The 144179-nt window shown below is 38.3% G+C and overlaps 1 protein-coding gene and 1 long non-coding RNA gene across 2 annotated transcripts; both read right to left on the bottom strand.

Moving 5' to 3' along the window:
* Positions 1–44494: 44494 nt before the first annotated feature.
* Positions 44495–107072, bottom strand: LOC128019656 (zinc finger protein 804A-like). The gene is made up of 4 exons (XM_052605760.1): positions 106425–107072; positions 51326–51469; positions 48549–48679; positions 44495–47920 (listed from the first exon to the last, which is right to left on the bottom strand). The coding sequence occupies exons 1-4, from the start codon at positions 106533–106535 to the stop codon at positions 44917–44919; spliced, it is 3390 nt and encodes a 1129-aa protein (XP_052461720.1). The 5' UTR covers positions 106536–107072; the 3' UTR covers positions 44495–44916.
* On the bottom strand, positions 87973–91774 carry LOC128019657 (uncharacterized). The gene is made up of 3 exons (XR_008185227.1): positions 91104–91774; positions 90422–90538; positions 87973–89628 (listed from the first exon to the last, which is right to left on the bottom strand). It is a non-coding gene; the product is annotated as an uncharacterized LOC128019657 (long non-coding RNA).
* Positions 107073–144179: the final 37107 nt, after the last annotated feature.

Genomic DNA, 144179 nt, shown 5'->3' with positions numbered 1-144179 from the left:
AGAGAGAGCGCGCGCGCACGCGCGAGAGAGACAGAGAAAGCGATCCGTCTTCAAACAACACAAGCGCTGTCTTGCTCACTCTTCCTCGCATATTAATCATTTGACATGATGGTGTCGATGTTTAATACCAATGTCTTGCATACATCTTTGTGTACATCTTTGCATACATCTTTGTGGTTCTTGAAGCACTTACTCCAGCTGCAGTCCATTCTTTGTGAATCTCCCTCACATTTTTGAATGGGTTTTGTTTCACAATCCTCTCCATGGTGTGGTTATCCCTATTGCTTGTACCTTTTTTTTTTTTTTTTTTTTTACACTTTTTTCATTATATTAATGTGCTTGGACACAGAGCTCTGTGAATAGCCAGTCTCTTTTGCAATTACCTTTTGTGTCTTGCCCTCCTTGTGCATGGTGTCAATGGTCATCTTAAGGACAACTGTAAGGTCAGCAGTCTTCCCCATAATTGTGTAGTCTACAGAACTAGACTGAGAGACCATTTAAAGGCCTTTGCAGGTGTTTTGAGTTAATTAGCTGATTAGAGTGTGGCACCAGGCGTCTTCAATATTTAACCTTTTCACAATGTTCTAATTTTCTGAGATACTGAATTTGGGATTGTCCTTAGTTGTCAGTTATAATCATAAAAATGTAAAGAATTAAACATGTGAAATTTTGCTCAATTCAGTCTGTGAGTAATGAATGAATATAATATACAAGTTTAACTTTTTGAATGGAATTAGTGAAATAAATACATTTTTGAGGATATTCTAATTATATGTCAAGCATCTGTATAGTGGCCACCTGGCATCTCATTCAATTCGCAAGTTCTTCATCAAATCTTTATAGCCACAATGATGAAAATATACCACTCATAATATTTTAACATGTCATCTTGTGGATTTCATGACTACTTTGTTTGTACATACTGGCTATTATTTAGAGAAAAAGCAAGTAAAAAAAAAAACCCTGGGAATGTTGTCACTGTGATCTCAAAATGCAAAGCTGCAAAAACAATTTTTCTTTCTTTACTTCAAACTGTCAAGTCAGTGATCCCCAGGATTGCTGTCCTCATTTCTGTATCATAGATTCTTCTTTTCACTTTGTGAAAAGTGGGGACATCCCATAGGTGTAATGGTTTTTATACTGTACAAACTGTATATTCTATGGCCCTACACCAACCCTACACCTAACCCTAACCCTCACAAGAAACTTTGTGCATTTCTACTTTCTCAAAAAAACTAATTCTTCATAGTTTATAAGCGTTTTGAAAAAAGGGAACATGGGTTATGTCCTCATAAGTCACCCATGTCATTATACAAAATTGTGTCCTGATATGTCACAAAAATATGCACACACACACATGCATGTTGAGTTTCCATGTTCATGTGAACATTCCGTAGATGTAATGGTTTTTATACTGTACAAACTGTATTTTCTATTACCCTTCCCCAACCCTACACTTAAACTTTCTCCTCACAGGAAACATTCTGAATTATTAGATTTTCGAAACACTTCAATCTGTATGATTTATAAACTTTTTTCTGCATCGTGACCAGTGGTGAATGGTGAATTATGGATATTGTCATCTTTGTGGTGACATTTTGCCGGCAAAACAGTGGGTATACCTAAACACAGTGGGTATACCATACACACACACACCCAACATATATATATGTTGGGTGTGTGTGTATGTATATATGTATGTATATATATATATATATATATTTTTTTTTTTTGTTAAACAGAGGATAGCATTCCAGCATGGAATAACATGAGGGCTAGTGAATGAAGACAATTTTCATCTTTGGTTGAAAATCTAAATACAAGACAGTATGTTTCAATAATCCTTTGTCATGAAACACAATCAGAACAAATTGATCTGCTAAATGTACACTGCTGTTACTATAATATATAGTGAAATATTATTAAGATGTAAAATCACTTTTTTGTTAACATATTTCAAAATGTAATTTATTCCTGTGATGCAAAGATGATGTTTTAGCAGTCATTGCTCCAGTCTTCAGTGTGATAATTGACATGGTATTTGAGAAATCATTCTAATATTCAGATTTGGTCTTAAAGATTAAGTTCTTATTACTATCAATGTTAAAACAGTTGTGCTGCTCAATATTTTTTTGGAAACAGCAAGTAGATTCATGAAAAGGTGTTTATAAATGTATAAAAATTTAAATATAAATTTATTCCTGAGACATTTGAAGTTATATGTTGAGGCATCTATCAAACCATAAACAAGCTGCCTTGGGTAAGCTCTAAATTATTCCTTTGCTAAAAGTTTACAAGAGCCTTTCTAGTTATGGACTTTCTTTAAAAATTCTTGTTGTAGCATACAGAAATGTTCCACATGAAAGCCTTTCCTCTGCCCTCTGTGCCCACTGACAGCATCTGGGGGCGGGCACTGCTTCTGAAGAAGTCTGCTGATTATGTTTGTGATGTGAGCTGTCATTCCTGTGGTTCGCCACCTGTGGAGCGCAGGTGCAGCACTACATTCACAACACACTGAGAATTAGTCTAACAGCTCAAGCCAGGAGAGGACAGACTCCACAAGCCACCGGCAGGGCAGATCGGAGTGAAACAAATTACCATTTTCACATAGAAGAATTGAGACGGAAGAGAGGAGTCAGTCCTCTGCACATGCCTCCTCAAATTAGGTGCCACCTGTAATTCAGTTACTCACAAATCTTCCACCAGAACCCTTGCCTTTGAGGCTGGCATGGTATTAGTTATTAGCCACAGGAGCACTCTGAGAACAGTGTTGGAGACAGGAAGAGACATATGTCAACACCCAGGGGAATAGGTGCTCATCTCTGGGTCTTAGTTGAGTCTGACTTGCTGGAGAAGATGCATCTGACTCTGAGTTATGACGACAGGGATGCAATGCTAGAGCTATAGTTCTTCCGTTGACCATGGCACACATGAGATAAGAGTACCACGGGGCAGAGGTGAAGCAGAGCTGAAAAGACGGAGATTATAATATGCTTTGCCTAAACTAAAAACAAGCCCCTGAAATGGAGGAAAGACTGACATGAACATGACAACAAACTAAGTAGGTGATTGGGCAATTAATTCAGAGTCAAGTTCAAAGTTCAAAGTCTCAGTCCCTTAACCATAATTTTTCTGCCGTGTGGTAGGAAATATGAAACATGATATCTCCTGGAGTCATGGTGCAGACCATGTAGTTGATATTTACAAGACAACCACTTTCACAAATTACCATAAAAAATGGACACAGTTATGGGATTCGTGCAATGAACACTGCATTAAACATGCATATTTGCATTAAAGAAATGTTTCATATTTTATGTTTCATATAAATCAAATCACTATCATTATATAAAACCGTTTTAATTATAATTTATAAATGTAATGTTTAATTTATTTATTTTTTAATTTTGTAATATTTCAGTTTTGTATTTTAATAAATTATTTCATTTGTTTACATCTAAAAGACTAAAGGCCCGTTCACACCAAGCACGATAACTATAAAGATAACAATAAAGATATAGTTCTAAAAATCGTTCTCAATATTAAAGAATAGCAGGGTCCACACTACAACTATAACGATAAAGGCATAGAGAAACAGTATCGTTGGAATCATTTTCGGCGCCGGAAGTGATCTCTCGCGCGTGAACGTCACTCATTGTTTACCGTTTACTGCACTGTCTGAAATATAATGCAGTAATTGTAATTCATTAATTTGTTTATAATGCACCCTATAATCGTTGCGATTATAATAAAAATACAACACATTACTCACTCTATTGACATCGTGCCATTGGGTCCCTCTGGCATTGGACGTCGCCTCCAGTATATACTGTACGTGGCATACTAAACACAACGTGCAAAACACTGCATCTCAACAGCGGAGAAAACTCAGGAACTTCAGTCAGGCAGGTGTGTGATGCGTTACTGTCAACGTCCTCGTCGTCGCCTTGTAGTTGTTCCATTCATGACAACATATGCTCTCAACTTCTGTTGGCATCTGACAACACTTGCTACTAAAACACCACCAATTTTGAAGAGATCTCTGTCTCTCTGAGGCTTGAAGACGTGTTGCTGCAGCGGATCGCTCCTGAGTACTTGGTCTGTGTATTCTGGTTCAAATAAATATGGTTGTGAAAAAAATTAAACGTTGTCTATGGATATATTGAAATCGTCTTCCATTGCAATTTTCTGCACTTCTAAATATGTTTAGATCTTCACAGTGAAAGGTAACACTTCCGAAATCTCTGTGTAAACCATAGACAGTTAGTGTAAACAATGAGTGATGTACACGCACGAGTGATCACTTCCGGCGCTTTCCGCGCTTGCGCAGACTATCGCGCCCTTAGATCAGTTGGACATGGTTGTGTACAAGAGGTAAAAATGATTTAAATACTGTTCGTTTTCTTACACAAACCACTCATTTCGTTTCTTAGGTCATCAGTGTGTACTTATGATGGGGAATTGTTTAATTTGGACTCCTCTGTGCATGTTCTTTGAGGTGGTGACCATAGACCTCCATTATGTGAGTCACAGACAAGAACAGTTGGATCTAAAAATATCAAAATGGGAAATACTACAGAAACAAAGAAACCTACATCTTGGATGTCCTTGAGGTAAGCTTAAACATACCAAAATTTAATTTGAGAGTGAACTATCCTTTTAACTCCAAATAATTTATGAAACCCACACATTTGACTATCATGTTTCTAATCACTTATTGTGTATGTCTTTTTAATAACTATTGAATAAATTAAGGATTCATATTCATGTTTAGTATGTATGTGTTTAAATCTGGTTGCTTGAAATGTTTCTGACCATCAGTTATTTGTCAAATGTATCATATTCTTGTTATAGGAATCATGTCCAAAATTATACTCTGCAAGAGCGGGAAAATTCAGACCACGTGCTTGATAAGATAACATATGATTTATGATACCCCAGAGCAGAGACAATATCTAATTGGTCAAGACAACATTTGAGGTGTGGTCAAAAGACCAGTTTAAATACTAAGGACACCATCCAAATTTAGCTTTTGCTTTAAGCTTTTGCTCTTAGCCATGCCTTTTGTCATCACTTTTAGCTTTCTCTGAGCGCTGTTCCAGCTTCGGTCTGCATGCCTGCTGCTACTTAGCCACGATGAGAAGAAACACCACCTAGTCTCATCAAACTTTACTTCTGTTCTTTTACTTTAGTTTCTTTTCTTTTCCGTTTGAGAGTTTCATGTTCTGAGTTAAGTTCTGTAACTCCATGGCTCAGTCTGACTTCTTTGTTTTATGTCTCATTTTGTTTCTCTTTGTCTTTGTTTTGGAGCGCTGAGCTTGATTGGATGCTGACATTCCCTGTTCTCTTGTGTGCTTTTTTCTACTTGATGATTTTTTGTTCACAGCAGTGCTTGGCACTATGCGCTCAGGTTCACTAGATAATAAAAAGATAAAGATAAAAAACGAATGCAGTGGCCATTTAGAAAAGCCAATGCATTTGTATGTCTAAGCTAACAGCTAATGTAAACATATTTTTCCACAAATGTGACCTTGTTCTACAAGCCTGCTCATTTATGACTGAATGTGCTCTGCTGGCAGTGTGCATGAATGCAGCTCATGCCCCAGTTAGAGCTTAGTCAAGGTGTTTAGGCCCCAGGTGAGCCTCGAGCAACAGGAAAAGCTAAATCCCAGTGGACCACACAGAATGAGGGACTGTATAATCTGGGTTAACACTGGGGGATGTCAAGGATTAAACCAATCAAAATAAGCTTTTTTTCTCCTGGATCTCTATGAAATCAAGTTTATTATCTTAATTTAATTACATTTATTTACATTTATTTAATTACATTAATTTAAATATATTTTCTTATTATTATTTTCTTATTATTATTTTCTTATATATTTACATTTTCTTTTAAATTACAAAACTTATGTAAAACTTAGGCAAAACAAGTTAATGATAATTTACTAATAGATAAGATAATGTGCTAATATGCAGGAATTATTCAAATTTACTTTATTGCTAAACTCTTAAAAAAGATGTGATAGACATTTGTAAGGTACATAATCAAAACGTGCTTATATATATATATATATATATATATATATATATATATATATATATACTATATATATATATATATATATATATAAACAATCTACTATTGTAAAATTATTATATATTTTTTTAGATATAATACCTTTTTAAGGTAGACATTTAGACATTTTTATTAATACTAATACTAATATTATTAACATTAACATTAATATTAATATTAATATTAATATTAATATTAATATTAATATTAATATTAATATTAATATTAATATTAATATTAATATTAATATTAATATTAATGTCATGTAGCAGTGTTGAAGGGACATGCACAAAGATGAAGATTAAGATAAAGGTTTAACAGTCTTTAAGCAATGGACTGATATTCCTTTAGAATACTTTTTGAGTTAATTTTGGTGCATCTACATCTGTAAAAGACAGTTTTTCTGCCATTCCTTGATATAAGGATGTTTTGTGAAGACCAGAGGTTAAAATGTCCCCTTAGGAATTTCAGTCTGGTTCTTCTAGGTGGGGGGGGGGGGGGGGGGGGGGGTCAATCCAAGGATCTTGTTTACTCTCATGGGTTTACATGTGATGTGCATCTCTTTGACCATCAATCTGAATTACTTGACCCAAATTTGACAATCTCTTTTCCGAAATTAAATTGTCATTAATTGTTCGAATGGTGTTAATGTAGAAAGTTCTGTGAAAGAGTCGGTTGGTTAGTGGACGTGCTTCTGACTTGTGGCACTAGGAATTGATTTACAACATCCTGTTGCCTTTTTGAGTAATTCGGATCCTTATGTTTCAACCACACTCCTGATCGAATCTTTTTATTTGTCTGGTTATGGTTTGATACGCTACACAAATGTCTCAACATGGCAATCACTACTGTTTTGTTTCTGGGCTTCACTGGAGAGGCTATACCGGAAAAAGCTGTGGGGACTGAAAAGTAAAGCAGTGATTCCTGTCCAAGTCTACATCTGGTTCCTTCCTCTCCTTGTCAGTATGCTAGCTGTGTCCATTTAACCCCAGGGTTAATGACTAAAAGTGTCTCCTGCATTGAGCACTGCAGCAAGAGACTGAAGTTCAGCAAAATGACATCCAATGGAGATGGCGTGATTCTGGCACAAGGACTAGCATGCTCCATGCATCAGTCTTTCCCTCAATCAATTGCCTTAATGAAGAATGGGCTGGAATTAAATCTGAACCTCTAATAGCACTAATGGTGGCTCTTTTTTCCACAGTCGGAGGCCAAGTGGCTGCAGCCTCAGGGGAAATACCCTCCTCTCTAAACATTTATAATCAATGATTTGCCACTGATCAGTGATTAGCCAGGCCAACTTTAGACTCGATCAGAGCAGAGGAGCCCGCAACCTTAACAGTCAGACGTGTCTTGAAGACATGAACTCAAATATCTGGTTTAATTTCTGCTTCTTTAGAAAGTTAATACCTTCCTCTTGTTGGAAATGGAGAATCAGCAGGACTGCAGAAAATCCTGGCACACTCCGTACCAGAGATGGGACCAAGTCACACACGTGCAAGTCTCAAGTAAGTCTCAAGTCTTAACCTTCAAGTCTCAAGTAAGTCCCAAGTAATTTTTTTCTTGGGCAAGTCAAGTCAAGTCAAGTCACAAGCTATGTCAAGTCAAGTCCAAGTCAAGTCACCTTAATATTGTTATTTTACCTGCAGAATCTGATCTTAATAAAGTTAAAAGACAAGATATAAGTAACTGTCAGTAAATTAAAATAATTTGGATTTGCATTGTAAATACACATGTTCAGTAAAATACATCATGGAATCAAACAAAATTGTAACTTGTAACTTACAGTACAGACCAAAAGTTTGGACACACCTTCTCATTCAAAGAGTTTTCTTTATTTTCATGACTATGAAAATTGTAGATTCACACTGAAGGCATCAAAACTATGAATTAACACATGTGGAATTATATACATAACAAAGTGTGAAACAACCGAAAATATGTAATATTCTTGGTTCTTCAAAGTAGCCACCTTTTGCTTTGATTACTGCTTTGCACACTCTTGGCTTTCTCTTGATGAGCTTCAAGAGGTCGTCACCTGAAATGGTCTTCCAACAATCTTGAAGGAGTTCCCCGAGAGATGCTTAGCACTTGTTGGATCTTTTGCCTTCTGTCTGCGGTCCAGCTCACCCCTAAACCATCTGGATTGGGTTCAGGTCCGGTGACTGTGGAGGCCAGGTCATCTGGCACAGCACCCCATCACTCTCCTTCTTGCTCAAATAGCCCTTGATGCCTTCAGTGTGACTCTACAATAGTCAATAGTCATGAAAATAAAGAAAACTCTTTGAATGAGAAGGTGTGTCCAAACTTTTGGTCTGTACTGTACATAACAAAAAAGTATGAAACAACTGAAAATACGTCATATTTATATTCTGTACTGTATATATATATATATATATATATATATATATATATATATATGTATATATATGTATGTAATATGCACTTGTCATGATTGGGTAATCGCGGCAGCTACATTTGTTTTTTCTGATTAATTGTTTTGATCTATGAGAAAGACAAGGTAATAAAATATTCGGGGCTTATGCCCCCTTAGCCCAACCCTAGCGCCGCCCCTGGAATGCGTTTTTTTGAAGGCCTGCTAGCGGATCATTAGGGGCTGTTCACATCACGTCTTCTTTCCGCGCAAGTTCGTTATTTCCAATGTAGGCGCGCGGTATGCGCGCTCATAATGGAAGCAACGCGCTCAACATCTAAACTTTTCAGAATACCGCAAGCGCACCGCAGGTCATGTGACAATAACTAACCAATCAGCTTCATCCTTTCTCGTATCAACGTTGAAAGCTCAGCTAAGATGAAGGAACAGCTGTTCATAGCTGTATATGGATTGCCATTTTGAAATGAATTTAGTAGCAGAGCTACTGCGAGCGATTTTTAGTGCTGCAAATCCATTTATCCTTTGCTGAAATTTCCGCGTTTTCATTGAGAGAGAGCGTGTCATGGATGCTTAGCAACGACAGACGCCCCAGGAGCACTTCTGCCTGAGCGCTTTGGAAAGAAGGAGAAAGCGGCGCGACTAGCGTTTTCCACGCGTTTTTAGGCGCGAACTATTGAAGACAAAAGCGATGACCCTCGGTACCTCTCAGGCTGACATGTTGATGTGATGTGATATCTGATTTAAGTGGGCGTGGTGTGTGTAAGGTAGAGAGGGCATGACTGATGATAGTGTCCTGATCCAGTCACGACGCTATTCTCAGCCTGCGCTCCAGCTGAGTAATCAACTTTATTTTAAAAAATAATTTATATATTTTATATTCAAACTGAAAACATGATGTAATTAACACTCAAGTCATTCAAGTCATCGTGTCTCAAGTCAAGTCAAGTCCCGAGTCTTTAACTTCCAAGTCCGAGTCAAGTCTCAAGTCCTAAAAATAGCAACTCGAGTCGACTCGAGTCCAAGTCACCAAGTCACAAGTCCCCATGTCTGCTCCGTACAGTCAATCTAAGTGGTAATGTAATTTTTTTCCCCCAAAGCTAATAGACTTGAATATGGCATTTTGCTTTGACAGAGCAAGACGAGAAGCCAAAGCGGCCACTAAGAAAAAACCCTGATGGTGAAGGAGGAGGTGGTATCAGTTAGTGAGCAGAAAAGAAAAAGAGAGACATTTATCTTTTCTGTCTGTCATGGAGTTGATGCATGGACAGAAAGAGGATGACTTTTAGTGTTCTCCCATTGATTAGAAGAGTCCCATTAATGCAGGCTCCCAGCATCAACTTGTCCTATACATTTATATCTTCAACCCATCAATCTGAAAGAAGAACAAGCTCAGATGTTGCTCAGAACTCTGATGGCATGACACCTGAACCATAAGATTGGCACTAGACAGGAGGCTCCAGATCATAACATTATGACATTCAGGATCAGTTGATCTAAAAGTCTGGTACATTTAACCCAGAGGGTACTTATAAAGATTTTTATTTTGCATGGGTAGACTCAAAACATAAATTATGACTTAAAAAGAAGTGCTTCCAAAAGACTAAAATAACACTTTATGACTCAGAGCATACTGTCTTACATAAATAACTTTTTAATTTACATTGTGGAAAGAAAATAGAATGCGTAAATTGCTATAAAATACGAAGTACACATTTTATTACCAACCTATGGCAAGGCATGGGTTTGATTTCAAATTCATGAAGTCATGAAAGAATAAAATTCATTTCATGAATGTAGTGTAAGTCCATTTGGATAAAACTGTCTGTAAAAATAATAAAATAAAATATTGATGAAGGGGTATTTGAGCCTTACTGATGGGACTGTGTTGATATATGTGGTTATAAAAAAAACTACACCTCAGCCTTTTCATATCTTTGTCTCAAAACTTGCCTCCATACTTCCCCTTGCCTGTGGGGAAAAATAGGATGGGGTGCAAGTGTATGGAGCTTTCAAAGTCTCTCTGAAGAGGATTCAAAGTTAGCTAAGCTTTCATGTCATAAAACACTGTCAAAAAGTGACTTTAGAAGTGTGATACAGCCACCCACCATTAATTAACGTAAGAAGGGTTTTCTAAGGTAGCCTACATTTCATCTTTACCCTTAACTATACAACTATTTGGAGAATTCAGCTAAGGCCACTATCATCTGTGAAAATTTGTCAGAATTAACAACGCAGCTTCTTCATAACAAGCCTGCTGTGAGGAGAATTCAAAAACCATGAGGAGATCAGAGGGAGGGAGTCTGTAGAGAGAAATGGGTAAAGAATCTTTCAGATTTAACCAGAGGAAAAAAACACAAATCGCAGTACCACATTCTCTATTCAAGAGACATCCATTCTGTTCATCACTGGTCTGAGCATGTATGCCACAGTTAGCAGCTTCACAATGCTGGAATATTCTTACTTTTAGCTGACCAAAACAGTGAAGTTTGATTACAAATGGCACCCAATATGGAGATGTCATGATTAATTCTGATGATACTCAAACTCTAGACTGAGTTGGTGATTCTCTCTGATATTACAGTAGATTTTATTTCTATATAGAATAGTATTTCTACTATTTCTACTAGATTTTTATTTCCCGAACAGCTGCCAGGGCCCTGAGACAGGCTTCTAGGGAGAGTCAAATGCTCTTTGGCAAGAGCAATAATGAAAAAAAAAACTATTCCCTAAATTGATATTTCTGGTAGAAAAATTATGTATGTAACTCCAAATTATATTCTTTACAAAATTATCACAACTCACTTGGTTCACAACGCAATAAACATTGATGTATACTACTTTGAACAATTTTGTTGGAATTAAAATGCAATGAATCCAGTATATTTTCTATTTTTCAATCTTAATATTTTGCAGTCATGTAATTTATACAGTAGGGCCCTTTATGTTTTTGAGCATAATTTAGGAATTGTTTTAAGTCAATAGGAGATTATTTATCCACTTGGTTCATTCACTTTAATAATTTTCAAGAAATGTGCATGCATTTAGTTTTATTCACATTCTATAAGGCAAACCAAATTGCAGCTCAGCGAAGATGGAGAACAAGCTTGTGACAAGTCCAACAACATCAGGATCTCATGTCAGGAAACACATCAGACAGAATCAGAAATGAGCTGTCTCTAGTCTCTGACTGGCGCAAAATATTGCCATACAAATTCATTGTGTCACTGTCTCATTATTTGATGTTTCCAGCAACTCTATGCATAATGATGTCTTTACAAAGTGAATTATCAAAGCAGCCCCAGTCTTGTTCACATTTATTCAGGACAGAAGGAAGATCACATCTCTGATGTTTGTGATGACAGCTTGCTTCGTGGAAAGGCAAGGGGGAACAAAAAAGGCAGCTTGTAAATATATGGAATAATTTATGCAAAATTAAATTCTCAAGTGATTAATAATGTTAGTTTGATCACAAATTATATGTTTAGATAATTAGTTAATGTTTCTTTGTAGCTACTTAATATTGTCTCAAGTAGGCCAGACACTATCTAAATTAGTGACTATAAAATCTATTACTAATTAATTAACATTTATTTAAAATGTAAAAATAATTAGCAAATTACCATATTATAATCAACCTATTAAATAATTGCATATAGAGTATAAAAAGAAGGATATTCTTTTGTGCATCCAGATTTACAAAATTGCATAAATAAATGTAGAATAAAAATCAGAGCATAACTAAATCTGCATAGTATAACTGTTTGCTCCTTGATTGTTTCTAATTAGGAAAACCTATGTAGACTTTCATTAGTCTGAATGTGTGAATTAGTATGAATTATTATGATTTAATTTCACAGAATACATTCTTATTCTAAGAGCACTCAAAACCACTGAGCACGTTTGTTTTTTCTTTCTTCCAAAAACTGTTTTATTTGTGGTTAAAACAACATATTTGGCAGAATCTAACACTCTAACACGCTCTCACATTATTATCACTTTATTTGGGCCAACGAAAAGTGAAGTAGCTTTTTCACCTCTGATTGTGTTGAGTAGGAGGAGGCATTCTTAAACAGGATTAATTGAACATGAGCATATGCAGGTCACAAATATACATCCATATGCTCTATGAAATGTCTGGTGTCATAAAATCATGAATATGCTCATGTGCACCTGTCACCAACCAATTTTGGAAACTTTGCAGAAATATCTGCAAATTTTATCATCAAATTTAGCTGAATGTTATCCAGACAAATTTTACTAATCTTTACCTTGCCTTTCGAAGAAGAAAAATGATTGTGGAAACACAAACTTAATTTCATTTCATTTTTACGGAAGGTGTTAAAATGAATTTTGAAGGTGAACTTGTCATCTCACCATATGCTCAGTATTTCTTGTGAAAAAAATTAACTTGAGTCCCAGACATCGACCTGCTGAGGTCAGCACACTGAAACGAGCCTCAGAAAAGACGTGGATATTGTTTTCTTAGCATTCAAGAGTAACCTTACATTGCACAGTGTGGCCTTTTTTAACAGTGTTTGCTGCATAACAATGAAACTGTGCAGAAGTTAGAATTTTTTTTTTTTATATCATTAGTAAAAACATAGTTTCATTTCATTTAGAATAGACCAGCTCAAGGATTGGAACCTCATGGTTAGAAAAAAAAGTTTAAGAGATGCTGACCAACTATCTTACAGCTGATCAGAGAATTTCAATTAAATTAAATTAAATTAAATTGTTGAAGAATATTTTTCCTTGCAAAATAAACACAAAGTTTAGATTACAAGAAGGCAGGAGTATAAATATCAATGGCATAGCACTGCACTCGGGCAACAATAAAGACAGCAATGATAAAATGCTCAATAAAACATCTAAAAAATACTCAGCAGAAAATGGATGACTTTTAAAAGCCTATTAATTATGCCATTTAAATTAAAAACAAAGAAACGATGAGTAACATTGAATAATACATAAAATTTTGAAACATTCATTACCCTATCATTTATTTATTAATGACAGGTTTAGATAGACTATACTATCAAAACAAGACATTAACATTCACACTTTTCAGTCAGTACTGTGGTAATTTACGAGACCTAGAATTGAAGAATGGTACATACTTTTTGTTAAATTTAAGGATGTACAAAAGCACTTCTTTTGGATTGGTTTCTTACTTGTTGTGGAACTACATGAATCGGCTCTTTTCTCAGCCTTCTTATCTTGTCTTAGCCTAACCAGCAAAATAAGAACTTGCTTTGACATGGCCCATTTTAAGCACAGTTCTAGTTTATTTGTTTTCTTTAAGCATTAGATTGGCTTCTCATTTGCCTGAATTCCCTTACTTCTCTCACACCTGCCGACCAATCAGCCATTAATCATCAGCATTATACGCTCAATAGATCTGCACTGCAGCAGCAGCCTAGTCCTAGTCAGCCTCATCAGAATCTGTCAGTGGGAGCTCAGCGTGGAAGGCTAATGGAGATTCTAGTCCTTCTGCCTTACAACTATAAAGCACTTTATGTAAGCCCTCTCCTGTCGGCACAGACAAGATCCTCTTCCAGCTATTCCAGTTTTGCATACTTCATTTTGATCCACCAAATTTATCCTTCTCTAACTACTAGAGTTTTTTCACTTCAGTGACGTTTTTGGGATTTTCTAATCCATTGTGAAAGATTATGTCATTTTGTGCACACACATTCTGGTCTTCATGCTGAGGTGGTGGAACAGGTTTTCTCATTGTATTTCATGATACAATATTACTGTCAATATTACCCTCCCCCCTATAGTATTGTAGTTGTACCTCTTTAAAAACACCAAAATCCTTTTCCCAAATGAAGGTGAACCTTCTTCTAAGCTAATTTGAATATTCAGGCTGACTCTCCTGGCTGCCATTAAACATCAGATGTCCATCATCCTGTGACTCCCAAGTTTGAAAAACAGCTTGATTTTATGTTTATAAGAGACTGCCCCACACCTACAATGCCTGTTACCTTTGTCCATATGTCTGACTACTTCATCTCAGTGGAACAGACAGTGAAGACAGACACATTTGTGGGGATACATTTTAGAAAAGCATGTGTGAATCAATAAAATGAAATATAATCAAGGGCCAAGAAAGCTGTGCAAGTCCACTGGGAACGATGATATTCTCCTCGTCAGAAATGTTGGATTGTGCAGGGAAAGCAGTAGGTCCAGAGGTACAGGGCGTCATTGCTTTGTATCGGCCTGGACATGAACCTCAAGGGTACTGGATGTACATATAGACCAGTAATGGTGGAGACAAAACAAAGATTTGAGGTGAATTGCATCATTCATCATTCTTGCCTGTTCCAAGTCATATTAAAGTAAAACTTTCAGATTCCCTAAATTCCATCTCTCCAGTGACACTAATGTTTTCATAGCTCCCCTCCATTGAATTTTCATCATATCTGCAGTTATTTTGCACACAGAGCCTTAACTTCACCATGTAAGTTGCATTTGACACCTTCTGTCACCTTTTAGTATCCTGAGAATTTTCTCCACAAATTGTGGTTATCATTTTGTGTAATTCTCATGGTCTTCTATATTCATACCCAGGTCCATAACAGCCTTGGATGTGCCTTAAATCACACCCCTTACCAGTATCTCTGTCACATTAGACTTTAAAATTGGTTTTATATATATATATATATATATATATATATATATATATATATATATATATATATATATATATATATATATATATATATATATATATATGTATGTATATAAAACAAGTAATTCATTACACTTTAAAGTAAACTAGAGTATACAGCTAAAGTTGTAAATAAAACACATAGATTATTGGAGTACACCAAATTTTCAGTGAAGATTTTCTGAGATGTGGCATGGCCATACCTTCAGTCTTTTATTTAAACTGTACACCTCAGTGTATAGTTATTGAGAACAGCCTCTACTTACTTTCCTCCATATTTTCTCCACATGAGAGGTTTTAACTCATCTAGAAACATCAGCATTTAATAAAACAAGGTCGAGAAATGGCAGCCTGGCCCATCGGGCACAACACATTCTTCCTCTTTTAAAAAATGATGCAGCCTTGTAAATCCCTGTGTATGCTGAACAATTTAACAAAAGTTACATTCAGAAAGAAAGAATTCCCTCTTTCTGACTTTGACAAAGACACAAAGAATTTGCTCTTTCAACATGTATCGACAACTCTCCTTGATATTTTCCCCATCATGCACACCGGGTATTGATGATTTCCTCAGTGTCACAATACAAATCAATTTCTCTGTGTGCATTGGTTGAAATTGTGAGTGCCTTGTTGTTGTCTCCCCACTAGCGCTGTTGGTGCTGTGTCTCTGTTGTTGTAGATGGCAGGGGTTCTGTCACTATGAAAAGGCTTCACACCGCCTCTCAGTCTGACCTGCACACAGCACCAGTCCTCTCACAGTCTCGGCCATTGATCTTCTCAGTAGCATGGCTCACCATGACCAGAACTTAGAAACAAAAGACTTTTCCCTTTCTAAGAGACGGCCCTTAACCACAAAATGACTATGACCTCTAAAGACACACAAGTCTGACATTAAGCACAGTGGCTGTAAGAGATGTTGTTTTGTAAATAAATATCATGGATTAAATATCATTGTATATGTGAATAGGAAATACTTTCTTGTGATCTCACAACAACTATTACATGAAATAAAGTAAATAAGTGAGAAATTCAAATCCTGAACTTACAATATCTTAAAATCTAGTTAAAAAGTCAATGTTAATGTTACACATTTTAGGGATGCACTGATATTACAATTCTGGCAGATATGTTTTAGGGAGAATAATTAAAATGATATTCTATTGTGTCTAAATGAATTAACTATTGATATAAAAATATAATAATAATAATAATAATAATAATAATAATAATAATATATATATATATATATATATATATATATATATATATATATATATATATATATATATATATATATATATATATATATACAGTATACTATTTTGCCTGAATAAATTAATAAAACACTAAAAATACATTTACACCATACTTACTAGGGGTGTAATAGTTCTTGGTAAAAAATCTAACCGTGCTATTCTATTTTAAGACCGAATTGAGATTTTTGTCTACTGAGAGAGAAATTATGGCAAAATAAGGATACTGTTAATATTTATAGGACAATGTTTATACTTAGGAACATCATTTTTTGTTGGAAATAATAATCTACCAGATGCCTTAAGCAAACACTGATCTACAAAAAAATTAACCCTGGAGCTTTCTTTGCTGAAAGGCACATAAATGGCATATGACTAAGTCTTGATTATTAGTTGAATAATATGATTATTAATAATATATATTATATGGAATAAATGTTTGAACTCATATTGATGCATTTGACTTGGTGCACTCTTTGTAAAGTTATTGAGATCACTTCTGAAATTTAGAGGAGACAAATATGAGAGATCCAGAGTCTCTAACTAACGAGAAATATTTGAGCACAGCGTGTAAAGTTGTCTAGATCTCTTCTAAAGCTTTACAGAAGACTATTGTGAGAGTGTTCAAGTTTTTGTCTCAGGGGACAAGTTTGAGAAGCAGGAGACTAAAGCAAAAGTTCATTCAGTCTTAAGGTAACCTCATTTCTGTCTAGGAAAAATATTTCAGATGTTAAAGAGATCTCTGTTTCTGTTTTATTTTTCTTCCCACTGGTTAGCTTCAATGTCATTGATCTACACCATTGGAGACAAATACATGCATTGCCATATCTGAAGTTGCAGACACTGTTTTATTGCAAAGTGATTTAACATAGGAAACCATAACTTATATTTACATAAATGCAAAAATGGACTGTACAAGACAACATTTTAATGATAATAATAAAAAACAACAACAACAAAAAAACAACAACTAGTTTTACATTTGTTAAAAAAAGGAATTGGTTTTATACTGAACATCTTGCACTTGTAAGTGTGATTTGAAAATGTGATGCATACAATGTTGGACATCAAAGATAAATGTAAACATTTAAACTAGTTACCCTTGATATTCTGAAATGTTTAATGCTATTTAAATGATAGTTTTAGTATTTACAATATTAGTAATAGTTTAATGTTTCTCCTAAGATAAAACGGAAAACATCTTAAGACAAAGCTGATATCTCAGTGAGACATACAGTATAAGAGATTCACATAGTATCCTGAGCATAGCATAACCTCTGTCAGAGCCATAGCCTTGTGGGCAGTGATTGATGGTTTGAATCCCAGCTAAAGTTACTTTCACGCTCCTGTTCAGTTCTCAGCTGTCCAATTGTTTCCTGTCTCTACCTTTCCTGTCCTGACCATTAAAAGTGAAAAACCCCATTGCAATAAAAAATCAACAGCTCTGAGCAGTAAACATTTTTATAATGGAATCTTGCAAGAGATTACAGCAAAACAATAAAGAGATCTCCCATGTTTCTCACACATTTCTCTCCCATTGTCATTTTGGATTCCTTTCTTTCAGAACTATTTCATGTCTCAGTTGTGGATTTTTAGGAGAAACATCTGAGACACTGTTCCCAGACAGCAAGCAGTTTCAGCCGAGATGTGGGCCAGATCTGGGCCGAAACTGCTTACTGTCTGGGTTGAGACTAAAATGAGAAATGCATGAGAATCACAACTAAGTCTCCTGATGTTAGAAAGAGCAACCACTGAGCAATAACATTTTTCCTATAATGGAGTCTTGATAGAGATTGCAGCAAGACTATAAAGAGATATTCTATCTTTCTTCTACAACATTCTCTGTTTTCAATCTTTTTTTATCAAATATTTCTCATGTCTCATTTATGTCTACTTCCATTTCTCTTAAGGAATTTTAGGAGAGACATCTGTGTAGTGTCTGCTAAGGATCATTAATGGGTGGTTACACTTTATGTATTAAGAGACCCTTTTAGCCTTTTGACATATGCATATAAGTTACAAACCTGGCCCAACCGTCGACATTTATATAGGTGCTAAAGTTAAATGGTTTTACCGCTATCAAGAAAAGGCTATATAGATCAGCTCTCTCTGGTCTCCCCATGGAACTTCAAATACATTCCAAACAGGAGTAAATGACCTCATGTGTCAGGCACCAATGGCCTGACAAACCAAGTGGTCTCTCTCCACAATTTCAATTTCAACACACACACGTAAAGACGTTTTCTTTATTTTAAACCATAATCAATTTCTTACAAATAAATATGGTATATGGCATATTTTCCTATTACATTTGTCTAGTTACCACTTTTTATTTGTATAATTTAAGCTCTAAATGCTAATATATAAAGGTGTATGACTAAATCTCTGGTTTAATGTCTTCTAGATGTTTCGTTCTTGGTATCAAAATGATCTGCTCTTTATTCCTCAAACCATGGTGTACTCTTTTCGATTGTGAAATGCATCATACTATTTGTACCACATTTTGGGTAAAACTACACCAATTCTTCAGGGCAGTCATAAAGCATACAACTGAGGTGTCACTGGGACAAAGAAACACCTTCCCGCTGAAACAAATCAAAATGGGTGTTGCAGGGAAACCAGATAAAACCTCCTCCGCACCTGTGGACGAACAAATCATTCCATTGTACTATTAATGCTATAACGCTACAAGTGAAGATGAATAAAATTAATAATAGCTTGTTATGGTTAATTATGTTCATCTAACTTTGAGCTAATTTGCTACATCTGAAATTATGTTGAAACTAAATAAGAGATATATGAGAAGTCTCCTGAGCTTAGGAAAAGCAACCACTGACCGATACATTTTTTCCTATGGGTACACACTTAAAAAAAAAAAAAAACATATATAATAAATAAAAATAAAGGTTCATTCTGAACTTATTCATCAGATTTCACATGCACTGCAGCGTCGCGATTATTAGTTTAGAGCACACCCTGTGGGGAAACAATCACATATGTTTACAAGCCAATTATCAGATTGGGTTATGTTGGATTAAAACTTCACATTCCATTGAATTCTGAAAATTCTGCTCACAGGAATCATCAGAATTTCTCTCCTCCTGTTTCTGAAAATGACAGAATTTTTAAATCATCCCGTAGACTTTCATTTTAATAAGCATTTATTAAAATGAAATCAGCTATGATTATGCCACATTGAAAATATACAACCGGAAATAACTGAACTGTATTATTTAAAAATGGAAGTATGTCACGAGGTGCAAGCTGTCCATTTAGACATTCAAGAGCCAGAAGACGCGAATGAAAGAGGAGCTGAACACACAGCACTTTCATGAGCATGTGCTCTGAGTGCTCCACAGATTGGAGAGAGTATAAAACATTCACATAACCACCTGCCCTTCACTTTTTGGCTTTCTCAAAATTCAGACTCATCACCTATGTGAAGTTAATTTGACATCCAGTACAGTAAATGCTACTAAGGAGTTAGTCACCATTAAACATCAAGAAGAAGAAGAAGATGCAATTAAGAACTTAAGGATGCAGTGAGAAGATGGCTGTATCCGAAAAATGAAAAATGCTGCCTTTCCCATTCTAAGGTTGGAAGGCATCAAGGCACGTCCGAATTCAATGTTAGCTTCAATTCCTGTCTCCTGAGATGTCTTCATATGGCTGATTTTTGAAGGCAGCATAGATGTATCCTTCACTGCCTTTGATATCCCACAATCCTGTGCATTCAATTCTAAGACAGTTAAGCCAGAAAGGTTATTATTAACTTATTATACACTTATTAATTGCTTATGAATCGTTCATCATTAACTAATCAATTCTAAACGATTTACAACTGAATTATAAAGTTATTATAAAGTGTTACCAAATTATGTCAACATGCCTGTCTTGATGAGTATACTCACTGCTCTTGAGTTAATACAGCTTTATTAACTTTAATTTATATAGTAAAATATGCCCTTAACTTAGGACATACCTAACTGTACTGAAACTGTGACTTAAACCGAACTTTGAGTATTTCGACCCATTACACCCCAAATACTTACATTGTCTGCTCACTCTCTATGCCATACTGCACACTTGTCAGACATTTCAATGCCTAGTGACAAACATTATACACTATAGAGAGATGTAATGCTACAGGTACATACATTCCATAACCCACTGTAGGCCACACCCCTTTCTTTAAGAGTACACCCCCACGTTAATCTGTACTTTACTGTGTTCAATGGACCCTGACAAGTGAGAGCCACTACATACTGTTTTTTATGTCTTTAGTAAGGAAAGTAACACATAATAGGCCCTGTGTACCAGGAGTTTTAGACGGTTTTCAATAATGAAAGGTATTTGCTTCGCCAAGCACCACTCTTGATATACAGCAAATTCAAAGAGACAGCGCATAGCGAATGTCTCCTGGTATTCATGAACGATTGAGAAGGAAAACATTTGGAGCTGAAATAGACCCTCGGTTCATGTGAGGTACTGATAGTAAAAACATAAGCTGCTGTAATGAGTGTGGTTTGCTTTACTGAGAGTCTGAAACCCCCTGGGAGACTGACAGTCTGGAGGTGAGCTGCTCTTCAGCATTTGTGAATGCCTGTTTACACGCTCATCTCAAATTGCAAGTTTTTGCCTCCCTTTGTTATTGTCAAACTTCTCTGTTGTTTAGTTTGTAAGAATGAACACGAGAGACTTGAGATCTTGACTGTGAATTTGGGTGCGCGTGTACATGCAGTCAGATTTGTCAGAGACATTTTTCTCGGTGCATAAAGATCCTTTTCATATTCAGCATTCGAATGCATGACTCATGGCTCTGAATACTGCAGCAGAAGGAAGCTCCTCAACCATTTTACTAATTATCACAAATTGAATCATTTTTTAACAATTGAGCTCAAATGCAGTAAGTAAAGAGGGTGATCTGTCTAAATCATTTGCCCCATGCAGAGGAATGGCACTTTGAAATTTCCTTTGTTAATTATTAACCTTTCCCCATCAAATGTATTTTAAAATCCTCATTAGTTTGGGTTTGGTAAAATTAACCCAAGTTATAGCCTGATCTGTTATGGCTTCACAAAAGAACATTAAATAGTGATTGAAAACGATGTGACTTTTCACACTATAAAGAGGGGAATTTTCCCCATGTCGTCATGAAAACAAAAAATAGCACCCTAACGGTTTGATTTGCCATGGATGAAAGAGATGTATGAAGGCATGAAAATAAAGACTGACATTAGGTATAATCTGTAGACATTTAAAAATACACTTTGAATAAGCACATTGGATATGGTTTTTTGAAGTCAAGACTCATGCATTCTCTGCTAGCACTGAGCTGAAAAGGAAGTGACAACGAAGGAGAATTTGCCCTTTTTGATGTCAGCTCAATCAGCCTCCTTTAGAGGGCACTGTTTTGTGGCACAAACATATGCTTGCTATCTCAGCTGACCACATGTCCAGGACTTAATAATATCTGACAGTAAATATATAACCTTGCCATCTGCTCGTATAATGGTGCTGTGCAAACTGAAAGCACTAGTAACTTACAACATTGCAGGATGGCACACCAGCAGAAAGAACAATAAATCGGCAGGTCAGTCGGGTCAGCACACACTATCTTCATTACTTTGATTAGTTCATAGAGCTAAAAGAACTGCCATGAAATTAGGAACTTGTAGCATGTTTTTAAAGCAACATTTAAAAAATTGTTTATGGCTTGTACAAAACAAACAGATGTCGAAAAAGAGGGAAAATTCAAGTTGGTGTACACACAGCATGCATCTTTCCATTCAAAAACAGCTAGACGGAGCACAATGGAATGGAACAGAATGTGGGGAGGGTCTGGAGACATACTGAGTGCTCAGGCTTTGTTGCCAGTTATTCATTATTAAGATGTTAATAAGACAGTGTAGCAGACAGATGTCTAGACTAGGGTTTCACAGTGTACCGGTAATGAAAGAGTTCACAAATGAAACAAATGGCCAGCTGAGTATAAACTTTCATTCTGTCAAAAAACCTATATAAAATAACAGACATTTAGGGCCCTGTTTTAGCATGCAGGTGCACTCAGGGCGTGTCCAAATCCACTTTTGCCATTTTATTACTATTGCATTTTCGGAATGGGTTGTAATGGGCGTAACATTCAATAAACCAACCAGAGTGTCATCTCCTATTTCCTTTAAGAGCGAAATGCGCTCATGCCAGGGTGGATCGCTATTTACAATGGCGGAATTTATTGGTGGAAAAGCTGACCGCTTTTCAAGCGAAGAAACCGATCTGCTCATGCACAAAGTTAAAGCGCGCGAGCAGATCATCTACGGGACAAGCAGGAATCCACCAAAGCTCCGCGTGATGAGTCAGTTAATATATATGTGTGTGTATTGGCACGATTGTTCAATTAATTAACTATATTCTTATTTGAGTTTATTACTATTTTTCTATTATTTTGTGCCCTTTCACACCGTGTTGCACACAAGTCACACAAAACATTTTGTTTATACTTCTAAGGGGTGATTCACTTCTGGTGAACTTGGCTATCTATACAGTAGAAAGGGAGAAAGATTGGTGCTACACACCTAGAGAAAACAGAGAAAAGGGGCTGTGACTTCAGCTGAAAAAAAAACAAACAAAAAAAAAACTGGCTGATCTGGGTGCAGGTAACATGGAAAAAGAGTGCACAGTGTTCTTTTAAATAATATCAACAATGTATATACAAAGCTGGTGGAAAATCTAAAACTTATCTTTCATAGCATCATCACTAGACTTTTAGTAGTTCCTTAGTAGTTTAGACATATCTCACCCTTATATCTAGCATTTGCTTTATTTCAGCACAAGCAAACCTTGTTGGAGTGTTCATCTCCATTAATGTATGCCAGATCAAGGTATTCAGTTGCAAACTCCACAGATTAACACTTGGAACTGACCCACAAGAATGGAAATTGCACTGTGCAAACTGTGTTCAACACAGACTTTGTGTGATTTGCAGAATTCCTTTAGTGAATTGCTACAACAATGCAGACAGCATGTACAGTATAAATACACGCTGCCATCAGCAGATCATTCTTGATGAAATCCCCCCTAAACTTTTAAATGCATTGCATGTGCAATTGCATAATATCTCTCTGTGGATTAACAAGTGTATATATTCAATAATTTTCTTTATCATATCAAGTCTGTAATTTTGAAAACAAAGCCAACACAGTTAAATATTTAATTTCTGAGTTAGAAGTACAACTGCTTTAACATAACATCCATTGTTCAAATTGAAATCCTTCTTTAACTATAATTACATATATTAAATGTATCTGTTGACATCATGAGAATAATGTTGTTGAGAGATAGCAGGTGCAGCGGGAGAACAGCCAAGTAATTCCCTGTCACCCTAAACACAGCAGTCAACACGTCACACTGTGTACTATTTGCAGTCAGACTCTATAATGATACTAGGTGTAACATAGGGGATTTCAGTAGGAGTCTGAGACATCATCACAGATTTGAACCTAAAAACACTGAAATTCAAGAAGCCTGAGACTGGGAATCAACACATATTACAGCACTGTTACCCCGATTTCATGTCATGGACCAGATGCTCATTCATAAATGCTGAATATTAAGTTCAGATAAGTTCTGTTCTCTCTATTGTTTTGCTCTCTGCAAAATGTTTTAAAACCATCCAAACCAAAACCAACATACACCTGCATAGCTTTTCCCAAATGCTCTTTCCCTTTACAACAAGAACCTCAGCTGTTGAAGTGCTGTACCTATGTGGGCCAGGTTATGGAAAAAATTTGCCCAATGTTTAAGTGGCATTTTAGTATATTTCCAAAGAAATATAGAAAGATTTACAAACTTTCATTTGAAGCAAAAGTGCCATTAAAAAAGTAACATTTAAAAATGTTAAAGATAAAAGACTCAAGTTGTGTTTTTATGCACTAGTACTGTATATGGTATTTTATATCATAAATAGTGCACGTACTGGGGGCCATTTATCAAGATCCATATATGTATGAATTCCTGAAAATCTGTTCTGTTAATGTAGGTTAAAGTTGTATTTGTGTGTGTGTATTTGTGTGTGTGTGTGTGTGTATGGTTTAACACTCCTGAGTGCAAAGCCACATTTGTATCAACATAAGGTAAGGTTTGTTTTATGTGCTGACACATGTAGCATAAATTATGAACCCTATGCACTGTTGTAAATGTAAGATGTTCAAATTCTCTAGTGACATTTTGTTTGGCATAACTGGCAGATAACATTCCACAACAACCCGCTATAACCAAACACGATATTAAACATGAGATGTTTTGAAGAGGAAAAAAAGGTCATGCAATTATTGTCTTCATCAGTGATCAATGCCTGAGCTGTTGGGCAATCATGCCCATCATAATGCATTATCAGTGCAATTTAAAATTAGGATCAGATATACAAAAGCTTGCCTCTAATGTCATTAAATGTAATATTTAACTTGATATGATGTACATGCACAATGTGATTTACACAAGCAGGACATGTTCTTGGAATAGCATTTTTATTTCATTTATTTATTTATTTTCTGGGACAAGATGTCAACAAATCCTACCATATCCCAACTTTACCCCGGAAATGACTGATTGATAGAAACACTGTTCTAGTAATAACAAAGGATGTTGATCGAGTAGCATGTCCTACTTATGCAAATCATGTTATGGATATAGAAACATAGAAGGCATAGTAAGTAATGAACTTATCTCGCAATATTGTGGTCTCAATGAATTAAATGAGCTTTTTGCACATACATGCAGGCCTAAAAAGCAAGAACAAGTCAGAAATGGATCAAAGTGGCCTTGGGCTTGGAAAGTCAGAGTGTTTAAATTAAAGTCGCTCTCAGTAACATCTTTCTCTAAAAAAAAAAAAAAAAACAAGTTCAGTTTTTGAGTTGGTGCAGTTGCTTGTTTTCTGGCCCTTTTAACTATAACTCTTGAGTGCAACTGTTGTGGAGCCCATGTTTTGAATAGACAGCATGTATGTTGTAGGATGTGTGGTCTGTACAATTGTTTGGCATTCACAATGCATGCTCTGAGCCTCTCTGATGGTCTTTTTCCATGCATTAGCTTGATGAGAGTTATGCACTGGGGGCTTGCCATGCATCCATCCAATCACCTAGAAATGTGAATTCATGTGAAGTCACTATGAGGGAAGATTCAACACCTTGGAAAATATGAGTTGGGAATTGGTCTGTGTTGTGCCCCAGAGCATGAGTGGTGTGCAGTGAACAGTAGCTGGGTCTTTATGGTCAGTGAATAGAGAAAGTTCCATCTTCAGGGCATGGAGGAGCCAGGCCCGATCAGACTAGAGAAACATGCCGGTCTCAGCCAACATGTCCATAATGGAGGTTGTCTCTGTGATTGCGGCAAATAGATTGGGTATTGCGAGGGGGGAGGAAAGCGTTGCAGCAATTGTAATATTAAGATGAATTTAACAATCCTCTCTAATTCTCTTTTCAGCTGATCTGTCTCAAGTGTTTGGTTTCTTTTTCAGTGCCCGCAAGCAAACAATTATAGTACCTATTGAACTGCATTAAAGTGGCGTAATGTGCCCGATGCAATTACCAATTCTAATAACCTTGCCCATTTAAACAGAGATGGGGAGGAGATTGCCACATGGAATGGGTAATAGTTTGAAGTTGATCTCCAATTTCTATTGTGTTAATGAAAATGTAGTGCACTGATATGCCATTATAGGTCCATTGGTGTATGACATTCAGAAATAGGATAAAATAAGATATAATTTTTAATGGTGTAGATGGCTGGAAATTTGTCATTCTTCGGGTCATGCACTTTTGCCTCTGAGAGGAAATATGAGATACTTTACGGTGACCAGTATCGGGACATTTTATCTATAAATGGAGAATTATTTCAACCTGCATACTATAACAGTATGACTGTCAGCCATGATTCAGTTAGATCATCCACAAGCATAACACATCTAACCTCTCTTGATCAAAACACGGAAGGAAGTCAAGACAATTTGGATTTACTTATCTGCTGGTATACAACTTTGAACTACAAAAGAGAAGCATCATCCTCTTCCAGCATTATAACACCATTAGACAAAAACAATGGCTTATTGAATAGTATATCTCTATCTCAACTAATCTGATTATTAGGCCATTAGCTACCATATTGAGATGACAAAGATTGTGTGAAATTGCTATTATGCTGTAGACTGCCACTATTTGTAAAATACAGACATTAAGATTAATAATAAATAATTGTGTAATATGGAGAGAGCTGGCAACATATGCAAGCCTCATCTGGCCATCGTCTCCAGCCGATCATCAATACTGAACTTCAGCTAAACAACAGGGAAAAGAAGAGAACAGAACAAGTGCATGTTTTGCTCTCTTTTGGATAATTTCTTCCATTATGGGACTAAAAAATATTTAGATATTTTTACTTATTTTATATTTTACTTATTTTAAAATATTAAGTATTTGACAAAGCAAAAAGATCTTAACACTGTAAACCCAAATGTTGTCTTAACTTGAGTCAAAAATCAAGTAATGTTGACTAAACATTACTTAAAATTTTGCATTTCGGCCCTTTCACTTAAAAATATGAGTTAATTTAACTAATTTACCTTCAAAATGTTTAAACTTAAGATTTCAAGTGTTGTGAGCTCAAAATCATGAGTAACCCTTTGGAAAAACTCAACGGTCACTCTGTTCTTCCTTTAATGTGATTGGCCATGGAAGGAATTCTGCCTAGCAACAAGAGAACAGAAGCACTGTGGATTGGTGGATTACAAAATTCATCATTTTGGTCTGTTTGGTTGCTGAACTACATTTCAAGAGGAAGTTTTTTTTTTTTTTCGTGTACTATATTAGGTGAGTAAAATTCTGTAGATATAAAGTTGTTTTGCATGATTTATACTAGTGAAATATGTTAATTTAAATCCTTGTAGTATGTGATTTTGATATGGTATGATTATTGAAATGACAACTTAAGTATTTGAAGAAGTGGCCCAATCGTTTTCCTTTGAGAGAAAGAACATGGCAGATAGACCCATACACTGAAAACCCGAATAAGTTGACTGAACTAAATTGATTGAGTAAACTCTTTGCCTCAATTTAATTGAGTAATGGAGTCTCCTAAAACTTACATATTTAAGTTTTTTTAACTTGATGGTTTTGTAGACTGTATAGAGATTCTAGAAAGGTATATATATATATATATATATATATATATATATATATATATATATATATATATATATATATATATATATATATATATATATTTATAAAAACTGGCACACTTTATTACACATTGCTAGTACCGGGTTGGACCCCTTTTGCCTTCAGAACTGCCTTAATTCTTTGTTTCAGGCAACATTTTTCCAATCTTCTATTGTCGAATTTTAGTGAGCCTGTGTGAATTGTAGCCTCCGTTTCCTGTTCTTAGCTGACAGGCCCAGTTTGGTGCAGTTCTGCTGTTATAGCCTTTCTGCTTAAGGGTTCGACGTGTTGTGCGTTCAGAGATGGTATTCTGCATAACTTGATTGTAAGAGTGGTTATTTGAGTTACTGTTGCCTTTCTATCATCTCTAACCAGTCTGCCCATCCTCCTCTGACATCAACAAGGCATTTTCGTCCACACAACTGCCACTCACTGGATATTTACTCTTTTTCAGACCATTCTCTGTATATCTTAGAGATGTTTGTGCGTGAAAATCCCAGTAGATCAGCAGTTTTTGAAATATTCATACCAGTCTGACTGGCACCAACATCCATTCCACCTTTATAGTCACTTTCTTCCACATTCTGATGCTCGGTTTGAACTACATCTAGATGCCTAAATGCATTGAGTTGCAGCCATATGACTGGCTGATAAGCAATTTGTGTTACCAAGGAATTGAACAGGTGTACCTAATAAAGTGGCGGTGAGGTGTTTATACACACATTTATCAAATGTAAAATATATTTGTACATGACTTACAACTTATTTCTTAATGAATAATTATTAAACATATTTATTACCAATATTTGTGTTATTTAATTTCAGTTAACAAATATTAATAATACCTATTATATATATATATATATATATTGCATTGTACCAAATTAATAATTAAAATGTAACTACATAGTAGTTATGGCCACTTAATATAAAGTGGGTCCATATTTTTTAGTTTTCGTTTTAGCTAATGATAACCACACTGGTAAACCAACAATTAAAATTTCATGGACCAAAAAAAAATGTTCTTTTATGAAGGTTGCCATTTATTGGGAAGTGCACAAGTAATACTGTATAAAAATAACATTGTTATATGTGAAAACAAGAAATACTTGTTTAGAGATTTAATATGGATCGCAGTTAATGTGACAGTGCCATTCAGATATGTCAGATATGATTACAACTTATATAAACTTAAACCAGTTTGGAAAGCATACAAGAGTCACCATTTTAGTTGGTGGTTTCCATGGCAATTAGGTCATAGTGGTATTGGCAAATCCTAAAAATATGGCCATGTCTGCAGTGTTTATAAAAGCGGAGATTACTCTGTCACAGTGCACTGGGTCTAGGAGAAGCCCAATCATAATGCTGGATTTGCACTGAGAACTCCCCACTGATTAGGTCTCAACACCTCAAGTGACATCCTTCAAGTGTAATTTGCTAAAGCCTTATCTACTGCTGCAGAACAATCCATGAGAGCATTGCTGTTATCTGTGCAAATTCTACAGTGTTCGTGTGCAAAAATACTTTTGTGTATTTAAAACAAGGGAAAATGTCTGTCAATGAATATGCCTTGCAGTTCAGAACTCTGGCGGCCTCCAGTGGATGGAACGAACAGGCTTTGCTAACGACCTACCATCAAGGACTGGAACCCCGAGTGCGGTTGCAAATGAATCCACTCACCACTGTTGTGACCCTTACTGCCACTGATGTATGTCTTCCAGTTTCTGCCCTCCTCGATTCTGGGTCAGCCGGCAACTTCATCTCTGGCTTACCAGGTCCACACAATCACAGGCAAGCCATTGAGCAAGAAATACATAAGTCACTATGTGGGACCCATCTCCCTCTAAACAGGACTTCTGCACCATGAGGAAATCTGCTGGGTGAACCAGTGCCAAAGGGACAGATATATCCCATATCCGTCCCCGAGGAGAAGGCCATGGAGGACTACATCAAGGTGGCGCTGGCACAAGGATACATTTGCCCACCTACCTCCCCTGCTGCTTCCAGCTTCTTCTTCGTGGCTAAAAAGGATGGAGGTTTGCGACCATGCATCGATTACAGAGCATTAAATAAAATAACTCTAAAATTCCGGTATCCACTTCCCCTTGTCCCAGCGGCCCTGGAACATCTCCATGGTGCCACTGTATTCACAAAGTTGGACCTCCGCAGCACATATAACCTCATCCGGATACGTGAGGGGGACGAGTGGAAGACCGCTTTCATCATCCCTACTGGCCACTATGAGTACTGCGTCATGCCGTATGGGCTTGTTAACGCCCCCTCTGTATTCCAGGATTCCTCATCTCCCTCTCATCAGCGCTGCAACGTAAATGCCACACACATGCACTCAGTCTTCGTCCGGTCACGTTCGTGACAAGATCATTCCTGTATGCTTACTATTAGGACTAACTCCTCTTCTACTGTCTCTGTAAGGATTATCTCCGAAGGACCCAATTCCCCGAAGTGCGTGTGTGTGGTTCACCGATCCCTCAAGAAGTCACAGCCATACCTGCACGGATCCAAACTCCCATTCACTCCTCACTACCTGCTCCTCTGCTTGTGTCTCTTAATAAACATCTTCATCTGTTACTCCTCAGTTTCCCTAATGATCCATAACAGTCTGTGGGACTGTATATTAAACATCCCAATTAACATTTAGTATTTCACAAGTTTCACAAACACAGTGGCCAGTTGCCATTTTGTGTCTTTATACATAGTCTTCCAAGAATATATTAAACAGAATCCAACTTAGACTTTAAATGAAATGAAGTATAATTAAAACCACAACTGTCATTTTCATCACCACCATCATTATTACCGATATTACATTGATACACTATTGGGTGGGAACAATTGACTTCCTTAAATGAATGAATGAATCCAGAATTGTTCAAAAACTGATTCATTCAGAATCTAAATTTGCATTCCACCACATATTTATCTTTTTTCTTTATATAGCAAAAATAGTAAGATTACTAGCCTATGCTATTATGCTATATATATATATATATATATATATATATATATATATATATATATATATTAAAAAAAATTATATAAATTAAAAAAAATATATATTCTCATTGACTTCATTCAACAGAATTATTTACAGATATTGATTCACTTAGGTAGCTGCATCCCAATAAGCATACTTCCCTACTGTTATGCGAAAACTGTGAATCTTGTTGATAGAATATCTGAATTCATAGGACTCAAGGTGATGATACACAGGGCAATGGTCCAATGTTATTTGGGCACTTTCCCATGGGCAACAAATTTCTATCTGGATATTTTAGATCGGCCGTGGGCCCTGTGTTTCACCAGGTTGGCCGTTGGCAGCAAGATTGCCAAGCAACATTGCTCAAAAAGTTGCCCCAGGTATCATAACCTTCATACAGTAGGTGAAAAGTACCTAAATCACCTACTACTCTACTTTCGGCACAATTCTGAAGTGCAAAGACATATTTCTCAGGCCATGGAAATGGGTGACAATAGAATCTGTAATGCTGCATTCCATTTGTATTCAGAAGTTAGGAACTTTTAACTGGAATGCCTTCCCAATTTGGTGTGTAATGCAGCACTCAATTTACCACATAAGTTGTATGTCTGAGATGAGAATGTCGTCACACCCAAGTGGAGAGTGTTCTAGTAGAGAAATCAGAAAACAAAAATTAACGCGTCTATTTTTAGGAATAACAGTCAATTAAAAACACATAAAAAATAGGTATTTTGCAAAGATATAGTACATGCCATACACACCATAGTCCACAAATAGAGGTTTGATAGTACTATGTGTACCACTGAGTTTTAAAAACAGACAAACATAAGTGCTCATAAACAATATATTACTAAGGTTTCTGTTGTGTTGCTGCAAAGAGCAACCATATTGGATTCTGAAGATGTATTTGTTGTGATTCCTCAGAGTTTATGTGTCAGACTCCAAAATGCGAGGGTGTTCCAGTTAAAAATGCATGCTTGGAAAAAAAATCGAATGTAGTATTTATCTGGATTTCATTTGTACCACATACATTCAACATACTTTTCCCAACAGTCACAAAGTTATTCAACAGTAGTAATTACTCAGACAGTATGCGATTTCAGACAGAGCTCAAAATGATGAATGATTCATTGAAAAATTTAGTCAAACCATTTTTTAAATACCAGATATTTGAAACAACACCTACTTTGTGGAGTCTCTGTGCCTATGCAATGATTCATCTGTAACTTACATTTGATTTCAATGGCAGAGCAAAAGTAGACAAAATAACTGGTAATATTGTGTATTGTGTATAAAATTGTGTATTGTGACATTAATAAACATTATTTTTTTATTGAACTGTTGTATAAAAGCAACATCTCTCAATCATATTACATAGTTTTGATCATCTACTGCCTCGTGCTTAGGCTAAATCACAGCCATAACTATATTTGCTGATTGAACTCTAAGCCATTGCTTTGTTTTGTCAGTGAAGGGAAACATTTATTACATGTTTGCCATAGTTGGACTGAAACACAAGTACTCAGTACTCAGGCCAGGTTTTACCTATTTAGCTTCCTTAAACACACTGTTGATTTTTCCATCATCGATTTCTGAATAATTCCACATAATTACTTTTATCTGAGCAGTCCTGACAGCAGGACACTTTCTGGCTGGAACTTTCCTCCCTGGGGCAATGGGGCAAGTTTTCCGAGTGCTTGTTTTTTCACATAATTAATTAAATGCAATTGAATACTTGAAGTGCTTGTGGCACAAAAGTGTGTTAGAAGATCTCCCAATACACACACACAGAACTCACTCTCTTTTACAATCACCCCTGATGGAAGCTCTCTCACACTTGGGTCACGCTCAATCATAGCGCATTTCCCCTTAATCCAGCCAACTACTTGTACTGCAGTCATTTATGCTAAGCTCTGTTATTAGTAGACTGAATAGGAAATGAGCTAGTGGGAATCACCGCTTAGTAATTATGATTGTTCTTTCAAATGAATCGTAACGATAGGCTCGTTTCAACAGATCTTCCTGAAGTTGCCATGTCAATGCTGATGGAGTTAGTTTTTCATTTATGAATGCATGATTTGTTAAATTAATATGTGATAGTATTGTTAGAGGGTTCAGACTAGTGCTTGCTTTAAAAAATCCCCTTGAGTGAAAAGCTATCATAAAGGTTTGTGTGATAGATCTGCAACAGCATTTTTATCCCTGCAGCTTTCAGGAGCAATTGGAGCAAAATGAAGGCCATTAGCTACTGTTAGGATGCTCTTTCTTACTGCTCCATGCTTTGCTTCCTGTTTATGTACTTTTCTCTGATTTTTCTAAGATTTTTTACTTCAGCAGATCAGCACAGTTCTCAAACAACACATTTTTTTTTTTGGCATAAACATTAAACTAAAATCTTTTTGTGACTGGAATAATACTACAAAAAAGAAGACTCTTTGCCTTCCACTGCCTATGGCTATGACAAGGCTTGCATACACTGGTATTCTATCACCAACTATATACCTTGAGAACAGATTTGTAGCATTAATAAATGTGGGTGAGGAATCCTCAAATGAGACTGAACATGGATCGTATCAGCCAGCAGCTAACATCTCTACTAACAGGTGATCAAGGTCAAGCAGACAGCAGCATTCAGCTCAGAGCACAGCCAAGCCTGGGACTTGATAGTGGGTGACTCTATGATCAGAAACATCAGTAGCAGGACTACAACTACTGTACATCAATCCACTGAATGACACACAATTTTCAATTTTGCACTGGTTTTGTGTAGTCTGTATATGCTCCCACTAAATAAAATAATAAGAAATAACAAAATTGCCTATCACAGCTTTGCTGATTATACCCAGATTTATCTAGCCTTATTGCCAAATGACTACAGCCCCACTGACTCCCTCTGCTAATGCATTAATGAAATTAACAGTTGGATGTGCCAAAACTTTTTTCAGTTAAACGAGCAGAAAACTGAAGTCATTGCATTTGGAAACAAAGGTGAAGTTCTCAAGTAGAATGAATACCCTTCTCGCCAACTGGGGTCTTTTCTTTTGCCACCCCGGTAGATCCGCCCCTTTGAGTATGGGTCACTATACTTGGCTGTATGTCATGTCACTTAATTTTTTATAATTATTTTATTTCCTTTTATGTAGAGCACTTTTAATTACCATACAATTATGAAATGTGCTACATAAACTATCTTTCCTTGCCTTAGCAGGAAAAGCAAAGCAGGAAAGCCTGAGTCATACTGTTGATTTTGTGATATTGCAAATCTGGACTTGTCACTTGTACCTGCTTCCATCACACATTACCTCAAAATAGTTTAGACTATTTAGATCAAAGTGTGTTTGTGAAATAGAGAGAGTGCTTAAATATATTAGGGATTTAGAAAAGGCACCCTTAAATGATTTAGTTATAAATGGATCAAAGAATATATTAAAGCAGTGAACATCTTGGCCCTTTATTATTATTATTACTTTTATTTATTTATTTATTTATTTTGGATGGCCTTGACATTTTGATGTTTTTCAGCTATGTACTGGAAGTGATGAATGTAAAATACCTGACCATTAAAAGGATAGTTCATTCAAAACATGTTGTTTCAAACCAGTATTTTATTGTTTGGACAAAATCAGTTGAAAAATCCTTCAAATATCTTCTTTTGTGTTCCAAAGAAGAAAAAGTCACATATTTGGAAGGACCAAAGGGTGAGTAAAAAAATTACAGAATTTTCATTTTTGGGTGAACTGTCCCTTTAACTTGTGTTGTGTTTGTTCGGAATGTGACAGCTGCTGCTCGAGTCATTCATGTAGAACATCTGATGACAGCTGTTCTCTTGAGGAAATGCCGAAACCTCCTCATGACCTGGAAATCAATATGTCCCCACATTGCTCCACAGTAAGATTCAAGATAATTGCAGCCAGCAACATCATTTCTGTTCAAACTAAAAGGGTCCCATGTGACTCACTCAGATTTTGTGCCAGGTCCATGGTGTTCATTGATAAAGTGCGATGACATTTATCATTGCTTGACAAATTTTTGTGGGTGACATCAAGTCATTTCAGTGGAAGCTTATTGTCTCATATTTGTGAGAACTCTGAATCGTAATATATAAACTCAGAACTGTGAGATGTGTATATTGTATTCTGCGGATATAATACAAGTTTGTTTATTTTAAATTTAAATGCATAAATCTGGTGCATTTTGAAAGCAGAATCAAATGACTAGATCCATGAAGAAATATGTGCTCTTTCTTAGTAGTAGTAATGTATTTATTGGTTGCATAGATGTGAATGTGATGGTAGGGAACAATTGACACTATAAAAAATTGTATAAAAGCAACAAATGCCATTCTGTCAAGAGCAGGGAGTGATTTTTCTCCTCGTCTTTTGTTGTGTGATTATCATTAATGCCGACACTTTACTCAAGACACAAGACGAGACAAGATGACATGAAAAAAAAAAATGATAAAAATAATTAAATATATATATATATATATATATATATATATATATATATATATATATATATATATATATATATATATATATATATATATATATATATATATATATATATATTCTGGCCAATCCAAGGCCCCTGCACACATGGGGCTCCTAGGCTACAGCCTAATCAAACCTATGCGTTAATCTGTGCCTGTGTGTATACAGGTATACAGTATATATATAGTTCCTTCAAGAGAAAAGCTGTCATTAGATGTTCTACACGAATGACTCGTGCATCATCCTCTCAGTTCAGCTCAGAGTTTATAATGTGCAATTGCAAGATAAATTGCAATTATGACAAGATAATTGTGAGAGTTTATATTTTTATGAAGTTCCACAAATAACATTCATAAAATACATTACAGGAATCTATATGTTCTGGAATTGTGCCTGATATTTCCACGTGCACTTTTCCCATCAGGTTCAAATTTCGTACAAGAGTTCCCAATTTTAAAAGATTTAAATTATTATTTTTTTCTCTCTCTCTTGTCTAGGCAGGTGAAGCAGGACACGTACTAGTTCCCTGTCAAAAAGGCAGATGCATGATGCCTTGTTTGGAGTCTGTATGAATTTCACATGATGTGGTGCTTGTTATTTTCATCATATTATAAAACACGATTTGCAGTCAGCCAGAGCCTATTTTCCATATAAAACAATAAAGGAAATGGCCGTCAATCCGTAGGAATGACTCCATTATGTTGAATTGGCCCTATTAGAGGACATTAAGCATATTCAGTCCTTTCTGAGTCTGTGTTTATGATATATGCATTCAGCCACTTCCATTCTCGCTGAGCCTGTTTTGTGGGGGAAGGAGATAACAGGCATTCCCCAGTTAATAGCTACCTCTTGCCCTTTCCCTCATCGTATAATGGTGAACAATGCTTAATCTCGGTCCACTGAGGGAATACACTGAATTCCTGAGAAGCAGATGTTTTATTTATTTATTTATTTATTGAGTGTGTGTGTGTGTGTGTGTGTGTGTGTGTGTGTGGCAGTTGAGAGGGCAAAGGTTAATTAAAGTAATTTTTTTTTTTTTTTTTTTTTTTTTTTTTTTTTTTTAAGCAGTTGAATTCTGTTCTGGCATGCTTGGGACAATGATGGGAGCAATACTGGGGAGAAATTAGTTTGTAGTGGTCCTCTTAAAGAGCATTGCATGTTAATCAATTTGGCTCAGTTAAAATGGCCATTTGACTTGCACTTCACCAGGGCAATGCTGGATTTCACTTTGCCCGCGTGATGTTTTTTAATATGCAAAAGCATTCTGAAAGCATTGTTTTAAGCATATTGCAACTCGAGTAACTGTCAGATTCCCACTGCATTTAATTATTCTTAATTATGAGAACTTTAAATGACGAGACTTTGCATTGGTATAATTGCAGTTTATCCTTATATACAGTTGTTTTTGTTAGTCTTGTCATGACAATTTTCTTGAGGTACCATGTGCATATTTAGAAACATATCTACAATTTGTTGTTCTTTTCATTCTGTATTCTCATGGTACATAAAATATCAGTGAGGTTAACAGGACTATTTTTAAACCTTAAGCCTTCAATTTCTATTTTATTTTTTAAATTATGCTGCACAATTTTAGCCAGAGAAAATTCACAAGATTTACTGTCAAAGCCAGTCAATGACACATTTGTAAACGAAGCATAGCATTACTTAAGGCAACACTATTTTAAGGATACTCTCATATTTTCCCTCACAGTTGAGTATTATTTTGCCATTTAATTAAAGATAGCCTAAAGTACTGTTAGGACCAACAGCCATAGGACTGTCCTTAGCGAGTGATATCAGGTTTTGTGAAAAACTTAAATTATCTTAAATGTAAATTGTCTGTGATCTGAAAATGAAAAGAGATAACAGCCATGTATGTTCCTGACACACAGTTGTGAGAGGAAGTACTTTTGATTAAATTTACTCAAGAGAAAGTTGGAACACTTTCATTACTTTAAAAAAAAATCTGTGTAATTAACCCAAACAATGGAGAAAAAAAATATAATAATAATTATACAATGATGTGCACTGGTGTTCAGAAAGCTAAAAAAAATAATAATAATAAGATTATATATAGGCCAGTATTTGGAACAGTGTTTACTTGCCTAGCACAAGAAATATTTCAATTCAGATCCAAACCAGATCTCGCAGTGGTTTTCTAATAATCATGGGTAATCTAAAGGGTTTGGTGAACAATTTAGCTCTCGAAAGACATTACAATTATGTTATTAATATCCAGCTAATGAAATATAGATGACCCTTTTTAATGGCATTTAAATTTGTCTCTGAGTTTAGAGGAAAAGATTGCAGGCATTAACATTTGACAGTATCAACTAATAAACTAAACTAATATTCAAGAAATCCATTCGATCTCACAGGCACAGCTCAGCAAATTAACGCTACATGAATAAACGATGACACATACACTGGATAATGGGGGAAAAAAAATCACTGACTCTAAATTTCTGAATGGCAATGTATAACTGAGACTTGTTATAGCACTTATATATCATTGCTCTTTTTGTTGTTTTTGATTGCTTCCAATGTCCTCATTTGTAACTCGCTTTGGACAAAAGTGTCTGCTAAATGAATAAATGTAATGTAAATGTAATATGCAATATAAATTTTGCCTATTAGGTTGAGACATCTCTACTGAAAAGCTTAGTACAATTATTAGCCCCTGACCCAAATTTTGACAGAAATCATCTCAGTATCAGTGCAGCGCATTAAGACCAGTGACAGTAGGATCAATAAAGTGATCTAAGGGGACAATCAATGCCGGCTAGTGTGAAGATAGGCTGTGTCATGAGAGCAACAAGGCAATTCATAGCTATCACAAACCATTCAGTGTTAAGACTCTGTGACCTTCTTTCTCCTCACATGGGAGATGTCCACAGCTCTCTCCTGTGACTAAAACAGCATAATACATTCCCTGCTATACAGTTTGCAAGAAAGCATGTCAAATGAGTAGAACATATACTCAATATCCATGATACAGTATGCAGGTTAAATCTGGATGATGCACTTCATTTGAGTTATTTCATCAGCCCTACAGGGGGCCATGGAGGTGTTTCATGGGCCAGTAGGCCACAGAACACAGGACTCAAAGGAAAAATGCTTATCCAAGCTAAAGCAGATAAGCAGGAAAGCAGGAATATATGCTCTTTATAACAAATCATAAAAAAGATTTAAGTCTTGCTGATTTGATAACACATCACACAACCTTATTTCAAATGCAAAAAGCATTTATGGTCTACAGGGGCATTTTTATAAGGCTACTATTAATGTAGCAGTATGATTTACATTAATTTTATTTTCAACAGGAATTATAAAAATTGATTGTTGAGACACTAAATTCTGATTGAGAAGAAATGTACAAATATCAAGTGAGCACAGTGTCACGGCTGGTATAACCGTCGTCTCTGTTGATCACTATGTGGGTGGGGTTTTGTGTGTCTCTCGTCAGCACTGATCGTTTCATGTGGGCGTCTCCGTTAATTGTCAATCAGCAACAGCTGCCACTCATCACCTGCTCCCTATTTATTGCCCTGTCTTTCGTCTTGTGTTTGTCAGATTGTTGTTTGAAGCTCCCTCTCACCATTACACACAGACCCCACCAAATCAAAAATTAATATACTCTACTGTTCATGTAATCTAAGCCCTCCACGTATGTAGTGTTCTGTATTATTGCTTTAAGTTCCTAGGCAATTGGAAAGCACCTACTGTTATTATAATCGACTACGTGGTGGAAAAATAGTTTTCTCCAGTAATTACTAATCATAAGTCTTTACTGAACATAAGTCAAGTGAGTTAGTGCATTACAGTGCTTTTACATGGATAATGGGTTTTAATGCACACTAGTTCATTTGCTATCTAAGAACATGTCTTAGTCATAGTAAAACTAATGGCCTATCAAGGCTTATTGCTTTCATAATTATTAGCCATGCAACACTGATACTTGAATGTGTTTAGATGTCTATAGTATTTGATATTTCTTTATATGCTATTAATTTTTCATGCAGACTTCAGGCAATGCAATTTGTAAGATCGCTACTGTCAAATTTGCTCTTATTGAGGTTAGCAATAACTTTCTTGACAATTTCTTTGACTTACTGCTGGATTCTCTGTAACAGGAGCACTTTAAGAGTGCCAGGCAGTGCCTATGAAGAAAATTTATAAAGTTGAGGTCAGATTTAAATACACACCACAAACGGTATGTAATAAAAACTGAAGCCAGATTTAATTGTTTACAGTCCCTAATTCAGATGCTTCTCTCGCCATTCGAAGACGCACAGACTTTCTTTTCATTCTAATGAGAGTGAAATTATCCAGGAGCTCATCTTCGTTTAGTAATAAAATCCCTGCTTTAAGAGAATGGAAGCGTTAATTAAACTTTATTTAACAGCTCGACAGTCCTACATGTGTCTGCGTGTCTCGCAGTTTCCTGCATCACTCTTTTGTGTATTTCTTTGACCTTGTGAGGAAAATAAAAAAGAAAGGCAACAAACAAAAAGGATAACGAGACGGCACAAATGAGATGCCTGGATTGTTAATTGCATCCCCAATATAGAATCCATCCTCTGAACATGAGACTGTGATCAACAAACAAACTAGATGACTGAGATAATGCGAAATGGTTTGATGAATACGAAACCATGAATAGACCGGTACAATGCGCAGAGTGTAGAGAATGCTTTTGTCTGAGCCAGGAATTTGTTTATCCCTGTATTATTCTGGCTGTGAGAGGCAGTGCTGTACGTGGGTGTTTGTAAAGAGATGGTCCATAAGTCTGCAGGCTAGATATGCTCTGAGGAAACACTGTGTTTTTAGCTTGCAAAATGGTGTAATTTGGCACTTTTATATAACAAAGCCTTTATGCAAATGCTGCATGTCATTGTATGTAAAAGGAAATAAGTATGGACTTTAGTTTTTTGGCTCATTTCTCACAAGGACACACGCCCGGTAGGCATCATCCGGGTTGTCCAGGTTCAGGGAGAGGTGATTAAACACGGCGCCCAGCATGTGGACAGCAGGAAGACCATGTTTTAGCTCTGTGGGATTGAGGTAGCGGGTGCAGAAATCATACGCATCCGTTCCAGGGAAACAGAATGGCACAAGGCAGTGCTGTGACTGGGCTTATGAGTCACAAAGTATGAGGAAAGTGCTGTTATGTATAAAAAAGGTCGGCACGCAAAACAGCTCCGAGAGCCTGCAATTGTAGGGGAGCAGAAAGAAGGTGATGCTGTCTAACAAAGGAGGGGCCTCGGAGAGAAGTGACTCAAGGACTGGAAGGGAAATAACAGCAGAACATCTGAACTAATCAGTCTTATACAGGGATAACAGAATAATTCTGCATAATGATGTCACTTTCACAGAGAGGTGAGGGCATTAGTGCTGTTGCAGGAAGTTGCCGAATTTTACGCCAAGTGTAGTAGAAGCTCCAATGGTCTGGCGAGCAATGCCTGAAAGTTGCTAGAAAATGACCATGGCTGTCTAGCTTAATAACCTCTGCATCGCTTGTGTGAGACCTTAAGATGAAATATTCAACAGTTTTTTCCTAGCTGTGACAAAACCCTGGATTTTCCCAGGCTTCAAAAAGCATTCATGTCTAGTGTGTTTATAGCCATACGGTGGACATTTTCACCTGTATGTGGTGAACACAAAAGCTGTCTAAAGCACATCTCAGATGGACACGAAAGCAGGAAAGCATGAGCTTGTTTCTTTGTTTTATTACATAGTACTTCTGCATCATTCAGTTGGCAAAGTGGCGTTAAAAAACATAGTTGTTTTATCTTATCTAAATAATTCATTCATACAGAGTACCTGGCACAATAAAAACAAACAAAAAAAAAAAACATATGTACATGTACATTACATGATTTATAAATAGTACTGATTTACAGCATATACAGTTTTCTGAAGCATGTTTGTTCAACTGCAGAAAAAACAAAAACACCGTAACAGTAACAGTGTTTATGATTCAAGACTGGACATTAATAAGAACGGGGCAATCTGGTGGTATTTTTACAAAGACTTTCTCTTTCATTCTCTGCACAACTTCTGAATGTCTCTGCATAACCTTTTTGTCTTTATATTTTCATATATCACCTCATTTCAGTGCATATGCATTTATTAAGCAATGAAATTACATGTTTGTAGGATATTCAGAAAAAAATGCACTTAGATGCAGTTCTGCTGAAATTTCTCTACTGGGACATTTATGAACGGAATCTTCTACTTCACAATAAAAAAATATTTTTATTTCATTTTTAAATGTTTCTGTCATTTTGTTATTTTAGACTGGACCTGGTACTCATTAAGCATTGAATACAGCCTTTATCTGTTCATGTTAATTATAGTTATTGTTTTTTTTCGGAGCCTTGATTTCCAATTCTTGTTCACATCAGTTCTTGTTAAAATCTTCTCAACAACAAATCCTTATAAAATGTACAGATCTTTAAGGGGGTTTGTGCTGCTTTAGACTCGATTCCGTGGAGGTTACTATTCTCCTTTGGTGGCTCCTTCGAGAGTTTTGAATCTTTGCAATGTTATTGTGAAGCTGTTTAGCTTTTCATTTATTAATTTAATTTTGAAAAGCATACTGTATGTATAGCATAATTAGCCAGAATTAAGTAAGTCTACTTCCCATATGGCTATTTGCAAAATCAATAAAGCTGAGTCATTAATTATCACTTATCCTTTGAAAATGAAAGGATTGTGAAAATTCAAAGATACAGAATTATATATTTTATTCTCTAACTAACTAGACTTACTGGACCCACTATATATTAAGTGGCCTTAACTACTATGTACTACTATGAACATTTTAATTAATCATTTAGTACAATGTACTTATTGTGTACATACATGTTTTTACATTGTACTTATATTAAAAAAAAAAAACTACATGTAGTTACATCTGTATTTAATTTATGTAATTACATTTATAATTACACTGTTGACCCATACTTTACACCTTAACCCACCCTTAAACTTACCCATACCTCCAACCCTCTCCCTAACCTTACCCCATCCCACCTCAATAGCAGCAAAAGTGTTTTACAATACAATATGAACACAATAAGTACATTGTACTTATTTTTTTATGTAAGTACATAGTAGTTAAGGCCACCTAATATAAAGTGGGACCGACTTACTTCTGGAATCAAGTACCTTAGCAGTTAGTATTTTAAATAAGTAAATTAATCCTTCTCTTGAGTTTAGCCTCTTTCATCTGATGCAAGCAGAGGAAATTCAATCCTTTGCTAACAAAACCGAACTTCTGTTTTGGAGTTACCCCATAGCAGGATTTCAATAATTTTCAGTTAAATATTTGTTAGAATTAATCACATTACCAGCATTTTATTAACATGGCTTGTAATGTTTCCTCCATGTGTAATATGCAAATCTAACCAATAATATTAATGAACGTATAAGGAGAATTGCCTTAGTTATAAATACTTATTTTGAAACAGTTAATTTGTCCTCACTCATGGCATCGTGTATGTCTTGGGTATAAATCAATCAAATTCAAACCATTCTGACAGGGGGTTGGGGTGGTTATGAAAAATACAATTCCCTAATAACTGCTACAGGGCGAGGGACTCCATGTACAGATGTTTTCAGATAGATCTAGCCTATATTCTCTTAATCCAAGAAGGTTATGAAGGATAAGGAAACACCCACATATGAATCTGAACTTGGAAATTGATGTGCTTCTTTTCGAACAATATAGGCAACAGCTTGTTGGATCTACAATTGGAAGTACATGTCAAACCACACGTCACACATTTTCTGAGTAAGGACTACCCCCTTAACCTCTTAAGGGGTAGTCCAAGCTTTACGGTCATTCTGTGTTTGTTTATTCACTGTACTGAAGTTGAAAATGCCCATAATTAGCAAAATAAGAAATATAATTTGCCAATATCACCTATTACATGCTATGGGCTTTTTTGATTTGCATAAAAACTACTCATATAAATGAGCACTATGGATGTGTTCAACAGAGTGCTGTCGTAGCACATGGTGCATAGCACTATTTTGCTGCATTCCGCTAGCCTTTAACAGGCACAGCAACATTATATTTAAAGTAATTACTATCATACAGGAGTGCCAGGGTGATTCATCTGTCACACGATGAATGTCTGTATTATATAAATCCAATGAAGGTTTACTAAGACCCTTTAGGACTTCCCACCACGACAGTTTGCAAATATCAACCATCAAATATTCTATTGTTATTTTGTGTGTACACACACAACCCACACGCACACACGCACACACACACACACACACACATATATATATATTAGGGGTGTAACGGTTCACAAAATTCACGGTTCGGTTCGATACGATTCACTGGTGTAACGGTTCGGTTCGGTTCGGTTCGGTACTGTTCGGTACGTTTTAGATACAGCAAAAAGAAAAAAATGGCAGATAAATTTCCTTGATTTTTAAAAAAAAATATTTATTAAAACTAACAAAGTATGTTTTTTTTTTTTTTTTACATTGAACAATGATGGAGCTATTCTTTACCCATCTTCTATGGTGTTTTCTTAGCAGCATACTGTATAAAACAAAAACAGCTCCTTATAAAAAATTTTTATATGGAACTCTATAACTCTTTATATTGAATGTGTTTTTACTCAATTGGTTCTCTATAGGGCTTATGTTTTTTGGAACAAAGCAGGAATTACGGTCTGGCTGAAATGGGCTCGTGAAGGAATATTACAACGGGGCTCAATTACGCATGTTCTTAAAACCTGCGTTTTCCACAGGCGCTCGCTCACTCAGTACGCGCTGAAGGCTCATTGCAAAATGGCTAAAAAGGGTCTTTCACACAGGACGCGATATGCGCGGGGCTGGACCCTTGTCTCAGCGTTGCCCTTCAGATACAACGCGATTTGCGCTGTACTATGCCAAGAGCAAAGTAGGTGGAGTTTTCAAAACTGCCCGTGCATACGTTCTATTTATAACAGTTCTTCTATCTAACGTGCAGGCCTGTTAATTGTATCGTACTGCTCAGGAAATTCCTACACAGTACAGTATTAGTCCATTTTGATTTCCGTGCTTTTTTGGATGCCCCGATCGATTGGTAAAGTGCACCCAAACACCAGACCTGTTGGTTATTGGAGGATCTTCTATTTCTGGTCTGTTAAACGCATTGGCCATTTTGCAACGAGCCTATAATAATATTAATATAATTAATTAGTCCAACGAACCGTTCGGTACATAATGCGTACCGCGTACCGAACCAAAAGCCTCGTACCGAACGGTTCAATACGAATACGCGTATCTTTACACCCCTAATATATATATATATATATATATATATATATATATATATATATATATATATATATATATATATATATATATATGGTCCCACTTTATATTAGGTGGCCTTAACTATATATATATTATAATTTCTTTCTACAGAGATGTGCACATCGAACGACCATGACCTTTCTGCTCTTGATCCAATAAAACTATTGTCGTTAACGGGTAATTAAAATCTGTTAAAATCTTCTCAACAACAAATTCTAATAAAATGGATCAGAATGAATCAGGTAGGTGAGTTATACAGCTTAATAAAATTCTTGTGCAGTTATTTTCTGCAAAAATCTCTACTGACAACATGGCAAAGAAACAGCATCCCTTCCAAGCCAAAAAATAAATAAAATAATCTTTTGTATGTTACCCAAGGACTACTTCCTATCTCAAAATTCGAACTAAGGGAGCAACGTTGCAAATATTTATCTCGCTTTTGCAGTATAAAATGCATTGTGTTACACACAGAAATGCCTTTAGAGCTAGAAGAGAGGCTGCAGGGGAATGACAGCAGAATGAGGGGGCAACATGGATGAAAACACTGCAGGGCGTGGCAGGGTGTGAAATGTCACAGTCATTGGGTGAATACCAGGGGGCACCATCATGGGTGGTGTCACAATTGGAGGTGCCGTGTGCGGACAGATATCTGGCCCCAGGGGGAGTCGAGAAACAGACACTAGCTGGGGGTAGATAGGGGGTTGAGGGGGCATAAAAGCAGCATGGTGCTGTAGTATGGTGTGACGTATTGTGAAGGAGCCAGTAGGCATTGAGGACGGCAGGTGAACTGGATGGAGGACAGCAGATGACATAGGCAGATGTGCCCTGGGCAGGACAGATTTGAGCTTGGTAGGGAACACCTGCTGGTGTAGCACCTGTCCATGGCTCTGGATCTGCAAGAGGCAGTGTCTCTCCATGCTGCCTGAGGGGGCCTGGAAAGATGGAGAAGGTTGGAATAAGCTGGTGGTGTGGAAGCACTCTCTACTTAACTTCTCCTCAACCTGAACGCCTAGGTGAGATCTCTGGGGTGGGATCTGAAGGCTGTGCTGACATGATTTGTCGTGAGTAGCTTTTTCAGTCCTCTGCAGGGCTAACTCTTTCACATTGAGCAGGCAGGCCTGAGCAGCCACTGAATACTTGTTACAGCTCTTTAAGGGGGTTTGTGCTGCTTTAGACTCACTACTGTGGATGTTACTATTCTCCTTTGTTGGCTCATTCGAGAGCTTTGAATCTGTCTTCAGTAGAGTTAGACTGCCCTTGGTGCATGAAGCATTGTTTTGAGAGGAGGAGCTCCGCTGCCACTCATTGCTCTCCTCCACAGTATGACCCAGGGCACTGCTAATGGAAGTAAATGTCTGTGGATCAACCACACTGCTGTCTCCATTATCAATACTGCATGAGATTTGGTCTGACCCATTCGAGCTGTCACACGTGCCGTTTAAAACAAGGCATTTCATGCTCGACTCCTCTACAGCCTTGTCCTCTGCCAGAACACTGTTCGTAACAATGGAGCATTCATTTGCAAGGCTTGGGGTTTGATCTTGAACACGTGACCCCCTCTGTCTCTTCCTCCTCATCCCATGCTCACAACAGGTAAAATCTGTGCACCCATAAGAAATCTCTCCCTGTGATTGAAGTGGGTCGCAAGACTCATCTTGCTCACTTACAGAATCTGTGTGTCTTCTTTTCAAAGTTTGCCCTTCACATGGTCCATCTCTGTTAGTCTCTGGTAATTTAGGTGTCTCCTCTCGGCACCCTTCGGCTGCACTGGATCTCTGAGAATGATATAAATCCTGGCTGTGGGAACACTGTCCTGTGGTCGTTACCTCCCCTGCAGATGGATTATCAGGCTTTTCCCGGCTGTTCCCAAGCACCTTTTCACCATCGGCACAGAACTCATCAGAGAGAATGATGCAGCCCACTGAGCCATTTATGTCGGCTGGTGCATCTTGCATCCTGGCTCTCACCCCTTCCTCAACTACAGGAGATGTGCTGCTGTCCTCAGCCTGATTTTGAGCTGATTGCTTTGACTTCTCTAATGGATGCACTTGCTGTGAAGTGGTGCCTCTAAATTGGCTATCAAGTCCTTCCATACACTCAGGTCCTCTGTAGAATTTCTTAGATTTCACCATATTGCTCTCTGTTTTGCAGTGTCTGTCTCTCCTCCTCTTCCGCCTCTTCCGCTTCCTTTTGCAGTGAGTCCTGTAATGACGTCGATCCCTGGCCCGCAATTTCTCATCTGCCCTCTTATTTGTGTGGATCCAATCTTTGGAATGTCTACATCTGTCATTTGTTTTCAGCCTGACACAACTATCTGTGTCACTTGAATACTGATGACACTTTCTGACCTTGCCCTCAGGTCCTTGGCTGGGACTGTTTCTGGGACTGGCTGTGGATTCCTCAACGTGCTTGTCAGAGTGACAGGATTTGAAACCTGAGCAGATAGATAATTCCTCATCAGTTCTGGGCTCAGTCATCTCCTGAGTGTCAGCAGACCTTCTAATCTGTGACCCCTTGAAGTCAAAATGGAGGGGGTTGCAACTGAAAGACAGGGATGGCTCTGTCCTTGTGAAGGTCACCATCTCTGAGGGCCACTGGAAGATGGTGTAACCATCCCTGCTTAGGACAGAGAGAAAAGGTTGGCTGGGTTTTGTGAAATGGTAAGGTGTCTTTGCAATTGCATCCTCCACTTGCTCTTGTTGTTGAAGAGAATCATTCTTAGGTGACACATCCATCTTTTCTGAAGACTCAGTGAAGGTGGAGTGCCCCTCCTCTAAAATGCCACTCTCCTTGACTGTCACATCCTCAGAGGTCTCAGGTTTACATTCAGCAATGTTGCTTTTCAGACTCTCAACAGAGTCCTCAGAGTCAAGAACAATATCATCCCTGTTTAAACAAAAAGGGGAAGTGTTTAAGAGGGAGACGGTGGGACTGGGCACATCCTCTGAGTAAACGAGCAAAGCACACAAATCTGAGGCCATTGATGAGGGGCTCTCCTTCACCACAGGCATATCTGATGACCCCTGACTTACAGCATTGTCACTAAGTTGGAAGTGCTTTCCCTGCTGTGTGCCAGTGCTGTAAACTGGCTCCTCACAATTTTGTACTTTTTCCTCCGTGGGGGAGCTAGGGAGGTCAGGCTCAACAGGGGGTGCTCTGAGTCTTTGTCTATGGCTCCGCTCCATCGATCCCTCCTCCATGCTCTCACAGAAAACTGCTGCTGATGACTCAAGCTTAACAGATGCTTTCTTTGGAAAGGAAAAGGAAAATGCAATTTTACGTCTGAAAGTTTGCTTTCTGGCCCTCCCATTGTATGGCCATGATGACTGCTTACTAGCTAAGCCACAAATGCTAGAATGGATCTGACCCGCTGGATCTTGAGCTGCACAGCTTTGGTTCTCTTCTTGGGCCTCATTATTGCAGGACTCCATGAAAGAACCTTCCACTGCCACTGTGGTAGATTTGAACATGGGACCACTTCCTGGGGCACTGTACCAGAAAAAAAGATTATGTTTAAAGGGTAGAGGTATGGACAGCAGTGTAATTATAGAGGTAATTACAGAAATTAATTAATAAATATATAAATACAATGTAAAAACACGTATGTACACAATTAGTGAATTATATCAAATGATTGGTTTAAATAATGTAAGTACATAGTAGTTAAGGTAAATTAATATAAAATGGCTCCAATTTTTTTTTTTTTTTTAAATCAAATGCATGTGCTAGGTTTATTTACACATGTTTAACCAACCAGAAAAGGGGGAAACCTGATGATTGCACCATGGCATCTAAGAATACTTGAGAATATAATAACCACTTGCATTCTTAAATGTGAGCAAGGACATCTGATTTTTATACAAAGGACTGAACATGATCAATGTGACAAAATTTGATTAGTGACTTGAAAATTGTGCAGTTAATCTTGCAGCATTCTTTTAATCTTGCTTTAAAATCTTTAAATAGTATTATCATTATTTCCTTGTTTCAAGAACATTTCAGATGGGGAAAAAAAAACTGATTTTCGGACATTTAAACCCCATTCTATAATATATATGAATACACTGGCACACTGTATATAAGTATATAAATAACAATTTAACAAAACTTCCCTCACCATTGCACCTCTCTGCGTTGTTCAGCGAGCTCATGTAGGCGTCTGAGAGCTCTCTCCTGTTTCCTTTCATCCTTCCTAGATTTGGAGGCCACATTGCGGGCAAACTCTCTCTGCTTCAGTTCCTTCAGTCTCTGAGAGGGGACAAATAATATCTCATTCATTCACCAATCTCAGTATGTCTATTTTTTCATGCTTAACTACCTTTCATTATGTAGACTGGGTAACGCTATGTATCACACATTGAGGGATAAAAAAAATCTCTCCAAGAGAGAAGAAAGGTAATTAAGGTGTTTACCACCAATGATATTCTTCATCAAATCCATTGTCTGTGCAAATGAAAAGAAGCTGAGAATGAGGTTGCTAAACTCCATTAAATTGTTCTATTTATTTTAGATAAAACTCAGTGATGCTAATATGCATTTGTTTCCTGGTCTGATAGGCTTTGTGCTTTGAATGCAGGATTGATGGAAGCCGCCATGACAGTCTGATGCAAGGGTCGTAAATGCATCTCAGGTAGTGAGATGTATCGATTAGGATTACTGGGGCATACAGCATTCACTTACATTAAGCCAGTTAGATAATATAAATTAACTTCCATTAATTATTCAAGGATATGATATTTATGGATGTTTAAAGACTACACTCCTTTTGAAAGTACCAGACATCTCCAAGCAACATCCAACTCTAGAATCACATCCAATTAATCCTGAAAGCTTTCATTCGATTATCCATTAATACTTGATGCTTAGCTTTAAGACAGAAGACGTGCTCTTCTGAAAAGCATCTTTATAGCACAATGAACTATGTGTTGTACTTTGGCTTGGCAGATTTAGTGTTAGTGAAAGTTGAAAGTAAAAACAGTGATGGTTTCTCCAGGCAGCCAAGAGTCATCTGGCCCAACATTATGCATTCCACTCAGGTTGCACAGTTACACACAGTTCAGTGGCGCTGTAGCCTCTCCTATTTGAGAAGGCTTCAGTGATTGCATTTACCATGGGGCTCATAGTCAGGGGAACACAAGGCAGTCAAATCAGATACAATTTTGTCATGTTAAAGCGCTGCTCAGTGTGGAGTGGGCACATCAGGGTAACTAGTTTGATCCCATCAGGATAGGGTCTCTTTGTGCACCTGCTCTCTATCCTTCAGCGCCTGTCTTGTCGCACTCTGCTGGAACAGTATGGGCAAACTCAGGCCTGATGCACTGTGCTGGTTCACTGTTAGCATGCCTTGCAGAAAATAGCAAACAGGTTGGCATGGGCTATATTTATTTGACTCTCAGGTGCATTTCTTGGAGCTGTTCTTCATTGATTGTTAATGTATTCGGCAAGAGAAGCTCTAGAATGAGCTGTTAATGCATGTAGCCTGTATTTCACATGACTGGATGTAGTTACATCATTTATAGTAGGATGCAGCACTGATGTGAGAGAGCAAATGCCCAGTGAAATCCTTTCATGTACAGTGTGGGCAGACATGACTGACAGCCTCCTTGAGAATGAATGAAATTTTGAACACAGTAATTTTTTGACTGGACATGTATTCTTAATTAAAAGTAACACTGAGACCAGTCAGAGGCTGACAGTGAAGGCTTGGCAGTGATGATTCACACACTGACAGGAACACCAGGCTTTTCTGTTGCTCTGGGCTTCCTGTAGGGCCATGAGTCTCCAATACTATTATATTCTCAGCAGACATGCTCTGCCAGGTCCTGAGGGTTGCTTGGAAATTGTGCTATTCATCCATCAACCCCATTCGTTGAGAAGCTGAATGGTAACGGGTGCCCATGCTGTAGAATAGTTTGAACTGTGCAGCTAGGAGGCCATGTGAATGACACAAACTAGCATGTGTAGCACCCACATTAGAGCGTGAGGGGAGATGGCTTTTTCCTTCATAATGCGTTCATTTCGCTCCTGTTGCTGCTCAATAGTAAGGTCATGGGTGGAGGGTTTGTAGATGGTGTTCAGTCAATAGTTCAGTGAGATTTGTTATTGACAGCACAGCAGGGCCCACAGACTCAGTGCATTTAGTTTCTGAGTGAGTCAGAGCACAGGGGTCAGGGCCTATATCAAACAGCAGGACAAGTGGTGGATTTAAAGCTTTAACTTGCTATTAAAGGTTACACTGCTATTTTTAGATGCTGGCGATTCTTAAATCAACATATACTGAGTGTGAAATAGAATTAAATAAACTGTCTGTCTGTCTGTCATAGATGCAATAAAGAACTGTGTCTAAAGTTTTTGACCAGTTAACTTTTGACTAATGTTCTCTTCTAATCTGTTTGCTAACTAGCACCTTACAATACACAAATATGTGAAATATTCAAATGCCTAAATGGATCTGGTTACTTACTAGACCAAATGCACTCGAATTAAGCTATTTTCAGCAAAAGTTCATGGATTTTGGCTTTATGGCTTAATGAATTTGCTGTGCTCAAGAACAGGTCAACAAAACTAGCACTCTAACTTGTTTATACAGCATGCTCCTGGGAAACAGATTTAATGCTGTCCTGTGAAAAGGGGATAAAAAAAAAAAACAGGAACAAACAACATCAAAGAACTAGGACTTCCAATTGTCCTGCCTGCCTTTGATCTATGGACTTCTAAATTAAAAGTCTATAATATCACCACCACTCCACTAACTCTTTGTCAAAGTGGAAACCATTTGTCTCGTGCTGTACATGTGTGCTACACAATCCATTTGTTGCCATCTTCTAAAACACACTATTATTGCTATGCATTGCGTCAGTGGAAGCCTCAAGGGGCAGACAACAGGCCCATTACCTGCTTGTGAGCGTGGTCATAGGAGTTGATGTGGTTGTCAAACTCTTGATGCTTGTAGTACTGTTTGTCACACAGCTGACAGTAGAAGTTGGCCCTGAGGTCCTCCAGGGCTTTGGCCAAGGTTTTCTCCTTCCCAGCATAATCCTGGAGCAAAAGGAAACAGCATATTTCCATTAGGAAATAAAGCTTCCAACTTATTTAAAAAAAACGTTTGATGAAATCAGATAATTTAGAGTGATACTCTGTCATGTAATGTCCTTCGTGAGTTCCTTGACTTGGGACATAGTACATGTTTTTAGTGCATTTAGACACAACAACATTCTGACAAATAAATTAATGAGAATTTCATTTATTTTTCAATTGTACACATTTAACCATTAGTGAGAAGAAATGTCTATTTTTCCTGTTAGTACAGAAAGACTCTTGCCCCACAAGAAACCTTTTATTGGCTAGATGTGGTCAAATAAACTCAAATATGAACACAAATATTGGTAGATAAATTTATGTATACAGTACACATGTTGCTGTCATGTTGATATATATTTATAATTTGTGAGGGAGAATATTTGTGGTTCTCTGCTTTGAAAATGATGCTCAATAAAACCAAACTTGGCTCCCATGATGCCATCCTCATTTTCTTCCTTTTCTTTAATACTCTTTATTAAATATTGATTTACAACAAATCTTAGATGGGAATACTTACTTTCACCAGGGGCAGAGTGTATTTCAAATCTAATTTCTTTAAAGCTCTGGATGTATGGAAACGTGCAGATTTAAAAACCAAGTCAAAAAGACACAAAAGGTCTCCAATTCAAATGGCCGCAGGGAAAAGGAAAAGCACTTGCATTTGAATTGGAATCAGTTTACCATAAAACCCATCGTAGAGTAAAACGTGAGCCTGCCGCTTCTGTGAAGAACAGCATGCAGTGGAGGAGTAGTAAATCAGCCAAGGATGATTAAGTCAACTATCAAACTTGTCAAGCAGAATGAGATGGCCAATAAATGATATAGGATTGTCATCATCAGTCAAAGCCAACAAACATATGTCTGGTGTTATTACTGACATGATTGTGAGCTTTTCACAACTGCATCAAACCCATTAGACTGAGAGACAGGAAAGTCCGGCCCGTTCAAATGATCTGATAGTCTGTCCCTCACTCATCTTAGGTGAGAATACGCTGCTGCTAATCACACGTCTGTGATATGCAAAAAATAATAACATCCCTCTCCCTCACACCCACTGTGAGGCAGCATGAAACAATTGCTGTGTAATTGTATTTAATAAGAGGCTAGCTTACAGGTAATGAAAAAAGAATCGCTTGATTAGCTCGATGTGCTAGGAAAAGTGACCCTTATTTTCTTTTGCTCAATTTCACTGAATGGTTAGACTCCGTATCAGGAAATGGTTTTGGGAAAATCCTCCTGTGAGCATCTTTGCTGGTGCAAAGCAGGCCAATGCTTTTATAGACTTATTAGCAGCCCCCTGCATCTCAAGAAAATGGCTAAGGAGTTTTTTATTTATTTATGTCTTTAGCAACTTTTCTACTTGAAAGTGTTTGGGAGCAAAATGAAACAACAGAGCTAATATGTGGAAAGAAACACACACACACACACACACACACATACATAAAAAAAATGATGTGGTGTGAAGCTGTGAACTCATTTACACAGGAGATAGATCTAATCACTGCATGGGGGAAAGCAGCCACTTAACAACAACTTTGTGTCAAGCTGAGAAATCCCTCATACCTCTTTGTTACTTTCAATATTTCAAAATAGAATGAGGTTATTCTTAAGGGCATGTGAACGTAGGAAAAATCAGAGGATATATATATATATATATATATATATATATATATATATATATATATATATATATATATATATATATATATATATATATATATATTGTAACAGAAATTTGTCGAACCAGACAAATTAAAGAGTCTATCAAAGCTGTATGCATTGAAACACGAGAGCCGAATTCCTCAGGAAGTCATAAATCAGTTCTTGTGCCACAAGAACCAAGCAAGATGACCAACCAACTTGTTCACACAACAGCTTTCAACATGAACACCACTAGAGCAATTATTTACAATTTCAATTCGAAGAAGAGATTGTCAAATTTGTTGTTCATAATTGAAATGCAACGCATTTGAGGTGTGGCCAACAGGGAAGTTTAAATACTTTGGACACCATGAAATCTGGGCTTTTAGTCCCTAGCTGCTGCTATTAGCCATATTGGCTTTTAGTTCCAGCCTTGCTCGTGCTATCAGTCATGCTATTAGTCATGCCTGCTCTTAGCTTTTAGCTTGTAGCTTTGCTACCTAGCTTTAGCTTGTAGCATCTAGCCATGCGGTTAGTCATCATTGTTCTTTAAGTGCGGTTCCAGCGTGCCTGCCTGCTGCTACTATGCCACGATGAGAAGGAACACAACCTAGTCTCTCAAACTTTATTTCTTTTCTTTTCCGTTTGAGAGTTTTGTGTTCTGAGTTAAGTTTTGTAACGTCCGTTCAACTTCAACCAGCCCACACGACTCAGCCAACGCCCAACAACCACAGGCTTCCCAAGACGTCACTTCAGAGACTGAACTTCCAGCCAATCAACGACCTAGGGATAGCCCTTTCACCGAAGCTCCTTCTTCACAGGAGATGCAAGTAACTTTACCTCCAGACTGTCACCTTTACTGGTGTATCTAATATAATTTTAACCTCATTGAGGAAAGGCAAACATCATTATTACTGTTTCACACTAAGAACAACACTTAGTCTTAAATAAAAAATAAATAAAAAAACATAATGCACCTCTCGCTGTTTTTACGAACATAATATATGCCTGAAATAATGCAGAGGGTTGATAAGAGGTGTGCTATTACTTTTACAAGTAATCTGACTACCATTTTTGCCTGGCAGACAATAAAAAAGGGAAAAAATACTTTAAACTTACACTGAAGACAGGATCAGAGACATACCTAGTCACCAGGATATCATAAAAATTAGAGGATGGGTTCAAAGTCCACGCAAACAGTCTAGCGATCACCCAGGGGCCAGGTCCATAATCTTAGCCTGCATGTTAAGACCATGTCTTAAGAATTATTTGACAAGCTAAAAGTTAGCCAAGGAGTAATTAGTGTTTTTTTATTTTTTTTATTTATTTATTATTAAATGTTTTATTGTTTTTTGCAGATTCAAATTACACCAATCTACCTTTTAAGTAACTGATTTAAAGAAATAGTTCACCCAAAAAAAAAAAAAAAAAGAAAAAAAAAAAAACATGATTTACTCACCCTCAGGTCATCCTATAGGTGTACAGTATATGACTTTCTTCTTTCAGATAAATCCTATCAGCTTTATATTTATAGTTATAGTTTATAATGGCAGTAAATGGGTGTCAATTTTCAACAGTCCAAAAGAAGCTCAATAAAGCACATCCATCCATCATTAAAATAGTATTCCACACTGCTCCAGTGGGTTAATAAAGGCCTCCTGAAGTGAATTGATGTGTTTTTGTAGGAAAAATATCCATATTGAAAACTTTGTAAACTGTAATCTCTAGCTTCTGCTAACTGTCATAGGCGCTCAAAAGAGATGCATTCCGGTGGTTGGAGTAGGCTTAGTGTAAGGCCCGGTGAGAATATGCTAGTTTCACGAGAAGCAAGATTTTTATTTACAGGAGCAAAGGAATTAAAGTTTCCTTTGTTTAGCAAAGTCTCCTCTTGGCTTATATTGAAATCCTCCAACATTTTTCTTTACAAACACATACAACAGTTAGCAGAAGCTAGAGATTACACCTATGATGCTTCAAGGAGTAATTTTCATTTTTGGGTGATCTATCCCTTTAAAAAGATAAAAAGCAACCTACCACAGAACACTCTAGAATCTGCATAGCAACACCTTGTGAACAGTAAATAAATCAAACACATTGAGTGGGTAAAATTATAAAAAAAATTTTTTGTGTGTGTGACTAAACTAATAACAGAGAATTACATTAAAACACCAGCTGCTTGCATTATAAGTATGCTTTTGCACTGGCACTTCAGTCTCACAGCACCAGTCTATCCTTCTGTTGTTTTCTGTATAGGCTATGCACAAAAATCAACAATCAACAATCAATCGAGTCTTTCCAGCACATTAAACACTATTTTGATTACTGTGTAAGTGATTGCAGACTCTGTGCATTATAAAATCGGTGTAAACAAACCTTTTAGTGGTACATTTGCCACCTCCGATGCCATAAGCCCAAAAATTAAACTCCAGTCGCAGCTCATGATTCTAGCAGCCTAGGTGTGGATAGGGGAATAAAGATTATCCCTAATCTTTTAAACGCAGTCTCAAAACGAATCTAATCCAGGAATAATTAATGTGGGCCACATTTAGAAACATTTTGCAAACTAAACATTTGCCTTTTGTTTAATATTTGTAGCAGTAGACTTCTTCAATCTGGCATTCCATTAGAACATCACAGGACAAGGGTATTTACATACAGTGGATTACTGCCTGACTTAAAACAAATCCTGCATTGGGTTGACACACTGGGGCTGTTCATATAAATAGCACACTTCTGAAGCATCACAATGCATCTCGAAAATCTGAAGCGATATTTAACATGGTTTCTCTTTTTTACTGAAGATCAAGCATGAGAACACGATGCGTTGAAGATCAAGTGGCTCTTTATGCATTTATGGGACTGCCTAACAAGGTCAACCACAAGGATGGGAACCACAAAGACACCTCACATCAGAAATTGATTGGAACATAAAGACAAAATATCATTGACATGAGTGGTGATAAGAGAGATTGTGATTGCTCTTTTTATAGCACACCTGGGTTATGGGAGATGTCTTTTATGTGGAGTAGAAAAGGGGAAAGGCTGATTAATTAATGCGCATTACCAGAAGCCTTAGAACAATATCTAGTCAAGAAAATATAAAATTCAGTTTCATCTGGGATATTTTAATTTTTTACAGATTCTCGCATAATTTATTAGAAAATAGAAAATATTCACTCATATTGCTCACCGGCAAATCTGTTATAAATCTCATGCATATTTTCATCCTATTCTAGTGAAGACTTTATACTTCTTCTTTAATAACCAGCAGTGATGGCTTTGTCACAAATTACACAGATGAGAGCTGCTTCAAACTAAGAAATACCAAAAATTATTCAATCTGAATAATTTTAACAGTCATAATTTTAAAACATAATTTTGACTATGGGTGCAACAAGACAATCCTATTATTATAAGGTAATAATAATTATAATAATAAACTACATGTCCATAAAATATTACATTTTATAATTATAATTACTAAAACATTATTATTATTATTATTATTATTATTATTATTATTATTATTATTATTATTATTATTATTATTATTATTATGTGAGCAGAGTAAGTTCAGCAATTTTAAATCTTATAATTTTAAAACTCAATTATGATTGGGTGTGCAAAACCATGACTAGCATTATACTGTAAGTGGGAAAGAAATTTTATTGTATAAGATGGCTATTGTATATTGTATATGACTCTATTGTATATGACTGCATATGGCTCCTTTAAATATGACACTGCATTTTCTTAATGCGTCTAATTACATTGTTCTGTGTGTTCAAACAGTGTCAATTATCAGAGTGCCCAGAACGATTCAGTTCTTGATTAGCAAATTTTCTCATTCATGTCTTTTCAAATTAAAATTATAATTAAAATAAACACTGCGTACACACTGTGTTCTACTTGAAGCTACAGCAAACAGTCGAAAACCACAACACCGACTGGCTGGTGGAACTGTAGCATAAATGTATTTTGACATGATCCGCTTGTTTCCACCCATTCCCACTAATTTAAGAGTAATTTTACTCTTCTTCGAGCGGATCAGTTTTGATGGAGCATTGACTGTACTGTTTTCAATGCACACTCCTCTAATAGCACACAACTCACTACCACTTCTACAGTTTATAGACAAGACAATGCAAGGTTCAAGCCACACTTCACGGCAATGCGAGATGAGGCCACAACTCACTGCACACTGACTTTGAAGCAGCGTAATAACCCAACAGGCTCAAGCCTATAATGCAGTGGCATTTTACACTGAAGACTGCAGAAGAGTGAGATCTCTCCGAGCAGACACTTACATCTCGCCTGTTGTGATTAATTGTATCCCTTCTGGTGGGATTCCTGATGGCTGTTGTTTCTAAATTGCTGACACACACAGAATCTATCTCCATTATTGACTGAAGAGTCTCCTCTAGAGGGCATGATGGGAGCCCCTGCATTTGTCTCTAGCTCTCGCCTGCTGTAATGTGCTCTTCCAACGACCACCTGATTATGACACATAAGTGTATGAGGATTAACAAAAAGCATTGCGGGTGTTTAGGGAAAAACACATTTGATAAGATTTGAGATAACACAATTTTCCACCAACCACAGGATATTGATGCACTGCTCCTAGGACAATGACATAACCGCACAAAAAAAAAATCTGGTTGAATGCCAGTATAAAAATTTGATCAACATGCATTTATGATTTGGCATTTGTGGATTGTGGTTTTAATTGGATTTTAATGATACAGTGTGTGTGTGTGTGTGTGTGTGTATACATACATGTAAGAAGCTAGAAAGTCAGCTGAAACATTGGGTTGCATTTTAAATTGATGGTAAAGCAAGTGACTGTTTCCCCAGGCTTAAGTAAATTGCAAGAGATTCTTGAACTTTGTATATTGTAACTTGACTAACTTGCAATGCATTTATTCTGTTGAAGGCAAAAAGAGTACATCATCTTCATGTTTCGAAAAAGCCTTCGGCTGTGTTTTGTCATGGGAAGCACTTCATATCAGCCAGGCATTAACGTTTCTGCTGAATAAACATTGCTGAGGGGATGTACAGTATCACACACTGTATAGCAGTACATATGGCACTGAATATCATTCATATTCATAACCTGCAAGCTCATTATTTTGTGGATGTGTAAACAAACATAGGGTGCTATTTTCAGATTAAGATGTAGCTTTAGAATTAGATTAACTATCAAAAATAAATAAAACTGTCAATAATTTCTTGAAACTTTTCTTGAACTTTTTCAAGATTAAAGACAGATACTGAGCTCAAAAGATGATTTTCATTTTTTTACATGTTCTAGTAACCTTGAGACTTCCAGTAAAATCATTTTCTTAAAAAAAAAAAAAAAAAAAAGATTAAAGCAAAATTACCAGACAAATTAAGGTTTTCATTTAATATTTTTTTCTTATCTTTTGGCAAACAGTTTCTGTCACAAACGTACACATAACAGAGAGATCCAATTTGCAAGTGTTTTATTTGGAGAATCCAATAATCGTAATCCAGACAGGCAAGACGTCAATATCCACAAAAGCAGTCCAAAACAAGAAACATGACAAACACTAGGGAACACGAAAAGCATGGTTGACATAAACCAAGGACTCCATGAAACTGATAGAAACAAACAGGGTATATGGACAGGTGAAAACGATGAAAGTGAGAACAACTGAGTGGAATTAACAGGTGTGCAATTAACAGTGATGAATAGGACAAAGACTTGTGGGAAATGTAGTACCTGCAGTGGGGTGACTGTATGGGGAAGTGAGTCGCCTTTTACACTGCATGTTGGACCCTGCATATTGCCGGAACATTGCCAGGTCGCCTTCTGAAAGCAAACACGTCCCGGGATTGATTCCGGGACTGATCCCGGGTCAGGGGCCTAGTAACATTGCCGGGTTCAACCCAGGACTAACGCTGTGTGAACAAAAGCCAGATCTAATGCCGTGTCGAAGTGATGATGCACGTTATCGCGTAACTCTTTTACTGGCTGTTTTGAAGGTAGAAAAAATATGTGCAAACTGTAATGAAGCAGAGATCAGTTAGTTCCTCGCTTTCCATGCTGACTCTGAGATCGTTCGCTTGCTTCAGTGAAAGTACAACGTGCCTAGCGTTGTCGACTCGTACATTACACGTCACGCCCTGATGTCATGTGTCATTACGGGATCTTCAAGGGTTATATGTGAAAGCACGCACATATACCGGGTCATCACTGGCAGTGTGAAGTGCAAAATCTAGCAACCCGGGAACAATTGCCGGAACACTTTACCCGTGTATTTGCCGGAATGGCAGTGTGAAAGGGGCTTAGTGGACACCCAGGGATGCACAGACCAGACACTGTGACAGTTTCCTTGTCGTAATCACAAATCTAACAAGACTTAGAGCTAAATGCCAATGTTGTAGGGAAAATAAACTATTAAAAATGCATCTTGTTTTAAGAGAGTTTAGATGTTCCTACTGGACAACTATAAAATATATATATATATATATATATATATATATATATATATATATATATATATATATATATATATATATATATATATATATTTTCTACAGTTTTCATAATTAAAAAAACAATGTTTTGATTTGTTCCAGCAAAATAAAATCCTTTCATCACATTCTGTGCACACTGTATTCATTGAGCACAATAGTCCATATTGTACAACCCTGTGCATTAGTTCATTTTTCATGTACTGCATTTAAAAAACATATTTTAGTTTGGTTTTCAATCAATTTCCAAACACATGTCAAGCAATTTTTTTTGCTTCTAGTAGTGGTAGAGAGTGGATTTTAATTGGAGGCTGTGTAGACTGTAGACACAAAGCCTGGAGAGAGAAAGATCCCTGAAGACCTGAGTAAACGATAAGTTGACTGGGACAAGGCCGATTTAGGTGCTAGATGAGAAATTCAGCCCACACACTAGGTTTATACATCAGGGATCTCTCATAAATGTCTCATGCAAGGTTTTTTACCAAAATGATCTGCATTGCAATTTTGCTTCTATAAGCGCTAGCTCACCAGCTGGCACTGGGAGAGGATGTAGTTGAATTAAGACAAGAGAGGAGAGGGAGATCACACACACACACTTACACGCAGGGCTGAGTCAAACGGTGGTTTCCATCTGCTTTGTGCCTGTGGATTTGGGGCAGGGAGTAAAAAGAAGAATTCTTTTGTAAAGACTACAATCAAATGCCCTTGACTTGCAGCTGCAATTCCTACAGGGAAATTGCATTGACAAGGTAAAAAGTAAGAAAGAGACAAAAAACAAAGATAAAGGGTGTGGGATTACGCTGACAAGCAGTCAGAGGAGATGTGCCTCCATTTGACAGCTGCTAATTTTCCTAACGTTGCCCTCCTATTGTGATGGAGGGAGAGATGTGATAATTATCATCTGCAATCAACTGAGGTTATGAAGGGAACAGCGAATGTTTTTTTTTGGGGGGGGGCTTTTTGGAGACACGACATGGGAGCTTGGATAAATCACAGGGAGCATGCAGCAATTAGAGGGACGTTTTTCTGCTTGATGAAGCTGAGCTTGATAAGCCTTTCCCAAATGTCTCAAAAAAGAAAAGAAAACTAAGCAGCTGTAGTCAGGTGCTGTGAAAGTTTTTTTCTGAGGAAAGAAGACTGAGCATTAATGCAACCTGTCAAAAATAGAAAACATGCTCAAAGACATGATTCAAATACTTTTATTGATCCTTTGTAAGCTGAATATTGATTTACAGAATGCCCGGGAAATCGAAGTCATCTCATGCCTACATATTCATTTCAAGCATGCATTTTCATCTTACGCATATATTTTGATAAATAATTACATGCAGGTATTGTCATTATTATTGCTTGACACTCAAGCTGAAATGCAATATGAAACGAAAATTAAACCAAATGTTTAGCTGCAGAACAAAAAGGAAATAGCACTCATCTTAAAATCAACATGAGTAATTATCATGTTGTACAATCACAGAAAACATGCATTGTGAGTTTGTAGCACATTTTCATTCAGTGGCACGCTTGTATAAACTGCAATTGAATGTGAGCTGGAACAAACACGATTAAAAGCAACCCACAGATGACAGTGACGATGAAAGATGACTAATTTGCTAATTCCCTCATTGGCATGATGGTGTGCTGGAAGTGTGAAGTGCAGGACTTACAGGTCTGAGTGTTTCTGCAGCTTTCAAGCTGCAAGCTTGTAAATAAGGCCATTACATTAGTGTTTTTTTTTTCACTACATGTAGGTTTGAATTTCACACTTTGAATGTCAAGCTGTCACAATCAAACTCTGCTTATTTTCTGAATCACTATTGGTTAGTTTCAGTCAAGGGGGTTTATGATATCTGGAGAAACTAGCATTCCCATTCACCGCAGTTTGTGAGTTGGCCAAGAGCTTTGGAGTTTTTCTTTGGCAACTCCCTGTGCGAAATATCGCTGGCCTCAAGTACCGCTCATCATCTCAAACGTCAAACACGAGTAGAGACTCATTGCATGCATACAGAGGACTGTCATTGGCTGTGTTTTGGAACTGACTGTCACGTTACACTCCTTTTTCACATTCGGTAAAGGAGGCTCTGGTGTACTATAACAAAATTAAATATTATTTATGTATATATGCTGCTTTCAAATACACAACCACTTAAATGTTTGGGGTTGGTAAATATTTTTAATGTTTTGATTATATTTTTTGAAGACTGTTCTGCTTCACAAGGCTACATTAATTTGATCAAAAATACAGCAATACTGTAAAATAGCATAATTTTAATAACTTATCTATGAAAATGTATTTTAATATGTATTCCATTCCTGTCACGCAAAGCTGAATTTTCAGCAACCGTTACTCCAGTCTTCAGTAGCACATGATCCTTCAGAAATCATTTTAATATTCTGATTTGCTGCTCAAATATTTTTTTTCTACTATTAGCAATGTTGAAAACAGTTTCATCATATTTTTGTGGAAAGCATGATTTTTTTTTGACACATATACTTTTCATAGATGAATAGGAAGTTCAAATGGACAGCACACATGCTCTTTTGTAACATTACAAATGTCTGTACTGTCAATTTGTTTTATTCTATTTAATGAATCCTTGCTGAACGTATTAAATAAAACTATTGATTTATAAAAAAGAAATCTTGTTTTCAATCACACCAGGTGAGGTTTTCACTGCATGTGATTGCAGGTGTATTTGAACCACATCTAAGCCATAATATGACTTTCTGTTAACTCCCTCTACTTCAATAAGTATTTTAATCATTGGAACGAGTTGATGTTTTTCCTGAGAGCTTTGAGTCTGCCGCGATTCTCACTCTGTGACGGGCCGATGACGATCTGAGCATATGAGGCCAAGCAACCACCTTTCATCCCACAAATCACGCTATGGTTTTTAGTGTAGCATATATGCATGCGAGCCACACTAAAGCACAACGTGACTGGGTTTAATCTGAGCTTGGGCTCCGCAGCCGCTCTGTAATGAATGGGTAGCCTCAGTTTGATAGCTACTAGTGCTACCTATGCATCAGCGTTCTTCAAATGAGCAACATCTTCGAAGTCTCATCTCCGCCACCTCAATCGATAATAATAAGAGAGACTCTGCTGAAATGAGACAGGCTGTAATTAATCCTTCCAATTGCGCCAGCCGGCTCCTGCCAGCCACTTTTGTCTTAATAATGTTGAAAGGCCTCATGACCCAGCCACTGAAACAACCATTTAATCACAGTGTGACACATAGAAACGGGCCGGGAGACACATACGTCACACGTATGACATATAGGCCAAGGGGAAAACACAAAGGTCTTAAGGGTCCTCAGAAAATGCTTTCAGTCTGTTAACTCTGGAAGCAAGACTGAGCTTCAGGTCCAGAAAGAGAATAGAAAGAAAATTAAACTATTCAGAATATAAAAAAAATTAAAAAAATAAATTAAAAAAACGGACTGTAGACTTGAGTGACTATAATGTCTGACAGGAAGAATATTATGTATAGATGGCCATTCTGAAGTATCCATCCTTTATTTTTTTTTATTACTTTTTTTTGTGTGTGTGTGTGTGTGTATGTGTGTGTGTGTGTGGTGGGGGGGTGTTGGGTACTAGTGCCTGATTTCTTTATGAAGGGCTCTTAAAAGCGTGAAATGGATTTTGGAAATGGAAATGACTTTGGAAATGACAATCTTTTCCTGTCTGTTGCTTTTCACAACAAATCTTAGGATAGTGAAGGGTTTGAGACTATGTATATTTTTATGCTGCCAATCATGGCATTTATGATGGAGTTGAATTGGATCAAAACAACCTATGGCAACAAAACCGAGCGCTCATGATGGCAGATTTCAAATCACTTACACTACTATTCAAACATTTCGTATCCATCAGTTTATTATTATTATTATTATTATTATTATTATTATTATTGCAATAATATTTAACAGTTTTACTCTTTTACTATAATGCATGCAACCTTGGTGAGTATAAAAGACTTCTTTCAAAAAAATTTTTACAAATCTTTTCAACCCCAAACATTTGAATGATAATTTACTTCAGGGGTGTCTTATGCTGCCCGGGCAAGTGCCATTGAAATGAACAGCAATGCTAAAGGATAGCTTTCTCCAGATCTATCCTCCCTGTAGCATGGGGAACACCATTAGATTCAAAAGTCAAGTGTTGGTCAAATCGAGAGTACTGGCAACAGCACAAACAACAGGCACAAATAAACTTCAAAACACAAAATGAATGTTTTGGCTTTGATGACATGATATGTGATTACCATTTGAATATCCTGAGGCCCAATTTCTTTCCCTCACGACCCCGAAGAACTGGAGCAGAAACCAAAACGAACAAACATGGTGGTGGTGGGGGGGGTGGGGGGTAAATAATTCTAATGACCTACTTCTACTCTCTTCCCCCAGAGATCTCTTTAGAGCTGTATGCAGGATTATAATAACAGGGCTCTAGGTGCAGAAGAGCGCAGGACTGAGAAGGACTACACAAAACAACTTGAAGATCAGTTGGCTGAGATCAATGGGAGCTTACTTTTCTGTTGTCATCATTATCTCTGAATCACATTTAATATCTGAAAAGGGTTTGCATGCGTACACACAGACACAGGAAATGATGTGGACCCGGATGCAAGGACTGATGATGGATTGGAGGGGTTTGTTGATAACAATCTTGTATAGCTGACACTTGCTTGTAAAGTAGATTATATACAGTATAAAAGTCCAGTCCTGAGTTTCCTAACAACCTACAGTATGATAAAGCAGTGTAAATACTGTAGGTAACTGTTAGGATGGTTCAGTGATGTTGAGAAATATGTTTGACTTGAAAAAAAAAAAAGTTATTTTGGTGTTATCATAATATTAATATTATTATTATTATTATTGTTGTTGTTGTTGTTGTTGTTGCTGTTGTTATTATTATTATTATTATTATTATTATTATTATTATTATTATTATTATTATTATTATTATTATTATTATCAGTGTATGAAATATACAGTATATGCAGGTCATGACTGGTCATTAGAAAAAATGACTAATAAAAAAAATTAGCGATTAATGATTCATGATAAACTAAAGTTCTCATATTCTAACTCCACTTTGCAATGTGCACAGGAATATCTGTTTGATTAATTCATAAATATTTACAGTAAAAGTGGACATCTTAAAAGATAAATATATATATATATATATATATATATATATATATATATATATATATATATATATATATATATATATATATATATATATATATATATATATTTTTTTTTTTTTTAGAATAGATGTGGAACAGATTTTGCCATTGGCATTGCATTACATGCTGTCAGAGCACATGGATTACCCATAGAAGAGTTTGATTTATTCAGTGATGAATGATCAGTGATCCAGTAATGAATGTGTCTCAGATAGCCTCTGCAAACAATTACTGTGACATAGCCTTGACAGGTGTGATTTAGCTGTGATGGCATTATATGGTAACTCATAACCTTTGTAGTCCCCATGAAGACTGAGATTTTATCTCTGTAGCTGGCAAGAGTACACAGAATAACAAAAAGGCTAAAATGTAAAAGGTTAATATATTCTACAACTGTTTTGTGAACCACAAAGATACCACAAAAAAGGACAAATAAAAACATAAAAAACACCATGTCCATATTATTTATTACTAGTTACTGATGACATAATATTGATAAATGAATAATCATAGTCACTGTTCAATGCAATTTAAATAATAATAATAATAAAAAATAATAATAATTATATTATCTTTAGACAATTTTATATTGGGAAATAAAATAAAAATATTATTAATTTTGAAATAAATTCTAATTATTATTATTATTCATTGTTTTGATCAGTTATTATAATATTTTTCACAGGATTTATTTTCTTTATGGTTATTTATCTTTTAAACGGTTTCAAATATGGTTTCAGCAAAGATGATTTTGCTGTTCTTTTCATAAAAAAGCTGTCCCCATCAGTAAGCAAGTGTAGAGCTGTACAGTAATTATGGCTGGCTTGCCTTTCAGCTGCGAGGCAGATTCTCTCAAAGACAGTCCCCACCAAGGTCCTATAAAAAAGTAAATTATACTTCAGGAGTATAATTGAGGGCAAAATTACTGAAAAATAAATAAATAAATAAATAAATAATTCAAATGGCACTGGAAACTATTATCTCACCCAAATAATTATTACAGCTAGCCAAAATCCACGTTAGTAACAGCATGTGCTCCTCTGTTGCATTTCCCTTGCCAGGGCAATGTAGATCATCTACATTCAAATCTTAGCGAAGGGCCACGCTAACCTCTGAAAGAAATCAACCAGATGTGAATTATTCTGATTGTCATATGAATCAATTAGCCGTGCTGGAAGCCTCATTTTCCTCTCTGCAGCTTTCACAGGCAACTTGAGAATGAACACGTGTTTCAACACTTCAAGGAAAATCTAAATCTGACAAAAGCCTGTGTATTCTCTTTTTACCATAACTGATTGCAAGCTATCTGCCTTTGTTTGCAAGTGAGAGGTAATTAAACAAGTGCGTGCCTTTCTTTTCGCACAGTTTGATGGAAATCGTAGAAGATGGAATAATTCTCGATAGTAAATCAAATAAGTGTCATATGGAACAATGGTTACGGCACCCACTGTCATCCGCAGTTCGGATTCAGAGAGAAATTTCGTGCTCCTTTTCATTCTTTTAATCCTCGCTGTCTCCATCTCTTGGGGAAGCGTTTGCTTTATCAAAAACGGGTTTAAGACAAGCAACCATGGAAACAGAAAAAGAACCCCGTCTTTCCACACAAGACCTGCATTCAGGTAAAGCGGCAAAGAGAGCGTTTGGAGTGGTATTTTTGAACTGTGTGTAGATGTGATCAGAGATGTGATAATGTGTCTTCTGTGTGTCTTCTCTCATCTAAAGCCTGCTTGAGCTCCACATCCCAACCCTCAGCTACGGCAACATAATGCAACGCCAAAGATGTCAAGATTTGCCACTGGAAAACAGATGCGCATAGATAATTGCTAGTGAAAATAATTATCTTAAAATTTGTTTTTGAGCTTTCGGAAAGAAATCAAACACTATAAGTTTGTTGCATCAAGTTTAGTTCTGTCTATCTTGCTGATATTTTACTTGAAAACAACAAAAATGAAATCATGCAATCTTCTTTGTTGCACTTATTTACAAGTAGACAAAGTGGGGGAAAAAAAAACTCTGCAATGAGGAATCTACTCAGTAAGCTCAAGCACAATTTAAAGGTACACTGGATAATTTCTTCATCTTGGGCCACGCTGACAAATTATTTATCATTGGGAATGAGAAGCCATCACTGGAAATTTGTTAAAATTCTAACATATAAACGACACCACTAGTAGATCTAGTGGTGATCACTCTCACGTGAACAGAGATGTTCACATTTCACGACTGAATGATGATTATGAGCGCTCACAGCCTAGTTTACACACACAGCACCCGGACTCCTCTCATTCAGCTCTATCAAGTTAATGAAATAGCACTGCTGGGGGGAATCTGATTAAGGTTGCAGACTTTTAATCACAGAGGAATCTGAGATGGGTTTTTTTTTTTTTTTGGTAGCGGGGGACGGGTTGATACAGGAGTCTCATTGTTATACGAACAACAACAAAGAGAATAAGCGCTGACTGATAAGTCCCAAGGACAATGGGAGTCAGGTGTCAGGAGCTATAAACATTGTGGCCTGGGCGCTAGCTGTGCACGATCTGTTGTTTGGGATCCTGTCGTGGATTATTAGCAGCAGTGGGGGCAATGTTCACTGGAAGAGTCCATGATCAGGCAGCTGCATGCAGGAGGTCAGGGGAAGAAGATGAAGCATCTGGGCCGGAGGTCTCTAAGGACATGGGGTACATCTGTACATCACTGATAACACATGCTGCTCACACTGACAACACTGACTCAATCCGAACTAAACAACAGTTGCAGCCCATGGAAAAAGACATATTAGAGTAATGATTTTTGGACTTTAGTGTGATGGGTACTTTGATCTGTGCCCCATTGGCATTGGTTTGATTCTTCACAATACTCACCAAACAGAAGCAAATCATTTAAATTCATAATCTTATGATTACTATTCAATTAGAATATTGAACAAAACGATAAATATTTATATTTTATATTATAATACGTACTATTGAAAATATCACTTTTAGATGTTTTCCTGCAAACATATTAACATAACATTTACCTAACATTAATTTCACCATTTTCAAACACAATTATGTGTGTAATTTCACCATTTTCATTTTCAGACAGAAAATAAATAAATAAATAAAACACTGGATAATGACACTGCTGCACTTCACTCTGAAAAACCCAACACATGTACAGTGGGGCTCTAAAGTTTGGGCACCCCTTGCAGAATCTGTGAAAATATGAGTCATTTTCAAAAAATAAGAGAGATCATACTAAATGCATGTTATTTTTTATTTAGTACTGTCATGAGTAAGATATTGTACATAAAAGATATTAACATTTAGTCCACAAGACAAACAAATTGCTGAAATTATTAAAATAACCCACTCAAAAGTTTGGGAACCCTTGGTTCTTCGTACCCTGTTCTGTTACCTGATGATCCTCGACTGTCTTTCTGTTTTGTGATGGTTGTGCATGAGTCCCTTGTTTGTTCTGAACAGTTAAACTGAGCAGCGTTCTTCAGAAAAATCTTTAAGGTCCGGCAGATTCTTCAGTTTTCCAGCATCTTTGCATATTTGAACCCTTTCCAGCAGTGGCTTTATGATTTTGAGATGCATCTTTTAGACTGAGGACATTTGAGGGACTCAAACACAACTATTTAAAAAGATTCAAACATTCACTGATGCTCCAGAAGGAAACAAGCTGCATTAAGAGCTGGGGGGTGAAAACTTTTGGAATTTGAAGATCAAGGTAAATTGTACTTAATTTGTGTACCGGGAAACATACAAGTATCTTCTGTTGCTTACGAAGGGCAGAACTAAATGAAAAAAAAAAAAAAAAAACTATATTTCAACAAAATAGGACAAATTCGGCCATCTTCATCAAGTTCAAAAGTTTTCACCCCCCAGGTCTTAATGCATCTTGTTTCTTTCTGGAGCATCAGTGAATTTTTGAATCTTTTTTAAATATTTGTGGTTGAGTCCCTAAGTTATTTGAATAATTTCAGCATTTTTTTTGTCTTGTGGACTAAATGTTAATATATTTTATGTACAGTATCTTACTCAGGACAGTACTAAATAAAATATAACATGCATTTAGTATGATCTCTCTTATTTTTTTTTAAATTACTCGCATTTTCACAGATTCTGCTAAGGGTGCCCAAACTTTCGAGCCCCACTGTATTTATCTCATTAAAGCCTTTGTGATTTGACAGTCACACTAATTCATATCACCGCTTAGGTTTTCATGTAATAAATGGTGGAGTCCTATGGTTAATATATATTCTTCAAAATATTATTTTGCATTTCGCTAAATAAGAAACTCATTGAGGCTTAGAAGATGACATAATCATTGGGTGAACTATCCCTTTAAGTCAAATGATGGATACATGTGTTAAGGTTAGGAGACCTTAGTGCAATAGCAGCCTTTAAGCCCAAAGTTAAGGCACACAACACAACTGACTGTGAAATGTCTAAAACACTATGGCTTTGCACATAAAAGTGTTGGCCCTTTTGCCTGCATCGGTTTCAGTCATTTTGAAATGTCAACTCTGTTTTGACTGCAACAGTCTCAGGTACTGATACAGGCATCTCTGCTGTTTCAGTGGGAAAAAAAGAAAGCTCTCAAAATCTCCTTTTAATTTGAACTTTACTGACCTCAGAAATGGGTTGAGCTGGGAGTGTAGGCAATGAACTGTTTTAGAGGGTTTAGGAGAATGAAACTCAATTTCATACAGCTGTGAGAAGCTGAAAGAATCGTAAGTGGATTTATGAGAAACACCACCACAGTTAAAGAGAGCAGTGTGTGCATAGCAATATAGTCACAAAAATAAAGCAGGTGTGCTGGCACGTAATAGCTGTTCTGAACGTTTTTATCTTGTTCTATCAAATCTGACACACTTTTATATACTCACTGTTATTCAGTCTCATGTCAAGTTCATTTTACATCAATCGTCGTTGTTTCTTGTCATGCCTGTACAGGAACGGTTTTGTACTTCATGAAAGCCATTGATTCTTGTGATTTATCATTGTAGCAGATGCTTCCTGCTGTTAATGTTAAACTAAATTCAACTGCAGTGAGGAATAAATTGTACCTGATATTGATATAAAAGGCAAGTATTGTGGCATTTCAAGCATATCAAGTGGTACTTGAGGAATTCTCATTTTACTTCTCATTCTTAACAATAAATTGTGTAATGTTTTGGTCACAAATGGATAGTTCACAGAAAAAATCTGTCACGATTTACTCACCCTCTCATTCCAAATCTGAATGACTTTCTTTCTTCTACAGAATACAAAAGAAGATATTTTGAAAAATGTCTCAGTGTTTTTGTCTATACAATGAGAGCCAAAACACACTGAATTGTAAGGAATTTGTTTGATTTGTTTGAAACAACATGAGTGTGAGTAAATGATGACAGAATATGCACAGCTCGACCAATGGCATTTAGTTGAGGGTAGGACTGTCTGTTTGTCCAACCAGTTATTTTTGCAAGTTCATTTCAAGTGACATGCAAGCATTCAGTGAAAATGTGCTTTTCTGTCAGTGCATGTGGAAAAACTGGCATTGGACACTGGTGAGATGTTCGTTCCACTTCACGCTGGGCACCATGACAATGAATTTATTTATATGATGTACACAGTCTGACGGAGTGAAAAGGTACAGTATGTAAGCAGCTAATTATTCATCTGTTGCTGAAACGTTACTAGAATCGAGGGTCTTGACGGATCTGACGGCAACTGTGAAACAGCATGTTCAGATTTAGAATCAAATGATATTCAACATGAATTTCTCACTGGTCGTCTCAAAAGCATGAGAATAAATTCAGAGTGTCAGATGTAAACTGGGCTTTCTGCTTGAGCCAGGGAGCGTTTGCTTTCAAACCACCCTTTATATAAAAATACTTTCTTGGTTAATGCTTAAATATTAATAAGGCACTACATGGAAAATATGCTAGAGAATGAATATACAGTAGTTTATAGTTCCATATAGTTTATAGCCAGAGTGATCAAAGGAGGGTTTTTTTATGCAGCCACTTTGAAATAGAGTCTGCAATCTCGAGCTGAAAAATTAACCAATGGCAGTACTGCAATCCCAAACACAGAAAACAAAACCACAGGCCAGAACCGAAAGGTCAGTGCAATTGCAGTTTTACAGACTATTCAATGAGTTACACACAGCAATGGACTTCTCTGTTTGGGTTGCTGCTGTCAACAGTTTTGATAGCATTTTGGAACAGAGATTTCGTTTTGTGGGGGAGTTGTTGTTATACCGAGTAAAAGAAGTGGTTTTGAGATCTAAGTGTAAAGGAATTACCCATCTACTCCCCTGAGTCATGTGCTATAGAGGCTAGAACAGCAGCATTCTCTCTTAATCGCATCTTATTTTGCTTTATGGATTTTTTTTTTTTTTTTATCCTCTCTGATGCTTACATCATTGAGCAGCGCTGCTCTCGTGTGAGCTGAGGCCATATCAAGATTGGGTTTTTACAAGACGCTCCAAGCCATTTGAATCTGTTTTTTTTCTGTGTTTTTTTTTTATTTTATTTTTTGACCATCCTCTCCTGCACTGTCAAATTGTGTGTGTGTGTGTGTGTGTGTATATATGTGTAGCTTATCTAATTCTGCTTCAGGTCTGGGTCTGGAACAATATTATGCCCCCCACCCCCAATACTTAACATTTTGCTAAGGCCACATTGCATAATAAAGCAGCAGTGAGATCAGACATCTAAAAACACAAAGTGTCAATGAGCAGGACGTACTAATTAAAAAGCCATCTGGGGACCAGTCAATCTACACCATGTCACAATTCATAAACAGTCATATTATTTTATGTATATATTATGGTTCGCCTCCAACACTTTTTTTCCCCCATGACGATAACTCTTATTTATACAAAGGAAATGTCTCCATTTGTCGAGCGGGAGTTTTCATTTCAGTTTATTCGTGTGTTATAATGAGTGAACCAGGATATGTTTTTAATGTTTTGCTGAGTGGTTGCGGTTGTTATCAGGAAAGCAAGCGGAAGGCAATGGTGACAAATATGTTCTCTCCAGGACACAGATCCATATCTATCACTTGTCAATGGCTCACTACATGTAGGAAATGACCAAACTAATTTGAAAACAAATGCAGTCCTACAACTGATGCACATTATTTTCAGACATGAGAGCATTAACCCTTTAATACCACTCACTGGACATTTTGTTTTCGAAGTGCTGTGGTACATACAACAAACCAAGTGAATCAAATGTTGCCAGATTCATGTTTATCTGTTTCAACTAAAACTGGACATGCTTTTAACACCACTTACTGGAAATTTCTCTTTGTATGTGTTGCAAAATGTGCAAGAAATTATTTTGCCACTAGTATGTTTTTCTCATAAACATACTAGTTTATGAGAAAACACTACTACACTACTACAAACCTGAAGTCTATTTATCTAAGTATTTCTATGCATAAAGTATTTAATATTCGTAGGCCTAAATATTAAAAATAAGCCTTGGTCATTTTGTGATGTCACAAGCAGCATATCTGTAAGACCTCTCAGGGGAGCATTACAGTTTAACCTCATTTGAATGTAATCTGGAATCTCTCAGTGCCATACATCACAGAATGCTGGTGAGCAAACCTCTTTTCATGGGTTTGAAGCTTTAATGGTGTCAGACGACTTAATTAGATGGTGGAGTGATTTGATTGTGCTGCTGTGTCACTGCTGTAACAATTATTTAAAATTTAAAACAGTAAGAGCCAAGAGGCCTTACATTCTAGTGTTTTTACAGTTCCAAGGTAAAAAAAAAATTGCTGTTAGGCACAACGTGAAACATGATAAAAGACACACATGTTCAATAAATAATTGCATTAATAGCAAAAACAGATTAGAAATTCTTAAGAATACAAATCGTGCCTACATTTTTCTACTAAATGCATATTTCTAACTTCCAAGTAACTTTAAAGGGATAGTTAACACACAAAAAAGAAAAATACAGCACGATTTACTCACCTTCAAGTCATCCTAGGTGTATGGCTTTCTTCTTTTAGATAAATCCTATAGGAGTTATATGCAACAATGTCCTGGCTCTTCCAAGCTTTATAATGGCAGTGAATTGGTGTTATTTTTCAATAGTCCAAAAGAAGTCCAATAAAGTGTGTACATCCATCATAAAAATGCTCTTGAAGCGTTAAAGAGTCAAGTGTTGGACTATTGAAAAATAATAAAGAAGAAAGTCAAATTTACCTGTGATGCCTTTATAGTGAGTAAATCATGGGGTAAATTATATTTTTGGGTGAACTATTCCTTTAACTAAAAGAGGAATAGATTTGGGACATAAAAACTACATCTGTGGATTCTTTCGAATGCATTTCCAAAATAACTGTTTATTCATTTGTCTGTTTAGTTGTTTAATATTCTTATAGGATTATCCTTAGCTTGCGCGGGTGGGTTAGTGTGATTTAGTTGTTCCTCTTAGCTTGTTTCCACGCTGACTGATAATGACTTCTTGTCTTCATCCCTGAGTGTCTGCATTTCTCTCTCTCAATCCCTCTGCACTCCAACTCTGCTCATCTGGAACCATATTTTTCTCCATCTACAAAAACCCCACCTCCTTTCCCCAGTTAAGGGTCTCTGTAACAAACCCATTGGAATACATGACATTAAGGCATAAAAAATTACTAGCCACACCCAAGACACAGAGACATGCACACACATATGCAAACGGCCGTGCGAAGCAACCCATACATGTCTTGCAACAGATATCCCTATGCAGCAACAAAAAAAGGAATACACTCCATTATGAGCCTCAAACAGCATGAAGCACATTCACAAGAGTGAGGAAAGATTAAATGCTGGAGGACTGAGCACTAAAAATATACTAATGCCTTTGTAACTAACCTACTCCGCTCCGTTGCAAGTCAGCAGGGACTGCATTACAAGCGCCGTCATTCTATAAAGGATAGCAATCAAAAGAACTCTGAATGCGAGGTTGCCATAGCAGAGAGAGGGAGTGTACTTATGTCTTGTGATGTGGCAGAGAGGATCAGAGTGAATACTTCAGCTTTGGCATATTTAATATGGTCATAGTTGCTCTGCCCTGTCTCTATTGAGACACACTACAAAGATCCAGCAATGCATGGAATGTAACAGATTCCGAGCCACAGATAAAGAGACAGCTGATTGAACGGGAGAGCAGAGAGTGGCTGTTGTTGGCCCAGATAGCAGCAAAACAACAGACTAGAGATAATTGGATAAAAGCAAGTTTTGGTAGGGTTGCCATATCTAATCTGTCCAGGGCTGCTAGTGTGTGACGTTGGAGTGGGATGTTCCCCAAAGCCCTTTCTTTGAGATAGAGACACTCTAATTCACTGCGTTGTGAACTCTCCACAGCTTGCTCAACAAGAATCAAGTTGCGGGGGGTGCGGGGCGGTGGGTTGTTTGGGATCAAGTTGCAATTAATTCAATTTACAATAAAGTTGCTTGTTTGTAGGACTGCACAATCAAAAAGAAAAAAAGAAATAAAGAAAAAGATTGCACATCATCATGACTATAAAATATAATAAAATAATAATAATAACAGCAATACTACTACTACTACTAATTATTATTATTATTAAATAAATACTGAAAATTAAATGTGAGAAATACTGCAAAGATGAAGAGCTGCTACCATGTAAAAGAACACAGTGCCATGCTTCACTCTGAAACACAGTGCATATTTTATATTTATTCAATTAAATCACAGCCTATGTGACTCAATCACATTATGCAATATCATGATTTCATTGGCCAAATTAGAGTGATAACTTCAAATTACTGAATTAATTATGAGAAACAGTACTGCATTTTTCACAGTCAAGTCAAAAGTTACATTTTGTCACTGGAATTGTAAAGCTACAGTAGCACTTAACACACACAAAAAAAACACTAAAATGAAAACTGAACTAAATGCACCTAGCATGTATGTTCGTCCACCAACTGCACAATTTTTAAATGTCACAAAAAGCATTTAATTTACAAAACGCTCCTTCTGTGGATGACATGCATTTGGTTTACAAAAGAGGTTATCTAGAACACAGAATATGTAGACAAAATACCTGATTCACAGAATGTGCATGAAAATCATGAAATGAAATGCACAAAAAAAAAAAAAAAAAAAAAAACATTTTGTAATTCACAAAACAACTTTAGTTTTACAAATTGTCAATGACCAAAAAAACATTTGGCCAATAATGCAAATGTTCTGTCTTTCTGTGTACAGAATGCATGAAAAACCCTGCATTTTGTCATTCAAATCTGAATTTCATATCACATAATTCATTCAGCCTGCAAAATTAGTCCGATCACATTAGGCCAATCAAATATACTATATTTAGATTATTTTAGTGCAATTATTTTTGAGATACTTATATGCTGACTGCCTGCTTCATCCACACAGTGAGGCATGCTGGGACGCAGCTGAAATGAGATGATAAAGCACCACGACTGGGCTACACGCTGAGGGTGTCTCCTGCCTTCTGGAGCTGCACCGTACCACCCAGTGCTGTTGAGCCTATAGAAATCTGTCATCCCTCTGTTGAGTTGACATAGGGTCACATTTCAGCATGAACAACATCTCTCATTTATAAAGTAATGAGAATTGAATGAGTAAATGAATGGATGTACCTTGATCTAGCAAGTAATTCAGTCTTGACCTCCATCAGATTTGTTAGACCTGACAGAAAAGGCAACCACTAGTGAGGATGAACAATGGAGCAAAGGTCAAACAAGGTGATTTTTAATGGAAAGCCAGCCAGCATGGAGATAATATGCCAATCTAGTGCTAGTTGTGACAAAATGAATTCCCATCACAAAAGAAATCAATACTCATTGTAGCCTTCCTCTTACACAGCCATTTGTCTTTTGAACAGAACCCTGTCTCTTCTTCTGGCTTCCTGCAAATTATTCACACTTATTCAGTGGATCTTAAATTCCCAAGGTGCCTGCACAGGCTTCTAGCTCTTACGAGTCCAGTTTAATCAGTAAATTGTGTCTTTTTCACTCTGTACTACCAGACAGTAGAAGAGGGGCTAGTATTGTACCCAGGAGAATCTATCAAATGGAGGAGGATTGCGTTCCCCCTCACGTATGAGGAAGTATATAATACACATTATTTAGATACAGGACAGTGGATGTGAAATGAAAGGAGTGAATTGATAGGTTGCAGGCTTCATGCTGGATCTTGGGAAAGCCATTTCTCTTCCATATCAGACCTTCAGCTGACACTGGCTGAACAACAGCTGCAGATATTGCACTCTGCAATTTTATTTCACTACATGTCTGATCGAAGGGTGGGCAGCAAACAAGAAGCCCACAAAACAAGAAAAAAAAATCTGTCTCCCTGTGAATGTCTGCCTGGAAATAACCTCAAAAGAGTGATGCGAGATACTTGTGTAGAGATATTGAATTAGTAATCCAATTAGTTAAAGATGTAGCTCAGAAAAATTGAAAATTGTCATAATTTACTCATCCTCATGTTGCTCCAAACCCAAATTATTATTTTTTTCCTCCTGTGAAATGCAAAAATAGAAATTGTGAATGATGTACTTGTTGTTCTTTTCCGTGCATTAACAATGAATAGGGGTTTGTACCGGTACAAGAGATGGATAAAATGTCATAAGTCAGGTTTTTCTTCCGTTTTCTCTCTCGCACGCTCTCTCACTCTTTTACACACACACACTCACACACCTTATTAGCTTTATTATTATACTCTTTCTCGGTCCCGCTGACCTCTCTCTCTTCATGCACCTGCTTGTCATTGCAATCAGCGCTCGCGCTGATTTGCTTTGACACCTGTTTCTACTTTGCCCTAAGTGTTCACCCTTTATCTGGTGGTTGCTCTGGTAGATTCTTTGTTGGATTATTGTTACATGTCATGCGTTTTGTCAAGCAGTTACATCCTGTCCGCATTGAGAGGTACTCACCTATTCTTGTCTTGTCTGCCTGGAACCGTCTAGCCCCAAGGTTGTTGCTGTATTCTGCTGCCGTTGCTGCTGATTGTAAACCTATGTGGTTCTCTCACCCTGCCTGAATTATCCACTCCTGAGCCTCAAGTCTGCTTCAAGGGAGTTCTGTTCTGTTACTCTTCGAGACAGGAGTCTTTCCGTTTGTTCTAGTTACTATTTCCCAGTTCTGTGTGCTGTAAGGACGGACTGCCTTTGTTATATATTATTTCATTAAAGACTGTTATTCCTGTCATCTCTGCTTTTGGATCCTTCTTTTACCTGCGTGACAGAATAATCCAACCATCATGGATCCAGCAGATGAGAGGCCTGTCCGGTCGGCGATCGAGATCCAGGGAGCTATGCTTGGAAAGCATGAGCAGGAGTTGGCCGCCGCTCATCAGGCTGTTAAGAGTCTTTCAGCTCAGGTTGCTGATCTATCTGCCCGTTTACTTCACCTGCATCAGGAATCTGCCATGTCTCACAACCGTCAGCTGCCCTCTGAGCCACGAGTCAACAATCCCTCCTGTTATGCGGGTGAGCCTACTGAGTGCAGAGCTTTTCTCATCCAATGTGAGGTTGTCTTTTCCCTTCAGCCCCAGACGTATGCAGAGGATCGGGCCCGCATTGCTTATGTTCTCTCTCTCCTCACGGGACGAGCACGCGAGTGGGGTACGTCAGTTTGGGAGGCGCAATCTGCATGCTGCAGCAAGTACACTCTTTTCAAGGATGAGATGATCAAGGTCTTTGATAGATCCGTCTTCGGCAGCGAGGCTTCTCGTCTACTTGCTGTGCTACGTCAAGGCAGAAGATCTGTAGCAGATTTCGCGATAGAGTTCCGGACTCTGGCTACTACAAGTGAGTGGAATGATCCTGCACTAACTGCTCGCTTTCTTGAAGGGTTGAATGCAGACCTTAAGGAGGAGATCTATGCGCGGGGGTCGCCAACTCAGCTCGATCAACTCATCGACCTGGCCATCCGCCTTGACAAGTGTTTCGAGCAGAGGCGTCGAGTTCGTTCTCCACTTTTCACATCCTGTGATAACTTTCCTTCTGCTACTGCTTCTGTTCAGAACCAACCTGATGCTGTACCCATGCAGCTGGGGGGCGTACGCATCTCCCCGGAGGAACGACAGCGGCGAATTATTAACCGTCTCTGCCTTTACTGTGGTACGGCGGGCCATTTCGCTTCATCCTGCAGTTTAAAAGCCAAAGCTCGCCAGTAGACGGAGGAGTACTGGTGAGCGCTTCTGTCATCTCCTCATCACCAAGGTCTCGAACCACTATATCAGCTGTTCTCCGTTGGGCTGGTTTTTCTGTTACCGGTCTTGCCCTCGTCGACTCGGGTGCGGAGGGCAATTTTATCGATGAGATGTGGGCTCGTGAGAACAAGATTCCCTTAGTTGATTTGACTGATGTCACCACTGTCTTTGCCCTGGATGGCAGAGAGCTCTCTTCTGTTTGTCGTGTCACCAGTCCGGTTAGTCTCATTGTTTCCGGTAATCATCTTGAGACAGTCTCGTTTTATGTTTTTCAGTCTCCCTTTACCCCCATTGTTTTAGGACATCCCTGGCTTATCCAACATAATCCTCACATTGATTGGGTTAAGGGGTCTATTCATTCATGGAGTTTAGCTTGTCATGTAAATTGTCTGGTTTCCGCTGTTTCTCCCGTGTCTTCTGTTCCTCTTTTCCAGGAGGAGCCTGATGATTTGTCTGGTGTCCCGGAGGAGTACCATGATCTGCGGGCGGTTTTCAGTCGTTCCCGGGCGGTATCCTTACCGCCTCACCGTCCGTATGACTGCTCTATCGAGCTCCTTCCTGGTACCACGCCTCCTCGCGGTAGACTGTACTCTCTTTCGGCGCCCGAACGAGAGGCTCTGGAGAGATATCTTGCAGAGTCTCTCGATGCGGGGATCATTACTCGTTCTTCGTCCCCCGCCGGCGCTGGGTTTTTCTTTGTAAAGAAGAAGGATGGTTCTTTGCGTCCTTGTATCGATTATCGAGGGCTGAACGACATAACAGTCAAGAACCGTTATCCTTTGCCTCTTATGTCGTCGGCTTTTGAGATCCTACAGGGCGCAAGGGTTTTTACAAAGTTAGACTTGCGCAACGCCTACCATTTAGTGCGTATTAAGGAGGGAGACGAGTGGAAGACCGCGTTCAACACTCCTGTCGGTCACTTTGAGTACCGGGTTCTACCTTTCGGTTTGGTCAACGCCCCCGCTGTATTTCAAGCGTTAGTAAACGATGTCTTAAGAGACATGCTAAACGTTTTCGTGTTCGTTTACTTGGATGACATCCTGATTTTCTCACCCTCTCTCCAGGTGCACGTTCAACACGTTCGCCGTGTCCTGCAGCGCTTATTAGAGAATCGCCTATTCGTCAAGGCTGAGAAATGCGTTTTTCATGCCCAATCGGTTACGTTTCTCGGTTCGGTCGTTTCAGCGGAGGGGATTAGTATGGACCCTGACAAGGTTCGAGCGGTTCTTGATTGGGCTGTTCCCGATTCTCGAGTCGCGCTCCAGCGATTTCTGGGGTTTGCGAATTTTTACAGGCGCTTTATTCGTAACTTTAGCCAGGTTGCCGCCCCTCTTACCGCTCTCACTTCGTCCAAGTCCAAATTTGCTTGGTCTGAGACTGCTCAGGATGCGTTTGACCGTCTTAAGAGGCTTTTTACGTCTGCGCCCATCCTGATCACTCCTGATCGAGAACGTCAGTTTATTGTTGAGGTCGATGCCTCCGAGGTTGGGATAGGAGCTGTCTTGTCGCAACGCTCCTCCCAGGATGACAAGGTTCATCCTTGCGCATTTTACTCCCACCGTCTTTCGCCCGCGGAGCGCAACTATGACGTAGGTAATCGAGAACTCTTGGCTATCCGTCTGGCGCTAGGTGAGTGGCGACACTGGCTTGAGGGAGCCAGTGTACCATTCATTGTTTGGACGGATCACCGCAACCTGGAGTACATTCGCTCTGCTAAACGTCTTAACGCTCGTCAGGCCCGCTGGGCATTATTTTTTGATCGCTTTGATTTTTCTATTTCATTTAGACCCGGTTCCAAGAACCTCAAGCCTGACGCCCTTTCTCGGCAGTTTGACTCATCAGAGGGTGCCTCGACCGATGAGAGGATTTTACCTCAGCACTGTGTGGTCGGGGCAGCCGTCTGGGGAGTGGAACAAGCGGTCAGGCGTGCTCTTTCTCACACTGTAAGACCACCCCGCGCTCCTGAGGGAACTTTGTTTGTTCCCGAGGCTGCTCGTTCGACGGTTCTTCGCTGGGGTCATTCTTCTAAATTAGTCGCGCATTCCGGAGTTAGAGGTACTTTAGCGACCATCCGTCAGAGATTTTGGTGGCCCACTCGTGAACGCGATATTCGTCGTTTTGTTGCTTCTTGTTCTATCTGCGCTCAGACTAAATCTAGTAATAATCCTCCGGCGGGTCTTCTCAGACCTCTTCCCGTTCCTTCGCGTCCCTGGTCGCATATTGCGTTGGATTTTGTTACTGGGCTTCCCTCTTCGTCTGGCAATACGGTCATTCTCACCGTCGTGGACCGTTTTTCTAAGGCTGCGCATTTTATTCCGCTCCCTAAATTACCGTCGGCTCAGGAGACCGCACAGATTATGGTTAATCACGTTTTCAAGATCCATGGTCTTCCTTCGGACATTGTGTCTGACAGAGGTCCGCAATTCACTTCTCTGTTCTGGAGGGAGTTCTGTCGCCAGATAGGGGCTTCCCCCAGTCTGTCGTCAGGATTCCATCCACAGACCAATGGGCAAGCCGAGAGGACCAATCAGATTCTTGGTCGCATGCTGCGTAGTCTTACCTCTCAGAATCCCGCGTCTTGGTGCGAGCAGTTACCATGGGCCGAATATGCTCATAATTCTCTCCCTTCGTCCGCCACCGGGTTATCTCCGTTTGAGGGTTGCCTTGGTTTCCAACCGCCTGTTTTCTCCGCCCAGGAGTCTCAGGCCTCGGTTCCGTCCGTCGAGGCTTTTATTCAGAGATGTAAGCGTACCTGGAGGAGGGTGAGATCTGCCTTATGTCAGACTAGGGAACGTACTCGTCGTGCCGCTAATCGCCGCAGGGTGAGATCTCCCAGATATTTTTGCGGACAGAGGGTGTGGTTATCCACCCGCAATTTGCCTATTCAGGAGACGTCTCGCAAGCTCATGCCTCGTTTTATTGGACCCTTTTCTATTGTTAAGGTCATCAGTCCAGTCGCTGTAAAGCTAAGACTGTCGGGTCAGATGCGCCGTGTTCATCCGGTATTTCATGTGTCTTGCATTAAACCCGTTATTCGTGCGCCCGCACGTCCCTCCGTTCCCCCTCCTCCTATTGACGAGGGGGCCTCCATTTACAGGGTTCGAAGACTACTCGACGTTCGTCCCCGGGGGCGTGGTCACCAGTTTTTGGTGGACTTGGAGGGGTACGGTCCTGAGGAGAGGCGGTGGAATCCAGCCCGGGATGTCCTGGACCGCTCGCTGATTGACGACTTCTACCGGTCCCGTCAGGCTCCTTCCTCGAGCGCCTAGTGGCGCTCGTTGAGGGAGGGGTACTGTCATAAGTCAGGTTTTTCTTCCGTTTTCTCTCTCGCACGCTCTCTCACTCTTTTACACACACACACTCACACACCTTATTAGCTTTATTATTATACTCTTTCTCGGTCCCGCTGACCTCTCTCTCTTCATGCACCTGCTTGTCATTGCAATCAGCGCTCGCGCTGATTTGCTTTGACACCTGTTTCTACTTTGCCCTAAGTGTTCACCCTTTATCTGGTGGTTGCTCTGGTAGATTCTTTGTTGGATTATTGTTACATGTCATGCGTTTTGTCAAGCAGTTACATCCTGTCCGCATTGAGAGGTACTCACCTATTCTTGTCTTGTCTGCCTGGAACCGTCTAGCCCCAAGGTTGTTGCTGTATTCTGCTGCCGTTGCTGCTGATTGTAAACCTATGTGGTTCTCTCACCCTGCCTGAATTATCCACTCCTGAGCCTCAAGTCTGCTTCAAGGGAGTTCTGTTCTGTTACTCTTCGAGACAGGAGTCTTTCCGTTTGTTCTAGTTACTATTTCCCAGTTCTGTGTGCTGTAAGGACGGACTGCCTTTGTTATATATTATTTCATTAAAGACTGTTATTCCTGTCATCTCTGCTTTTGGATCCTTCTTTTACCTGCGTGACATAAAACACCATAAAAGTAGCATTAAAGCTCTGCAGACGATTTGAGTGCTATATGAAGGCTGAAATTAACACCATTATTTTGTGATAATCTTTCACTCCAGTGGTTATTCACTGCTTTGATCAGAACATTGAGTCAGTGAGATGATCATTGTATCAGTGAATTAACCATTCATACCAGTTTTGTGAATTGGATTAATCAACTCACTGAATAGATCTGACAAATGAATGATCATTGGCTACGTCTTTCTTAAAGGAGAAGTAAAAGGAGAGCTCAGGTAGATGTTCAGATTTCAGTCAATAATGACTATGCATAAAGTTATTGTTTGGCTTCAGAAGACTTTAAGCATCATAAATGTGGTTCCTTAAAATTGTGATGAAATGGAAAGAGTGACACATTTTTCCTTCCATATATGAACATGCATCTGATGTTACAGCCAGTTAACAACAGGTTGGTTGACATTTTGATTCTAAATTGTAAATGCAAAAAAAAAAAAAAAGAAGGAAAAAAAAAAACACCCCTGCACAAGTGATTCGTTTATTACTGATGCATTTAGGAAATATATAGGCTGTATTTGATTTCATGCCGACTTTAATGTACTTTCATTATATTGAAAAGAATGGGCAGCATATTTTTCATATGGGTTTGGAACCGCATGAGGGTAAATAATGACAGACATTTCATTTATAAGTAAACTACCCTGCAAAATGCATTGGTATAATGGTTTTGCACTGTTCTCCACTGATTCGCTACTGAGAGAATCAGACGCTTGTTATTGAGTAGCCCTCTTAATCAGTCATCAGCCAAGTGTCTTTCCCTTTTAAATCATAGCACAAATGCCACCAATTTCAGCAGAGAAAAATAACTGTGGTTGCAAATGTCACAAGACCCAAAATCAACAGTAATAAGCGCTTTGATCAATAATAGATCACGCTGTCAGGGACAAACACGTTCTGCATTAATTAGCTGAGCGTGTGGCGGAGGCTGACTCAGGTTCATGTGCTGCACCCCTGGACGTGGAAACAATTCAATAGGCCCGATCTGATGGAAATAAGGGCTTTGATTAGCCTATGACATCTGAGAGGAGAAAGACATTAAGTTAGAGGGCACTGCTCTGGTGGATATCTGTCTGGCATCAGCAACGTGAGAGAAATGTCTCTGAACTGCCGATGTGCGCAGGGTGTGATCGTATCATGAAAAAGCAGGAGAGAGACTGACAGAGAAGCCATTTGATGGCAAACTGATTATTTGACAGGTTGAGGACTGATAAGTCAATTATGGGATGTTTGATCCTGGATTCAACACCTTAACCCTTAAGCATAGCTAATTACTCATCCTCCCTATAATTCATAAGTACAATCCACAGGAATTGTATAATTACATGCATATTAATTATAACTCCTCTGTTTGTTTTGTCAATGAACATAAATGTTAATGATAATTTAGATTGGGGTCAGGTTTTGTCTTTGCTTTTGGGACCAAATGTCCCCACAAGGACAGGGAAACCTGAAATCACTAACATTATGGGGGCAGCCAATAGTCCACATGATTATATATATATATATGTATATAATATATGTATATATATATATATGTATATAAAAGAAAGGAGCTCAATAAACATACTAAATAATGGCTTAATAAAAATCTAAAAACAGAGACAGGTTTATATTAACCCTCCAGCAATAAATATACGCATATGTGTGTATCTAACACCTTGTTGCTCCAGGAAGACTGTCACTGTTACAAAAGCAACTGCTGAATGACAGCTTGCCATTTCAATTCTTACTCAATATAAGTCTGTATATATAATCACATATATAGATAAAGATGGAAAATGGTAAAATGGGGGCATATATGTAAACGATTAGCATTAAGAAAAATGTCTGGTTCAGTGCAAGTTGAGCTCGGCTCAGCTGGACAGCATTTGTGGCAGCATTTATGAACAGAAAATATATTAATCTGAAAATAATAACACAAAAACTCATGATTAAAAAATGCAAAATTGAGGTTACAGTGAGACAATTAAAATAGAAATGAACTGATTTAAAAGCGAAGCTTATAATTTAATTAAACACTAACATTAATTATTCTATTAAATCTTGTGTATTATTTGAGCTATAAAATGGTTGTATTAGGAGTCATGTCGTCATGGCAACAAATAAAGTTTGTAAAATGGAAGATAACTTCACAAAGAAACAGTTATTAAGTATAAGTGTGTCTACAGAGAGTAACATTTTCAGATCGGGCTCATTCACTTCCATTGTAAGTGCCTCACTATAATACAGATTTTTGCTTTATTCAAAGAAAAGGAGGGACACATAAATGTATTGTGTATATTATCTTTAATGCATTACTTTAATATTCAATTCTCTCTTTCACACACACATATACACACACATTTACACAATTAATTAAGTGCACCACATACTGTATGCATTTCAAGATTATGGTGAAATGTTTTTGTTTTGTTTTTACTTTTTTTTCCAAAATTTCAGTTGGTCGATTGCAATTCAGGAGCACACAGTCTCATAATACCACAACCTGTTCAACAGTCCCCTTTATTACCCCAGCTCTATTTTTATGTGCGTGGGTTTTAAGTCAGTTCATAGCCTCAATGCCTCTGTTTATTACTACTGCTCTTCAAAGATGAATTGCATTAGCGACGAGCGCACTCAGCCCCGATACAATAACCAAGCACTACCTGGACAGACGCCAGAATGGTTCTAACATTAGCTCCACATCGCATATGTCAGAGTCAGTGCGTGATTGGCTCTCTGAGGCTGTGATTGGAACAATCCAGAATGGCAAATCAAATCAGTTTTTACAGGGTACGGCTGTAAGTGCTAGAGAAACACTGACCACACATTAATTATTCAACACACAGAGATACCAGGCTTATAAATGTACACTGCACATACACCTCTACAGTGGTGAGGAGATGCTATCTGAACCTCACAAATAGGGCCCTTAAGTGCCCCTGAACCTGAGATAAATTTGGCCAATCGAAGAGCTTGTACACCTCACAGCAAGATACTGAAAGATTGCACATCTCCATTAAACTGCAGCAACTTGTGCTCAGGTTATTTTGAGGCAAACAATCGAGGCTGTATAGTGAGCAATATGAGGGCGAGCATCGCCCCACTTTGTGGTGACAGCTGTAGTCAGTGTGCCATTTAAAGCAAGACCACAGGAGCAGAGTGTTCAGGCAAACGCGCCAATATTTACAAAAGTATTGTGCAAGCACAATGGATGACACAATACCTCTGGACCACAATGAAGAGGTGAAAATCCCTTCAAAGCTTCATAGTCAATAATTGTTTGTTTAATAATATAGATAAAACAATGTTTTGTGTCCTCTTGTTTTCAAAAATGACCCTTTTGTCTCAGCAGGGTCCATTGTTGACTTGCATAGAGCAGGGAATCATGCCTCTGGCAGCGATGTAGAATCCCAATGCATGTTCCCTCTGTCATGCATTTCAAAAGGAAGCTTAATTAGTCTTCCAGCTTTTAAGACGCTCTGGCTAATGAATTTCATTAAACAAGAAAGTGACCTGATATGTGGGCACTCTGGCAGATGAGAGGAGGGGAGTGGGTGGAGAGGGCGGCTAGCTGCGTGGGTAGTCCAACAAAGATACAGCCTCCAGCAAAGACTTTACAAAACACACAAAGATGCCCTGCAAAGCCACTCATTATGTAGACAATGACAGCCAACATACTGCTGGGAACATACATTCTCCTGCCTCCCAATAGGATTGTTTTAATGAAGCGGGGTTTGGAATTGAAGGAGAACTGGGAAGAAAGACTTTGGGGTCGCAGAAATGCTCCTGTCTTCTGCGAGTCTGAGCTCTCTGCTGTTACTGCGATAACTTGAGCCAACTCCTGGCACCTGCCCAGGCCTTGAGCTGAACCCGACCCTTCCCCTGGGTCCTAGCCGGCTCCCTCCCCTTCTGTAATTTTAGTCCACTACTCTACAAGCGTAGCGGAGCTTTTGAGCTTAGCCACTACACAGATAAACACTGCAGCATGGAAACAAGTATCCCAACACATCTCAAGGTGGTCTGCACTTTCAAACCCAGCACTGCGGTAAAGCACTCCATTTATGAGCAGGACAATAAGAATCAAGAGTGCATTTTAAATCAGTTTAGAAAATTATTAAAGGGATAGTTCACCCAATTATGTAAACTCTTTAATCATTTGCTCACCCTCATGTTGACTACCTTCTCCTGCAAAACTACAAATAAAGATATTTTTTAATAACTGATTTTGTCTATACAATAAAAGTTAGTGGGTTCAAAAAGGACAGTAGAGGGAATTTAATCCATAACTTGACTGATACGGTATATTCCAAATCTTCAGAAGCAGCAAGCTCAATGTGTCATGAACAGAAATTGAATACCCTCAAAATCAAATGCCAATGCCATATTTGTGTTAATTCATGTGTTGATATATTTTTTTTAAGTTGTCCCTTTAAGGGCCCCAGTGACAACTTGTTGTACCCCTAAAGGTCCAAGTACATTTTTCCTGACAGTATACAAAGTCTAAACAAGTATACAAAGTTTTCCTGGAAGTATGCCAAGTATATGTCAGAGGATTTAGAGTAGATTCATTTCATGCAACCTTCATGTCCTTTTTGGAGCTTTTGAACCCTTTTGACTTTTATTAAATGGACAAAAACAGCTGAGAAATGTTTTGAAATATCTTCTTTCATGTTCCAGAGAGCAAAGTAAATAATGTGAGGGTGACTAAATGATGAACTATCCTATTAAAGCAAACTCAAGGTGGTCTGATCTTGCAAACCCAGCGCTGCGGTAATGCAGTCAATTCATGAGCTGGATACTGAAAGTTGCAGGACCTAAAAATGCATTTAAATCAGTTCTGAATATGTATTAAGGTGAAAGAGGCTGCAGGTATAGAAACAGGGTCAAATTCACTATTCATCCGGAATAGAAGAGGAAATGGGAAATTATGAGGGAGATAATGTTTTCACACAGGTGGAATCATTTTAGTAAAGAGGATAAGTGCTTGAAATGACATTTATGCTCTAAACTGCAGCACCACACATAGATATCGAAACACACAAACACACACACACACACACATGCACAGAACCTGCTCCATAAAGCTGTCTCTTTGAGCTGTGCTGCTTTAATTTACACAGCTAGCACCAACTCTATCTCTCTTCACGCTGACCATGCACATTCCCGGGATCCTTCCACTGCCATTACCGCTGCTGTTGTTTCAAGCAGAGATTAAATAAGAGGCAGAGGAAGATAAATTCTGAGGCTCTGCTGGGCTGCCCAACCAAAAAAAAAATCAATGCTTTTTCTATGGGAGAATTCTAATGAAGGTATGGAGGTACGAGCCTTACAAATCACCAGCAGGTTTAGAGAATTTGAAGCTCTACGCGATCTTCAGAACCCTTTGTGTAAAGCTAAATAAAGAACTAAATGAGGGTGTTACGCAAAATAAAGAAGCCTCTCATGCTAATGCATCAAACGGGCACTTTTAAGGGATCTGTTTTTCAGTCAGACGTGCAGTTTGCATTAGGGGAATAAAGTATGTCAACATGAGATACTGAATTAATGGTCAGATCTGAAATATGCAAGGGTTTGTTGCTGTCAGCAGTCTCTTCTAGCACAGTGAGTATCTCATTCACAAATACAGCTCTTCAATCTTATTTCTTGTCTCTCAGATACATCTGTCTTCAGATTCAAAGCCTCACTCGGGGATCGGAATAGAGAGTCTGTATGATATTGATTACAGGATCGGTGTTGATAGCGTCGTCTACAATAAACATGCATGAGAAGAAGTTTAGAGTGAGATTGGTGATGTCATTAGAAAGGAGAGGTTACAGGGGTCATTCAGAGGGGACTGTCCTACATGTAGAATGCCATCAGGAGGGAGAGCGGGATTATGGGATAGAATGCACACCATAGACTGCACCATGTCTTTTGGTCAGCCTCAGAGGCTAAAAGAGATTCTGCAGTACTTCAGCGTCCCACACTCTAAAAATGGCTGGGTTAAAAATAACCCAATTGGCAACCCAGCACTGGGTAAATATTGGACAGAACACGTGCTGGGTTAAAGTAACCCAGCATGCTGGTTTACACATTTTAACCCAGCATGCTGGGTTATTGAGAAAACCCAAGATAGAGTCATTTTTACCATTTGTGGGTTTGCATTTTTATGATTCTGGGTTATTCTTGCTGGGTTATTCTCATAATTTCACTTTTGCTTAACAAAGCAATCATGGATTAATAAATAATGAAGAATACAGATTTAGACTGTTAAAAAATATTTTTAATGCCATCTGACATTCAAAAATTTGTACCAATGACAAACAACATGGAATTTTCCCTTTTTTTTGTTTCCAGCAAATGCAAAATAAATAAATAAAAATCACAGAAATACAGTTGCAATAAATAAGAAAATTATTTCTGAATGACCTGTGTCTAGCTGTTTAACTATTACATTTTGAGATTTTTAGCTATTTAAATACACAGTGAAATGACATTGACAATTAACATTCTTTAAATTTAAATGTAAAATCATTTAAAGATGTCCTTAAATTATATCAAGTATATAAAGACTACTACGTAGGTAGATGTGCACTACTTAGGGTAGTTCAACATATAGTTCACCCAAAAATGAAAATTCTGTCATTTATTATTCAACTTCATGTCGTTACAAACCCGTAAGACCTTCCTTCATCTTCAGAACACAAGTTAAGATATGTTCGATGATATTCGAGAGCTTTCAGACCAGGGTGAATAATTATTGACAATTTTCATTTTTGGGTGAACTATTGTCAAACACTTAAGCTCTGAAGCAAAGATCTACACCTGAGAGCAGTGTAGTCTGCTATAGAGCCTGTCAACGGAAGGACAATTTTCAAAAGGAATTGCAAAATTATATTTTCAATTGTGTTTTCCACATGTGACAAATTGTAACAAAATCCAAACACAATTGCAAATCTTGAACAAAAACACTGAACAAAAATTACTGTTTCAGTTTTTTATGAATGCACAGTGACTGCCAAATTTCAAATGGAGAAACAAAGTCAGTTTGTAGCTGTATTTTCCATGTATTATGAGTAATAAGCCTGTCATATTGATCAAATACTGCATCATAGCAGCTTTACAGTATTAAATAGGAAAATAGTGTGTAATAATGCAAAGGGACAAAAGTAAACACTCAGTTTTCAGTTAAAGTCAATTCGTCATTGATTCAGTGATGTATCGTCCCTCTGTGCAAACAAGTTAATGATATCGCTTGATATTAATTGTCCCCAACTAAAGAAAAACAAGGAACCAAAACTCCATCAGTGACAGAATGGAGAAAAAAAACCTTGGGAGAAACCAGGCTCAGTTGGGGGGCCAGTTCTCCTCTGACCAGACGAAACCAGTAGTTCAATTCCAGACTGCAGCAAAGTCAGATTGTGCAGAAGAATCATCTGTTCCCTGTGGTCTTGTCCTGGTGCTCCTCTGAGACAAGGTCTTTACAGGGGATCTGTATCTGGGCTCTAGTTGTCCTGGTCTCCGCTGTCTTTCAGGGCAGTAGAGGTCCTTTCTAGGTGCTGATCCACCATCTGGTCTGGATACGTACTGGATCCGGGTGACTGCAGTGACCCTCTGATCTGGACACAGACTGGATCTGGTGGCTACGGTGGCCTCGGAATAAGAGAGAAACAGACTAATGTTAGCGTAGATGCAACATAAGAACAAGTACATGAGGTTTTATGAATTACCATGTCTGTTTTTTCACTGTGTCGCACGTTACCTGTCAAAACTCAAATGGAATCTTTAGCATCTGAATTTCCAATGCCTCAAATTGAAAACTGTCAATTTTTGCCAGAGGTGGGACCATACTATGTAGAGTGTTTGTTTTGGGAGGTGATGTCACTCAAAGACAATTGTGCCAAATGCTTTTAACAATGGAGGTTAAGGCACTACTAAAGGCAGCTGCCGCTCCGAGAGATGTGTGATAAAGAACAGACAGTGCAACCCGGATCTCCCTATATTCTTGGCACCTCACACAATAAATAATTCTGTCATTTTTACCCCAAATGCAGCTACTATCACCCGCTAAATGTTAGAACCACATGGTACTATTGGTCAATATTCACCATTAACCAAATGCTTTTCACCGGAGGAATAAAATATAGGTAAAGATGCAAATAGGTAATTAAGAGTAGAACTCCAATGTTGTTTTGCTGACGTGCACCAGAGTGCATACAGTGAGAGATTTGGGGTAAAAACTACAGAATATATCCCAATAAAAAACGCCCCATAGTATAGTCCCACGCTTGACACAAATTGACAGCTTTCTGTGTAAGGCATCTGAAATACAAATGCTTTTCAATTGAGTTTGGACTATTTCACAATGTATGCGTCCACATGTGGAAAAATACAATTAAATATACAATTTGCAATTCCTTTTGAAAATAGTCCAGAATATCCTTACCTGTCCATTGATTAGGATCAATGCCTGAGAGATCTGCTGGCATTTTTAAATCGCCACGACAATTGGATGGGGTTTTGTGGACTCTGCTCAGTTAAAGAATTCCATGTTTGTTCCAACCTTTAAAATAACGTTTAAAAAAAGAAAAAATACAAATTGTTTTAATAACCGTGATTCAGTTCAATTAACTGTGTGAAGTTAATCATGAAATTGACCCATCGTGATTATTTGTTAAATTCACCTATGAGTTGGTCTACAGAAGCAGAATATGATATAGTGATTGGCTGAAAGGTGTGCTTTCAAACAGTCTAATCAATGAGATGTTCCAGTCATTTTAAATCACAGTTTTATGTTAATATGCTGGCTATATCAAACACACACCGTCACTGGCACAGATAAGGGAGATCACACTGCATGCGCACACAGACATTTCTATGACAAGTCACGTAGGTAAAACAGTCCATATATAAACACTTATAGATGTACCAAAGTGATAAGGACAAGTCAAAAACACGATCTGGAAAATTAATATGATGTTTACGCTCATAAATTAGGTACATTCTGGTGCAGCTTTAACTATAGCACGAAATACAAATATATGTGCGTTTAAGTTACATGAGGGTTAACGTTAGTTGATTATCACAGACAAACAATTATGTAAAATGTATAATAAACACGAACGTACCGTTAGACGCCTCAATAAGACTGCACTCGACGAGTTTTTCTCTCACAAATGTATCCATGCGCTTTTCTGACAGGAAAAAAACACATTTTGAATTATAATTTGTATGTAAAAAGACTTTATAAACCACAAAAGCATCAAATCACTTCACTAACGCGGCCTACGTCAATCGCTGTGCGTGCGCGCAGTTTGAAATGCCCTGAGACGTTGATTATTTTCCGGGAATCACTTTGTTCGAGGATTACTGAACCGGTTTATTTGAACTGGGTCGTCGGTTCTTTTAGACCTGCAGTCCGACTATATTCTACGTAATTTCTATGATTTACATGTCGATATGGACAACTGCAGGCGTTTACATTAGAGCAGAAAGTCGTATTCACTTTTTGAACTCATTTGACTCACTTAAATATCAAATTCGCTTTTCAGTGTCAGAAACTACTTTTTCCTCTATTTTCACAGGTATTCGCATATTTCAGCCATCCGTCACTGTCTGAAACTTAATAAAACTGTATTAATCTGTCGTCTCAGATACCTTAACACGAGTATGCGAGTCGCGTAACGTAGGTTGGCCGTTTGAGGTAAACAGTTCATCATTTAACGTAAATAATGTTGGCCTGTAGACGTTTAACAGTATTGTTGCTGCAAAAAAAAGTTATAATTCTGCCAATTTAAAATAATTATTATTGAAAACATTAAATAAACTTACCTTAAAACAGTAGAAAGCCGTGGCTTTGCCCCGTTGTTCTTCCAAAATGACCGTTGGGGAGCGATTTAAACATCTTCAAGGCGCGTTAAATAACCCAGCGCTGGCCTGAAACAACCCAGCGACGCAACCCAGCAGGTTTAACCCAACACCTGGTAAATTGAAACTACCCAAAAGTGTTTAAAAAGAAATTAAATAACCCAACAAAATGACCCAACAGACTCAACCCAGCATTTTGAGTTAAAAAATAACCCAGCCGTTTTTAGAGTGCAAATCAGAGAGACCTTTCAACTGTGCCTGATGCAATGTGTGCCTCTGCGGTGTGAAATATGCACATATTAAAACTTTATCTTTCAGACTGTCTCTCAGCCTTTGTGACATGATAAAAAACGGGCCTTTACACAATAACAGCTATTCTTTTCAATCAGATTTAGAATGCTATGGAGTTTATGGCTGAAACCTTGTCACAGCACTTTCTTATTTGGCACTGTGTGTCTATTTGTTTGTTAAATGTTCATCCCACCATGCACACCGCAAGACAAGCGGTTTCGCACCAGAGCGCGGGGGCACAATGCCGAGAAATTGCTGTGATCGTGGGCACGTGCAGTATATGAAGTGAGACACCACAGACTTTAAACGCCTGACAGCCAACAATGACGTTTATATCCTAAGGTCCCAATTCAACCGGTTTTCTGAACCGAACTTCAAAAAGGATCGTTTTGTTATCTGCTTTGGTGTTTATTAAAGCTTTGAAACAGGGATTTAAATGTCAATAATCACCATGGCTACCACATGAAAGGCTGAAGGTTTTCTCTACTCTGAAGTCCAGATCATACAGTAGTTTCTGCGGAATGAGAAGACTTGATCAGGAGAAGAGATCCTAAATGATCCAACCATGAAAAGATTGCAAACATTATTAATTTTTATAACTTAATAAGGTGCACTATCATTCAGAGGTTTGGGGTCGGTAAGATCATTTGATTCCTTTTATTAATACTTTTTTAATATTAAGTAAATATAACATTTCTCAAAAGTACAGAAAAAAGTTATATATATATATATATATATTTATATATGTGTGTGTGTGTGTGTGTGTGTGTGTGTGTGTGTCTCTTTAAGTAGGGTTTCCATTTACCTAAAAAGACCTGGCAAACTATTGACCAAACCGGTCTGAGATTGATACCAGTTACCTGTAATGATGTGAAAAACACCACAAACAAAAATCTGATTCATTGTGGTACCGAAATCCTATTGATATGTCACTTGCATAATAATTTGTTGGAACACTGTGTAATGTGATGGGGAAGCTTCAGTAGAAAATAACATTGCCCAAATTGGACAGGCCAAGGCTGAATTTCAGGGAGTTTTTTTTTTTTTCACTGATGTCTCATCATGATGTCACAATCTTTAAGCACACAGTAGAACGCCATCAATGAGTTCACTTATCATTAGAAACTGCTCATGTGCAGAGCTCAGTCTTCCAGCAAAGCATGGCGAGATATTTTAAATGTGTTTAAAACACACAAACACACTGACCAGCACAAATACACACAAGAGAAATGAGAAAACAAGGCACAGACACAAGTACACAATAAGAGTCATGCACACACGTTGCAGTTCAATATTCAATGGCTAAATGAATGTATCAATCAGGGAAAAAAAAAAAGGTTTCTATACTGTAGCCAGTAAAATATGAACTGTTGTAGTAAATGTTTATGGTGATTGGGTAGTTCTGATGGATCTATTTCCTTCAGTTATTTTGTAGATTTAAACATAAATCAGTCTGATATGAAGCTCAAGTGGCAGTGTCTGACCCTGACTCCACCTGCCGGATCTAAATGATGCAGAGTAAGAGGCGGCTGGCAGGAGACAGCACAGCCACTGCCACCTGACTCCTTTTTGCCAAGAGACGAAGGTGAAGACACTTGAATAATTAACAACCACAAATAGAGACTTTAAACCATTTTTAACTCTTTGGAGGAGAGGACGAAAATGTTCCATTGTTAGACAGGAAATGCACTCTTAGAAGTACCTGCATACTTTCCAGGCAGAAGCATCAGCATTATTATAGTTTTATTTATTTATTTTACATTTTGTATTCAAGTTTCAGTATAATTTTAGAATAATTTGTACAAAAAGAATAATAAAAGGATACTAACATAGCACCATTTGGCCTACAATAATGCAGATTGTATTTGATCAGAAACTGCACAATATTTAAAAAAAAAAAAAAAAAAAAAAATGCAGTGTACTGCAAGTTTAAGATAAAAGTTTTATTCACTTAAATTTATAACAACAGCACACCACGCTGCTTGCTGACAATGAAATGTGCTATAAATGTGTCCCTGCTATATTTACTGTAAATTGTAACTAGAGAACCATCACTCGGGCATCTCTGGGACATTTATGATTCAGCAGCATGGACAGGACCCACTCAGATTTTCTGTCTGTCTCAGATGGTCTGTACTGGATAACATCTAGTTTCTGGATTTTAACATCCATATAGTTATAGAATAGTTATGTCCTAGCTTTTGCAAGGGGACAGATACAGATGAAAAAAAAAACTGTATTAAGCTGGAATTTTCATTTTTCTGTGCAAGAAACTTTGCATAAAAATGGCAAATGAATTTATAATAATTATAATAAAAGCTCAATTCAAGCTCAAAGCTAAAAATCTGCAGCAAATTTGGAACAGTGTTTAATGTTACAGTATAACATTACCATCTTAACATGTCACATTAAGTGCAGGCACAGTGGTTAGAAATCGGTTGGAATTAAACATTAAATGCCATATTAGGAATGGGAGACAATAGGAAAATTGTGTTAAATGTTTAGTATTTAATTTATTCATTTGCATTTGTAGACATCTCATTTATAAAAAAAAAAAAAAAAAAAATATATATATATATATATATATATATATATATATATATATATATATATATATATATATATATATATATTCAAATTAACTTTCCACTGAATAGGACACATTTTAGTGTTGCTCCAGATGTACAAAAAAATGAACTGTATGTCCACTAGAAACACTCTAAGTATGAATACTTATGAATAGTAATTAGATCAGGTTGGATTTAGAAGGAAGAGAAAAAATGTGTTAAGGTAGAGTGAGAGAATGAAAGAGCAGTATGAGAGGAGAGCAGAAGTTAATTGACTTGAGTCAAAGACAAAAGGTCTAGTATGCAGCACTCTAATAATATCATTGCTTGCTGAAGTATCTGAATACTAGACAGAGGAAGGGAGAGATAGAGAGAGGTAGGAGATAAAGTTAACTCATACACACTTAACTCAGAACTCATCAGAAATACTGTGGTCACCTGGAAGACTCCACACAGCCCCTCTCTGCACCTCTTTCCCTGCTTCTCCATCTGTGCTCAATCGCAAACTCTGCCTAACGGCGGTCGTCTCTCTGCAATCGGCTCCGGTAAAGCAGGAGGTGGGCAGCAGTGAGGGTCTGACGCTGGGTTATTCAGTTTTTACAAGCTTGCTTGGTCTGCTGTGGATTTTGTTTTGGCTTGTTTTTGAAATAGAGAAAAAGAAGCACTTCACTTCTATCAAGTAAGACGAGGCAGCTGGGATGCTCTGCATTCTAATATCACTCAAAGGAATGGGGAACATTAAAAGGCTCTCAGCAGTCATATTGTGGTACAACGATGGGGACTCGCTGGCACATTACTGGCACAAACACAGGGATCTCTTTCCAGCCCTGCACCTGTGCTTTCCCATACCTACTGCATTCATTGTACTGCATATTTCACTCTGCATTACTATGATTTATCATAAACATACAAACATATAAAGTGTTAAAGGGACAATTTACATAAATTTGAAAATTGTCATCATTTACTCAACCTCATATCATTCCAAACATATTTAATTTAATTTAATTTAATTTAATTTAATTTAATTTAATTTAATTTAATTTAATTTAATTTAATTTCATTTCATTTCATTTAATTTAATTTAATTTAATTTAATTTAATTTTAACAGAAAATAAGTATTTTTGCTTATATTCAACGTCATCATGACATTATAAAAAAATAAAATAAATAAATAATAAAAAAAACATTTTCATATCCTTAACGACAAACAGCATTGATCATATGCCCAAATATAATTAAATAAAACCAGAGATGCTGCGATGATAATAAATGAATCAATGAATACTGACTTACATTTTAGTCCACTGCTGACATAAAGCTATCATGTAGCAGAAGACTAGATTATATAGCAATAAGACTTTGAAAGAAGAACTCAAAATGAAATTTAAAATAACGGTTTTCTAGTGAAATATATTTTAAACTGGAATTTATTCCTATGATATCAAAGCTGAATTTTTAGCAGCCATTACTCAGTCATCAGTGTCACATAATCCTTCATAAACCTTCCTAATATGACCACAGAACTGATTAACATTTTTGTGGAAACCGTGATGCATTTTTCTTAGCTAAATAAATAATTTTTTAGTATTATGTCTGTAATATCACATTTGATTAATTTATTAAAAAGTATTTAGCATAAAAAAGTATTTAGAAAGTACCATTTCGTATATGGCAGTATATGTACAATGCATGTAAAAGTATAAAAGTGTCTGCCAAATGCATAAACGTTAAAAAGTTAAACCTTCAAAATCTTTCCTATGCTTTTTAAAGCTAGTGGTCACTATGAAATGTCTATATATTATGAAAAACTACATACATTTTGCGTTCTACTGAAAAAAATAACTGCATACTGTCCAGGCTTGCATCAACATACAGGTGAGTATAGTAAATACTGAACACTTCTGGGTGAACTATTGTGTGCTTTCAGGGTGTGAGTGTATATGTCACAGTCTATGGTACAGCAGTATCCGTCCATTAAGAGGCAGAGACGCTGTTAGGAAGCTTCTCTATATGCTGCCCTTCAGCTGAGCAAGGCCACAGCTCAGGGCTGGAAGGGTATTTTTACTCCACTGCTTACGAGTGCAAAACCCTCCCGACATGTACAAAAAAAGCCTTGCAAAGTTCAAGCGATTATATAAAGACCGGCACATCAGAGCAGTAGATCGGTCTCACCGTTATTCTGCACTGAAACATCAGGTAAATTATAGATCCTTGTGACCAATGACTGAAATATTTATGAGGGTAAGAGAACAACAATGGGTTGATGGCATAGGATGGCCAAGAACGTTTCATCTCTGAACTTCAGGTGAAACGTATCCAGGAAGGAGAAAGGGTAAAGCTGCCATGCTACAGTGTAATTGTCCTATTATTGCTCAGCAGCAAGCCTACAGTCAAACCCCACTGTGCCTTTGTGCCTTCTAAGTACACAGTTTATTCAATAGGGTATTTTCTGTGAATCAGTGTGAAAATAGGTTCACCATCAGTAGAAAACATGGGATTAGCACTTTTATAAGGGCCCCTGGAATCTGCGCCGTGCCTCTTTTGTGCAGAGAGGAAGAGAACAACACAACCAGGGCAAGATATTTGATTTGTCACAGTGAATACCTCCAAAACACACACAGACACACACTCACAAAGAAACAAACACAGCGTCTGCGAGCTTCAGAGAGAACGATTCCATTGTTATAAAGTTAACAGCACTGTGAAATGAAATTGATGCAGCACTAGCAGGCAAAACGCCACGTTCAGGGTATTTAAATGAACCTGGCGTTTATGAGTAACAGAAGGCCATGAATGGAGTGAATTTTAATCAGCCGAATGAGTGTGCCACACATTTGTCTCGGGCGTGTGTAAAGTTAACTACATCTGTTTGCGTTCGGCAGTGATGACAAGCCCTGGGTTCTACCTGTCTGTAAATAATGCATGCTGCATGGTGTGATATCTAAACGCTCATTTCTCCCTCGCACCTGGATGGGGCCACGCAGTAAAATGTGGTAAAAGGTTGCAGAAGCTAATCGTCTGCGCCACTACATTAATTATCGCGCAGCAGAGCTTGTGCATGGGGGCCTGGTCACTTCTAGAGCCGGATTTCTGCTGTAATTCTCAATTAGGAAGGAACTCAGAGCACGTCTGCACACACATACGCATTGTGTACCCACAATGCAAATTGTCAGAGCAGTTTTCCCAGCAGGGAAAGACAAAGGGTAAGAGGAACATAATAACATTTTGCCCTTTTTCAATCCCTTTCCTCCCACTGTTTTAATCTCTTTCTCTCTCGCTCGCTCTCTGCGATTAACTAGTTTGCTGCTGCCTCAGCTTTTGCACACAGGCGATGGTGATTAGGGCTTCACAGAATTTTGTGCTTTTTGTGCTGGACAATTATGCAAATGACGTTAGCAACATCCAATCTACACAATCGCCCACAACCCCTGTGCAATCAGCACAAGAGCTGATTATAACACCTGTTCACACTGCCATGCATCTGCCAATAGAGGCATTATGGCCATACATACTGTATAGATGTTCATTGTAAGGATCCTTTCCCAGAGCACAGCAGTGTCTGAATGGGGCATCACTGAGTAGAAAGGGATGCTCACATCACAGCTCAGCGGGGATATGGGCTGACTTAGCAGCGACTGTGAGGAAATCAATACCAGCGTTGAAATAACCCCATTTATATGCATATTCATGAAAAGGGCAATATTCCACTCAGTGTCTGACTTTGTAAGAGTCCACTGACACGGGACAGCTTCAACTAGCTACTCGTTCAGTTTAGCAGCATAGTATGATGTTTTTTTTCTGCCTTATTCCACCTGGAAAATAAACTAAACTAAACAAAACAAAGCAAAGCAACAAACCTAACCATAACAAAATAAAAGGCATAAAAGAGGGTATTGTTGGAGTCTTCTAATTTAAGGAACTATAGACAGGATACAATATATGATATAAAGATTCCTTTTCTGCTCTTCTGTAATTTTACAAATTCCAAAAAGTGATGTTAAAACGAAACAAAATATAATGTTATTAATAATAATATTAATAAAAATAATAAAAAAGTTTTAACAAAATTGTCATTTAATTTATAATTTGTTTAACGGTAAGTTTCCAGGCATTGTTAAATGTTCTGTTTTATGCAATGGTCTAATCTCTTCTCCACAACTATCGCAAGTACAATGTACTCAGTGTCAAAGTCGTTGTTATGAGTCATTAAATATGCAAGCTATGCACAACTTGTCTTGTTTTCATTTTCCTCTCAGCATTATCAACAGGTCGATGCTTTCACTTAAACCAAGCCTTCTGATGTGGTGAGAAGCCAACACTATCTCACGACCAATTTGTACGTATTTTACGAGGTGGCTTATTCGTACGAATTTGTACGACCTCACTCGTACGATTTTATACGACCCCAGTGACGGTTAGGTTTAGGGGCGGGGTTAGGTTTAGGCCATTCGTACAAATTCATACAAATTGTGCAACTCGTAAAATACGTACGATTTGGCAACAATCGTATGAATTTGTATGAGTGTGGTCGTACGAATTAGTACGAATAAGCCCCCTTGTGAAAAATGTACGAATTGCCGTGAGATCGGGTTGGAGAAACCCAAGAGAGCAAGTCCCTCTAATTACAAAGATAGATTTCACCGAGTGGCAATGTATTTCATAGCAGAAAAGTCCATCATATTATAAGAGTGACTATGGGAGCACTCTCACTTTCACAGTTACATTGTTATTATCCTTCCCCCTCTCCTTTCCTCTGCATCTGAGCCACGCTGAACAAATGTTTTACAGCACAAAGCTTTTCTTCTGGACTAAAATATCACTGCACCAGGAAAAGGAGCCAGATGGCACTGCACCAGCGCTGGGATAAGCACAGCTTTCTTAGGCTGCCTTTCATTCCCTTACATCTGAGAGTGTGTGTGCAAGAGTATATGAGACTTACAGCTGCTTTATACAGCGGCGGGAGTAATGAACAAACTTTACTGTTACAGTGGTGGCAGTGATGTACACAATGCTCAGCTGTAATTTTACATTCACTGACACCAGATTCTCCCTGCAAAAGAGTGGGAGATGTGTCAAATCTGATAATTGAGATCAAGCTGACAACGGCCACTGAAACCTACTTTTCGTCTGTGCTCGACAAAACAATCTGTTGCTGCATTCACAGTTAAGCCACCCAAACGTTCCCTAAGTATTAACCTTTCAGCTGGAGGGGGAGGCAGATGAGCAGCCTAGGCGCTTGATCCCAAGCCAAGAGCTTCAATATTTCATCTCCAATCATTTTTGATTCTTTTGAAAGGAGGAGGCTGCTGTCAAGACATCTCTGTTCCCCCCACTGACAGAGATGACACGGGCAAGCTTGAGAAGGAAGCAGTGAAAGAGAGTATGAAATTTCACTTACACATTTAAAAGCTTTGAAAGATGCTTCCATTCAGGAGCAGAGCACTTTAATTAAATTACACTGTACAGCTGAATCATTCATCGTATTACTTTGTATTTATAATCCTGCTTAACTCGCCAACGAATTGAAAAACAATCTTCAAACTGCTCACAGAGTAATTATGAAAAATAATATTTTACTAACGCTGATTTTGTTTTAAAATTCCCCTTTGAGCTGCCCTAGATATGGCGGATTTACAGCAGAGTTAGTGCGGAAATAGAGGCAGTTTGTGAGAGCAAAATCAGGAGGATTATTTCAAGGGTAAAACCTGAAAAGTACGGTTAGACTAAATCCCAGGCTGTGACTGTGAGTAGAGATTAATTTGATCCCTATCCATCTGTTAGGAATTTAGTTATGGTCAGAGCCGAACTCACTTTCTCCATCTGCAACTTTCCTCATAAACAGGAAGTACTGAATGTGAAGTCATTTTGCAACACTTTTCCAGAGGGATTATTGCTTTGCCAGTTTCACTTTGATGTTCATGTTACAAGGCGATTCCTTATAACATCTCGGTTACGTATGTAACCTTGGTTCCCTGAATAGGGAACGAGATGCTGCGGTGACGTCACCACGTATGGGAACACCTCCGGTGTGACGAATGTCTGAAGCCCTATACCATCCCGCCAATCCTATTGGCCAAATGGCGCATAGCACCACCCTACGCATGCGCACGCATGATATACCTGGGTGCAGCGCGCCATTTCGCTCAGATTTCATGACTGAAGATGAAGAAGTTATCAAGGTACGGAACGGCCAGAACCGCAGCATCTCGTTCCCTATTCAGGGAACCAAGGTTACATACGTAACCGAGATGTTCCCTATCATAGGTCACTTCGATGCTGCGGTGACGTCACCACGTATGGGAACGATATACCAAAACGCCTGACGTACCTGATAACTGAGATCCGAGGAAGCATCTGCTCAAGCGGAGAGAACCCGGGAGCCAGGGGCCATCCTCACATCCAGACTGTAGGACTTGATAAAAGTGCTCGGTGAGGACCATCCTGCCGCAGCACAGATATCATCCATAGAAGATCCACTGAGAAAAGCTTGAGAAGAAGCCACAGCTCAAGTGGAATGAGCCTTAATTTCTAAGGGCGAAGCGAGTCCGCGCGCCTCATAGGCCAAAGAAATTGCCTCCACCAGCCAATGGGACATGCGCTGTTTTGGAACCGCATGGCCCTTACTTTTATGTCCAAGACAGACAAACAGCTGGTCAGATTCACGCCAAGGGGCTGTACGATCCACATAAGTCTTTAAAGCTCTCACAGGGCAAAGACTTAGATCTTCTGATCCAGCCTCAGCAGGTGAAAAAGCTTCCAGGAACACTTGCTGAAAGCGAAAGAGGTTAGATGCGACCTTAGGAACATAGTTAGGCCTGGGCCGCAGCAGCACCTTCACAGAGCCCGGTGCAAATTCCATGCATGAGGATGAAACAGAAAGAGCCTGTAAATCCCCAACTCTCTTGAGGGAGGATAAAGCCATGAGAAGAAGTGTCTTCAGTGTCAAGAATTTATCCGATACGGTCTCCAAGGGCTCAAACGGATGCCCTGATAAACCTAGCAACACAATGGATAAACCCCATGAAGGAACTCGCACAGGGCGGAAAGGCCTCAGCCGTCGCGCACGCTGTACGAAACGAGAAACTAGTGGATGACACCTCATAGAGGCACCGCCTATGTATTCATGGTAAGCTGAAATGGCTGCCACGTAAACCTAAAAGTGGCTGGTGTTATGTCATCCGAAAAACAATCCTGGAGGAACTCCAGCACTGAAGCCACTGGGCAGTAAACTGGATCCACATTACGATTGCCACACCAGGCTGTAATCAGTCTCCACTTGAAAGCATATAAGCGTCTCGTAGAAGCTGCTCTAGAATTCAATATAGTCTCAGTGGTTTCAACAGAAAGACTGGGACATACTAATGCACTCCGCTCAATGGCCACGCCCACAGTTTCCACAGATCCGGCCTCGGGTGCCAAATCAGCCCCTGTGCTTGTGATAATAAATCCTGTCTGAGGGGAATCTCCAAGGAGAGCCCGCTAGCAGACTGATCAGATCCGCAAACCACGGCTGCGTGTGCCATCGCGGAGCCACCAGCAGCAGCTGATCCACTCTATCCCACCGTATTCTGCATAATACCGCTGGGATCAAACGAATCGGAGGAAAAGCATACAGACTGGTCGTGGGCCAGCTGTGAGCTAATGCATCCACGCCCAGGGGCGATGGGGGCATAGGGAGAACCATAGCGGGCAATGCGTAGTCATGTTTGACGCGAATAAATCCACTTTCGCTTGCCGAATATCCGCCATAAAAGATTCACCGTCTGGAGGTGTAATCTCCATTCTCCCTGTTCCAGAGCCCGTCTGGATAGCATATCTGCTCCGAAGTTCAAACGTCCGGGGACATGAACAACTCGGATCGACAGAAATTTTCTCTGAGACCAGAGAAGAACATGTCTCGCCAGCCTGCACAGGGGGCGAGAGCGTAATCCTTCCTAATGATTCAGGTATGAGACAAACGCTGTGCTGTCTGATCTGAGCAGCACAAGACGGCCGATCAGCAGATTCGCGAATTACTGGAGAGCCAGAAAACTGCCAGTAATTCCAACCGGTTATATACCAACTGCGTTGTGCAGCTGTCCACACTCCATGGGCTGGTAGCCCTTGACAAACAGCTCCCCAACCGGTCAAAGACGCATCCGTCGTGACGGTCTCTGGGAAAGCTCAAATCCCCAGCCGAACCCCGGTAGGAGAAACTCGGTTGGCATCCATAGCTTTAATGACATCACACAACTCCGTGTCACCGAAATCGTCGGATGCGGAAGACAACGGGGTGAAATATTTCGTCTTACCGCCCACTTTTCCACTGAAAAGGGCGCATGTGAAGTAACCCCAGACAAATTACGGGGAATGCCGCTGCCAATCGTCCAAGTGGTTAACAGACGGACGCCCTGGAGCCGCAACGGGGCCAGAGCTACATCCATGCATTGAGAAGTACGGGGTCTACGACTTCTATAGCCCCTTTGCTCAGCAGAGTTGACATCTCCTGTCACAACACTGCTATTACCATCAGTCTACCACCGTGGAAAGAATTCAGCGGAAAGAGGCGGGCCTCTAAAAAACGAATTGGTGTATCCGTGACAATTGTGCGTAACACCCATTGAGAAATGCCGGGCAAGCGTTCCACGCGACCCAAAACGATACTAGCAGTCTCAAATTTCCGCTTTCTGCAACGCTGTCATACACATAATGTCCGTGCACGGAAAAGCCTGCGGCATTCGTGCACAGGGGAAGTGTATGCATAAGAGCTATTGCGTCCCGTTGTGTATATTCCTGAACGTGTCCACGGCAGGAATTAGACCAACAAATTGAACATCAGGCTCTGCCGCTAACTAAAACGGCGGCTGTGCGAGCCGTCATAAACGGGTCGTCTGTGTAAGACCCTTGAATCGCCCCTCAAGATCTGAAAGCTGGATTGCGCAGTGTCTGAGGGATTATTATTTATTATTACGCCTGGCGTCACAGCCCGATCCAATGCTGCTCGAAGCGCTGTTTGCTGCGAGGCAGTCAATGTTAGAGCGTAGGGACTGCAGTGAGAGTGTTGGATGCGCATTAGCGGTCCAACAGCACTCTCTAGTGGAGGGCACAGTCCCTGGCGAACATGAAGTAAAGCGCATGCGTAAACTTGCTGCGTTTCGTTGTGTATAATCCTGAAGCGTATCCAAGGCAGGATTAAATTCACCAAGATAAAAATCGGGCCACGTCGCCATTGCGAGAACGTGGCGGCTGTATGAGCAGTCATAAACTGGCCATCTCTGCCAGCCTTTTGTGCCGTCCCTCAAACTCTGAAGGCTGGATTGTGCAGAGTGTCTGAGGGGGCGCTCAAATGATAGCTCAATCCAATGATGCTCGAGGTGGCTTTGCTGCGAGACAGTCAATGTTAGAGCGTGGGGACTGCAGTGAGAGGGTTGGATGTGCATTAGCAGTCCAACAGCACTCTCTAGTGGAGGGCACAGACCCTGGCAAACATAGAAGGAAAGCGCAAGCGTCAAACTCGCCGCGTTTCGTTGTGTATAATCCTGAAGCGTGTTCACGGCAGGATTTAATCCAACAAGATAACATTAGGCCACGCCGCTGACGAGAACGCGGCAGCTGTGTGAGCCGTCATAACTGGCCATATTCGCCAGTCTCTCGTGGCGTCCCTCAGACTCTGAAGGCTGGATTGTGCAGAGTGTCTGAGGGGGCGCTCAAATGATAGCTCAATCCAATGATGCTCGAGGTGCCTTAGCTGCGAGACAGTCAATGTTAGAGCGTGGGGACTGCAGTGAAAGGGTTGGATGTGCATTAGCAGTCCAACAGCACTCTCTAGTGGAGGGCACAGACCCTGGCAAACATGAAGCAAAGCGCATGCGTCAAACTCGCTGCGTTTCGTTGTATATAATCCTGAAGCGTGTTCACGGCAGGATTTAATCCAACAAGAAAACATTAGGCCACGCCGCAAGCGAGAACGCGGCAGCTGTGTGAGCCGTCATAAACTGGCCATATTTGCCAGCCTCTTGTGGCGTCCCTCAGACTCTGAAGGCTGAATAGTGCAGAGTGTCTGAGGGGGCGCTCAAATAACAGCTCAGTTCAGTGACGCTCGAAGTGCATGTGCTGCGAGACAGTCAATGTTAGAGCGTGGGGGCTGCAGTGAGAGGGTTGGATGTGCATTAGCAGTCCAACAGCACTCTTCAGTGGAGGGCACAGACCCCGGCAAACATAGAAGGAAATGCATGCGTCAAACTCGCTGTGTTTCGTTGTGTATAATCCTGAAGCGTGTCCACGGCAGGATTTAATCCAACAAGATAAACATAGGGCCACGCCGCTAGCGAGAACGCGGCAGCTGTGTGAGCCGTCATAAACTGGCCAAATTCGCCAGTCTCTTGTGCCGTCCCTCAAACTCTGAAGACTGAATTGTGCAGTGTCTGAGGGGCGCTCAAATAACAGCTCAGTTCAGTGACGCTCGAAGTGCTTGTGCTGCGAGACGGTCAATGTTAGAGTGTGGGGAAAGAACGAGAGGCTTCTCGTAAAGAACCGTAATAAGAGAATAAAATTTGCCGAAATAGACACGACTCGATACGTCTAGACGAGACTAGGTCGCGGCGGAGTTTGGCGCGATCCGTTCGGCTAGAGAGGTAGTCAAACGGCATCGCTATATAATAGCAGTCCGCCATGTAGCACACTGAGGAAGGGGAAGCGCGTTTCTCCTGTCCGCTCGGAGGGAGAGAACCGCTTATGCAGGTCAGAGCCTACTCTGAGTAGAAGCTGCGGTTAGACAACATAGTATAAAGCAAAACTGCTCTGATCAACGCGCTCGAGAAGGGGAGAGCGAGCAAGTGGAAACTCCAGTGCATCACTGTATTCATAGTCAAGCCGCACATATCGCCCCTAACCAACACCTCGTGCGGGGCCTCGGCGACCGCAGAAGCGAACGGTGGGGGTTAGACGCGAGGCGACTGAAGAAATAGACTCCAGAGCGCGGATACTTTTCTTATTTTACCATAGCCGTAGGCTATCACAGAGAGAACATGAGAGAGGCTGCAAACGAATCTCTCATGAGTGCCTCCCTGTGATAAACCCATATACGGCTCTTACCTTTCGTTGACTCATCGCGTCCGCGAAAGAGGAGTTAAACACTGCTCGAAGAAAATCGCTGGAGAACGCGAGATGATAGGGCACAGAAGATTCGCTATTCCTGAAGGAATGAAATCTGAGCGAAATGGCGCGCTGCACCCAGGTATATCATGCGTGCGCATGCGTAGGGTGGTGCTATGCGCCATTTGGCCAATAGGATTGGCGGGATGGTATAGGGCTTCAGACATTCGTCACACCGGAGGTGTTCCCATACGTGGTGACGTCACCGCAGCATCGAAGTGACCTATGATAGGGAACTTCCTTATAACCCATCATTACAAATACAATTTCATCTAAAATGAAAAAATTGGAACATCTAAATTAAATGGTCTTATTCAAGTCAAAACCATTTTACATCACTGTATAATCCTAAATACATGATTTAACTGAAATATCATTCTTATTAAGTAGAACTGCAGTTTACCCCTTTTTACAGATTGGTTTTACTATAGTTATCATAATATGAATGAATTATACTCGTCTGTTTGACGTGAAGTTTTTTCACAGTACTGAAAAGTTTGTTTTCAAGAAGCAACATTTCTATCCGATGCAAACACTTCCTAAGCACATGAGCAAACACACATCAGTAAGGAAGACAGGGTAGTTACCAAGTTTTTGTTGCCGTTCTTGCTGAGGGGACCTCGGAAAACTCCCTTGATGTTTCGAAAGTGTCCATTGCTGAGATGTGTGGAGCTGATGACAATATAGTAACACGCCATGGGGGACCCGAAGCTTCCATGCACAGAGTCCAGCCAAGAGAGAGTGAAACAAGTCCACCCAACAAGCCTTTTCTTTTGTTTCTCTCTTTCAGATGAAAGGCACAAGCTCACTTTTTTCCCTCAGTCAGGAACGGAGAGAGCGTGTTCCCTCATCCTCTCGGATCCTCGAACATCAGTCTGTTACACTCACTTTGAGGGATTTTTCTGACGTGCCTTTGCTTTTTGTAGTAGCCTCCAGCAATGCGTTATCCAGCTCTCTCCTTTTCCGTACAACGGGAAAGACAGTAAGGCAGAGCTGCTCTTTTTCGTCTTCCTCAGTCTCGGCTCTCTGCGCTGGGCTGAAGTGTGTCTGGGCTGAGTCTCCTGCTCGTTGTGCAACTGATACGCGCTAGTGAGAAAGCTCCACTGGGTCTGGCAAAGGAGAGCATGGTGTTAAAGTGTGCCGTGCGTTGCCGCTCCAATGAACGGGGCCAATGGTGAACAAGCCTCTGGTCTGATGGTGAGGACTGGGATGAGAATTGCATCTGTCACATGCTGCTCTTCCATATCCACTGAGTCAGCCTCTACTCTCTCTAGCCAACCAGGATTCAGCATCTTTCTCTCACACACCCCCTCTCTCTCCCTCATTAGTGCTCTCTCTCTCCCTCTCGCTCGTGAGCATGTTCTTTCTTAGGAAGGAGCTGAGGCAGCAGTCAGGAGCAGGTAAAGGAAGGCTGAGGTGCTGAGATAGAGGCTTCGGTATGTGTTGCATCCATTATCATCCATCTTTTATCAGGTTAATGTGTTCGAGAGCTTAAAAAAAAGATTTATATGTTCTACGGACACAGATACCTGCAAATCAACAGTCCCAGGTGGTGCAGTTTACATGCATTTGGGTTTTTCCTAATGAGGAAGTGTAGAAATCCATGAAGCAACTACTATAATAGTTATTTACATGCTGATATGACAGAACTGAAGATTCATGACTTCTTTATGAAGAAAATGTAAAAAGATGCTAACCGAAGAAAGATCAAACAGGAATTTTTAACTCATTTCATTTTAATGAAGACTGAAAAAACAAGCTTCAAAACAGAGTGGAGCTTGAGTATTGGGAATCCTGTGTCAGAGATCTCTGGATGCATTGCATACCTAAGGACTACACTGACTGCAGCTCTAAACAGAAAAAGAAAGAAAGAGAGAACCGTACCAGCTTCTACAGAGCATGTGGCTGCATGAAACATGCCAGAGAGAGAGTTCCCTTCCCACCCCCAATTTTAGAAGAGCAATAATGCCTCGTAACCAAGCAACACAGTTTCTGAATCAATTCTAAATTGCATACAGTAAGAGAGTCAGATGTAAGGGGCAAGACGAGTGGGTGCGCACATGTACAAATGTGTACAAATGTGTCTTTCAATATGTTAAGAGACATTGTAACTGGTAACTTTGCAATAATTCTACAAATTAAAATGATAGGAAATATGTTGTTCATGGATTATACTAATGAAAACTACCGCAGTGGCCACAGGAAGACGTCTTGGCATGTTTGAGACTGCAGCATAATTGAGCGGAATGGAAGACAGATATCTTGGAAAGCAATGTGACCAACTGCCAATTAAAATGAACCATCAGGGGCTGATTTCAAATGGGAGAACAAATGCTGTTATTCATTTCATAAGTGTTTGAGCCTATTCTGGAAAATGATTTGTTCATAAAGAGGGAGTCTAGATATCATTAAAGAAATTGGTCCTAGATAACTTGCAGATTATGAAACACTGCAGATATCATGTTGGCGGTTTTGTTGGAATTTTGACCACAAATTAAATACTTTAGAATGCCACTAATTGTTTTTTCACTAAACTATTATATATATATATATATATATATATATATATATATATATATATATATATATATATATATATATATATATATATATATATATATATATATATAAATTCAAACATATATATTTTTATTTCTACATGTGGACAGCAGACAACTGGGTCTACAGATTTACAAATAAAACAATTGATCTTACACACAGAAAACTCACAATTGATCTCACACACAAACTCATGCTGTACAAGAACTGATTATCGATTATATTTCCAGCAAAGTAAAAGCATTCCGTTTTAATTCAATTCAGCAATACCTGCATCCGTAAAAACAAAAAAAGAAAACTTTACAGATTTGCAAAAGATGGATGATTTTGAGATGGGCTTTAAATTGCTTAAACAAATCATCATTCATTATTTATCTAAATGCATTTATTGACCACTGAATCATTTGGTTTATAATGAGTGTGGTGGACCATTTCGCTGAGAGAAAACATCAAATGCATTTCCGATAAAGAAGCATCTCTTCCCCTTAACCAGCCGATAACTGCAAACACAAGAAGACTGTTATTAGTAAACTAATGGAAACAATGTTGCATGAACCGCTTTACCTTAAAGTATCAGCTAATTCTATGTAGAGACATATCATTGGATAATAACTGCAACAGTATAGGGAAGAGGAGGAAGAAAGTTTTCCTCGGAACTGCTATAGTATGAGCTGTCAGATGTCAGGGAGATTTGTTGCAAGTGAAAAGCTCCACTTCATTGGTGACATCAGTGTGGTCATGCAGCATACAGTGGTATTCAGTTAAGGGCATGCACATAAGGCAGATTGGCCCCCTGTTTCCATCTGTCTTTCTGTCAATACTCATTGAGCTGCCCACCAACCTCTGCAGTTCAAGACAATGCAAAACCAGTAAAGGCTTTAGAAATAACTTACGTGTGGGTGGTTCGATTCTTTTCAGAAAACAATGTTGATATATTCTGCAATCAGCAGACTTAAGATGACTGTATCTTGGAAAGCAGGACGTGCCTGTTCATTATCAAGAAAAGGCAGTAAAAGGTGCTGTCTTTTTGTTTTTTAACATCTACTACACATACAGACCCAACCCAAAGTCATTTCTCTCAGTTACTCCTCAACAAAGACACAGCTACAGTGGCAAATCTTGTAAATACAGTGCTGTTTCATGGTCTGATGATAAAGCGCAGTTGTTGGAAAGGACAGGCTTTGTTCTTTATAATAATGGCATTCAGATCTGAACAATGAGCCGAGTGCACAAACACAAAATTAGCTTTGACTGATTGCTACCTGTGCGATTGCCTCGGCGCTGCCTCCCACCCAACATGCATGACATTTCATAAACCAGAAAATTACAAAACCCCATTATTCTTCTATAATATGCAGCCATGCATGCAATAACTTTTATTTCTCTTATGTGTTAGCACAGCAGTTCCAGAAATTGTAAACATAGCAATTAAACAGATCTGCTGTCATCTTTCCCTGCGTGGTTCAGACGTAGTAGGAAAGTTTTTGCCAGCATGACAGAAAACTTTCAACTGAAGTGCTGTTAGAAGAACAGAATTTCTGCTGAGAGGTTCATATTCTGGATTCTAATAGACTTGAATGGAATGTGGATTGTGAATGTGGATTAAATTTATATTCTAAATACAGTGTCCTTATATTCTATTTATAGCTTGCAACCATAATGCTGTTTATAATTCACTAAAAGATTTTTATTACAAACCCTGCGTACATTTTTAAATAAAGCTAATGCACATAAAATAAGTGTTGCATTCCAGTGGAGTTGTGATTTACATTTCTTGTTAAATCAGTTCTCCTGAATCAGTTCACTAAAATGATTAGTTCTGATTCATTCACTAATCCTTTCTGCAGATTAAACCAGTATACCAGTAGGTGGCGATATGTAATTTATGAAGTTATTTTAATGCCGCAATTTTGCATCAAATCACAGAATCATTCACTTAACTGTTTAATTCTTAACTAAAGTAACTCATAATGTTGTGATGTAACAAAAGTAGAATGCATGCATTGTAGTAGTATAAAAGTAGTACTCATTCATGAATGAAACACCACTACTGTGTGCAGGTTTCAAGCACATCCCTGTGCATATACTTCTGTAATATTTATGGTTTGCAGTGTACAGAGTGCAATGTAGAGCATATGCAACTATGCAACATTTTAATTCTAGACTAAAAATGAGCTAAAACTGTGTAACCGTGGGGTATGTTCTCCCTTCAAACTGAACAGCAGCTACGCCATGTTGTTTCGCTACAGTTGCTCATGTTGGCAAAGGGAGAGAAGTGAATCTGAAAGGATAACACACAGAGAGCTTTGTTAAACAAGGGAACTTTTTGGCAACAAAAACACAGCTCCAACAGATTTAAAGCTCTGAGCTCAAGAGTACATATGGAGCAATGAGCCGACTGCTGCTTAGGGAAAACTACTCAGACTTCACCCAGCTGACAGAAGAACAGACAATGTCAGAGGGTCTGACCAGCTGGAAGATTCTGCCCCACTTAATCTCAGACATATTTGCAGAAAGTCTCTCAAGGTGCTGGAGTATAAAGATCTTAGTGCAAGAGCAACTAAAAAAAAACTGTAGCTGCTTTATAGGTGTACTATTAGTTGAAATGAATTATGCAATAATGACTTTGAAAAGCAAAGCTATAACTTATTTTCTGGCACATTTGGATTGCAGAATGTGTTTTATACCATGTGGCAGATAAGAACTGAAGCTTTCCTCTCAGTGTGCCATATGGACATCAGGCTGTGGCGTTCTGAACCGTAGCCTGCTCCCAAATTAATTAAGTCGTTAATTTGTAGCACAAGGGAACATTTGAAACTTGTTTAACTCATGTCACAATCTGACATATTTAAGTTTATTTGAACATGTCTGTCATGTTGTTGCCCTAATGCTATCATGCAAGCCTGACATAATGGGTCGAGACAGCCTGTAAAACCACTCTGATGTTCTCTTAATAGAGCCGCTTATGGAAGGTCAGCTGAACCTTTGATGATACCCTGAGAAACAGAGTTCAAAGGGAAACTGCTTTGATGCCACGTACGTCCATAGCCATATTAAGAGTTGTGAAAATATCTGTGACGGTAGCTAAAGCGAAAATCACTGAAACAAATGAATTAGTTAAATGAATGGGTCCGCATCTGAGGTAAAGTCATTTTGGAAAATTGTCATTTCTAACCCAGTTTTACAGTCGGAGTGTAAATGGACTTCTGTGTTGCAGTTGCAGCTAAAATTCAATAACCACACAGTAATCACTTTACCCTTTAGAAAATTATCGATCTGGACACAGTCGTCTCTGCCTGACTTGATATCAGGGGCTTATATTCCTATGGGTGCTAATCTAGCAAAACCAAAGCCGCTCTTGCTTCACTTTTGAGCAAAGAAAGTTGATGGGCCTCAGAGACTAGCAGTTTATTAGCCCAGCTTCCACGGCAACTACAAAGGTGGATTCTAAAAATACTCTGTAGTGGCTGTACAAACCGCATACCCCTCCTGCATGCAAGAAATCTGTAAATGACACTTCACAGCACTGGGGATCTTTTCTGGCGATGGAGTGATTCAGGCATGATAGCATAAAGAATGAGTAGTTTCACACACTCCCTGATATTGAAGCGGTCTCTACATTTCTATTCTTTTCAACACAAGTTGATTTGCATGCAAGCAGCCCTCTACTGACATGGGTGGTCAACTGCCACCTTCAGAATTACTAGCATACTGCCTGCTATTTGAGAGTTTGTGAAAAAGTATTGTGCATTACGCAAATCGAAATATTTAAATGTGTGCTGTGATGTTGTTAAATGACTTTACTTTTTAAAAGTGAAAGATAGACTGATATTGCTTCTTGTTAATTCTTCCCAATGGAAATGGAAGGTCCAGTATATCCAAACACATCAGAACTGACAGCAGATATGAAAGATAGAGATAGTGTGCATTTTAAAACAGTTCATTTGATTTATTTATTTCAGTCCACTCGACTGTAAAGCTGTGTATACAAAACAATGTAACAAAAGCAGTTATTTTGCATTTTGTAACTTTAATGTAGCATTGCTTGAAAAAAAAGAAACAAAGCTTGTTACTGTGAATGTCATGTTTTCAAAACAGCTGAGCTACTGGCATGTTACTAAATATGCAGTTACAGTAAGTATCACTGGCACTTTATTTGGTTACTCCCAATACTGGTGTCAAACACACTATATAACAAATTACATAATAATAGATTTCTGTGATTCAGATATAGATTACACTATGAATGTATAACAACAGTGGTTGAAAGACATAAATATACTGGAAAATGCATAAGTAAATACCGTACAAACAGAATTCCTGCAGTGGAATTCCTTGTTTCCTCTTCGTCTTCTTGCCATCTCTTTTATATTCAAAGTGATATTATCCCTTTTATAGTAGACAAGCTGCATTAGCATACATATTGTGCCTCCATTCAGAGTCTCTGAGGAGAGCAAACATGTATGTTAAAAATACATCACCTCAATCTGAATCAGCCTCACTTCTGAATCTAGAGGAAGCAGAGCCATCCTCTTAACAGGCAGTGACACTGATGAGCTCAGAAAAATTTTTAGAAAGAAAAAAATAAAATGAACAGTTCTGCACATAAATCACAGTGAAAGGGTGATGCAGTTTTGTTAAGCTGAATGAAAGTGTTGTTTTAAAATATCAAATTCATCACTGCAAGAATGTTCATCAGAGGGGGGGAAAAGCAGATATATAATATCTATCAATATTCAGAGTTTGTATGTCAGGGTAACAGATTAATGGTTTGCTACTTGAACAAGAAAAACAAATCAATTGTGACGCAGAAGCATAATAAAGTGAGCTGGGGAGACACCAAAAAATTAATCAACAATATTGATTGTCTAAAAGCCATTTCACATTCATGGCAACACACAGGCAAACAGTCTTTCAAATCAATAAGTTTTAATGAATGTCTCGCTTAAAAAAATGTAAAGTATATTCAAATTGTAATAAAAATGCTTTTTAGAATAAATTTTTAATTAACCTCTTACCTTAAGTTTAAGTATATTTAAATTATACTATAATAAATATATAGATATTACAAATAAAATAAAAAGTTGATCTCACTTTATATTAGCTGGCCTTAACTACTATGTACTTAAATAAAAAATAAGTACAATGTACTTATTGTGTTCATATTGTATTGTAAAACACTTTTGCTGCTATTGAGGTGGGATAGGGGTAAGGTTAGGGAGAGGGTTGGAGGTATGGGTAAGTTTAAGGGTGGGTTAAGGTGTAAAGTATGGGTCAACAGTGTAATTATAAATGTAATTACAGAAATTAAATACAGATAATTACATGTAGTTTTTTTTTTTTTTTTAATATAAGTACACTGTAAAAACATGTATGTACACAATAAGTACATTGTACTAAATTATTAATTAAAATGTAAGTACAGTACATAGTAGTTAAGGCCACTTAATATAAAGTGGGTGCAAAAAGTTAGAATTAACTTATTTTGCTAGACTTTTCCCTTATTCCTCCCTCAATCAGACAAGCAAGGTCGCCTATGAAGACGTCTAGGTGTATTTAAATTGCTTGTATTTTTAATCACCTTTTCTATGTATTTCCATTTCCAAGTCCTCTGAGGTTTTGTCAGTAATTATAGAGGTGAAACTGGTGTGGAGACACCTCAACACCTCCTTGTCCTCTAGGGATGGGTTTTGTTCTGCAAGCACTATTCTGTCATTGTTTAATATCCATACACCATGAGCAAAGCCTTCACAGGAAACATGCCAGCTGCCATGTTCCTCTAGAAAAAAAAACTAAATCCTTTCAAGTGGTTTAAATTTAAATCGCACCAAATCATTCATTACATGCGCAGGATTCAGTGAATACTCCCAGAAATCATTTTTAGAGGGATTTTTGTAATGAAACAAATGTAAATAACCCAACACAAATCTAAAAGACTATTATGCGTTCTGTTTACGGAACATTGTCACATTATTTGGTGGATTTAGTAGCATGTTTCTAATCTAAATTATCCATGGCAGAGTGAAATAAGTCAAATGTTTCTATTTTAACAAACCATAACAAATCTGAAATGTACCATCACAGTGCAAGTCAAACTTACTCAAAGACTCAACTCCTTTCAAATGTTGCCAATTAATAACATCTGTGCTCGTAAGTGAACCTGCTCATATCCACTGGGATTTAGCCTTTAACAGTTTACTCGCTGTTAGTCAGGCTTCTTACCATGAGTCCAGGCTTAAAAGCGTCCTTTTCCTCTGAGGCAGCTGGGATTTTTATTGTTTCTGCAACAACAGGGACTATATGATAGCATCTCCCCCGGAGCTCTGCCCTATCTTAGTTCATCTCATCCATCTACCACTGAAGGGAGTGCTGATCCTCCCAGCTGGAGCTTTTGGAGGTGTTCATGCACAGCTGTGTGTGATGGAATATTTGCACCTCCCAAAAACAAACATACTGACCACAGAAATGTACATTGCAATAACATCCCCTGGGCAAAACAGCTAAAATCAGTCCACTAAAGAGCTTTCAACAAACACTAAGAGGATTTGCAAGGATCCATCAGTGACATATACACTGCTGACAGATTTAACTTCATTTTACTGCAATGTCCTTCTCAAGGTGCTATGTCTTTCTTCTTAGATTATAATGGATAATCTCCATTCAGTTGATTGGAGAGTTGTGTTTAGTTGTGATGTCCAAACATACTTTTTGTTGTGAAAGTGCTCTTTGCTGTAATTGCTGGGCTCCTGTGTGTCTGCTGTTGGAGCAGAGGACCTGTGCTGTCTGTAAATGCCTTTCAGATCGTAAGATCTACTTAATGTAGCCTATATATAATCATGGTTAGTATTCATCCATTGCCAACAAGACTGTTATAGTATCCATTCAAAGGATTGGCACCTGTTTCAATAAATAAATAAATAAAGTGACGTGACATGACATTCAGCCAAGTATGGTGACCCATACTCAGAATTCATGCTCTGCATTTAACCCAACGAAGTGCACACACACAGAGCAGTGAACACACACACACTGTGAACACACACCCAGAGCAGTGGCAGCCATTTATGCTGCGGCGCCCGGGGAGCAGTTGGGGGTTCAGTGCCTTGCTCAAGGGCACCTAAGTCATGTATTGAAGGTGGAGAGAGAACTGTACATGCACTCCCCCCACCCACAATTCCTGCCAGCCCAGGACTCGAACTCACAACCCTTTGATTGGGAGTCCAACTCTCTAACCATTAGGCCATGACTTCCCCTAAATTGCCCTAATTCAGTGCTTTAGTGATTTATAAACCAATAATGTGCTTTATATTTCAGTGCTTCGGTGATTTATAAACCAATAATGAACTATGCTTGAAAACCAACAAATACCAAATGTCAAAATTTGATACCACTTAGTCCTAAATGAAAAAAAATAATTTTGACAAACTATTTTAAAGGCTCCAGGTGAATTTAGACATCATAACATTACTGATTTTGAGATTTGTTAAAGATTACATCTGATACTGTTAGGAAATTAATAAAATAAATCACTTATTTCAAAGTGATAAAGTTAAAGTCTTAAGTTCAGCCTTAAATTTAAGTATAATCAACTAGGTTGTGTCATTTCAACTTTAAGTCATTTCAACTTTAATTATATTAAAATGACTTAAAAAATAGAAATGAATTTAAAAAAAAAGCTGAAATTGCTTAACTTATTTTGATGGGTTAATGTAAAAATATAAGCTGCCATGATTTACTGATCATATAAATTTTTACAGTGTAATGTTATTAAGGATTCTCTTCACCCAAAAATCTGTCATAATATACTCATCTACTGCAGAATATTTTTTTTACCTTTACTATATGTAAAAGATGACTGAATTTTCACTTTTGCATGACTTGTTCCTTGAAGTCAGTGTTCAACAACAGCAAACGTAATCTAAGTGTAAAAAAAGGGGGTAAATACAGGATCGATAATCAGTATGGTACAGATATATTATGCACCCTACAAGAAATAAAAAACAACCTTATATCGGCTTGCTAAGTGTACAATATCCCGGGTCAGTGCTATAGGGTAATGACAATAGAAATCTCTTTAATGAATGGGAATGAAGTGTGTTAAAGATCAGAGCTGGAAACGCAGATTAAATAGAAACTGAATAGAAAGTGATATGAGATCTATGGAATGGTTGAGTTTCTGTATAACCATTGTGCCTGTGAGCAATGCACTTAACCCCATATTACACCAGCGGCTCTGCTCCCTATCAAGTGTACTGTAAATTGCATTGGTTAAAAAGCATCTTTACATAATCTAATAATAATCTTTCTATAGTCCTGACAGCTAACAAAGAGTCTGTTATCAAGAGTGCAGAAATTCTGTAAATATGCAAATAAAGGAGCTTTGTGAATAGGCTATAGTTGTCGTGTATTAACCAAAGCAGCACACTAAGTTAGATTGTCGTGGTATTCGAATCCCAGAACAGGATTTGACAGAGAGGAACGTGTTGTATCAAGTGATAGTAAGTGAGAAAATATCTATATTAAAGATGAAAGAGCTTTAACTGCATATCTCTTGAATCTCTGTGTGTCTGTTTTTAAATGAAACACCACAAGCTTTGAATATAGCACATATGTGCGAGTCAATAAAATGAATTGACTGGAGAGTAAAAGCACTTGAAGAATTCAATATGCAGGATGATCAACTGTGTGCACTACAGTGGCACATATAATTTCACAACCCATTTCAAATAGCATTTATATTATGATCTTTCACTTCTGTTCATCAGAAGGAAATAAATACGGTGAAGCTGTGGATCCATAAACTGCAAAAAAAAAAAAAAAAAAAAAAAAAAAAATCTATTATCTAGGCTTTTTTATTGTGTTTTTCAGTAAACATAAATATCTAAACAAGGCTGATTATTCAACGCTGTAACACCTTATATTCTGATTAGATTAGTTGTACAGGAAAACATGCTAAAAATACTGAAATGGTTTGTCACAGTCCAGCTGACTAGTTCTAACATACCAAATGGTGATTGTGGAGACCTGTGTCAGTACAAAAATAGCTGCACTCACTAAGCTCATCAGCAAATCAACCCTTTATGAATATACTGTGAGCTGTGGCACCGATTACACCAGGCAGCTAAGTAAAGCAGCAATTACCTGACATCCCAAGAGATCTGGAAAAATACCCACTTGCGAGCGTGGCACATCAAATCCATTTCATAATTGTCATTGTATCTGTTCATATGACAATTAACATCACTTTAATGAAGTCATCATCACTAAATTATCTCAATTGGTACTGCTACTCTGATGGGGGACTTGGGGCATACAGTATGCATGATAAATTATCCAACAAAAACATATACTTTGCTACTGATGAAGAGCCGATGCATGAAGTGGGACGGTACTCACAGGAACAGAATACCAGCAATTCTGGGCTACTTTGTTCAGAACCGGTATTTATTCTTAGATACTGCCAGGTCTCAGAAACTGTCAGCACTCTGCTCTGTTCTTGCTTGACAAGACAGTCTGCCCTCTTGCTCCTACTAGACAAAGACTGTTAGTCACACAAGACAGAGATTTAACACTAAAGTAGGTGCATACTGTAGCATCATCAGTTCTATTAATTATGTGATGTATATGTGGAGGTTCTGCACAAGGGTGCCCTTCATCTTCCAGTAAAAATGAAAAAGACATTATGTGATTATAACACTCAATAATTCTCTCAAAAGAAATTTTAAGTAGACATATAATAATCCACATCTTTTTCCATTGTACAGAAGTGTATAAAGCGTTTTTTGTTGTTAATTTGTTTTTAAAAGTGCATTTTAAATTGTAAAAATAATACAAACTGATCAGAACCAAACCGAACTGAAAACTGTGATTAAACTCTTTACACTTTTAAAGAGTTGGATTCTCATGTTAAACATTGCCACTGTTTCAAAAAATGTATGTATGAAATGTATGATTTGCATGGCCCTTGATGTCTTATACACAAGGCCCAGTTCTATGCTGGATTTGCACATTGTTGTATACTGAAAGATCCTGGTTATGAATTCAACGGCACAAGTATGTAAATACATAAGAAACAACAATAGAGTGTTTTTAAAAATCCTTTTGTGCAGAACTACTTCCTTCTGCCACAGATTCAAATCACAGCTTAGCACAATCCTCCATTGCTGATTCAATAACATCACTTTAAAACTAGTAACAAAGGAATGTTGAGTGGCTCCATTGAAATTTATTCTATTAGTGTATTAAAAGCAGTGTATCATGTAGAAAGATGTACTGAGTGAGTGTGATGCAGCTGATACAGCATTCATTCTTTAGCTCAATCTCATATTTACAATATGAATGACCATGTTTGAATGACCACTGAGGATTGCGATATCTTTATCATACTGTCCTTTCATCTGTAAAGGGTGATTTCCGATGACAGCGCTGTTCAGTGCATTTGTTGGTTGCATTTACAAGGTGTTGTTGAAAGTAGAAATAACTTCCTTGTTTACAATGCTGTCGCTTTCAAAATCAACTATAAATAATTATATAAATAATGTTAATAATATTTTCCCACTTCAAGCTCAGGAAGATTGATTATACAAATATCCACAGAGGGGTTACAGTTTTGCAACTGGAATATGATTTTGTGGATTATCCACTTAAAATGTCATTTCATTAAGTGCACATGCAGCTCTTCTCATGGTTTTCAATACAGCATCTAGGATTTGGGCTCAGTAGATGATTAAAAAAGTCAGTGACATGAGCAGAGGTCACAGGAGACTGGTGGTGCAGTAATGGGTGAGATAGAGAAAGAAACACAACGGGAATCAGATGGCAGTGTGTTCAGGACTGAGTGCCTTCCTTGGTATTGACAGCAGATCAATGCCAGTGGTCGTGTATGGAGGGTATGTGCGGATATAAACAATACAGCCAAATGCTGCAGTGAAGGTGACTGTTTAAAGATGACCCTGATCCTACTGGAAAGCATCCCCCTCTTAAGCCCTTTGTACTCAGAGAGCATGAGATATCACATTCAAACACAGAAAGGAGGCATCAGCCTTCAATCCCACGTAAAAATCAAGAGGAGGAGAGAAAAAAGAAATCAATGCAAGACAACCTGGAAGAAAACAGGAAGATACTTACTATCTCTCCCTGATGCAACCAATACCTAAAGTGATAGGCAGTGCTTGGGCTGCAGTCCCTGGCTCAGACAGACTGATCAATGCCTAGTGTCCCACATTAACTCAAGGACCCACGTTTCTTCTGCCAGACTGAACATGATATTCCGTGGTCAAAGAGTTTCATCTTACAATTCATCTAGCAACAATGAAAATGTTTGATTGTGAGAATCCATCTCCAGTCTAGACATGGGCAAAGAAAAGCTTGCCAAAAGAAGGTTTCTTGGTTTCATTTACTACACACAAAAAAAAAAAAAAAAAAAAAAAAAAAAAAAATCTGAATTTTCATGGTTCAGTAATCATGGTTTGGCATTGTTTGTGGCATGGTTTGTTAAATGTTTGGTACATTGCTATTAGGAGTACACAGATTAAAAAAAAAAAAAAAAACTCAACTCAACTGATAAACTTTTTTTTTTTTTCCCTATACAAATGTAAAATATAAAATAAAAAGTCATACAAGTTTGGAATGCCTTAAGTGAGTAAACTAACATAATTTTGGGGTAAATTAACCCTTTAAAGGTAAAACATAAAAAAAAAAAAAAAATGTTTAATCAGAGGGAAAAATGGTTATGTGGTTAGCACTAAAATATAACTATTTAGTACAAAATTCACTTCACAGAAAAAAGGGGGAGAAAGCATAGAATATCTTTTCTTTAAAAGAAGACAATAAATTGTGGGACATTTTGGAAGTATTTGGAAGTATGAAAAGAAACAACAAGCTCAAACTGAACATCTACAAGTAATTCAGCTGTGCCAAAGCACGCCCAGGCCACACAATCATTGGCCGCAGACTTGTGAGGTGGCACTGACCCATCCCTGTTAATGGAGGAAGAAACAGCCAGCCAGTGTGCGCTAGACAGATGGTTCCTCTCCCAGAATACATCTCATTTAATGATCTCATTCTAGTGGGTGTCATGCTCTCCAGCTTTGCTGTTGCTGGCAATTCTCAGCTTGAGTGTAGTCATCTATGTATCATATAATTATAACGACCTGCGTCCGGCCCCGTGTTGTCACGCTGGATCTCATGAAAGCAAATGGAGCTTTATGGTGATAATGCTAGAGTGAACATATTCCTCGTCTCCCTCGCCTTCAAGCACTAAAATATTGTGCCCGTGGTTAACCATCATAAAAACAGAATAATAAAGGAAGGGATAATGAAAAATAATAGCTTGATACACTTATGTAGCTCCTATCTTAAAACAAAGTAATTACACACTCCAGTCACCATGCTGTTGAAATGACACAGAGTAGGCCTACATACCTCTCCATAATACATATTTATATAGAGAAAATATCATCGGCCATCAACAAAGCTGGACTCAATTCCTCTCCAGCAAAATGCATCCGCCTTCCTATTTGTCTTGATAATAGCTCTAGGTAAAGCTTTTATTCGCCACACAAATTACCACAATAATATGCTCTGTTAATCTATCTAGTCAGGCCTCAAATTTAAACAGGGACATTCGCTGAATGGAGGAGTTTTCAATTGCAGGCAGATATTAGATTATTCTCTTCTTGATGGCCTGATGTGCTCTTTTTTCCTCTCGGATTTTGGCTCAGTAATGCGCTTGTGTGGATATTTCATTCACCACACTCTATGCTGCTGACTGCTGAATAGGCAGGAAATGGATGTAATTTTATGGCAATTGACTGAATCAATAATCTCCATTTGTGGCTGCGCATTGTTGTGGTACGTCTTACTGCAAATGAAACCTTTATGAGAAGACAACTGAATAACAGCTGCTTTTTAAAAGCAGTACTGTAAAACCCTTTTTTAACCTTCTTTTGAAATGTGGCAAGTATCACAAGCAAAATTTTTATCATGCAAATAGTTATAACAAGTGGTTTCTACAAAACTGAATTCATTTACATATGTATTCGTGCTAGATAGGGAAATGGGCACATTTGCATTGCATGTATACCATTCTGTTTCATCCCTAATTCTTCAAATCCCTTCATAAACAGGATACTTATAGCTCCTAATCCACATCGAACAGGAATCCCAGCAAAAAAGCACTAATCTTAAATACAGCAAAGGCTGACTAGAAAAGTCCTTTCATACTGCTAGAACTCCGTTAGTCTTCCAGCACATGAGGTGGACAAAATGCCTTTTAAAGTGCACCACCATTTTTGGGATCAGTACAATTTTATTTAACGCTTTTTTAAAAGTCTCTTTTGCTCACCAGAGCTGCATTTCTATGATTAAAAAACACAGCATTTCTTTCTGTGTCCTTCAGAGATCATTCTAATATGAGTATTTGTTGTTCAAGAAACAGTTCATTTTATTTTTAATGTTGAAAACAGTTGTGCTGATTAGCATTTTTGTCAAAACCATTAACAATTTTATCAGGATTCTTTGATGAATATACAGTTCAAAAGTACTTCATTTATTAGAATTTGATTTTTTTTTTTTTTTTTTTTTAACATTACAAATGTTGTTACTGTCACTTTTCAATTTAACGTGTCCTTGCTAAGTAAAACTGTTTTAAAAAAGTCAGTGTACATATCCGCAGCTCTTCTGGTAAAATAAGGGTAAAACTTTGGCTGAAATATAATGTCAGAGCAAAAGAAAAAAAGTATGCCTATAGAGCATTAGTTAGGCTTTAACACATCCAACATTCCAAGTTATATCACTGTGTTTTTGTGTCATTCGGAGGACCCGGAGCCCCAGGAGAAATTCCATTGATATTTAAAAGGGAAACTTTTCGAGAAAATCTATATAATCATGTGTGGTTACATACAGCGAAAAACCCATATAGTGCAAAGTCAGATATGCTGCTCCAGTGCAGTGTGTGTAATATATGCAGGGGTTACACAGAGGCAGGTATAGAGCTAAATAGGAAATGATGGTGCTACTGTGGAACATCAATCAGCGTTCCTTCACCAAGAGTGCAGATGCTGCATCTTCGGTGTGGCCGACTACAGTGATGAGAACAACTTTTATGCTGTGAGCTGACAGGTAAGACTGAGTGCATGCAAAAGTGTCAGGAGAGATAGGGGGAGAGAGCGAGTGACGGAAACAAAGACTGAGGGCCCGTGAAAGACTGTCTTTGTACATCATCAGTGCGCTTCATTTCTAGCACTTTGCTGGCAAGACGCGTGAAGCTGTCAGGAATCTTTACAAATAAGAGTGCATTCCAAATCAAGATTGGACCACTTGGGCCCCTGGGCCCTCAGGACTGAGGGAGGGGGGAAAGAAAGATAGTCAGAGCAAATAACAAGTGAGAACAGACAGGCAATGCTGTAGCAGAGTGAACTGGAAGTGAGGTAGCTCCTGGACATACTTTCAGGCTTTTAAGAGGCCGTTTTTGTTTTATATTGATTTTCAACTGCTTTTCTTGCCGTCTTGTTATTTGAGTTCCAAACAATAGGGCATTTTACCCAGAGACCACCAGGGTTAAATCAGCACGCTATTTGATTTGAAATGCACTGGGCCTTATAGATCTCACCGATCTATGCCTCACAACAAAGATGAGCTACAACACCAATCTGTTCACTCGTGCCAAGTGAAGTGTTTTACACATTCTGAGATATTGATAAACCAAGTAAAAATGTGAATAATTCTTCCAGCAAGATCCGATATTAAAGCACACAAACATAACAGCATCAGGCCTTTCCTCAAGTACAAACGGATTGAGTCGTAATCTGAAGTGCATGAATTATTTTGCTCCATTAACCTATTATCTTGACTCAGCAAGAGTGATGTTCGCCAGATCACTAGTTTCACTAGACAACAGAGAACATGCTCTTCTACCAGCTGGTTCCCAGGGGGTAAAGAGCCAGATACCCTACTGTATGATCACAGTTAAGATGTCATGCAGACTGTAAAGCAGTCTGATCCATTACACTCCCTGCAGATATAAAACAGCCTGATGAAATACTTAATGTCTGTGCCTTGCATTGTCTCCATCTTCTTTTTCATTAAAATGATCTATTTTTACTTTCTTCGCCATTCAATAACCTGGCATCAATGTACTGTCTCCCAAATGACATTTCCTTCAGGAAAATCTGAAAAACTGTTGAGAAAGCCAGTGTACTATGAATGCTCATTGCTCTTTTATTGATCCCATCTAGCCCAGGCTCATGCAGATTCGAGCCCGTCTCTCTCCCTGCAGTAACCAAAGGCATCATACTTTTTGCCACTGCCGATTTTGTCCCCACCGCTTTATGAAATAGCTTGCAGCAGGGATGCATCTAAAGCAGTGGAAACAGCTCGCTTCTCCAGCTCTCAGTTTGTTACAAAGAAACCACAAAACAAAATGCAAAAAAATGTGTCCCCGCTCCAAACATACCAATGTACTGCAGTGTTGATAACTCTAGGGTTAATTAGAACTCATATCTCCTCTTTCTCAAGGCAAAAACATTACCACTAGACCACAATCTCACATTTAATATCAGTTTACTAATCTATGCATTTATCCAGTGACCTACAAAATCTTGAGACTCACAGCTGCAGAAAGATTTCATGAATATTTAAATATATTTTTAAGAATAATAAAAATAAAATGAAGTCAGCAAGAACAATTGCTTCCTTAAATCACTCTGTAACTTTACATCAGAAAAAAGCGTAAAAGAATAATACAAATAATAACTGAATGTGCTACTGAAATTTTGGTAACATTTTACAGTAAGTTTCTATATGTTAAAGTTAGTAATTTTTTTATAAAACATGAAATAACACTGATACATTTATGAATAATAAATCTATCTATCTATCTATCTATCTGTCTGTCTGTCTGTCTGTCTGTCTGTCTGTCTGTCTGTCTGTCTGCCTGTCTGCCTGCCTGCCTGTACATTGTACATCATTGTTTACAGTACAGTTTTGACCTGAAAAAGAAAATTCTCTGCTACAAGACCATAGACCTACTAAAGATCTCAAAATCATTATATCACATAGACTTTTTGTTTATTCAAACACTAAGATATAACCCGTAACTATTAAATTGTGCATAATCTAATGAATATTCATGAGCTAAACTGTTGTGATGTCACAACATCTGTCCCACCTCACAACTGTCGCCAACTGCTTTTTAAAACCAAGCTACCCCCAAGTTACGAACAATGACAGAACTTGCCACAACAGCAGTTGTTCACTTGTTCGATGGCTGTATAAATAAACAGGAGGTCACTGGTGGTGAGATAAATATTGTATCTGCTGTAATACAGGAAAGCTCTTCGTCCTAATCTAGCAGACAGAGCAATCACAACAGTGCAGTAGACAATCCTTTCCAAATAAATGCTGCATGAGTTTGTCTGAGCCGTGGAGGAACTGTTCTAGTTTTGAACATCCATCCACAAGAACACGTATTATTTTCAGTCTCACACACCACCACATGACAGGCATGCTGCTGCGCTACAATTCTGAAGGCAGTTCATGAAAATTGACTGCAATGTGCTCCTTTTCACTTCAGTTCAACTCAGTAGAGGAGGTGAAGCACTTTAAATTCATGTGAAGGGCAGTCACTCTCCCGGTGTGTGGTATAAAATTGCATAACAGTAATTTATCAGGTGCCATCTCTTAGAGACAGAAATGAGGGCCGGTCACGTGATCTATCAGCAGCTGGTGGATCCTCCCCCACACTCTCGCTGCTGCACGTGGAGCCATCAGTGCCATATAAATCACCTCGGAGACACCAGGTCGTTTTTCATTTCTAGCCAAGTGGCAATTTTGTAGTAGACTCCAAGCATGAACATTTTGCACACCGCAATATGAGTTTGTGTGATTTGTGAATGGAGTGATTAAGTGAGCATAAGACCACCCACCTTCCTCTGAGCGGTGTACATCAACCTCGGTGGATCTGGGAGGCCCGGGAAAGAGGAGGAAAGGACCCTTTGAGAATTCCAGGCGAGGTTAAATGCATTTTAATGGGTCTCATTCTCACTGTACTTCAAAAGAACGTCATTTCAGGTGCGGAACCACTGGCTACTGCCGGCTGAAGGCGAGGTGCTCAATTTCGTCTGAGTAGCCAAACGAATCAATCTAATTATGCTCGTTGCAGTAGAGAACTTGAGAAAACTTAGTGGGGCTTCTACACACATTTCAACGCCAGAAACACCTTGAGTTTTAGGTGTGAGAAAGAATCTACCAGTATTCTCCCCAGGGAGCCTATGCTAATCAACATGTTGATAGCGTGAAATACTCTGCATTCAACAGATTAACTTTAACTCCTAATTTTTAGGTACCTTTCCGCTCTTCTGCAATATGGGCATGTCAGTTATACTTTGCCTCACTGTAACCGATTCCAAAATTATATCCATGAAATGTTACAGTGCTACTAGCAACAATGCTAATGCATGAGATGAAGCACAGCACAAACAGATGGTTTTCTACAGATGTTTTTTTCAGTTTTTATTTATTTATAAAAGATTCAAAAAGATTAATGAGTTTCAGAGTATTAAAAAATAAATAAATAAACAATTACTAATGAGATCTGACTTGTAACCTAGTAACTGTTACTTTCATTTTTTTTTTTACACTTTCAATTCTATCAGTGAAAAGTTAGCATAGTACCCACGGCTATACCCGTGCTTCAGATAAGGTGAATTTCAGTTTGCAATGTTCTGCATGACTATGAACAGTTGTCCTCTCTCCATGCACTTATTGCACAATAACTCAGCAATGATTTCAAATCCATTTCAGTTCGAAACCGAAGCAGTTCTTTTTTCTTGTACATGTGCTAATTATCGGGAGGTGGGCACTCTGTGCTGCAGCAGACACATCATTAAGCTTTAACAGGACCAAAGGTTATCCAGCCTCCAGTGATTCAGACAGATTGGCAAGGTGTGGACACTTAAAACACATCCATTCCATTTAAGATTAAGTTTACACCGTGCACCTCCCCCTGCTTTCTTGGTAGAGTGCTAATGAAGTCCCTATTTAGTGAGATCATCTATTTCAGTGACACCTGCTAAAATAGCCTGCTGCTTTTGTGTCTCAAAGCAGCAATTCCTTCTCTGACCCACAGAGGGCCAGTTCATGTCCCGTTTTAATTAATAAAAACCATTGATTGATGGTAATGATCAATGGTTAACACACATCTTTGATTTTATGACTTCGGCAAATGAAGTGTCACTGATAAAACTTAATATGATGGATTTCTTAAGTGGGAGAGGCAGTGGAGCGAGTTTGAGTCATCATTCTCAGAAAAAACACTTTGATTGCATTCAAATGTGAACTTCTGGATCCCCTCATTTCGTTCTGTGCTATTAGCTGCTGCCTGCTAAGAGCAACTGCTGAAATTCTACTTTCAGCACAGAAGTGTCAAGCCTCCATTTTTTTTAGACAAGTGGAATTACAATCTATCCTCCAGCTGACCAAAGTATGATAATCCATGATTATCATTATGAAAAAAAGTGTGACAGAAATAAAACTTTCATGTGTCTAAATTTGGTCAGTACTATTCAATACTTTAAATTGAAAATTTGTTTAAAAAGATGAAAGGCTAGTTCAAAAGAACCGCATTTATTTGAAGAATAAATCCTCAGTTACAACATAAATGCCTTTACTGTCACTTTTGATCAATTTAATGCATCTCTGTTAAATAAAAGTTTACATATCTTCTTCTTTGTAAAATAAATATACAAATTTTGAATTTTAGTGTACTGTATATATAGAAAGATCAGAATGTATATTATATTATATTATATTATATTATATTATATTATATTATATTATATTATATTATATTATAAAAGGTCCATGATGCCCCTGCTTCTGAATAAAGTTGAGTCTCTCAAAGGCAGGTAAAAAACCTATGTTGAAAAAGCTCTATTCATAACACACTGGTCAGAATTATTTATTGCCATGTTAAGAGGCATCTCCAATTGACTATTGTGAGTTGGGTGTGAAGGGAATGATCTTTATACATTTCTAAATTTATTTCTAATTTTTTCATCAATAAACTTCTAAAACAACATTCCCTCAACTCCAGCTTTCTGTTTTATCTCTACTCCCCCCTCTGACACAAAAGAGGAGAGAGTCGCAGTGTAGGCGGCATAACAACATCAAACCTGGTGCTGTGCCAAGATCTGTCTTTATACCAGCACCCATGAAAGCAGACTGAGGCACAGAGGCTCAGACCAGAGGCTATCTATCTGACTTTGGTGTGATCAAAAAACTCTTAAGTACATGCATAAAAGCATACACTGATTTTCAAAAACTCTGATTCAAGCATAAAGGAAACGGTTATAAAGGGAAGTCTATGAAATATGCAGCACAGTACACACAAAACTTTCTTTCTTTGATATTTTAGTTGTAGACCTTCATCAGAAAGCAACAGGAAACCCCAATTGACTGTGCTTCCGTGTAGCCATCTCTAATTTATGCTCAGAGATCATAATTTTGGGATTACCCAGGCTACAACACCGACTTAAACAAGAAAAAGAAAGATGGGTTAACGTTACCTAAAGCTTCCGGATGATTTTAAAAGGTGCATTCGTCCAAATGTTGGTCACTGCATGCTTTTGTTGACTTTCTGCTCTAATGATATTTTCTTTGAAGCTATTTTTGAGTCTTTGAAGCTATTTTTGAACCTCACTTTGAATTCCTGCACTCCAATCAAGATCCACAAGTGCTTAACGCATAATGGGCTTCATTAAAAGAGGAATATGATGACAGAAAAGTTTCCACTGAGCATGCTTTAGCATACTTTATAAGTACAGTGTTACACTGAGCATACTTTATAAGTACAAAGTTACACAAAACAGTCTAGCTAATAGAATTCTAACAATGGGTATAGTGCTATAGAGGGACAGATACCCAAAAATAAAAAAAATCTGTCATTATTTACTCCCTTGTGTGTAAGACATGTTTTATTTTATTTTTAATTTTTTTGTGACCTACATACGCGTGCAAAAAAAAAAACAAAAAAAAAAAAAAGGGAAGCCAGGGGTTCTTTGCATCCGTCGTTGACTGGATGAAGGCAGATCTGAACGCAAGCTTACAGTCTATTGTGAGAAAGGGGCAAGACTTTAGCAGCCAAAATGACTGGTGAAGTCCGGCATTCATCACCAGAGAGACATCTGACATTTCACTAAAAGATTAAGTTGATATTTGGATAAAAAATTATTAGCTCAAACTTATTTTGTGCTTCAAGCAAAGAGATGATTGGTTCACTTGCTGCTTGAACTGAGGCAACACGGTGATCTGTAACGACACATTAAAGAGACAAATTACAGTATTTATTTATTTTCACTTATAATCTTTGCCTTAGTTAACCACTTACAGTGAGTTGAATTCAAACATTTTAACAGCCTGATTCCTGAACAAATCATTCATAATTGGATCAACCAATTATGAAAAGATCTGACTCAGATAAATGATTTGAGTGCTGTACTGACGGGCAGTTCGGAGCGGTGTGAGATCTCCCAGTGTGGCCATCTTCCAGTTGGACGCTGCATACTCTTACAGCCAATCTGTCAGCATATACATACCAGGACAGTTCATCTCTCTCGCTTTCTTTCTTTCTTTCTTTCTCATCTCAGTCTGTGTTTCTCTTTGTCTGCACCCTCATGCTCTTTCTTCCTTTTACCCAAAGTGTCACTCCCCCTTTTCATCTTTCTTCCCTCAATCTGTCTCTTTCACACCACGGTTTCATGGGCAGGTTTTTAAGCAGTTATTGTACTGCTGGTCCTCCCTTCTCCGTTCCTCTCAGTCCACAGCCTTTTAGAGCAGAAGTATGAAAAATCATGACAATAGAGCCAAAGGAGTTTCCACAAACAGCACAAAGCAAGTGATAACTGGTCTGGCTGTGTAGCTGCGGGGCTGAGTGAAGGCCTGGCTCTCTGAGTGAATAATTGCTCAGGCTCTCTGGCCAAATTGAGGGCCTTGGACAAGCTGTCTGGTATGTGATGTAGGAGTCAAATGGCATGTCTGCGTGTGCAAGAGGAGAAAAAAAAAAGAGAGAGTAATGGAGAATATGTTTGTGAGAGAGAAAACGAAAGAGACAGCGCAAATGCGGAGGAGAACAAAGGGTGAAATGATACATTACAGCACATAGTAACTGCAGGGTTTCTATAGCCGAGCTCACTAAGAACTCAGCCCTCCTCTCTCTCTCATTAAGACATCAGTGTAATCTGGCAAATGTAGCATGACGACATGCGGCAAGTAATATCCTAATGATCGCACAATGGGCTTCACAGAGCCTGCAGAATGTCATCAATCTCAGCCCACAACACTGATGACAGATCACTGGAGAAAGGCAAACAATTATATAAAACAGCATAGTTACCAATCAAATGATAATGCAACACAGTATTACGCATCCAGAGATGTCTATTCCCAAACAAGATACAAATGAATACTCCCAGAATGCTGTAATTAGATGTTTGTGAATGGTGTAAACTTTAATAGAGCGGATTTGTTTGTCACAAAGCTAGAGAGAAGCTGGAGTTGAGTAATGCAAAATGACTATAAATACACTACTGTTCAAAAGTTTGTTAGTGAAAAGCCTTCAGTTTTAATGAATGCTTGCTGAAAAAAGTATTAATATCTACCTGTATACCTTCAAAAAAATAATTGAAAATTCATCAAGTAAACATTAATCTATACAAACTTCCCTTATCTATTTAAAATTACAGTTATATACATTTCTTTGCATTTCAATTAATAGTAATTCTACTTATCTACATTCAAATTTGAACGACTTGCAATTCCACAGACTGTTTGCTACCTCATTTATATTTAGGAATTGAATTGGTAATGATTTGTTCATAATCTAATTATCATACTGCACATCTGCACCCGCATCAACCACAGTCTGAAACAAAATGATGCCATTGGCAGCAGGACTAAATAAAAATATTAATATCTAGAAAACTTTTCCCGTCTCTCTGTCTCTCCTTGATTTGTGCTGATCTCAGAACTCATGCTTTATAACTATTACAGCGATAGCAGGCATTGACCAACAAGCCGGTCAGCCTCCTCTTTGTGTCTGAATGACTATAAAACAAAGAAATGAGAGTGAGAGAGTGAGAGACCGCTAGTAGGGTATATATCTTTCCATGCCTCGCTGCCAACTAACAAGTTTAATGCTTCCACAAAAAAAAGGTGCTCAGTTACTGTCTACACTACAGAGGGAAGTCAAAGAAAATATACCCTGGGGGCAAAAGCAAAGATAAAATACAACAGTACAGGTGTAATACTGCAGGTCCAAAAATCTCTGTACTGCTAAACAAAAGTCTATTTTCACAACACTGTTTTGATTTGCAACCCTTTTTTTGGAGCAGTTTTAGTGACAGAGGATCCATGTCTCCCTATATCACTAATCATAGTCCACAGTCACTGCCATTGCATGTAAAATAGCAACTACAGTAATAGTTTTCATTTATGGGTATAGTGTACCTTTAAGAGGTACATATTAAAGTACAGTTGCTATTATGTGAAAAGGTGTACATGAAGTTAATAGCGTATCGTCACCCCTGCCATAAAGACAATGGGGCTCAGGGGACCAGTGTCTCCCTTCTGGAGGTCCTGGGATGGCGTGACTTCTCTTTCAATCAGCAAATGACGTAGTGTCTCCATTTGAGACTACCTGAATCTATGTGTTACACTAAATAAACCTATCCACACCATTTTAATTTTAAACAGTCTCCAACAATGGTTGGAATTTTAGCGTTAGAAGATTAAGTCCCCATTAAAACATTAATATTTGGTATTTTTAGTAGAAAACTAAACTAGTAAACTAGTTCAGCACTATGCTTAAATTGGGATGTCAGGGGCAAGGAATCTATTCATTGCTCTGAACATTTCCATTTAAAAATGACTTGGGTGATGAATGTAAGACTTACGGCGTGTGCAGATGGCCTCAACATGACGGACTACTCAGATCCACAATGCATTTATCAGACTTTTTCTTGGGGAATATTTTTTTCTCACCCCCACTCTCTCTCTCGGGCACAGCTCAACCTTGCCCCTGAAGCTTTACGCCTTATGCCTCATGTTGTAACTCTGTCTTTAACCTCGTTCCCCAACTGCAGGCGACTGATAAGAGCAGATGAGACCCAGGCTCTGAGGAATTCCTGCCACACCACTGAACTCAAACTGCTGTTCAATGCAAAATGCAGCGTGAGCTTAGCACAGTCCCGCCATCTGCTCCCAGCCTGAGCTTTTCATCAGGATTCTGAAAACCCCTCAATTACACACACTTTTCTCAAGAATATCACAACTAATATCAAAATCCAGATGCTCATGTATATTCTGGGCATCTTCAGCTCACTATTAACTGAAACCAACCAATTCAACCATTTTCTCTGCAGAGCTGCAGTCTTTACGCTTGATTTTGCTAGGAATTATTATTGGACACTGACAGACATTTATTTACATCCACTCTCTGCACTTGCGTCTTTCCATCAAAATAAATGGTTTATGGGTTAACAGTTGAAATTTAAGAAATGACAACATTCATAGATACTACTGTTGTAATTTTACAGTCATAAGTGTACAATAAAATTATTACTATTTAATAATACTATATAATATACAGATAAAGATAGTAATATTTATTGTTTTGTTTTTTAGTCTTTTTAGTTATTATTTATATATATATAACCAAAAACAAAATCAAGATTCAGATATGATTTTCAAGCTTTTCTTGTTTAATCATAATTAGATATTTTTACTGGGAAACAAGACATACCGCGATAAAATGTGGTGCAACTATTTTGGCTCCTCAGTGGTTTCTTTCTCTATATAGTGGATGTAGATCATTAAAATGGGGCACCAGTGGGCATTAGAAGCTGATATGAGGTGTGCATTGTGTGTTAGGGTTGATGGCCATGGTGAGGCTTTATCAGAAAAATGAGCAGATGTGAGAGCTGTCTGTGTATTGATCTACTCCTTTAAAAGAGGTTTGTTGCTGGCTCCTAAAATCCTTCTTGCAATAAGAGGGGAACAGTGGAAAATTACAAACACAATGTATTTTTGTTTTTTAATAATTCTTTGGTCAGTTAATTAACATTGAAAATATATGAATAATTAATGTTGATGCTTTATTTAATTTAATTTGACTTTTTTTTTTAAATGGCTGTGGATTCTGTCATCACATTAAGTAACATCTTGGTTACGTATGTAAAGGGGGACATTACGTCGACACTGACGTTAAGAGCTCTCACTTGGGAGTACCAGTCACCTCTGAGTAGTAAAAAACATGTCAATGAACATTGTTCAGCAGTGCAGTTCCAGGTTGTAGCGGGAGGGATGTAATGTCTCGTGACTGTGGGTGACATATGCCCCAAGAGCATCTGAAATTTCATCAGTGGGACCATTGTTTTCCTCCTGAATTCATGCTTAATCTAAATTGAATAAAAGTAGACTTCTCATGTTAACTTGACATTTTAAGTTTAGTATTTATTTAAATTATTTAAGTGAAAGAATTAAGATAAAAAGATTTCACTTTTAAGTCCTCTTAATAATTCACTTTTTTTAACAATTATTTTCCAAATGAGGAGAACATGAGAAAATCAGGGTCTAGAGAATAAAGAGTAGAAGAGCAATGGCATCGAGTACTCATGTATGTAAGTGCTACATTTGCAGTGTCACTCTGCCTGAAGGCACAGGCATCCCTGCTGCCCAGCACAGCTTGTAGATCAGTTAAACAGTGCTCTGCTCCCATTCATCACCACACTAGAGTGACAGTACCAAACACTTCTATGGGCCTCTCTCTTTCTCTCTGCAGGATTCTCAGGGCAGGGAACAGCCCCATAGTTCTGCAAACACCATTTAATCCTGCTTACATATCTGCAGGATGCCAGGCCTCCTGCATACAGCTAGATTCACCAGAGGGCAAAACATTTGCATCAAATCAAACACACATATGCCCAAGCAACCGTTTAGGACTGGAGCAAGCAACTGGTGATGCATAAGGTTTGTTCACTTTTAAATGGTGAAAAAATGTTAGACAAGCTTTTTAACATCTTGGTTAAAATGTTCCAAACAAATACTGCATGTGTGGGATAGCCAAATGTGCAAGATCAGTGATTGCAACTTGTTTTTATACAGCCCCATTAGTAAGGCATCACTTTAGTAAAACCAAACTTGAAATTAGCATTATCACTAATATTATTGATGTCACTTTTAAACCAAAACTGAACCAAAGTACCACCAAGTAGAATAAACTACTGTTCGAAAGTTTAGGGTGTGACAAAATATTTAGCATGACAACTGTTTTCAACATTGAAAATAATAAGAAATGTTTCTTAAACAGCAAATCAGCATATTAGAATGATTTCCGAAGGATCATACGACACTAAAGACTGAAGTAATGAGGAAAAATTGACATTGTAAAACATATTCAAAATAGTAGGGTATTTTCAAAATAATAGAAATAGTTATCATACAGTTTAAATAATAATTGTAGTAATATTAATGTTTTCTGTATTTTTTTTTTTTTTATGAAATAAATGCTGTAGTTGTGAGCAATAAGATACTTCTTTCAAAATCATTAAATATATGACCCCTTACTGACCCCAAACTTTTGAACATACAGTACAGACCAAAAGTTTGGACACACCTTCTCATTCAAAGAGTTTTCTTTAACGTCATGACTATGAAAATTTTAGAGTCACACTGAAAGCATCAAAACTATGAATTAACACATGTGGAATTATATATGGAATTATATACATAACAAAAAAGTGTGAAACAACTGAAAATATGTCATGATGTCATATTGTAGGTTCTTCAAAGTAGCCACCTTTTGCTTTGATTACTGCTTTGCACACTCTGGGTATTCTCTTGATGAGCTTCAAGAGCTAGTCACCTGAAATGGTCTTCCAACAGTCTTGAAGGAGTTCCCCGAGAGATGCTTAGCACTTGTTTGCCCTTTTGCCTTCTGTCTGCGGTTCAGCTCACCCCTAAACCATCTCGATTAGGTTCAGGTCCGGTGACTGTGGAGGCCAGGTCATCTGGCGCAGAATGAGAAGGTGTGTCCAAACTTTTGGTCTGTTCTGTAAGTATTGTCAAGGGGGTTTCATTTACACAAATCTATAAAACCTTAAAACGTTGTTTTATTTCTGTGATAATACTGTAAAAACCATTACATTAATCTCATTAAACCCTCTATTTTACAATGGCAATAAAATTATCATATAATGAAGAAATGTCTTTCAATTGTAGCAGAAATGAGTCGAATCAGACAAATCAAAGAGTCTATCAGAGCTGTGTGCATTGAAACGAGAGCCGAATTCCTCAGGAAGTCATAAATCAGTTCTAGTGCCACAAGAACCAAGCAAGATAACCAACCAGCCAACTTGTTCACACAACAGCTTTCAACATTAACACCAATATAACAATTATTGACAATTTTAATTCGAAGAAGAGATTGTCAAATTTATTGTTCGTGATTGGAATGCAACGCTGGACATCACATGTAAACCCAAGAGATCAAGTTAAATACTTGCATTGACTTCCACCCCCCCCCCCCCCCCAGCCAGTGAAACCGGACTGAAATTCCTAAGGGGGAAGGGCTTTAAACCTTTGTCTTCACAGAAAAGTCCCTTTGCCAGAAAATGGCAAAGAAACTGCTTTTTATACATTATATATGGACCAGAATGAACTCAAAAAAGACTTATGAATGAATCATTCCATTGCTTAACTCCATTTTCATTTACGTGTAACCCACACATTTGACTATCATGTATAATCACTTATTGTGTATGTCTTTTGATAACTATAGGATACCTAGTCATGTCTAGTATTCAAATAATCGCATTTTCTTGCTTGATATTGTTCTGACAATCATTTATTTGTAAAATATATCATAATCATGTTATAGGAATCATGTCCAAAATTAGACCCTGTGAGGCAAGAACCACATGCTTGGTAAGATAAACAGTGATTTATGATACCCCAGACCCCAGGACCATATCTGATTGGTCAAGGCAACATTTGAGGGGTGGCCAACAGGAAAGTTTAAATGCTTTGGATACGATTAAATTTCTGCTTTTAGTTCTAGTCTGCCTGCTGCTATTAGCCATGTCGGCTTTTAGTCGGCTTTTAGTTCTAGTCTGCCTGCTGCTATTAGCCATGTCGGCTTTTAGTCTGCTTTTAGTTCCAGCCTTGCTCGTGCTATCAGTCATGCCTGCTCTTAGCTTGTAGCTTTGCTACCTAGCTTTAGCTTGTAGCATCTAGCCATGTGGTTAGTCATCATGGTTCTTCGAGCGCGGTTCCAGCGTGCCTGCCTGCTGCTACTTATGCCACAATGAGAAGGAACACAACTTAGTCTCGTCAAACTTTATTTCTTTTCTTTTCCGTTTGAGAGTTTCGTGTTCTGAGTTAAGTTTTGTAACGTCGACCTCGTCTGCGCGTTTGAACTCCGACCAGCCACACAACTCCAGCTTCAGCCAACGCCCAAGCACGGGCTTCCCAAGACGTCACTTCAGCCAACTGAACTTCCAGCCAATCAGCGACACCGGGATACCCCTTTCAACGGGAGTCCCTTTCACAGCAAACGAAGGCAACGTATTCCCAGATATTTGTTGTGCTGGTGTATCTAATATAATTTTAACCCCATTGAGGAACTCAATGCGAGCGCTAATTACGTGATTGATGGTTGTTCATGTCTATGCAATTTAACGTATTGCTGTTAACTTGGGATTCCATATTTCTATTCTCTTAAACTCATCTTTCCCTAACTTTCGACCTTCCTGCAACTTGTGTGAATGTGTGTGTGCGTGTGTTTATGTGTTAGATTAGTTTATATGTCTTAGATTTATCTAATAAAGCCTTATTCATATTGAAATGAGAAGTATCTTGTGTTTTGTGCTTACAAGTTAATGTCTTAAACTGCCGATCTTGTTACTGTGCTAATTGATAGTGTTTTCACTATAGTTTGGATATTAGTATCCAGCGCAGATTTGATGTTAAACGGCTCGTTCACTGAACCGCAGGCGCGTCTCTGTGAACAGCCGTGAAACAGTGATTCTGTTCAAATTCCCTTTAAAAAATCTTAAATGATTCCCTTTGAGCTAAATTGACCTGTTTCCCTTACATTTATAATGGTGGAGAATGATTGCGGGCAGTTTAATCTAAATTGTGAGCATAAACCAAGTTATTTAATCTTTGATTTTGCTAAAGGAATGAAAGATGAGAAGCATGCGAGACCTGAGTATGTGTGTGTGACGCGTGACGTAAGCAGCGCGCGCCCTCCCGCTTGAATGAAAGGAGCTAGAGGAGACTTTAACTCGAGTCAGTCTCCCCGTTGTTAACAGCAGTAAGTGAACTTAAAAGTAAACATCTGAGATCGTACAATAAGGTAGAAATTGAGCGTGTTCCTCATTTGTGTAATGCCTTGCTTTATAGCTGATTTGATTTCACTGCGTGTTCCAGTGTCTCAAACGCTATCTCAGTCACTGTTTGCTGAACGGAGCTAAACTGTTAGTGTTTCAAAAGGGATATAAATCGGTGAATAAAGAATAGTTTTGAGCGGGTTCCTCAATCTATTTATCAAAGTCCCCGTATTCATATTTCATATAGTTTGATTGTCAGTGCGTGTTCCACTGCCAAATCAATTTTGATATTCTACTCCCCTAAGTTAACGTTAAACATTAGAGAACAATGTTTGCCCATTTGTATCCGTTCACAAAGTGAATGCAATCTCGCGTAACACTGCGTGTGTCCGAGAGTAATTTGAATGGGAGTGTTTTAAAAGCTTGATCAAGTAGATTTTAACTGTGTACCAACAGCGAAGGAAAACTTTTATGTTTGTGTCCAGAAAAACTGGCACGGAGAATCAAATTGCTGAGATTGATATAATAACTACAGCAGGAAGCTGCTATTTGAATTAAGATAAATTTAACTCTATACAAACTGAGAGTTTAAGTGCCACATCGCAAAACCAACTGAAAGGCGGTGTTGTTATTTGTACAGTGTTGAAATGAGCCGACATTTCATGTAACATGCTCAACTGTATTTGCAACAATGCAACGATTCATGTGCTAATCCACTAGAATGTGTTTTGGTTGCCATAGTGACGACCGTGACCCGGAAGCCTAACGTACTTCCGGAGCAACTCTGAACTGTGCACGCGCAGCGCACAAACTCCGCGGTGTCGCTAAGCTAACGAAACCATTGCATTTACATTGAAGTCTATACTAAAGCCACTAGCCTCAAAGGTTAGCCGTTAGCATTACCATCCAGTGGTAGAATAATGTGTGTTTGGGCAACGCTGACGTGATTTAACCATTTTAAACATCTTAACTAACACTTGTTAGTCTCTTTCTTTTTATCGCTCTCTTTTCTCACTAGACCACTTATTTTCATTTTACGAGAAAGGGAAATACTGACCCACAATTATTGTCAAATTGAAATTTAATTGAAACATTAAATTTATTTGGAAGCATTTAAAATTTCCCTCTCAGATCATTTCATATGATCTTTTATTTCTAGTATTCTCTTTTGGGTCTAATTATTTTAGGAATGAATAAGCCTTGAACTTTGGAAGTTAAAGTAAACTTATTCTTCCTAATTTATTTATTACCCATCTGAATATATGCTATTCAGACCTTTACTTATTTGAATGCGTTTTACCCCTCTTCCTGTTTTGGTTATACACTTAACCACTATTGTTTTACGTATTGATTTCCTCTTTTTAATTTCATTTTTGCATATTTTGCCCATTTATAAATTTTTTTAATTTTCCTATTTCTTACCATTTCTTTTGTGTATCCTAGCCTGGGAACGACAAACCTGAGCCCTAAAAGGAGACATTGTTATCCCTCACTACGAGTTCAAATAAATTAGAAAGACAACTCTCTTTCACTTAAAGTTTATTTTGTTTGATAAGTTGTGCAGCAACTAACACAACGCTCTCCTTGTAGTTCAGATAACCGCTACTGAGACTTACCATCTCCGTCCTCTCTCTCCTTTACTTTCCTCTTCTCTTTTTACATTTGTAGGACATGTAAGAACCATCAATCAATTCTAAGTGAAGTAAATACACAATCGTGCCAAAGACGACGAATCATCCTTATGAATTTGATTGTAATCATCCTCTCATTTGTTCTTCCTAACCTCCCTACATTTGGAAACGCAATCCAAGTTTTAGCATCTCATCCAACGTTGAGATCAATTTAATAGAGATACGTGTTGAGCAACTGTCGCCTTCGCTGACTCCCTGGTGAGCGGTCCAACTGAAAGGTGTACGGTGTCAATCCTGTCAGACTAAGAAAAGAGATATCAGAATTATTATTGTATTCTTTTGTCCAAAGCAAGAAATATAATAATATTGTTTATGTTTTTGATAACATTTAATTGAAAAAAATAATTTTCCTCATTTGAAAAACAGAAATTTTGCTTGTCATTTGAATTTGTTTTTCACCTCTGTCTCTCTTTTCCTCTTCCTCATTAGAGTGACAAAGTCTTCGCATCTCTAGTCTACTTAGACACCCTGAGACCAACACAGTCATCCCCACATTTCACTAGTGGTTCACAATCACTGATACAACACTTAGTTGTCCCACCACACATAGGCTTTTACTCCACACAGATCTGTGTCAGTCTCTCTTCTCCCCAGCTTGCCAACATGCCGCAGACTGCAGACCCCATTTCCCATGGGGAAGATGTGAACATTTGGCTGAGAGGCATGACAGACAGCCTCACTCCAAAGACATTTGAACTGTTATTATTTTTAATAATAATCCTAATCCTGAGAAGATTCCTGACACAAGATTCAAGCCAGAACAACAACCACGAGGAGCTAGTCAAGATCACGAGCTCACTAAGCTATGCCTTCACAACCCAGCTGAAACTGAGCGACAAGCACATCACCCACCTTCAAGAGGAGCTGACAGGTGCTCAACGTCGCATAGACAAGCTGGAAGTGAAAGTTCAAGATCAACTCAAAGCACCCAGCGAGAGGGAGCAGGATACAACAGAACAAGTTATGAAGCTCCAAGCAGCCCTGGCAGCAGCTCAGCTCGACCAGCAACATGCAACGGCTGCTCAGAAAGACCTGGTAAACAGACTCCAGTCTGCCGAACAGCTACTGGAGAAAGCCAAGATAGACATCAGAAACAAGAATTCTGAAATCAGTGCTTTGAAAGACCACCTTGAAAGGTACAGAACTGAAATGGACAATCTGACCCAACAACTAGATGATACCAACGATGAGCTCTACCTGGTCAGAAAAGAACTCCAAAATGCTTACAAGCACAAACTAGAGCCAAGGAAAGAGAAACATCTCTTAACCTCATCACTGCTGAGCAGAGCAGAGTCCCACGTCCAAGAACTGGCATATGACGAAAGGAGCGAAGGGCCACAACCCAAAACCTCACCTGCCTTCGCCACACAACCCTTTCCTGCCAACGAAAGAAAACCTCCCGTCCAAGGCCTTGAAGCTGCACACGGGATGACAATCAAAGACCTCAACAAGCTGTCTAAAAACATCAGCAGGTTCAACCCGAACTCCACAGAGAGCCCCGACATCCAAGCTTACCTGCGAGATATCGAATTTCACCTGGAAGTGAGACCTCATGTGACTGACAGAGACTGGTTATACCTCCTTAGAGCCACGTCCAGTTCCGAGGTACGAAACTTTCTAGATCGACAGCCCAGTCAAACCAAGTCAAACTACCAGCGACTTCGTGAGGTCCTGATTAAAGAGTTTACAGACCCAGAGTCTGAACATGGACTGTTAACTGCCTTGGAAACCAAACAAGGTCGTCAAGAGACTCCACAAGCTTACTACAACCGACTCCGACAATCCTACTTTGGTGCACACAACAACTCTGACCTTGAAGAGGATGTGAACTTCAAAACCCTCTTCCTAAAGAATCTGCACCCTGGAGTCAGTCACCATCTAGGTGACATGGCCTGTCCGAACTCCATGACCATCCAACAGTTGCGTGACCTAACACAGAAGGCCTATAACAAGCAGAAGTTGGCCTCAAAGAAAGGTAACAAAACATCCACACTCTTGAACTCTGTCAACAAAGACTCAAGCCTTGCACTGGACGACACCCAGTGGCATCACAACACCAGAGTCTTCCATCAAGAGCACAGAGAACGTGACGCCCATATCCACGACCGCTTTCAGCCCAACTGCTGGAAAAATCCATGGGACCAGCCACGCTTCTCAAGAAACCAAAAGGATAACATCTGGAAACCTAACCAGATATCCAAAGGTAATCACCTGACTCATCCAAGAGCAACTCGTGTGGGTAAGCGACAACAAAACCCACCTCAGCACCACTCAGACATGCACAGTGCTGAGTATGCACAAGAACATGACCGCTTACCATTAGAAGACACGGAACAAGTCATGGAACAACTAAGAGAGTTCCTTCAAGACAATTTACATGCATATGACCACAAAGTTGAGTCATGCTCGCTGTGACCAGCGACAGAACGGAAGGCCGGTGATCCCCTGGTGCACCACATCAGAGATGACAAGCACCTGTTCAACAACAACCCAGAATGAACAAGTCTTTCACGGCCAACTGTTGATGAAAAATCTGAGGTACTAAAGGACATCACCTCGGTCACTAACAAACTGTCAAATGAACTCCAACTCCAAGTTCCAAATTCCCTGTCTGTGCAACAGCAACCACCAGAGCACAGAAGGTCAGAAAGTCTGCTACAGCCAGAAGGCATCACAAGAAGAATGCAACATAGGAGACAAGTTTTGCAACTCAGCTTCACACAGCCATGCCAAACTGCCTCCGACTGTCTGCTAAAGAACTTCCTGCCTTGCTGGACTGACCCCTCATTAGACCATGGACACGCCCTCATCCAAGCCAAGGATGCTGAGAGCCAGTCTTAAGTGACATGCTAGAAAAAGGGGGAGACAACACAGATTTGAACAGATCTGACCACACATGCACTACACCAGTAACACACAACATTACCTACATCCAGAGGTAAACACATCTACTGATAACACAGTCAACAAACATATTCTTCCCACAGGTAGAATATCCAACTTTTAGCGTAACAAAGTTACACATACCATCCATGAAGAAACGTGCAGCCATCCTCACAATAGGTAGAACACCTGACACTAAGTTAAGGTTCACGACACACTAGCTGCACCTGACATCCTAGCTCAATAGTAGTTGTGACACATGCTAGGAAAACCCACAGCAGCCTTGTTTTGTTTTGTTCTTCTTTTACCTATCCTTCTCCTTCCCCTCTTTCCTGAGTAGGTGAAACGCCTAGACACCCTGTGGGGGTCGAAGGTCTGATATTAGGATTGACTCGCAACGCCTAATATCCGCCAGCCACTCTAAACTGAATGGAAGCCAGAGAGCTCCATGCATGATAGGTCAATTCATTGAATCGAAAATGAAATTACTAGAAAACTAACGGTAAATGTGTAAAGTAAGACAACCTAGAAGAACCAAACAAAGTTAACCACAAATTTGATTGATGAATCAAAATAAAAACAATTTCCAAGACGATCTAAACTATCCTCAATGTGCTAAACTACATTGACTAATTGAACTTAACCACGTGTACCTAAATAACCTGATGCCTGCACCAGTACAGTAACTGTCATGGAGGTGTTGTCTTGCTGTTTGCTGTGTTTGTCTGCTTCTTCTGCCTTTGTTTCTCCAGCGATCGACGATGTCTTCACCTAAACACCTCGCCGATCGAAAGGGGGATATATGTAGCAGAAATGAGTCGAATCAGACAAATCAAAGAGTCTATCAGAGCTGTGTGCATTGAAACGAGAGCCGAATTCCTCAGGAAGTCATAAATCAGTTCTAGTGCCACAAGAACCAAGCAAGATAACCAACCAGCCAACTTGTTCACACAACAGCTTTCAACATTAACACCAATATAACAATTATTGACAATTTTAATTCGAAGAAGAGATTGTCAAATTTATTGTTCGTGATTGGAATGCAACGCTGGACATCACATGTAAACCCAGGAGATCAAGTTAAATACTTGCATTGACTCCCCCCCCCCCCCCCCAGCCAGTGAAACCAGACTGAAATTCCTAAGAGGGAAGGGCTTTAAACCTTTGTCTTCACAGAAAAGTCCCTTTGCCAGAGAATGGCAAAGAAACTGCTTTTTATACATTATATATGGACCAGAATGAACTCAAAAAAGACTTATGAATGAATCATTCCATTGCTTAACTCCATATTCATTTACGTGTAACCCACACATTTGACTATCATGTATAATCACTTATTGTGTATGTCTTTTGATAACTATAGGATACCTAGTCATGTCTAGTATTCAAATAATCGCATTTTCTTGCTTGATATTGTCCTGACAATCATTTATTTGTAAAATATATCCTAATCATGTTATAGGAATCATGTCCAAAATTAGACCCTGTGAGGCAAGAACCACATGCTTGGTAAGATAAACAGTGATTTATGATACCCCAGACCCCAGGACCATATCTGATTGGTCAAGGCAACATTTGAGGGGTGGCCAACAGGAAAGTTTAAATGCTTTGGATACGATTAAATTTCTGCTTTTAGTTCTAGTCTGCCTGCTGCTATTAGCCATGTCGGCTTTTAGTCGGCTTTTAGTTCTAGTCTGCCTGCTGCTATTAGCCATGTCGGCTTTTAGTCTGCTTTTAGTTCCAGCCTTGCTCGTGCTATCAGTCATGCCTGCTCTTAGCTTGTAGCTTTGCTACCTAGCTTTAGCTTGTAGCATCTAGCCATGTGGTTAGTCATCATGGTTCTTCGAGCGCGGTTCCAGCGTGCCTGCCTGCTGCTACTTATGCCACAATGAGAAGGAACACAACTTAGTCTCGTCAAACTTTATTTCTTTTCTTTTCCGTTTGAGAGTTTCGTGTTCTGAGTTAAGTTTTGTAACGTCGACCTCGTCTGCGCGTTTGAACTCCGACCAGCCACACAACTCCAGCTTCAGCCAACGCCCAAGCACGGGCTTCCCAAGACGTCACTTCAGCCAACTGAACTTCCAGCCAATCAGCGACACCGGGATACCCCTTTCAACGGGAGTCCCTTTCACAGCAAACGAAGGCAACGTATTCCCAGATATTTGTTGTGCTGGTGTATCTAATATAATTTTAACCCCATTGAGGAACTCAATGCGAGCGCTAATTACGTGATTGATGGTTGTTCATGTCTATGCAATTTAACGTATTGCTGTTAACTTGGGATTCCATATTTCCATTCTCTTAAACTCATCTTTCCCTAACTTTCGACCTTCCTGCAACTTGTGTGAATGTGTGTGTGCGTGTGTTTATGTGTTAGATTAGTTTATATGTCTTAGATTTATCTAATAAAGCCTTATTCATATTGAAATGAGAAGTATCTTGTGTTTTGTGCTTACAAGTTAATGTCTTAAACTGCCGATCTTGTTACTGTGCTAATTGATAGTGTTTTCACTATAGTTTGGATATTAGTATCCAGCGCAGATTTGATGTTAAACGGCTCGTTCACTGAACCGCAGGCGCGTCTCTGTGAACAGCCGTGAAACAGTGATTCTGTTCAAATTCCCTTTAAAAAATCTTAAATGATTCCCTTTGAGCTAAATTGACCTGTTTCCCTTACACAATAAACCAAAAGGTGTCTTGGTCATACTATGTTTATTATACTTTTTACTTGAAACACCATACAAAAGATGCATTTATCATCTATTATTAAGCATCATTTTAAGTATCACAACATTAAATAAAAACATAAAAATAATAATAGAAT

This window comes from Carassius gibelio, chromosome A9 (assembly GCF_023724105.1).
Source record: "Carassius gibelio isolate Cgi1373 ecotype wild population from Czech Republic chromosome A9, carGib1.2-hapl.c, whole genome shotgun sequence".
Classification (NCBI taxonomy): Eukaryota; Metazoa; Chordata; class Actinopteri; order Cypriniformes; family Cyprinidae; genus Carassius; species Carassius gibelio.
The sequence above is the reverse complement of the archived record's forward strand: the minus strand, read 5'-3'. Positions and strand labels throughout refer to the sequence as shown.

What these genes read in the sequence shown, in the direction of transcription:
- LOC128019656 (XM_052605760.1), bottom strand. Translation starts at nt 106,535, where the DNA reads ATGGCGTGTTACTATATTGTCATCAGCTCCACACATCTCAGCAATGGA. An exon ending in AGAACGGCAACAAAAACTTG is followed by an intron (nt 51,470 to 106,424) that starts GTAACTACCCTG and finishes CTTTTGCTCCAG; the next exon opens with GATTATGCTGGGAAGGAGAA. An exon ending in ATGACCACGCTCACAAGCAG is followed by an intron (nt 48,680 to 51,325) that starts GTAATGGGCCTG and finishes GTCCCCTCTCAG; the next exon opens with AGACTGAAGGAACTGAAGCA.